Genomic DNA, 144,179 nt, shown 5'->3' with positions numbered 1-144,179 from the left:
AACCATTTTTAAAGATGTCGTTTGAAAATGTTAAATGGGAACTTGCAGAATTCTTGACCTAATTTATTGTATAGGATTACATCCAACACCATATCACATTTTTGAATTTTTTTAACCTACACTGGAGCATATCAAGATAAGATGACCCAGTACCATAGGTATGTATTGTGTTCTGACATAATGGCAAATCATCACTGGGCTTCCTCTTCAAATATATCAGATTTATATACATCTTACTGTTGGACAAACAGCTTAATGAATAGTGGTTTACAGTGAATATAAAGGAGAATGCCAGCAATTGTGCAAATAGCTTTATTTTGTTACTTCATATATCACCTACTTGTGTACTGTTGCTAAAAAATATTAGACCATACCCAAAAATATCCTGAAAAAATGCAAAATGTACAGAATGCACATATGCTTTAGTTACTACATTCTTCAGATGACTCAGTAGGTATACTACTTGGGATAGCCTGACACAAATATGGTTAATATGGTATTCCCATGTCATCTTTGTGTCAAGATGTAATCCAAGAAGTTTAACATACTTCATTCTCTTGATTTTTGAGGCTAAAATTAGGTTTTGAGTTTTCTCTTCATTAATGAGAAAACCATTTATTTCAAACCAAATTTGGCTTACTCAAATATGTGTTTGGAAAGCAACAATGGTTCATCAAGACTTTTACATGAGCTCAGAAAAGTAGAGTCGTGTGCATATAGGACAGTATTTGTTTGTACATCCTCATCTAAGTCCCTTATGATCAGAAAGAGAAAGGGGTCAAGGATGGACCCTTCAGGCACCCCATATTTTAACACAGATTCTTTTGAGAACATCTCATTTACCTCCACACACTGGGTTCAACCAAATATGTATGAGATCAAAAAATATCAAGTCCATTACCAGAAATGCCATAATATGCTAATTTATCAAGTAGAATATTGTGCATTACACAATCAAAGGCCTTAATAAGGTCACAGAGGGAAACCTTAATATAATTTCCTTACTCATAATTACTTGTTGCATTTATTGTTGATGAGCCACGTGACTTTGCCGCAGTGGGGAGGCTTGCGTGTACCAATGATGCAGATAGCCGAGCCACAGGTGCAACCATATCGGATGGGTATCTGTTGAGAGACCAGACTAACAAATCATTCATCGAAATGGGGGGGTAACAGCCTTTCGGAAGTTGCAAGGGTGGCAGTCTAAGATGATTGACTGATATGGCCTTGTAATAATACTCAACATGGCTTAGCTGTGTTGATACTGCTACACAGCTGAAAGCAATGGGAAACTACAGCTGTAACTAACTCCCGAGGACATTGCAGCTCTCTCTGTATGAATGATGTACTTACTGATAATGGCTTCCTCCCGGCTAAAATATTCCGGAGGTAAACTATCCGCCATTCGGAACTCCAGGTGGGCACTACACAAGAGGGGACGATCATCAGGAAGATGGATACTGACATTCTGCGAGTCGGAGCGTGGAATGTTAGAAGTTTGAATCGTTGTGGTGGGTTAGAGAATCTGAAAAGGGAATTGGATAGACTAAAGTTAAATGTAGTTGGTATAAGTGAGTACGTTGGCAGGAAGAACAGGATTTTTGGTCAAGCAACTACTGAATTATCAACACAAAATCAAACAGGGAAAATGCAGGAGTTGGTTTAATAATGAATAAGAAAATAGGGCAGTGGGTAAGCTACTATGACCAACATAGTGAAATAATTTTTGTCGTCAAGATAGACACCAAACCAATGCCCACCACAATAGCGCAGGTCTATATGCCTACTAGTTCAGCAGATGATGAGGAAATCAAAAGAATATATGAAGAGATGGAAGATTTTATACAATATGTAAAAGGTGATGAGAATCTAATTGCGATGGGAGACTGGAATGCAGTGGTAGGCCAAGGAAGAGAAGGTAATACAGTAAGAGAATTCAGATTGGGACAAAGGAATGAAAGAGGAAGTCGGCTGGTTGAATTCTGCACTAATCATAATTTAGTCTTTGCCAATACTTGGTTCAAACACCACAAACGATGGCTGTATACATGGACAAGACCTGGAGATACTGGAAGGTATCAAATAGATTTTATTATGATTAGGCAAAGATTCATAAACCAGGTGTTGGATGCAAAACTTTCCCAAGAGCAGACGTGGATTCTGACCACAACTTGTTGGTCATGAAATGCCGTCTGAAATTGAAAAAATTGAAGAAAGGAAGGAATTCAAGGAGATGGGATCTTGAAAGTTGAAAGAAAAGAGTGTGAGGGATTGTTTCAAGGAACATGTTGCACAAGAACTAAATGAAAAGGCTGAAGGAAACACAATAGAGGAAGGGTGGATAGTCATGAAAAATGAAGTCAGTAGGGCTGCTGAAGAAATGTTAGGAAGGAAGAAAAGATCAACTAAGAATCAATTGATAACTCAGGAGATACTAGACCTGTTTGATGAACTACAAAAATACAAGAATGCTAGAAGTGAAGAGGGCAGGAAAGAATACAGGTGATTAAAGAATGAAGTGGATAGAAAGTGCAAGGTAGCTAAGGAAGAATGGCTGAAGGAGAAGTGCAAGGATGTCGAAGGTTGTATAGCCCTAGGAAGGGTAGATGCTGCATACAGGATAATCAAGGAAACATTTGGAGAAAGGAAATCTAAGTGTATGAATATTAAGAGCTCAGATGGAAAGAAAGATGGCAGGAACATATCCAACAGTTGTATCAAGGTAAAGATGTAGATAATTTGGTTCTGGAACAAGAAGAGGCTGTTGATGCTGATGAAATGGGAGACCCAATTTTGAGATCGGAGTTTGACAGAGCTGTGAGAGCCCTAAATAGGAACAAGGCACCTGGAATTTATGACATTCCCTCTGAATTACTGACTGCCTTAGGAGAAACCAGCAGGGCAAAGATTATTCCATTGTGTGTAAGATGTATGAGACAGGAGAAGTCCCAACCGATTTTCGGCAGAATGTTGTTATACCTATTCCCAAGAAAGCCGGTGTTGACAAGTGTGAAAACTACCGCACCATTAGTTTAGTATCGCATGCCTGCAAAATTTTAACACACATTATTTACAGAAGAATGGAAAGACAAGTTGAAGCTGAGTTGGGAGAAGATCAGTTTGGCTTCAGAAGAAATGTAGGAACACGTGAAGCAATCCTGACTTTACGTCTGATCCTAGAGGATCAAATTAAGAAGGACAAGCCCACGTACATGGTGTTCGTAGATCTAGAAAAGGCATTCGATAATGTTGATTGGACCAAGCTATTTAAGATTCTCAAGGTGATTGGGATCAGATACCAAGAACGAAGAATTATCCACAATCTCGTCTGCAGTCATAAGAATCAAGGGCTTTGAAAAAGAAGCAGCAATCCAGAAAGGAGTGAGGCAGCCACATGTTTTGCATTAAGTAATGTGCCACCCTTAATTACTATCCAAGCTGCTTTACGTGAATACTTAGAATTTGGTATTAAATTAATATTTGCAGAAATTTTATAATCATCAGAATATTGCTTTGTGATGAATTGTAATTTTTCTTGATATGATTCCACACAAATTTTTCAACTGATGATCCACTGCTTTGACACTTGAAATGGAGAAAAATTCATAAATGTGCTTCAAACTACAATTATTTCAAGAAATATACTTTGCTGTATATCTCAGATGCCAGCCCGACATCTGCAATGTCTTCTTCACTCTCTATCTTGGCCTTTTGAGGAAATAAATTCATCAGATTCTGGACAATACTTAAGGGATTTATACCAGCGAAATTTAAATTCCCATTGGAATCTGTTGGAAAGTAAACACTGAATTAACATCCTTTGCGGCTGATTATTTGGAATATCGTATACCGTAAATATCATATTATATGAATACTTACTGTATTTAACTTAAACTTCCATTGCCAGATAAATAACATTTTCATTAAATAGATCAATTCCTCTACCATGAAATGCACCAACCAGGAGACAGTTGATTGCAAACACATTAGAGCAATGTTATCTCTTGGATCTAAAATCGCTGCTGCTTCTCCTCTCCCACCTACCAGCAGTCCATTTGAAGTGTGCCAATTTAAAACAATAGTTCATCTAATGCTTGGAAAATTGCAGTAAGGTCTATAAATAATGGCATCGGTTATTGGACCCATGGTGCCATATTCATACTGAATTTGGCTCAGATTGATGTCGCAGAATCCCTTTGTAAGCTACAAATTATTATAGTATTTCTAAGTAGAAAGGATTTCCAAATGTTTTTTTGCATATACGTCCACAGCAGTTACTTTTTTCCAAAAGTGAGTGTACCGGTATAAAAACGTTTGTAGGAAAGATGGAGTAGTTTGTAGTTACTTGGGACAGCCTGACACAAATATGGTTAATGTGGTATTCCCATGCCGTCTTTGTGTCATTGTAATCCAAGTAGTTTAACATACTTCATTCTCTTAATTTTTGAGGTTAAATAAAAGGTTTTGGGTTTTCTCTTCATTAAGGAGAAAACCATTTATTTTAAACAATAATTTAGATTCCTAATGTGTGTTTGGAAAACAACAATAGTTCATCAAGCTTTTTACATGAGCTCAGAAAAGTGGTCCTGTGCATATAGGACGGTATTTGTACATTCTCATCTAAGTCACTTATGATCAGAAAGAGAAAGAATAATTTTTGTTATGTTCATTTTTTGGTGGAATGAATCATTATTAATACATCTATAAAAAGGCATGTAGGATATTTCTTACATTGAAAGGTATTTTTAACCCTACAGTGGTAACGTTGGGTCCACCAGACCTAGATCAAAATGTAATCTCTACATACCTATACTTGGCAACAATGCACACGTCTCAGCTCCCCTCTCCCCTCTACCTTTCAATCCCCTTTGTTAACAACTATCAAGCTTCATCCTGCAGTTTATCATTGTTGAGTGAGGAGGACGTTTCCTAGGCTTGGGTCGGTCAGACCCAACGTTACCAGCGACGATATTATTTGAACATCATCTTCCTGATAAGTTAGTGTTAGATTTTCACAGCTTCTGGTAACGTTTTACTTCTGCTTTCGTATGTCGATTCAAACTGCGCTTTCTTGTAGATCGACAACCATGGCTGAAAGTTTCAAAGCAAGGAATGGCCGAATATGGATGATGCTAGAACAGGACCTAAATGATGTCTTGTGCGAAGAGGAAGAAGATGATCAATATAGAGATCCTGATTTCTGTATATACAGTGATCATGATTCTGATAGCGAAGCGGAAACAGGGGAAAAAATGTAGTGAATAGTGATACAGATAGGGATAGCAATACATACTTTGTGGGAAAGGACAATAAAACGAGGTGGAGGAAAGAGATGAAAACTGCGAATGTTCGTACTCGACAGTGCAACATAGTTACTTCAAGGCTACCAGCTGTCAAACAGTCTGCGAAGAATGCGCTGACACTTAGAATCACGATCTTTGTTTATAGATTATGACATGCTGAATTTGGTTGTAAACAGTACAAACAAGTATATAGAGAAACTGACCCGAACAAAAATTTACACACTCTACCACTATGATTGAAATAAGACCACTAATTGTTTGATGTATATGGTTGGTATTTTGCATGCAGGAAGGCTGAATGTGGAGGAGTTGTGGGACCGAGATGGTACGGATGTGGACGTTTTCTGGGCAACAATGGCGTTACAACGGTTTTGATTTCTGAGTCGTGCTTTACGATTTGATGATTTTGAGACATGACCAGAAAGAAAAGTCTTCGACCGCTTAGCCCCGATTCGTGACTTTTTTCAGGATTTTGTGGATCAATGTAACTTTTCAATTGGAATGTTTACTACTATAGATGAGACACTTGTAGCATTCCTGGGAAAATGTAAATTCTGCATGTTTATGCCAATGAAGCCCGCCAAGTACGGGATAAAAATGATCAGCCTTGTTGATTCAACATTATTTTATATCGCAAACATTGCGGTGTACGTCGGCCAACAACCAGAAGGGCCGTTTACGACAAATAATAAACCTGATGCTGTTGTCAAGAGGCTGTTCCAACCAATTTACGGATCGTCTCGCAATGTGACATTAGAAAATTGGTTCACCAGCTATGATTTAATCAAAACAATGGTAAATGACCACAAAATCACAATTGCAGGTACAATCCGAAAAAACAAGAAAGAACTCCCCTCCGTGTTTGTAAACGCTAAGAACAGAGTTCAGCAGTCTTTTTAGGTTTCAAAAGGATTGTACTATTGTGCCCTACGTACTGAAGAAAAACCGATGTGTTGTGTTGATATCCAGCATGCACCATGATAATAAAATTGATAGCACTACTGGATATAAAAAAATTTCTGAGGTGGTAATGTTCTATAATGACACACAATGATGAGTGGATTCAGATGACCAGATGTGTCAGGAATATAATACTGGTAGAAATACAAGACGATGGCCCATGGCATTATTTTACCATATATTGAATGTGGCTGCAATAAATGGTGGAGTTATCCATTCAGTAAACGTTAGTACTAAACTGCAAAGGCGAAAATATCTAAAAGAATTGGCCAAGTCCTTGGTACAAGATCAGCTACGCGAAAGAGCACAAAATAAACTCAATCCTGTGGATCTAAGAAAGGCAGCTGCTAGACTGGGTGGAATCACCCTGGAAAATTATGCTCTACCAGTCCCCCAGCAAGGAAAGGATGGAAAAAGAGGACGTTGCTATCTGTGTAAAGACAACAAAACACGTTATTGTTGTCAAAAGTGCGATAAATGGCTCTGCTTGGGTCATGCTCATACGCTGTGTGCTGATTGTCTCGAAAAAGACGACTGAACTTCCGCCAAGTTTTCTAGTGCTGTGATGTGACATCAGGCTAACAGTTCCATAAATGTTTCTTTCAGGGGCGAATGCTGGTCATGAAAGTCAGGCTTGCTCTTCCATTCGTGAAAGTTGGTGGGGTGGGACATGCATAGTTCTGAATGAATACAATTTATAAACCCAATAATCGCTAAATCACATGAACATTTTAATCATCGGTTACATGAACATGCATTCAAACTGGTTACGTCACACCTTCAAGAATGGCCAAAAGAATAACAATCAGACACATTTTATAATTATTAACAAATCATGACAAGCCAGTGATTATATAATTTAAACAAGTAAACGTCAAACTATGTACACAGAAAAATTGCAACTATTTATTAGATCTTCCTACTTGAAAACAAACTCTACTCTGCGGCTTCTCTTTACAAAACCATCAATAACATCATAGAAAGAGGACTGTAATCTAATTTTTGCAAGCAATCCTTTTTCAATCGACAACATAGCTAATGATGATAGCCTCTCCTGACCTTGGGTCGATCTGCAATATGTATTAATGCGTCTCAGTGTTGAAAAAGAACGTTCTGCAGAGGATGTAGTAGCAGGAATTGTTGCTACAAGTTTGATGAGCTTGAAAATTTCTGGCGTACCCATGTACAATTTATTAGTATGCATAAACTGCATTAAGTCTGAAACACTTTTCTCTTTAAAATCAGAAGATGAATACATCACACTTAATTCGGTTTTTAAGCGAACAATGTCGAAAAATGAACCATAGGTCTTTTCTAGGGCAGTAACATCACTGTCTGGAAACCTATTTCTGTGCTTCTCAAACAAATAATAATCCAACAGCGAGAAGAACACAAATTTCTTTATGCATTTAAAACGCTCTCCTATTTGAACAAGTACATTGTCAAGAATTTCATTGAATAGACGTTGTATTTTGATTTTTCTGGTTCATCACTAATTCTTCGATTTTTAGAACACGGCTGTTCTCCATAAACATCAATTTCAGTATCAACATGTCCATACAGACTATCAAAATCTTCATCTCTCATAGACTGGATATTTAAAAAGAGCTCTTCAACCTTCTTGCCACAGTACTGAATATCCAGACTTCTTGTTTGTAAAATATTGAACACAGTATCGGAGAATGAAAAAATCTTGGACAACACTGCCAGCAGAAATCTAGTGTTGAACTTAAGTAAGAAGTACAAAAATCCTTGTACTTTCAATGTAGTGTCTTCATCCCAGTCGTCTGAAGTATCCTGTACATGTTGAAAGAATTTCACCAGCGTATCGTAATATACCTTCACAGTATTAATAAGACGTGAAGCAAAATTCCATCTCGTTGGTGCTACTGTTGGCAACTTCTTCTGAACAAAATCTCGAAGAGCAGCTGTTCTCTTTGTAGACTTCGAAAAAAAAAAAAAAAAAAAAAAAAAAAGCAGCAAGTTCTGAAATTGTTTGGAAGAAAATTGCACATTCTTTGATATTTGAAGCAGACTGCTGTAGTGTTAAAGTCAATAGGTGGCTATAACAATGCACAAATGTCGCATATGGATACTGGTCTTGAAGTAATTTATTAAGCCCATTCACATGGCCGACTAAGACAGCAGCACCGTCATATGTTTGAGGCACAATCTTTTCCTCACAACTGAATTCTTAAAATAGCACGAACATGATTTAAGAGGGCTCCAGCAGTGCGATCTTTACTAACGTCAGCAAAACCAAGAAACCTCTCTTGAATTTCACCACTTTCATCCACAAAACGGAGTAAAGTAGAGAGTTGTGACTTATTAATAATATCGGACGGACGTTTCGTCCAACATTATTGCCACAAAAGTTACTTGTTTAAGCTCCTACTTTATTCTTCTCACAATTACTGAACTTATTTCTGCTATTAAATCATTTTTGATTGTAGACGACGTCCCTCTAAAAATGGTGGAGTCTTTCAGATGAGCTGCCAGAAGAGGATCATATTCACTTATAATTTGTAGAAGTTCGATGTAATTCCCTCTGTTTACGGAAGTTGCAGACTCATCATATCCGCGAAATGGTAGTTCTTGTTTTGCGAAAAAAAAAACACACTGCATCGATCAGTCGTTTAAGTATGTCACGATTTTTCTTTACATTTTCGTTATGAAGTTGGTCACTGATGCATTTCTGTTCATCCAGCTGGTGGTCGATCCTTGTACGCCCAAAGCTATTTAACTCCAAGAAACACTTCATATGGTTTGCAGATTTCTCATGTCTTTTAATGGACAGTGTCAAGGTGTTCAAACAGTCAAAGCCTCTTTTACACCATACACCGTTATCAGCAGAAAATAGTAAACACGGCCAGCAAAACAGTCTATTCAGTTTCTTGGACCCTGTCAACCATGTCTGTTTTCTCTTGGATAGTCCTCCGAGAAAATGGATTTGATAATAAGCTGTCAATAATGCACGGTTTGGAACCCATTGCAGCACGTCAAATCATTCAGAACTTACAGTACACTACTCACTGACACAACACACTAGACCTGTAGCTCTCAGTCCAGAGCTTCCAACTACACATTACAAACGTGACAGCTTGCAACCGGCCTTGGAGAGAAGAAACCTGCGCGCGCATACATTTCTCGCTGCGTCGACAGCTCCGCTGAAGCTCTTAAGACACGAGCAAGCCTCGCTGGACTCGCCAAGATATATGCAATATGCGATTTGTATAATGCAGATCTATTACAGATACGGTAGGCCTACATATTGTAATTTTTTAACTCGTCGCCTGCTTTAGAAATATATTGCGCAGCAAGCGTAGCATGCTCGGAGAAATCGCCCCTGGTTTCTTTCGTGTGTGATATGCACTTAACAGGTATTCAAATGTGTACATGGTTTTTAATAGTCGGTCAAAAAACTGAAATCTGTCATTAAATATTACGAATAAGTTTTCTTAGGTTTCTCAAAGATGATCCCCTTTTTCATCGTTAAAAGTTTTATGTCATACTAGTAATTACCCGCGGCTTCGCTCGCGTGGATTTCGTAATTTGATCAAAGAAATCGTTCCTCGGCATTGTACCAAGATATTATCTGAAAATCCCTAAAGTATAAAAACTCGCCTGAAAAGTGAGTTACATTTGCCCCAGGAATTCTTTGTAAACCATGTTTGTGGTATTACCATTTGGGGCTAAGACGACGATATGACATAGAACTGTACATGTGAGAAACAGTCTTCTCTCAAGTCGAAAAAATAAATATGTGTGTCTTTATTTTTACAGGAGATTCCAAATACCCATTCCCACATCTGTAACATCTTCAGTTTTGAGTTATACATAAGTATCCCTATAAAATAAATTCAACCCCTTGATCAGTACTTCCCCCACCTGATCTAAGTGTATTTTCCGAACACGAAAATGCATGTATATTTTTAAAGGAGATTCCAAATAACAATTGTTTCGCCTGTAACATCTTCAGTTTTTAAGATATATGTTTCCCCATAATAACAATTCTACAATTTTTCCCTTCTTTTCACCCCCTGTTAAGTGCCTTCTCCAAAACAAAAACGTACAGGTTCCTGTATTTTTAAAGGACCTTCCAAATACCAAGTTTCTTGTCTCTAAAATATGTTTTTGACATTTAATGTAGATATGCCGGCACTCATTTTAAAAATTCACCCGCTTTTCCAAATCTTTTCAGCCCCGGAACTGGATTTTCCGAAAAACAAAAAGTACGTGTTTCATTATTTTCATTATTTTTAAAGGAGATTCCAGACACCAGTTTTCATGCCTGTACGTCTGTAACACCTTCAATTTTTGAGATAAATGTATCCTCATACGAATAATTCAACTTCTTCTTCTTCTTCACTTCTTTCCAACCCTCTCCGCCTTAAGTGTACTTTCCGAAAAAAAATCGTGTTTTTATTTTGAAAGGAAATTCAAAATACCAACTTTCACGTCTATAACAGCTTCAGTTTTTAAGATAAAGTATCCTCATACACATATTTCAACTCCTTATTTACCTATTTTCAACCCCACACCCCTTAGGTCGATTTTCCGAAAAAATGAATGCGTGTTTCTTCATTTTTAGAGGAGATTCCAAATACTAATTTTCACGTCTATAACATCTTCAGTTTTTGACACATAAGTATACTCATAAAAGTAATTCAACTCCATTTTCACCCAATTCTCACCCGTCAAATTGATTCCCCCTCCCCAAAAGTATGCGTTTCTTCATTTTTAAAAGAGATTCCAAATACCAATTTTCACGTCTTTAACATTTAGTTTTTGAGATATAAGTAACCTCACACAAAGGACTCAACTAATTTTTCAATTCATTCACCCCCTTTAAGTGGATTTTCCAAAGACAACACGTGTTTCTTTACTTTGAAAGAAGATTTCAAATACAAATGTTCAAGCCTCTAACATGTTCACTTTTTGAGATATAACTATCCTCATAAAAAGAATTCAACACCCTTTTCACCCAAGCCCGTTAATTTGAATCCCCCTACAAAAATGCGTGTTTCTTTATTTTTTAAGGTGATTCCAAATACAAATTTTCACGTGTGTAACCTTAAGTTTTTGAGATATAAGTATCTTCATTAAAGGAATTAAATTTTTCAGTTCCTTTCACCCTCCCCCTTAAGTGAATTTTCCGAAAACAAAAAAATACTTGTTTCTTTATTTATAAAGGAGCTTCCAAATGCCAATTATCAATTTTGAGATATATGTATCCTCATAAAAAGGAATTAAACTCCTTTTTCACCGCCCCCGCCCGAAGTTGAATTCTCACCCCCTCAAAATGCGTATTTCTTTATTTTTAAAGGAGATTTCAAATACATCGGTAACATCTTTAGGTTTGGGATATAAGTATCCTCATACAAATAATTCAAGTAATTTTTCATGAATTCACCCCCCCCCCCCCTTAAGTGGATTTTCCAAAGACAAAAGATTACTTGTTTCTTTACTTTGAAATAAAATACCAAATACAAATTCTCATGTCTGTAACATCTTCAGTTTTTGAAATAGATGTATCCTCATGAAAAGAATTCAACTCCTTTTTCACTCCACTCCCGCCCGTTAAGTTGGTTTCGCCCCACCTAAAATATGCGTGTTTATTTTTAAAGGAGATTCCAAATACCAATTTCCACGTCTGTAACCTTCAGTTTTGAGATATAAGTTTCTTCAAAAAACAATTTTTTTTACTTCCTTTCACACTCCACATTCAAGTGAATTTTCCAAAAACGAACAGTACCCGTTTCTTAAAAGATCTTCCAAATACCAATTAGCACGAATGTCACATCTTCAGTTTTTGAGATTTATTTATCAACGTAAAAGGAATTCATTTCCGTTTTCATCCCCCCCACCACCAAGTTGATCCCCCCCCCCAATGCGTGTCTCTTTATTTTCAAAGGAGATTCCAAACATCAGTTTTCACGTTTGTAACACCTTTAGATTTGTTGGTGTATATATACATTCTCGTACAAATAATTCAACTAATATTTCAATTCTTTCACCTCCGCCCCCCCCCCCGGGGGTTAAGAGTTCTTCACGAAAACCAAAGAATGCATGTTTCCTTGTTTTTAAAGGAGATTCCAAATACCGATGTTCACGTCTGCAACATGTTAAGTTTCTGCAATATACTGTAGATACGCTAATTTAAACATTTCATCCCCTTTTTCGGTGTCCCTTAACTGGATTTTCCGAAAAAATATTTATATTTCTTTACTTTTACAGGAATTTCCAAATACGAGTTTTAAAATCTATAATATGTTACGTGTCTGAGATAATTTGCAGATATAGTCTTTTTAAAAATTCACCCCATTTTTAACTCCTGTTCACCCCTCTTCTTCGGATTATCCAGAAACGCAAAAATACGTGTATCTTTATTTTCAAAGGAGATTCCAAGTTTCAATTTTCATGTCTGTAACATCTTCAGTTTTTGAGATATAAGTCTCCACATAAAAGGTGTTCAACCAGTTTTCCCCCTTTTTCACCCCCTCAATGGGATTTTCCGAAAATAAAAGTACGTGTTTCTTTTTTTTTTAAAAAAAGGAGATTCCAAATACCGATTTTTACGTCTGTAAACTTTTAAGTTTTTGAGATATAGATATTCTCATCTTAAAAATTCACCCCTCTTATCACCCCCTTAGCGACGGAATATCCAAAAATCCTCTCTTATCGAGCACCTACGTATCAATATGAATGTATCCCCAAAATTTCATTTCTTTATGTCCAGTAGTTTTGGCTCGGCGATGATGAATCAGTCAGTCAGTCAGGACAAGTTATTTTATATATATAGATTTTTGGGTTATATTGCAGCTTTTCCAATCATTTGTGCTTAATATAGATATGATTTAAAACCGTTTATATTTGTCTCACTTCACATTAAATCAGAAAATCAAAATGGGTCTCACAGACCCAACGTTACCGTTGATGAACGTTTTATTCACATTACCTCTGTAGGGTTCATAAATAATAATTTTATTATTTTTATTGCTTGGTAACAAACAACGTTTTCGCCATTCAGGGATTTTCCATAAGACAAAGCCTACTGAGCACTTGTGATTTCATAATTAAAAATTACTTTGTAGTTGCTGTCTGTTTTCGAGATTCCATGGTCTTCATCATTGAACATACATACCTGGCAACCCTTCCGATTTGCAACCAGACTAAGCCAGGATTGAACCTGCTGTTTTCGGAGACGCCGAGGTGCTAGATTTTGTCCCTCAGGAGTATTACCGAGTACCTTAAAATACTACCGGACTAAGCCAGTATCGAACCTGCTATGTTAACAACACAAGACGCTAAGGTACCGGAATTTTGTCCCTCAGAAGTTCTTTGTAAATCTACCATGCACCTTCAGTCTGAGCCAGGATGGAACCTGCTATGTTAGAAGGCCAGCGCCTAAACCGTCTGAGCTACTCAGCCCGGCCTGGTAAGAAACACTTTCGAGTCTAAAGTCTTTCTAGGGCTCTCTGCTGCTGCTGTTACTTATTGTACAGTTTGTAAGCGTGCGATAGACTTCGTACCGGGCGAAACTTGCTGATGCACTACATTCTTGCGAGTGTGCGCTCGCGCTGGCCGACTCTTGCAGCAGCTTGAAGCTCACTCTAATAAATATTCATACAACGTATCTGTAAAGCACACACCCACGATATTTTTCTTGCCCCGGGGACTTACGCATCTCTAACCCGGCGCCGGAACACCAGGGTCTGCTCAAGTCCTCATTCGAAACCCGAGGAGAATGAGGTTTAGTGCTATAAAGATGGCAGCACGATACTTTGTTGATTAAAGATGACCGCTGTCAGATGTCAAAAAGCACGTGGGTTTGTTTCCAAACAAGAGCACGTGGATTTTTTCAGATTGTCCGCCACTACATTTCAAAGGTAGTAGCTAAAGATGGCAGCACAATGCTATGTTGATTAAAGATGGCCGCTGTCAGCTGTCAAAAAGCATGTGGGTTTGTAAAGCACGTGGAATTTTTCAAATTGCTCGCCACTACATTTCTAAGGTAGTAGCTAAAGATGGCAGCACTGAGGTTAGCGATGAAATGTGGCGGATGACAGTGCCCGCCACCACATTTCAAAGATAGTAGCTAAAGATGGCAGCACTGAGGTTAGCGATGCAAGATGGCAGATGGAAGCAGTCAAGAAGCACGTGGGTTTTAAATTACCCACCACCAGGTTGAGGTTTAGTACTGTAAAGAGGGCAGCATTGAGGTTAGCGATGCAAGATGGCGGATGATAGCTGTCAAAAAGCACGTGGATTTCAAATTACCGACCACCAGGTTGAGGTTTAGTACCGTAAAGAGGGCAGCACTGAGGTTAGCGATGCAAGATGGCGGATGACAACTGTCAAAAAAGCACGTGGCTGTAAAAAGCACGTGTAGAATTTTTCAAATTGCCCTCTACCACGTGACTAAGTTGGCAACTATGAGGTTTAGCCCCGTCAAGATAGCGGCACTGAGGTTAGCGATGCAAGATGGCGGACGACAGCTGTCAAAAAGCACGTGGCTTTGTTTACAAACAAGAGCACGTGGCTTGCGGTGGAGGGACCTGCGGTGGCGGAAGCCTCTCCCGAGAGCCTGTGGAGGTGGAGACGGTGGATGCTTCTGCTGAGGGGCCTTCGGTGGCGATGGCGGCGGAGGCCTCTGCGGAGGGCGCGAGGTGGAGGTGGTTCCAGAACCATCCACTTATACTACTATTATATAATTTTTCTCAGGTACAGAAACAAAATAGAATTCATAAAAAGAAACACCAAAAAAGGTCTACATATGCCGAGTAAAAGGCAACAAAGTATGTATACAAAGATGACTTAAATGGCACTTGAAATAATAAATATAAAGGTAATCACACTATATTCACAAAATGAGCACATACTTGTTTCATAATGTCCACTACAGCTCTTTAATTCCACTGAGTCCTCCGTCATCACTTCTGTCGTCCTCACCGGATGACGTGTAATCGGCTCCCAGCTGGATCGCAAAGGACTCCATAACGTCTTCAAAATGTTCCTCATCCCTCATGAAGTCTTTTCCCACCTTCTTTGTGTGTTCACATTTACGCCTCCAGTCTTCGGCGGATATTGACGCGAATTTCTCTCTAACGAGTTTCCCTACGTCGTCAGTAGTGAAGGTGACGTTGTGAGAAGCTACCCAGCCCTTCACTTTTGCCCACATTATTTCAATACTGTTTAATTCAGGGTGATATGGGGGCAGTCGAAGGACCGCGTGTCCGTGTTGTTCCATGAGTTCATCTAGGACGTAGGTTTTTTGTGCCGGCTTGTGCAGTTTGATAACCTCATAAAGCTCGTGTTTCTACATCGTCTCACGGCGTGGAATGTTCTTATTCACTAGCCAAGAGATCATCGTCACTTTACGTGAGCTGGTGGTTGGAGCACGATCGACTTTCCTTGTTGTGATATGACGCTAGTCTATCACGAGAACTCTGCGAGGTGGAAAATTAGGAATAAGCATATCTTTCACCCACTTAAAGAAAAAACATTGTCACTATTCATGTCATCGTGGTAGTCGCCACTCATGCTGCCAGACTTCCAGATTAGCAGACAGTTCTCGATGAAACCCATTTCACCGCTAGCATGTACAACTATAAGTCTTTTCCTTTTGACATGGGCGCTGATATACCGGATATTGAATTATCTGATCAGCCTTTGCTGGATACATGGGACTATGTATATAGATTTCATCCGTGTGCACTATAGGTCTATCCTCCGCCCGATACTGGGCAATTTTTTCAAATAAACAAATCTTTTGTACCGTATTTTATGTTATGTTTTTCCATTAGGATGCGCTTGTTAGTGTTAGTTTTTTCAATGATATCCTAATGATCGAAGGATTCGCTTGACACTAGTATTGGATCCTTTGAACTTTAAGTCCCTATCTAACTTTGCACGGATTTTTGAAACTGTAGGTAATTATTTTTCATCTAAACAAAAATTATTAACAATAAGACGTACGGCACCTTGGTCAATGTCGTCCAGTCCAGTGATATTCTTTGTGTGCATTCTGTTTTTGGTTGGTGTTTCAAACAGTCTTTCCGTAGGTTTTCCTAATTCTATCGCTTTTCATCTTTCGCTCTTAATCCGTGCCACAGAAATTTCTGACACTTCAACAGCTTCTGCTACTCTTTCCTGCACTTTATTACAATCTGTCACGAACTGTTCTTCCATTGCCTCCAAAATTGCTACACGAGTCTGACTCTTTAGCACCTTGCGATGCAGGCTAATTTTAATGCCTTCCATACTGTCACAGATAGGCCTAACGTATACCACCAATAACCACAGTTAGGCCTACTACACAACGAGAAATTAGAAAGCAGCGCGCGACAGCTGAGTGTAAACTTATGCACTGAACTGTCTTTGTAGCAGGAGCTTTGTTAGGAGAGGATGCGCTACGCGGGATAGTCCAAAGTGCGCATGCGCTCCCAGACGTCTTCCTAGCTGGCGCCCGATCTCTATAAACAACCAAAGGCCAACATATACGATATAGTATCACAAGTAAACACGCTAATTCCTTTAAATACCGCGCGAGTCGTGTAAACACTGTATGTAGAAACGCCGGTCAGCTGCGCGTTTTTTTTCCACTTCTTCCACAGTCCACAGCGGATTCTCATTTCGTAGGCTACTGTAAACGTTCATGCCCTCCCTCCTCCTTTCCCACGTTTATTAGCTTTAAAGTATTTCACTTGTAACTCAAGCGTCACCCACGGGTTGCTCACGGGTGACAGCCATTATGAATATTGAGCATGCTATTGCAGCCAATACTACCAACAGCTTTCTTGGATCCATCTTCAGCGCCGTAAAAATTATGCGAACTAAACAGCAATGGAATGAACTCGAACAAAGCTTAAAAGTACACAATGTAATATGATATCAAACTCATGTTAAATAATTACTTATTTTGCTACATACATCGCCGAGAACAATAACTATGCACAGCCATCTACGTATGAAATATTACAGTTGGTAACGAACCAGAATAACAACTTGTGAAATATTTTCCATATTTTTACAACACAAAAATTTTTAATGTGGCAAGTCAGTTCACCAGAATATCTAACCAAACTGATGGAAGCTCCTGACTGCATCTACAAGCAACAAACGTAGGGACTATTTACATCTGCGGAAGCCTCTTCACTGACCAGAAGTCTGGCTAACATCAAAGGGACCGCTTAGGTCTTGAGTTGACTCTCAGTATAGCTCGTTGGGAGTGACGGATCTCATTGACAATGCAAACGTAACGTAACGTAAACTTAAAATTAACGTTAAGTTAGAAGTTTGCGGCCGTGTTATCTAATGGAACCATTCACAATGCGCCGACGTAAACTTAACTGCGAGTCCGTAAAATTAAGGGATTGCCAACTCCAAGCTTTTGCTGTTAATTTTACGTTAAATTCTAGAACCAGCCAATCACAGCAGACGTAAACATTTTATTTTGCGTGCGATATAATTACTTCTTTCGACGAAACACTTGTAATTCTCTTTCAAAGCAAGCCGTGTTTGTATGATGAAAGCAAAAAGAATTACAAAGACGCTGTATCAAAAGATAATACGTGATAATATATATGTTGTAGGAATTAAATCTGACGGTAAATGGGAAACAGACAAGTTCGCAGCGCTGGAGACCGGACGAGTGACAATCAATTTTTCCTGTATATTTCTTAACATTATGACAGACTGCTACGTAGTTTACGAAAACGATATCATATAAGAACATCTCATCGGAGTGTGATAGACAGGCGAAGATGTTGACAAAGGAGACCTTACACTTATTTTGAATAGAGATGGGGACACAGATCGTAAGATAGTGTCAAACAGTTCTAGTTTCACCCGCATGTACAAAACGAACTGATAAGGGTCATTTCTTGCACTAGATTACCGAAATCGCCCTTAGATAACCTTCTTTGATTCGAAGGATGAGACCATCTTCTGCGCCGTTGTTTACTTCGCCTTTTCAAATACACAGCTCCCAAAAGCAAACCAAGAAATGTTCGAAGTAATATTGCTGCTGATTCCATCATGTTATTAGTATTTTAAAATATATAACTGCTATGTAGCTTAAAACCGGACTTCCGTGCTAATAACATGGTGATGTTTTGATTGGCTGCTGTGTACTCTTTACGTTCATGGTACGTTCCTCCATTGTGAATACCACAAATTTTACGTTAATTTTACTATTAGGTTTAGACCCATTCACAATTCAAACGTAACGTAAACGTTAGCTTAGAAGTTAGCAGCCATGTTATCTAACGGAACCATTCACAATGCGCCGACGTAAACTTATTTATTTATCCGTGTCCGAAATCACTACAATATATTTACAACTACTCTATTTACACTTTGTCTCTCCAGTTTTCAACTGTCGAGATGGCACATTCATTGGCTTCCACCAAATCCTTCATACTACATGGCTTAGGCAGATTTCTACAGATGAGAAGGTGTCCATGATCTTGCTTTTCACCACACTCACACGAATCTTGATCACCATACTCCCACCTTTTCAGGTTGGTTTTACAACGTGTCACTCCAGATCTTAATCTGTTAAGTGTCTTCCAATATCCGTACTGAAGATGATGTCCTGCAGCTGGCTTCTCTATCACGTCCCATAATCCTACAGGCGACTTCCTTCTCCAGAGTTTCTTTCGCCGAGATTCGGGTGATGATGGGATTGACGTTGTTGTTTGTAGGAAGCTCTTCCTCGATTTCAATCTTGATGGGTGGGCGTGAAGTCCAAACATTGGATGTCTTGGATCTGTTTCTTGCTTCTTCTTCTTCTTCTCAATCACTGCTCCAACTTGTCTCCTAACATCTGGAGGTGCTACTCTCATAAGTGGAAAGATCTTATTAACAGGAGTTGGTCGTAAGCAGCCTGTAACAATGCGACCTGTCTCATGGAGAGCAACATCCACTTGGTTTGTATGAGCGAAATTCCTCCAAACTGGAGCAGCATACTCTGCAGCAGAGAAACACAGGGCAAGAGTAGATATATTAGGCTGTGCTCCCCATGTTGTGTGTGTGAGTTTGCGAATGCGATTATTCCTGCTGCATAGCTTCTGTTTGGTATCTATACAGTGCTGTCTATAAGTTAGGGCACGGTCCAACTTTACCCCTAGATATTTGGGTTGATCACAATGGTTTAATTGGTGTTCTTTCCAGGTCACATTCAACTCCTTTCTTGCTTTCTTGTTGCGCAGTTGGAATGCACATACCTGAGTTTTCTCCGGATTGGGTTTCAGGTGGTTCTCATCATAGTAGACTGCTAGTTCTTCAAGAGCAGATGTCAGTTTTAATTCTGCTTCTTCAGTAGAGACAATACGCGAGAGTTGCGGATTTAGCCTTGTTAAAATGGGAGACAATTCGACGGTGGCGCTCCTAGTGACTTGACCTGAAAAATCGCGCTTTCAAATATCAATGGAAATGCATACATGAAAATGGATAAAAAAATTATGTCTAGAAAGAAAGTATTATTGAGATATTAACTTCGAAGTTGGTAAAACAATTCTGGATAAATGAATGAAGAATTATTTAAAAGGTTATTATTTAAAGACTGAAATTAGACATATAAACAAGATGTGAAATGGACTGCTGTGAAATGGCTTGATCTTTCATTTATGCATTACTTTTTTTGCTTTAGCATTCCTACCTGAACTTTTACGGTTAGATTTGTCTTTTTTCTCATTTAAAAAACATTGTATCATCACATTAAGACACTTGTCAATAAAAAATATCGGCACATTCCTTACACATATGATGCAATGAATTAACATTTAAAAGCTGGACAATTTTCCTCTTAACATGAAGCCTACTAACAGAAATAAAATCTATAAAATCCCGGCTTTAATCTGAGAAGGGGGATGAAAGAAACAAAAGTATGAAAATGTTTTCGATAGTGGTGCTTTGAGGAATATTTACGTACAATTAAAGTAAAAATGTAACATACCCTTGGCTGTATAGTCGAGGATTTCTAAAGTCTCTGGCCTGGAAATGATCTGAACAGATCTTATAATTCTTATATAAGCGTAACCTACAACACATCGGTATTGAAGGTTAACTGCTGCACGATACAATAAAATATGCGTATTATATTTTAAGCCAGTTAAAATATGGGTCGAGCAGGTCAGAAGATTATGAAGTACTATAAAAATCTCTTTGTCACTGGAAGAATATATATGCAAACACAATATTTTTTACATTTTCTTGTCACGAGAGAAGCGAAAGAAAGACCGCGCATTCTTCTCTACTTCATAGTTACTGCAGCCAAACATAACACATACCTTTCCCCTCATGTTGAGAGGAGATATCAAGGAATGACACGCGCTACTATTTAATTATGTCAACTCACTGAAAACGCATAAATAACACCAAAAACTTCACACACAAATGCACGTGCTCTTATGACAGAATCAGTAGTTCTCAGGTCTACCCGCTAGAGAGAGCTCTAATAGCTGTCCCTCGATATCTCGCTGAGTGTTGCGTGTTGTCTCTAGTGTATTTGACTTAACTGCGAGTCCGTAAAATTAAGAGATTGCGAACTCCAAGCTCTTGCGGTAATTTTACGTTAGGTTTAAGAGCCAGCCAGACAGAGCAGATGCAAACATTGTATTTTGATCGCGATATAATGACTTCTTTCGACGAAACATTTGTAATTCTCTTTCAAAATAATATTTGTGTGTATGTATGATAAAAGGAAAAAGAATTACATAGACGCTGTACCGAAAAAGAATACGTGGAAATAAATATGCTGTAGCCAGTGGCGTATGCTGGGATCAATACGTGGGCTACCACTAGACTTACGTTACCCCTTTTCCATGGTTGGTTTAGTGAACGTCAAGCCTTCGGCGTTTTGAGCTGCAGCCAATAGCCAACGGAGAAGCCTGCTGTGTTGTCAAGGCTGCTTCACAAGCTACTGCCTGGCCTCTGCTACTGCCAATGCTCAACCCCTGATCAGTGGAGGTGGTAGCCGAAGGTTTAGCAAATTAAAGTCCAACTTTGTGGCTAAATGGATAGAATGGTTGCCTTTGGTCCGATGGCCCCTGTTCAATTGTCAGGATCCACCCCTCATGGTGTTAATTCCCCTTGCTTGGAGATTGGGTGTTTATGACGTCTTCGCCATTCATTTTATCCTCATTAGGTCGCCACCAAGCCTACACAGATACCATGAACTATTATTATTATTATTATTATTATTATTATTATTATTATTATTATTATTATTATTATTATTATTATTATTATAATTAAGTAAAAACGTTGATTTTAAGCGGTCGCACACATCGTTCATTGGTTAATTAGCTTCCTCGGGAGATCAGTGGTAGTGTCAGACCAATGATCACGGGTTCGATTCCAGCCAACAAAAGAGAACACTAAACCTGAAAGATTGCACTTCATTTTTTCTTGCTAGAGGCCTTATATCGCACCGACACAGATAGGTCTTATGGCGACGATGGGATAGGAAAGGCCTAGGAGTTGGGAAGACGCAGCCGTGGCCTCAATTAACGTACAGCCCCAGCATTTGCCTGGTGTGAAAATGGGAAACCACGGAAAACCATATTCAGGGATACCGACAGTGGGATTCGAACCTACTATCTCCCGGATGAAAGTTCACAATCACGCGCCCCTAACCGCACAGCCAACTCGCCCGGTGCGTTTTACTTTAACAGATCTACCAAGAAAATAAAACCTATATTGCTCCTATAACATCAGCCTTGCGGTGTCTTCTTGCAAGGATGTAGAAGAACACGGGAATGATATACCAGCACTCTGTTATCTGTATAATTGCGTCGGAAGTGTGAGGTGAGGAATTATGTACGATGAGTAACGCATGGTTGATACTTAGCAGTGGCGATCTGACGGACCGATGCCTAGCACAGCTATCACCCCGGTACCCGCTCCTGTTCGATATACAACAGCAAGCTGCTTGGGGCGAGTCGAGGAAAGAGGGGCGAGAGTCTAGGCTGCAATATCAGTCTCCGATGCCTTGCTCGCAGAAATGCGTGCGACGTTTTATCTCACTGCTTTCAAGTTTTTAAAAATGGAACAATATGTTAGATGCGTACATTATAATGTGCTTTAGACTTCTATCATTCTCAATTGAGGTTTGGGCTTCACTGATAGCCTTCGTAGGCCTTAGTATACGCCACTGACTGTAGCAGTGAAACCTAACGGTAACTGGCGGAGACAAGCTCGTAGCGCTGGCGAGCGGACGAGAAACAATCCCTGTCATAGATAAAACAATGTCCCTGTATATATATTTCTTAATATTATGACGGACTACTAGTTTACGAAAATGATATCATCCAAACATCTCATCGAAGTGTGATAGCTAGGCGCATAGATCTCGGTGGAGACCTTACACTTCTTTTTATTAGGAAAGGGGAATCAAATCGTAGGATAGTGTCAAACAGTTCAGGTTTCATCCGCATGGAGAAAACGAACTGCTGAGGGTCATTGCTCACAATTTACGTCGTTAAGTTTACAGTTACGTTGCATTGTGAATGGGGCCTATTTCTCTTACATGATCCTTGCCCTCCATTATTGGAGTAAACCGCGGCCCATTTCCTTTAGGTGGTGTCACGCGTCATCATCTGCACCAAAACAATCCACGGCTGAACGACTGAGGCGGACATTTTGTATAGACAACTGTGTCACATCTGTCAATTCAGAAGACGAGCTATTTAAGAATTTATTGAAAAGGCTACTCAGATAATGGCTGGATTAAAGCGGGGGAAAATACTAATTTCAAACATTTAGATATAGGTATAAGATCGTCATCTCTACTCGGGCTCTTCTGGGATAAAATGGAAGATTCGCTCTTTTGTGATGAAAGTGGAATTAGCAAACCTCAAGGTGTAATTACATGAAGAATCTCGTTGTCTACTGCACTACGAGTGTTTGACCCCATAGGTTTTAGCTAGTCAGTCACCCTTTGTCCGAAGCTTCTGCTACAATTTATGTTGGAACAGTAATGGAACTATCCGTTTCATTCTTTCCCTGAATTCTCAACCGTATATTTAAAGATGCAATTAACGTTTACTGGATTCACAATAGTAACATTCGTCTTCTTTCCAAAACTTCACACATTATGCACAGCCTTTTTGATTCACATCAACATCGTTGCTTGTCCAGACGCATTATTGTCTTTGTCAGTACGCTATTCTTTGCCCGGCACATCAACTGTTCACTGGAAGGCCGGGTGAGAGTTGTTTCACGTGTGTTGTGTTTTTATAGGTTAGGGCAGAATGAGGTTCAGTGCGGTGTGGTGACATATTCATATAGTTTGAAAGTTGCCTGTTGATTATTTTAGGGAAATATGGGTAGAAAATTGAAGACTGATGGTGAGATTAAACCTAAGAAAGGTCCTGGCCGCAAGGCAAAGAAACAGAAGGACCCTGACTTCTCGGGGACTTTAGCATGTGAGTTAAATTTATGGAACTTTAGGTTATGTTTTCCTTAACAATCCGTGTATTTCTCTATCTACACTATCCCTTTTACTTTCAGCTCTGTCATTTAAGCCACATTTATATTAAACGTGTTTAGAATTTTGGTTATCAATGAAATATATTAAATATGTTTATTTAGCGACATTAGTATCATGCAAAGGACCTCCGTGGCTCAGGCGGCAGCGCGCCGGCCTCTCACCGCTGGGTTCCGTGGTTCAAATCACGGTCACTCCATGTGATATTTGTGCTGGATGAAGCGGGGACGGGACAGGTTTTTCTCCGGGTTCTCCGGTTTTCCCTGTCTTATTTTTCATTCCAGCAACACTCTCCAGTATCATTTCATTTCTTCTGTCATTCATTAATCATTGCCCCAGAGGAGTACGACAGGCTTCGGCAGCCGCCACAATTCCTATCCTCGCCACTAGATGGGGGCTTCATTCGTTCCATTCCTAACCAGGTCACCGAGCTCGATAGCTGCAGTCGCTTAAGTGCGCCCAGTATCCAGTAATCGGGAGATAGTGGGTTCGAGCCCCACTGTCGGCAGCCCTGAAGATGGTTTTCCTTGGTTTCCCATTTTCACACCAGGCAAATGCCGGGACTGTACCTTAATTAAGGCCACGGCCGCTTCCTTCCACTTCCTAGGCCTTTCCTATCCCATCGTCGCCGTAAGACATATCTGTGTCGGTGCGACGTGAAGCAAAATAGCAAACCTAACCAGGTCGAATGACTGGAAACAGGCTGTTGACTTTCATTCATTAGTATCATACAGTCCCGTACCTGTTATGGTCGTTAGTGATAAGTTGAATAGGCCTATAGCAATTGCTAGTAGAGTTATTTATCTGTCTGACATTGCATTGCAGGTCTCATTCCTCAATAATTTTTATGTTTTTAATGGCTGTTCCTTAATAAAATGAAATGTCAATTTCTGTCTTTTGCAATTTGGGCAAAAGTTCAGAACAGGTTGCATTTTCCAGGGCACGCATCTAGACGCGATTGCACTGTCATTTGTTTCTCGCTCGCGTCTCGTGAAGGGCTTGATCGTGCGGTGGACAGAGCTGCCAACTGTTCATATAACGAACTATACTAGACTTAACTAAAGTTGGCATCTGACAGGTAAGGTTGGAGGGAGGAGCACTGCACATGCCATTTCACGATGTTGCCACATTCCAGCATTCATTTCTACATGCTCTTACCCCTCGCTTCTGGCTCACTTGTTCCCTCCTTCATTCTGACCGCTGTGATCTGTTGTAGACTACCTGGCCAGGCGGTGTCGTCCCATTTGCGATCACTCTTATACAAACAATCAGGTTCTTATCAGTGTCATACAAACAGTGAGGTTGCTGTGAGGGAAATCCTTACTGCAGGATTGGTACAGGAAGACATCCCTCAAGTAACTGGCGGAACTGGGAATCTTACGAATCGTATGTTGAAAGTCATTAAATTACTTATATTTACCGTTTGAGACTGATGCGTTTATATCGGGACTGACAGGGTATAAACAGGACTCAAATAAACCTTTTGTTTGCCGAGCTGGATAGCTGCAGTTGCTTAAGTGCGGCCAGTATGCAGTATTCGGGAGATAGTGGGTTCGAACCCCACTGTCGGCAGCCCTGAAGATGGTTTTCCGCGGTTTCCCATTTTCACACCAGGCTATACCTTAATTAAGGCCACGGCCGCTTCCTTCCCATTCCTAGCCCTTTCCTGTCCCATCGTTGCTGTAAGACCTATCTGTGTCGGTGCGACGTAAAGCTACTTGCAAAAAAAAACCCTTTTATTTATAGTTACCAGATAGTTGTGGGTGTAAAGGCAGTTAAGTGAGTTTTAAGAAGTAGGACAAAAGATGGGCGTATTAAAACCGCTGAATTTTACACTTTCCGATTTCAAAGCAAAGGATTTTGCTGTAACACTTAACATCTTCGACAGTGCTACCCTTTTTAAAGCAATTGTAGCTCATCTCATACTAACAGTTAACTTACACTTTCCTATACAATAGGGGACAATATTAGTATTAAATGAATGGTTACATGCCTATATCTGAAGAAAATGTCTTCGTAATTGAGAAGAGATGTTGGAGATGGGGTTTGGTGGAGGCATGCAGCTTAATGTCATCCATATAGAGTAGGTGGTTGATTTTGAATAGCTCTTCTCGCTTATTCTTAATGCTAAATCCATACCCACTTGTGTTCAGTAGGTAGGATAGTGGATTTAATGCCATGCAGAACCATAATGGACTCAGTGAGTCCCCTTGGAAGATCCCTCGTCATATTGGTATGGGTCTTGTTGCAACACTGCAGTTTCTTAGAGAAACGTGAAGTGAGGTGTTCCAGTCTGCCATTACCGTCTTCAGGAAGTGAATGATTGAGGGGTCAACTTTATATAGTTCCAGAACATGTATGAGCCAAGTGTGTGGTACTGAATCAAAGGCCTTTTGGTAGTCAATGAAGCACGTGTATAGGTTCCTGGATTTATGGTGTGCTTGTTCCAGGACCACAGTGTCGATAATCAGTTGCTCCTTGCACCCCTTGGTATTCTTCTTGCAACCCTTTTGCTCCTCGGCAATGATGTGGTTTTCCTCGCAGTGTTTCAAAATTCTGTTGGCTATTATAGATGTAAATATCTTATATAGAGTAGATAGACATGTTATAGGCCGATACTTCGCTGGATTTTGCAGATTTTCATCCTTTGGTTTCAGAAATGTGATGCCAGTGCACAGGAAAGCTGGGAATGTTGCTGGGTTGTCAAAAAATTTCTGGAAATATTGAGTCAGAAGGAAATTATTATTATTATTGTTATTATTATTATTATTATTATTAGTATTGTCACATTAATTGCTGTACTGATATGTAGGCCTAACTTAGTCTTAGAGTTATCTGTCCGTAGTATTATTTCTTTTTAGAATTTTGTATGTCCTTTTATGTTTACATTTTTAAATTTTGTTTATAGTGGTTAAGTGTAAGAGAGGGCCGTGAGCCCTAACTTCGCCACAAATGTAAGTCAGGAATAAATAAAAATAAATAAATAATGCTCAAACTGTTCAAATATTCATACTATGACGTTAAGTAAGCAGCTGCTCAAAATATAATCAGCCTTCTTTCCTCTGTCTGTATGTATGTCTACCTCTCAGTCTTGTTTATTCATACCGGGTCAGGATGAGAAGAGATTAATTTATACAGCATGTTTCTACTGCCGGATGCCCTTCCAGGCACCAACCTCAGTTGAGGAGCTAATTAAGGCCAAATGTGTTATGGTGAATGAAATTGGGTAAGGGGTGCCTATAGATCGGAACTATACCGGCATTTGCATGGAAGTGAAAATATCAATCCACAGAAAACTATTCTGAGAAGAGCCGACGGTGGGATTCGAACTCCCTCGAGGAGTATTCATCGTACTTGAAATATAAATTAAAATACAATGATTGCACGTGCATACGTACGTAAATAGTATTTAAAATACAATTAGAAATTTACTATGGTTAATGTTTCTGGGTTACTGTAGTCACGTCCTAGTTCGTGAACCATGGGCAACGGCTGAGTGGCCTAGTAAGTGGTCCTGAGAGTCGGGATACCAGTTGCTATGGAATGGGAGTGGGCATCTCGGACATATTCTGTGTCGTGGCCCTCCTTGTGCTCAGGCGGCTAGGACTGTACAATTCACCGGTGGTCCATAACCCGTTAGAGGAGAGATCCTCACTTGGACTATGTGCAAGTAGGGCAGCATCCTGCTTCATGAATTTACCGAGCTCAGAACACTTTAAGCAAGCCTCGGACCTATGGGAGTAATGGAGTCCCACTCCCATTTGACAGGCGAGGGACTCCTTGGAAACAACTTGGCGAACGAAATGGAATTCGATGGGGAGCTATCAATATTAATGGGGCTTATGGAAGAAAGGAAGGTAGAACTGGCTGAGTCAGCAAAGAGGATGCATCTGGATGTGCTAGGAGTAAGTGATATTCGGGTAAGGGGAGATAATGAGGAAGAGAGAGGAGATTATAAAGTGTACTTGACGGGTATTAGAAAGGGAAGGGCAGAGTCTGGGGTAGGGCTCTTTATCAGGAATACCATTGCACGCAACGTAGTTTCTGTTAGACACGTAAATGAGCGAATGATGTGGGTAGATCTGTCAGTGGGAGGAATTAGGACAAGAATTGTATCCGTGTATTCACCATGTGAGGGTGCAGATGAGGATGAAGTTGACAAGTTTTATGAAGCGACATCGTGGTCAGGGTCAACAGCAAGGATAGAATAGTGCTAATGGGCAATTTCAATGCGAGAGTTGGGAATAGAACTGAAGGATACGAAAGGGTGATTGGTAAATGTGGGGAAGATATGGAAGCTAATGGGAATGGGAAGCGTTTGCTGGACTTCTGTGCTAGTATGGGTTTAGCTGTTACGAATACATTCTTCAAGCATAAGGCTATTCACCGCTACACATGGGAGGCTAGGGATACCAGATCCATAATAGACTATATCTTAACAAACTTTGAATTCAGGAAATCTGTTAGGAATGTACGAGTTTTTCATGGATTTTTCGATGATACAGACCACTATCTGATCTGTAGTGAACTAAGTATCTCTAGGCCCAGGGTAGAGAAAGTGAAATCTGTATGCAAACGAATAAGGGTAGAAAATCTCCAGGATGAGGAAATTAGACAGAAGTACATGAATATGATTAGTGAGAAATTTCAGACAGTAGACAGTAAGCAGGTTCAGGATATAGAAAGCGAATGGGTGGCATACAGGGATGCTGTAGTAGAAACGGCAAGGGAATGCCTAGGAACAACTGTGTGTAGAGATAGAAAAAGGCGAACATCTTGGTGGAACGATGAAGTGAGAGCAGCCTCTAAACGTAAAAAGAAGGCTTATCAGAAATGGCTCCAAACAAGGGCCGAGGCAGACAGGGATTTGTATGTAGATGAAAGAAACAGAGCAAAACAAATAGTTGTTGAATCCAGAAAGAAGTCATGGGAATATTTTGGTAATAACCTGGAAAGGCTTGGTCAAGCAGCAGGGAAACATTTTCTGGACAGTAATAAAGAATCTTAGGAAGGGAGGGAAAAAGGAAATGAACAGTGTTTTGAGTAATTCAGGTGAACTCATAATGGATCCCAGGGAATCACTGGAGAGGTGGAGGGAATATTTTGAACATCTTCTCAATGTAAAAGGAAATCATAATGGTGGTGTTGCAAACAACCAAGCTCATGGGGAGGAGGAAAATGATGTTGGTGAAATTATGCTTGAGGAAGTGGAAAGGATAATAAATAAACTCCATTGTCATAAGGCAGCAGGAATAGATTAAATTATACCTGAAATGGTGAAGTATAGTGGGAAGGCAGGGATGAAATGGCTTCATAGAGCAGTAAAATTAGCGTGGAGTGTTGGTAAGGTACCTTCAGATTGGACAAAAGCAGTAATTGCACCTATCTATAAGCAAGGGAACAGGAAGGATTGCAACAATTATCGAGGTATCTCATTGATTAGTATACCAGGCAAAGTATTCACTGGCATCTTGGAAGGGAGGGTGCGGTCAGTCGTTGAGAGGAAGTTGGATGAAAACCAGTGTGGTTTCAGGCCACAGAGAGGCTGTCAGGATCAGATTTTCAGTATGCGCCAGGTAATTGAAAAATGCTACGAGAGGAATAGGCAGTTATGATTATGTTTCGTAGATCTAGAGAAAGCATATGACAGGGTACCAAGGAAAAAGATGTTCGCCATACTGGGGGACTATGGAATTAAAGGTAGATTATTAAAATCAATCAAAGGCATTTATGTTGACAATTGGGCTTCAGTGAGAATTGATGGTAGAATGAGTTTTTGGTTCAGGGTACTTACAGGAGTACCGAGCTCGATAGCTGCAGTCGCTTAAGTGCGGCCAGTATCCAGTATTCGGGAGATAGTAGGTTCGAACCCCACTGTCGGCAGCTCTGAAAATGGTTTTCCGTGTTTTCCCATTTTCACACCAGGCAAATGCTTGGGCTGTACCTTAATTAAGGCCACGGCCACTGCCTTCCCACTCCTAGCCCTTTCCTGTACCATCGTCGCTATAAGACCTATCTGTGTCGGTGCGACGTAAAGCAACTAGCAAAAAAAAAAAAAAAAACTTACAGGAGTTAGACAAGGCTGTAATCTTTCACCTTTGCTGTTCGTAGTTTACATGGATCATCTGCTGAAAGGTATAAAATGGCAGGGAGGGATTCAGTTAGGTGGAAATGTAGTTAGCAGTTTGGCCTATGCTGACGACTTGGTCTTAATTGCAGACTGTGTCGAAAGCCTGCAGTCTAATATCTTGGAACTTGAAAATAGGTGCAATGAGTATGGTATGAAAATTAGCCTCTCGAAGACTAAATTGATGTCAGTAGGTAAGAAATTCAACAGAATTGAATGTCAGATTGGTGATACAAAGCTAGAACAGGTCGATAATTTCAAGTATTTAGGTTGTGTGTTCTCCCAGGATGGTAATATAGTAAGTGAGATTGAATCAAGGTGTCGTAAAGCTAATGCAGTAAGCTCGCAGTTGCGATCAACAGTATTCTGTAAGAAGGAAGTCAGCTCCCAGACGAAACTATCTTTACATCGGTCTGTTTTTACACCAACTTTGCTTTACGGGAGCGAAAGCTGGGTGGACTCAGGATATCTTATTCATAAGTTAGAAGTAACAGACATGAAAGTAGCAAGAATGATTGTTGGTACAAACAGGTGGGAACAATGGGAGGAGGGTACTCAGAACAAGGAGATAAAAGTTAATTTAGGAATGAACTCGATGGATGAAGCTGTACGCATAAACCGGCTTTGGTGGTGGGGTCATGTGAGGCGACTGGATGAGGATAGGTTACCTAGGAGAATAATGGACTCTGTTATGGAGGGTAAGAGAAGCAGAGGGAGACCAAGACGACGATGGTTAGACTCGGTTTCTAACGATTTAAAGATAAGAGGTATAGAACTAAATGAGGCCACAACACTAGTTGCAAATCGAGGATTGTGGCGACGTTTAGTAAATTCTCAGAGGCTTGCAGACTGAAAGGCATAACAGTCTATAATGATAATGTATGTATATATGTATGTAATGTTAGAAATTACCGGGCGAGTTGGCCGTGCGCGTAGAGGCGCGCGGCTGTGAGCTTGCATCCGGGAGATAGTAGGTTCGAATTCCACTATCGGCAGCCCTGAAGATGGTTTTCCGTGGTTTCCCATTTTCACACTAGGCAAATGCTGGGGCTGTACCTTAATTAAGGCCACGGCCGCTTCCTTCCAACTCCTAGGCCTTTCCTATCCCATCGTCGCCATAAGACCTATCTGTGTCGGTGCGACGTAAAGCCCCTAGAAAAAAAAAAATGTTAGAAATTTACTAACGGCCACTCACACTGAACTGCTTGCGACAGGATCTAGCTCACAAGTGAAGTGAGAGGTTTGGCAACTCCCGGCAAGACAAGCTGCCCTGAAATTTTATATCCATGGCAACTGCAGTTGCCCTACCCTCGTTTCCATGGCAACCACACAGCCACTCCTTTTATCCCGCCTCGGCAGGCAGTAAACAGACCTCCCTCTAAGAAATGTCAAACGCCAACTCTTATCTAGTATCCCGCGTGATAAAGCCATTGGTCTAGATTGGTTAGACCATTGGTCAGTGACAAAGCCATTGGCCTGGATTGGTTAGACCCTTGGTCAATGACAAAGCCATTGGTCTGGATTGGGTAGACCATTGGTCAGTGACAAAGCCATTGGTCTGGATCAAGCAAAGGGGGTTTCAGGTTAGAAGCCGCGAAGCGGCCCTAGGCCTCTAGTATACCGCGTGACAACTCCATTGGTCTGGGCAGTTGTGTATTTCTTGTGCGTGTGTTGGTAACGGAATTCATTTACTTCATTGCTACGAGTGACGTCATATACCATTGTGTCTCACCCAATCGAAATGCTGGAACGTAGTTAGGCGATGGACTATGGCGCGTGATAAATTGTATTAGGTTATAAAAGGAAAATTACTTCTGGGTGACGGCGGGTGGATTCTTAACTGTCGCAGTGAACACATCTCTCCTCTACAAGGTATTACACTTAAGATTTCCAACATATTACATCCTTATCATGCTATAAAAGTAATGTAACCCTTACTGAATTTCTACCGCAATTTGCTGAGAGGGGCCAAATGCATCTGTAATGTTGCCTACCAGTAGCCAAAATTTACTGATGGAGCACTGTTACCTACTTCAGTGCTCTTATGTTACTTTTATACTATACTTTTATGCTATACTCTTTTAGATATATCGTTGGTTAGTTCTAAGTGAAGAAGCTATGAAGTGCAGAATGAGGATCCTTTTTTATTTGTGACCCCTCCCAACTCCCCCAACCCCCCCCCCCCCCCATCCAGCATTTACTTAATGACCCATATATTACTTTGTTCATCTGCATCCTTTATCTCTTATTCCTGTTACCTCCCTGTAGTTGTAGAAGGTAGAATAATATCCACTGTACCCCTGCCTGTAGTAAGATGGAACTGTAAGAAGCCCCATTGGCTCAACTAGCGAGCGTGAGTTGGTGACCACTGGGCACTTGGCCGAGTCATGGTATTGCTTCCACTTACTAGTTCCAGGCTCCTCACCTCCATCTGTCTTATCCCGTTGGTCATCTGTTCTTTTCTGACTCCAACGGTATTAGGTTTACAAGGCCCAGGGTGTCTTTCATTTCACGGCCTTCATGGCCCTTCTTTTTCTTTAGCTGATACCTCCTATTTTTTGTATAAGTCCACGATCCACAGGCATGGGCAAACACGAGTTCCATGACTGAGTCGTGAGTCTGTGTGACGTCATGGGTGACAGCATTGGAAGGTTGAGATTTACGGTAATGGCGAATAATTTGAGAGGAGATTGACGACCTGGTATCTTTTGGCTGTTTGACACAATGTATAAATATAATATAGATCAAGCATAGCAAATCAAGGACCGGGCGAGTTGGCCGTGCGGGTAGGGGCGCGCGGCTGTGAGCTTGCATCCGGGAGATAGTGGGTTTGAAACCCACTGTTGGCAGCCCTAAAGATGGCTTTCCGTGGTTTCCCATTTTTACACCAGGCAAATGCTGGGACTGTACCTTAATTAAGGCCACGGCCGCTTCCTTCCATATCCTAGGCCTTTCCTATCCCATCATTGCCATAAGACCTACCTGTGTCAGTGAGACGCAAAAAAAAAAAAAAAAAAGAAGCAAATCAAGGGGTCACTAGATTGGGTAAAACGGTAATAACTGGTTTGTAAACAAGAGGTTTATGTTGCCGCTATCACGGCGTAACAAGACTGTGATTATGGCTGGTGACAAGAACATGACAGAATATGAGATATGACCGGCTAGTGATTAAACCATTGCTCTGGATTGGTTAGGTCTGGCTAGTGACAAGAACATTGCACTGGGTGCCTAAGCTCCCAGGTTATGGCTGTGAAGCGGCCAGTAGACTTCTAGCATCCCCTGGGACAGTATTGGCTAGTGACAAGTTCATTGTAATTCACCGAGGCACCGTGCAACCTTCACCAGTGCTGCACCCTGGAACTAATCACGGGAGAGGTATCTGCGAGACACAGTTGGAAGTCATTTATGTATGTTACTGTTGTGTAGAATGCATGGTAAAAAACACGTTTAAAAATATAGGTGATGTTGTGTTTTACACATTTCCAAAACAAAGCACAGAAATAGAAAAGGATACTATGGATGAAGGCTGTGAACCGCAAGAAGTAAGTGCACGTGTTATGTGGTTTTGTGTAAATATATCAGCGGTTTCAATTCTTGAAACTTATTTTTTGGTTTGATTAATTATTTTTATTGTTTGTAGCAAATAGATTAGATAATAGTGGAAAGCAGGTCTGAAAACTTGCGATAGCTAGCCTTACTCTGGTGGCTCGAAGTGCATACCAACAACCAGGAATCAACAGCTATGAAAAGTAATACCGTACAATGCCAAGTGTGAATAATATTTAATTATTTTAAGGAAAAATGGCTAGAAGAGGCAATATTTGCACTATACAGTATATGGTTGTAATAATTACAGGCAGCAAAGTGCGTCAATGTCTTTCTACAGATATCTAAAAAATAACGAAATGTGTGTATGAGTTGAGATTTTAGTGTAGATGCGTGTGTGACAATTGTTATTTCTTGTTGGTCCATAAATACTTTCCAATCCTCAGTAAAACAGTTGTAAACAAAACTAAAGGTTCCTATACATCTGAACAGAAAAAGAAACATGTCAAATTACAGAAAGTAACACATATGTGATTTCATGTTTAATGTGCATGTTGATCCACATAATAAGAGAGTTTTTATATAATTATCATATGTGCATAGTTGTCACTGTACATATCGTACCTAATCTCTAATTACAAAAAAAAAAAAAAAAAAAAAAAAAAAAAAAAAATAGAATGTGTGCCTAAGTGAATTTAATGGAAATATGGTTGCATGGCCTTAGTTGTATATAAATTGTTACGAATAATGTTTCATGCCCTAAACTTTAATTTACAGAATTTACCACATGTACAGTAGGCTAAGTTATTTTTGAAAATATGAAGTTTTTTCTTTTAATACCTTATGTGAAAATTGCCAACAGTATCACAGCTAATGTGATTTTGGTCTAGCTGCAGGCCTAAGATGGCTGCCATGTTTCATGCCTTATCTCTTGGCTAATAAAATGTTATAACCCCAGATCCAACATTTTCTACTTGAAAACCTGCTCCATAATTCCTTTAAAACTTAAATGCAATATGTTTTCTTATACAAGTGAAATTTTGAGATCTCTTGTTCTGGTATTATGACATAGCAACCAACAGGAGCAGACAAGAGTTGTAAGTAGTTTTAACTGCGAGCCGCTGGATAGCGTTAGTGGCACTGTCTTGTCAAAAAGCTATGCATTTTTTGAGAGAGTTTCCGCTGTTATTTTTGTAACCTGTTTGTTTCTAGTCTTGATGGATCACTGTAGGAGGCTACTACAAACTTCAGAATATGGAGCGCTTACTTCACTGGAAACAGGTCTGGTCATCCTCTAAGCCCCACTTATTTGCCTGCCATTTTCCCAGAGAGTTAAAAAAAAAAAAAAGTTTTTCACCCCATCAATCATCAGATCGATTCCAGTGACTTATCAAAAGAATTAAATGTAACAGTTTGGCAGACAAATTTCGTTCAGATGATGGCAAAGTACATGCAAGCGTAGAAACAGACTCTCTATATATTAATGAAAGTGAACTAATTTTTTGCTGTGTGATGAATGGGAGTGATGTGTGTACACAAGCAAACATACCTGTAAATGCTGGGTTAGTTAAATGTGGTAAGAGTAGTGGAACTGAGTGTGAACTGAATGAAAGGCTAAGATTTTATGGATATTCCTCTATTAAAGATGATGCACAGTCGCATGGTTTGAAGTCTGTATGTAACACATGAGGTGTTTAATTTACTGTTTATTCTCTTACCAGAATCGTCAGCTTATGGATATCTAAAGAAATCCAGTTAATGCTTTTTCTGATTAAAATTAAAACAGGTGCCTCTTATTCTGCTTTAAGAGTTCTATTCAGCATAATTAGAACTACTGTCTCCCGAGAATTTACGAGAACACTAATGACACTCGTGACAAGAACAAAACATTTCATATTCTGACCAAGAAAAGAAAGTGTAAAAGAATGCTAGCAGTATTCAAGAATAGGTACCTGAACTGCAGAACAATAATAAATGAGTGCACTGAAGTTAAAGTTCAGCAGCCACTGAACATAGATCAACAAGTTTTCCTGTGCTCTCACTACAAAAGTGCTTAAATGATGAAGTTTCTAATCACTGTCAATCCGAGTGGAATGAACAACTTCAAGTCACTCGTTCATAACAAATGACAGTGGACTGCTCAACTTGCTGGAAGCTGGTGATGAAGCGATGACATTTTTTGTGTTATCTATGGTTATATCTTTTTGGTTTTGACTTAGTTAATTTATAACTGTTAGGTTCTTCAGTCTGCCAAAACTAATTTTTGAATAAATAAGTAAATAAATACTTTTATGAACCACTTGAACAAGAAAACGAGGTAACAGGATTATACCTGAAAAATTAAGTTGTCCTAATATAATTCTATTACCATTTGTTTTCTTTTTCAGGTAATTTATACATTTGAGTGTCCAAAAGTCATGGGAAGGGGTGTCCCCTTAGAAAATTTGCCTTTATGACCCCTGAGCGCTGCGGCTAGTTGCGGCGTAGCTGAGCAGTCTGTCAGAGACACCAGTGTCGTGAAAATGGCAACACGCTGCGAGTTAACTGACTTTGAACGTGGGATGATCATGGTACATGGGATTACACGCGAATTCAGGTTTCCGAGGTCAAAGGCGTCGAGGGTCGATCTTCAATATTGCAGAGAGAATGTTACCACCCGCGTAAACCGCCGCTAGGGAGAACCATAAGTGCTGAACGAATGGACATCACATCACCTCCACAGAACCATACTGGGCGCTTAGGGGCTACTGTGAGTTAGATTACTGCTCAGTTGAATGTTGGGAGTCAGGAACCCAGTTCTACCAGGACTGTAAGGAAGCAACTACACTGCATAGGCTTTACCAGCCGACGACCAATTCGTGTCCCTTTGCTGACATCTTGACACAGAGCTCAATTACGTGTGGGTTTGCAAACATTGGCAATGGTTCATGGAACAATGGTGGTGTATGGTATGGTCCGATGAATTCTGGTTCCAGTTATATCGAGCTGATGGGTACGTGAGAGTGTAGCATATGCCCCATGAAGCTATAGATCCTGCGTGTCAACAAGGTTGTGCCCAGGCGGAAGGTGGCTCAGTTCTGGTGTGGGCAGCATTTTCATGGTCATAATTAGGCCCCATTGTCCGGCTGCAGGGAACACTTACAGGTGCACGTAATGTGGACATTCTTTCAGACCATCTGCATCGCTTTCTGGCCCTAGATTACCCTGATGGAGATGCCATGTTTCAACAGAACAATTAGAACAATGCGCCCTTTGTGGTGGCACACAGGTGGTTGGAGGAGCACTCCAGTGATGTTACGACCATGGATTGGCCCTCCAGATCCCCTGATCTTAATACAATCGAGCATTTATGGAATGTTGTCGATGCTGGTGTACACTCCATGAACCCTGCACCAACTACACAAGACCAATTGAGGGTAGCAGTGCAAGATGTGTGGGTCCAGATCCTTCCAGAACGATTCCAGTAAATCTACCAATACAAGACTGACATATTTGAGCATCTTAAGATACCACCGGACTGAGCCAGGATTGAACCTGCCAAGTTGGGGTCAGAAGGCCAGCGCCTCAACCGTCTGAGCCACTCGCCCTTCTTTCATGATGTTCCTTCACAATTTTTTTCTCATTTTGATAGTCATTTTTACACTTTTCCTGCTGGTATGAACTGATGACCACACAGTTTTCACCTTAAGATAATCACGACAAAAGCCACTACCATGGCCAGTTAACACAGTTGAACAATATTTCTATGTTGGTGATGCTTGGCTTTGACATGGATTAAGCAACAAAAGTCTAACTTATGAATATCTCTTTTATCATAGGCAGTACAGTAAATCTGTATAATACGTAAATAATCGGAAATTGTATTATCTACAACTTTTGTTATGTAGTGTTTATTGATAGGGCCACTAACACCACAGATATTTGAGAATTAAATTTTTGGCATTCCCCTAAACTACCATTTCACCCAGCATGAATAAAATTATTTATAGCCTAAACTATAGTGCCTTTTTATATAGATTTTCATTATATTTTGTTTGGCCATTTTCTCTGGACCGTTGATATGAACTAAGCTAGAAAGGTCTGAATTCATGAATATCTCTCCCATCATAGCTGGTACGGTAAAACTGTGACTTACTTAATTCCTATCACTCCTGGGTGGAGCATAGGACACAGTTTATGTAATACTTGATTCTTGGGTGTGCAATTTATTAGCCCACAGCACTCAAAGCCCAGTGGAGAGCCTGCCTCCTATAGCAGCTAGGCGTGCTGATTTTCTGTCAGGGTTTCTTCCCTTAGCCTTTTGAGAACCAACTTCCTATACTACAAGGCAGTAGCTTCACCAGAGCCCCGTTAGCTGCTATTTTCAGTGTTCCTGTAAGGCCTTCACAGCTACTGTAGCGGTCCTGGGGCACACAAGTCCCCACTGTACTTCACCTTTACAGGCATTCCCCTACTTCTAACGTTGCCCATCTCCCACGACGTGGATGAGGGTTGGACTTATGGGAGACACAGTAAAACTGTAGTAGACAAAATTGTACTTGCTACAACTTTTGTTATGTAGTGTTTGTCGATAAGACCAACATAGATATATGAGAATTAAATTTGAGCCCTTCCTCTAAGCTACCATTTCCATCAGCTTAAATCAAATTATTTATAGCCTAGATTGTAGTGTTTTAGTCCCCAGCTTTACATACCGATTTTCATTTCATTCTATTCAGCTGTTTTTTCGTGATGCATGTACATACAGACAGAGATGATAAAAAATTAAAAATTGCATTTCCCTCTTACTGCGGACACAGCTGATGCAGAAATACAGTTCTTTTTTTAATTCTGAGCAATGTACAGTCAAAACTTTTATTTTTTTAGAGAGAGATTTATTAAGGAAATAAATCATCCGTCCTCCAATAAGGGTGACCATTCGGATCTGGAATACAGTTACAATTTCATTGAAGTTTAAAAATATCAAAAAGTGGAAATTTAATCTTTAATGCTGTTATCTTCTTTTTTTCCAGAGTTAGTGGGGGAGGAATGTCAATCACATTCTCAGATATAGATGGAAGTGAATGATTTGTAGAGTGTCCCTCAGTATCTGTACTACTATTTCTTCTATTTCTCAGAATGGAACTTTAAAATTTTGTAGGAATGTCTGACTAGGGAGGGTGCCTATTGCTCCGAATAACAGGCCTCTGACAATCCACCAATTGATAGGTTATTTTATATTTTGTTGAGAGGTAAGGCAAGCATGGAACATAAATAAGTCTACATCCTGAACCTGATTTAGGTCTCTTTCAAAGCAAATGGTGGTGGGATCTAAGGCCATTGCTTTACTGCTTTAACGAGTCATCGGAAGAGATGCAGTGAACCACTACTATGGCAGTAGGTACTAACAACACACTAGATGGTTTGTGACTGAATAATTTAATCATTTGATAGTATTAAAAACTTATTATCTCACACCATTCATTTCAGTTGTAATATAATCTTTTCTTCTTTCAAAATAAGAATTATGCAGTCTCTTAGAAACATTATTTTACCTTTGTGGCAGCTAACCATGGAGTTCAGCCAGTTCTGAGTCGTAGGCAGAAGCAGCGAGCAAAGAAACGTCAGAAGAAACTTGCTGATTTGATTTTGAAGCAGAATTCTGAAGAAGGAAAGAAGAAAACATGTAAGTTTATAATGATTGACTGATTTTAATTTTAATTTCATTAATTTATTTAGTGTTAGTAGTGTATTTCTTTTCTGTCATAAAAGTTAATGAAAATGTTATCTTGTAGTAACTAGAAAAAAAGTCATATTTTTGTCTGTTACATACATAGTATTTGAACAAAAATAATTTGGAGCAGGAATACTGTGGTTGCAGTTGTTGGGAGGGATAGAATATGCAGCAAGGGTGCCAAATCTATGTAGTAAAAATTCAAGGGCATTTTTAAACTAGTCCACCTCTGTAGCATAACTGTTTGCACTATTAGTTGCCATCCTTAGGGATCCAGGTTTGATTTCTGGTACTGTCAGAAATTTAAGGTTGGCAGGAAGGCTGGTGTGTGGTTGGAAAAGTACATGCAGTTCACCGTTGGGGGTGTGACTGAAAAGAACTGCACCAACTCATAATGAGGACACAATTTACATTGTGAAACTGAATGTTTAAGTAGAATATTCTTTATACTGATTAATTTACCACTGTGGCATGTTTCATATATTATATGTTACATATTTATTCATTTTATTTCCCCTCCACCAACTGCTTAAAAGCTTTTCTGGGAATATTATTGAATATGTATACAAAAGAATGTAAAAACTAGATACTCAGAGTTCTCTCTCTAAATAGTCAATAGCATCTTAAGATGAACCTTGACAGTTGTTGGTTGTTTAGAATATAATGAGCATGTGTCTCAGATGTGTTTAGCTGTCTATTTTTAGTTTAGTGAACTGAAGTAATTCTATATACACTTGAGGAAAAGTGTTTGAACAATCCAGACATTTTTCAATCACAAAATTACCTTCACTAATTGGTCCTAGCTATTGTCCCCTCAGTATTTATCCTCATCGTATCTGGTGAGTGTAGTTGTATTTGTGTAGTTTTATTTGGTTATATGTCTAGGCAGTTAAAATCTTCTGTTTGTTCATAACATACATTGGTTTTTAAAATTCCGTTTGAAGGATTAACTTAAAAACGTGAAATGTGAACAAATGAAAAAATTGATATAGGATTGTATCTAATAATGTGTTAAGGCAGGAACTAGGAAGGAGGATGGGAACAAACACTAAGAATACTTAACTTTAGGAATAGACTGTTACTGTATACTTAACTCATTGCTGACAATCACTCTGCAGTATCCTTATTTCTGGCCATTTTCTGAGTTAGCTAATGCTGGTGTAGATACACAAAAATAAATGACCACAATTTCACTAATCTTGCACTGATTGTTGTGAAATTCATTGCAGTTATTCCTGAGGTGTCTTAATAATAATTCTGGGTCTGAAAAGCATTGTAGCGAATGACTCTATTGACTGTAATATAGCAACTTCTGCAAGCATACCCAGTTTTACTTTGCCTTTACTGAAGCCACGCTCTTGTTGATTTTTTTTTTTTTTCCCTAGTAGTATGGATGGTATTTCTTCAACACGATTTGTTACCTATTCAGAGAGTCTTCCAGATGGATGTTTACTTGAGAATGACTTGGATAAGGTGATGCCTTTTTTTTTTCTTTCATTCTAATGAGGACCTAGCTACTCTCATCAAAAATTGATTTTACCTCAGTGTTTTTTGGAGATTTAAGACACAATCATTCTGAATACTTAGTTCACAAGTTAGAACCTTATGGTCTTATCCTATTTTATTTTGCTGAGCAGGAGGGTGAAAGATGGCAGGTACTTTGTTGCTCAATCATCAAGAATCTACATTTTGTACTGAAGAGAGAGGAATAAGAGAAAGGCCCCATATAATAGGTGTCCTTTCCTACACTCATATTTTGTACTGAATAGTAGACTTGGGTGTCAAGAGGACAGTCTTTCTGTCCTGTGTTCTAATATATTGCATGGAGGATAGGCAACACGGATAGTATAGTAATCATCTTTGTCCTTCCAGTCTTTGTACACAGTAGTCATCTTCCTTTTTATTAGTGACCTTTCCCTAGAAAAGCTATTATTTTCCCTGTTAGCTACCATGTTGAGAAGAAATGACCTAGAAAGACATGTAGAGGTCATTGTCTTTAATAAGAGCAGTCATTGTGGCATGTACATATTTATAATTACCATATGATGTGGAATACCGTCCACACTTTTTTTTTTTTTTTCAGAAATATTGTTCCTTAAATTCGAATGCAGGTCATATTTAAGCCTTTTGTTTCGTGGTCTCATGGTCTGAAATCTCGCTCCCTCGCTCACTTCTGCTTTACTGGAGCCACATGGTGTAGCAGTTGATTAATACTTTGTGTTCTGAGTGAAGAAGCATCAGTGGTAACAAGTGATGAATTCAAAAAAGCATTTGCGGTCATTTACTGCGAGGAAGAACTTATAGTTGTAACAGAAGGTGAAACTACCGGAAATTGTGCCGCCAGCTGAAAATATGATATTTGATGAATCATGTATTCACAATTAGAGGAAGAAGGAAATGTTATTAAAAAGTAACTGTGATGGTAGAGCTTTCCAAGGGCAGAGTGCACAGTTTCCTGAAATTGAAGATAGTCTTTATAATTACATGACTAAAAGACTTGAACTAGGTTATGGTGTATCGACTGAAACCTGTCAACTAAAATCATGAGAGATCACAAGTTAAACAGGTCGGTGGATAAGGAACTTTTATCGAAGAAATGGATTGTGTATGTGAAGACATCTACTTTTGTTTCAAGAGATGATTTTCACATTCCAATACTTTTTAATGGCTAACCTATGGTTACATAAACTTAGTTTATCGTCTATTTTGGTCTTAGCTTAACATCTAATTAGTACATATTTTGTCCCGATTTGTGGGACATCTCCAGCTAAAAAGTGTGCAATACAAAAACCGATGCAGACAGTAAAACATTAGGTGATTTAAAATTGATTAAAATATGTTTAACACTGGTAAAATGTTTGGTGACACTTAAGAAAGCATGGTAACATTCCAGGTATGAAGAATAACATGCACTAATGAGAAGCTGAGTGTTTTCTTCTTTTCTTCCTCTTCTAGGATCAGGTTGTTATTGTCATTAACACTGTGTTTTTTCAGAAATATTGTTCCTTAAATTCGGGTGCGGGTCATATTTAAGCCTTTTATGTTGTGGTCTCATGGTCTGAAATCTTGCTCCCTCGCTTACTTCTGCTTTACCGGAACCACATGGTGTAGCATTTGATTAATACTTTGTGTTCTGATTGAAGAAGCATCAGTGGTAACTAGTGATGAAATCAAAAAAGCATTTGCGGTCATTTACTGTGAGTAAGGAACTTATAGTTGTAACAGAAGGTGAAAATATGACGAATATTTATAGTTGGTTTGAAGGTATATGTGTAAAATTGCTGTTTACTTAAATTCTCTTATGAATTTTAGTTTCTATTTGGACAGAGGGAAACTCCTTGAAATCGTAGTTGAAGTTTGGTAGTGTTAAGTAGACGTTAATCTAAGTCCAAAATAGACGATAAGCTAATTTATGTAATCATAGATTAGCCATTAACAAGTATTAGAAGGTGGAAATCATCTCTTAAAACCAAACTTACAATGAAATTTATAAATTGTGACATACATCTATTTCACAACGTCTCTCTGTTGCCTACGAAGAAAAATTGGCCTTTTGTTGACACATTATTCATTTGTGGAAACAAAATTTGTATTTGCTTTCTCAAATTGGGAATTTTGATCAGACGCCTGTTTATTTTGAAAAGCTACTAGACAATACGGTTCGTATTAAGGGCTCTAAAAGCATTACTATCGGGACAGGCGGTAACAAAAAGCAATGCTGCGCGATAATGTTATGCATGTTAGTTCACGGGACCAAGCTTTGTCTCTATGTTGTTCTGAAAAGAAAAAGACTTCCGAAAGGAAATTTGCCGTCTGGTATTTTCTTTCAAACCCACAAATCTGGCTGGATGGACAGTGAGCTAATTGAGGACTGGGTGAAGTTTGTTTGACAACGTTGCCCAAGAGCTTTATTGCAGAAGAAGAGCCTGATTGTGCTCGACAGGTATCACGGGCATACTACAGAGACTGTAAAGGAATTGATAAGTGAAGGAAAAACTGATCTGGCTATAATTCCAGGAGGGCTGACCTCTATGCTACCGATCTTTCAAAGCTGCATTGAAACAGCTCCACACCGATTGGGTGGCGTCTGCCGGCGATCACCCACTGACACCAACTGGATGAGTGAAACGTCCCAAAGTGGAACTTCTATGCAAATGGATAAAGTCTGCATGGGATCACATCTCCCATGACGTGGTGAGGAAAAGTTTCAAGACATGTGGAATTTCAAATTCTATGGATGGTAATGAGGACAACTATGGTAAGGCGACAGTGATCAAAGTTCTGATGACATTGAATCATTTGTATATTGAACTATTTTTATTTTTCATTGTATTTTTTTAAATTGTTTTTATTTCTTGTATAGGGTTTTAAATGAGCAATTTTGTGGCACATTTGCAGTAATTAAACAAATTAGTAAGTAAACATGTGATTTGGCTGGGCTGAGTGGCTCAGACGGTTGAGGCGCTGGCCTTCTGACCCCAACTTGGCAGGTTCGGTCCTGGCTCAGTCCGGTGGTATTTGAAGGTGCTCAAATACGTCAGCCTCGTGTCGGTAGATTTACTGGCACATAAAAGAACTTCTGTGGGACTAAATTCCGGCACTTTGGTATCTCTGAAGACGAAAAAAGTAGTTAGTGGGATGTAAAGCAAATAGCATTATTATTAAACATGTGATTTATTTTTCTTCCAAATTTTGTCGTTAGAAATTCAGGTGTGCAGGTCTTATTCAGTGGCAGGTGGTATTTGGGATTGTACAGTACCTACTCAAAATGTTCCACATGTGGACTGATAAGCAATTGGACAATCTGATATGAAGAGGGTATTGAACAGGTGAAGGCTGTCAGTGTTGAAAAGAAGTTTATATATTAGCCAACCGGCCTATGCTTCTAAAGGTAGAACTGGAGCATATTAAATGTTATTGGGTTATTCATAGGTTTGTGTGGTGTAATTCCAAAGTCTATTCAACAATGATTACAAATTTACAGGCTGCAAGTTACAGCCCAGAATTAATTGCATATGGTACAAGTACTTGTGCGGTAACATATTTTCCATAATACTTTGGCTACAACTTGTAAAAGTGGTACTGTATGTCATGTAAAAGTATCTGTGATAGAAAATGGCTGAACTGGAGGAAACTTAGCTGTGCTTACTACAGAAAATTACAAAATGATATATTGTTTGGTTCTGTTAATGAACTTCTGATCGAACAAGATAAAATTACCATCCAGATAGTAATACATTTTCATGAAGTGAATTAGTTTTAATAAGAGTTCCATCCACAACCCCAGTTACTTGTGGCATTTCTGCAGTATTGTGATATTTTAGCATGGTGGGAAAAAAAAAAAATTATCAGACTATGTTATCAGATTTAATTTAACATTATTTATTGCATTTATATGAGAGGGCGCTTTAGAAGTTGGTCTAATGGTGAATGAAAGGAGTGGCCTAGATACGAATTTTCCTCGGGGAAATATTAATAATAGTAATAATAATATAGCACATTTTAAATGGGTGCGGAGGCTTACCTATAGGAAAAGACACTGGAACTCATCATACACTGTACAGATGAGCTATTAAGTGGAGGACGAAGTTATACTGCTGCATTTAAGTGAGGGAAAGCATGTAGTGAGAAGATGGTAATACAGACATTCGAAACGTGACTTGCTGTTTCACAGTTGAGTTAAATTATTACCGGTAATCTACAGTATACTAGTGAATTAATTTAGTGACAAACTACAGTAATATAGAGCAGGGCCTCTCAAACCCCCAAACTCTCACGCGTGCAGAGCGAGGTGCATAGGCTCTGTGCACTGTGCATCTGTCCGACTCGCCTCAACTCGGCTTGACTCCGATGGTGTAGTATGCTGAGAGCGACGAAGCGTTTGATGGTAGACAACGTGTTTATCAGTGAAATAGATAAGCGCACGACAACAACATAATAATGGAGCAACCTGTTTCGAAGAAAGCAAAGACTTCCGAAAGTCCATTTCAATCGAACTGGGAACTTTAGTTTTTTTTGTTTTTTTTGTCTGTCGTGATGATAAAGCCAAATGCTTAATCTGTGGGGCGATAATTACTTGCATAAGAAAGTCGTCTATTGAAAGACACTACAACAGACTACATTCGGAAAATTGTTGTGAAATCATAGGAGACGCCAGAGAGAAAGAATTAAGGAAGTGGAAACATCTTGAAGAAGAGCATTCTATATCCACAAATGAGGTTTGTCCCAGTGCTGTAGCATTTTCATTTTGGTTATGGGTTCTGCAATTTTTAAAATTATGTTTACATTCCTCTCAAACATGTATGTGTATTTCTAATTCGCTTTTGAAAAAAAAAAAATCTAATTTAGGGCGAAGAAGATGAAGGGTGTAGTGACGCTGCTCTTAGAGCTAGTTATAAAGTTGCTTTACAGCTAGCAAGAGCTGGGAAGCCGTTTATGGAAGGGCCACTAATAAAGAGTATTTTGTTGGACGTAGTAGAGACAATGAATCCTACATTAGCTCCAGCATAGAGCAGAATACCACTGTCCAGTATGAAAATAACTCGACGAATCAGCGACATTGTAGGGAATTCACGTGAACAATTTTCAGCCAAAACTCAAGACTTCTTTGCGTATTCCATTGCACTTGATGAGTCAATGGATATTAGCGAAACATCCCAGTTAGCCATTTTTTTACGTGGCGTAGACGACGACCTGCATGTAACCGAAGAGCTCCTAGATATGATTTCAATGAAGAACACTACTACAGGTGCGGATATTTTAGACGCGGTCGAAATGGCAGCTGAAGGAATAGGACTCACTTGGGAAAAGTTATTTTCCGTGACAACAGACGGTAAAGTAAAAGGGTTTACTGGCTTACTACGGAAAAAACTTAATATGCCGAATTTGCCATCCATTCATTGTTTTTCTCACGAAGAAGCTCTTTGCATGCAAGTTATCGGTCTTCAAGATGCGATGAACGTAGTGGTGCGTATCGTGAACTATATTCGTTCTCGCGGGCTCACTTATCGCCAATTCAAAGAATTTTTTGTTTCACTTGAGGAAGAGTATCTCGATATCCCCTACCATACAGAGGTGCGATGGTTAAGGAAAGGTGATTTTACGATTTTTCGAATACGCCACGCCATTGCTGAGTTTTTGGTGTAAAAAGGACGTCCAGAGTCACTTTTACATGACCCTGAATGGGCAGCTGACTTAGGATTTTTAGCAGATATTATGGCTCTTCTAAATGATATAAGTCTGAAACTCCAAAAAGAAAATCATCTAATCAACGACATGGTCAGCAAGATTAAGGCTTTCCAACAGAAACTTCAACTTCTCAAACACAACCTTTTGGAAGAAAATACGGAACACTTCCCTGAGCTAGGTAAGTGATATATATATATATATATAGCCTACATATTATAATCTTTGATAAATACTCTAGGTTTTACAAAGTGGTTTACTCAAAACGTTACTATGATTTTGTTTGACAGCATCTGTGCGGGAAGGAGCACGCTTTGAAAAGTACGTCGAGGTGCTACAATCTCTTGAAAACGAGTTTAGCGACCGATTCCAGGTAAAGTACCGGTATATCGCCAACTGTAAAAAAAGTAGATGATTTCTAAGTGTTCAAGCGTAACATGCAATTAGAAAACATTCGTCCACAATACCTCTTTATGTAAATATGTACCCTTTGGTACTTGAAAGTAATTTTATATATTAAAAACATAACTTTTATTTTAAAAAGGTGTGTTTCTCGTTACAGGATATTACTGACCTGCAGCCAATGCTTGATATGTTTGTAAAGCCCTTTTCGATATCAGTTGAAAGTGTGTCTCCTAATTTGCAATTTGAATTAATAGATTTGCAAAATGATGATCGTCAAAAGGATCTGTTTTTTCCATAGTATTTCTGATTGTAATTTAAAGAACGCTCTCAGAATTGCTGTCAGCCGATCTCTTATTCCAGACATTACTGGTATAATTGCAAGGAAAAAGGAAAAAAGAGCTAGAGAAGGACACTACTCAAACCAAACGTAATCTACAGTATATGCCGACAAATATCCACCATGCCGTGCATCACCTGTAAAGTTATTTAGTACCCTGTTCCAGCGCCTTTCGGAAATGAGACCCTCAAACTAAACTGAAAGAAGAGGATGTTTTTAATAACACTGGTAACCTTGTCCCATACAACTGAATGTCTCTGCTCACCACACGTAAACATTTCGCAGTGGGGGAGAAACAGCGGTGAAGGTGAGGAAAGTGGAGACAGGCCGAATGGCTGAGACAGGTGTAGGGAAAGAGGAGTGGGGGGTCTGCACTCTGGTCAACCAAGCGAAGTCGTCTTTTGCACAGTGCATGCACCAAGCGCATGCACCCTGAGAGGCCCTGATATAGAGTAACACAAGTAGACAATTCTATTATCACTTTCAACAATAATAAATGAAAAAGCCTGAGATTTGAATCACTTAACATGAGTTATATGAGTAACAAAGTAAAACATCGTCTTTTCAAAGTGTAAGAAGTCACAAAATTAACACTATTTGTCTTCTGTTCTGAGCAAGTTTATCTATCACTTTGGCAGTTGACAAAGGAACGTCTTTATGAATAGACAACATAAGGCCATTTAGTCTTGCTTGAGAAGATGAATTTCACAAATAGGTCTTTATCCCTTTCATTGATGAAAAGGATCTTTCTGCTGTAGATGTTGAAACTGGCAATGTGCACAATATTTTGCAATAGTTTCAAAATGTTGGGATGAATTCCAGGCCTCAGTTGCAGTTCTGGTATCTAAGTTCTTCATGGCCAGTCTAGATTTCCGTAAACGCAACTCTGCAAATGAATGTTTGCGAACACTGGGTGAGTGTGAGTAAAACTCTACAAGTGTCTGAAAACTTTGTATGTCATTTTCACTATTGGTATTTAGTAGGCACATAAATCCACAAAACAGTATTTTGTGATTTAGAAATTGTTCCTCTAGTTGGTTAATAAAGTAATGAGTGTAGGGAATTAAAATACTCTGTCTATAAAAATCTTGACATAATCCATAGGATTACATAAAATCAGCTTCTCTTGAGTTATTTGTTTGTTTTAATCTTGTCAATCTTATGTTAATTTTAAGGACACTTCCTCTAAAGCATTACTTTGTCAATTTTATATATTTTTCATCTAAACAGTGTTATGTGGCTGAAGATGTTGATAATATACGAAACATGTACCACTTTTGACCATTAAAAATTGCCTTAAGCAATCATTGTATCGACTAGGTGGAAAATAAATAAATACTTAATTGTGAATAATCCATAGGTACATAGGAAGATAACACCTTACTTACTGTAGCTCATGACATTGTCTCATTTTCAAAAATTGATGCTTGCCTGGCCATCAGATGATATAGATGTTGATTCCCATAGGGAACAAATTCTCTCATAGTGCATTGGCACTGCCGGTGGCTGCAAGTAGTCTGCACAGTGGCCTCCACGGTATGCACTAGCCATGCGTCTTGGTAATTTCCAAATGATGAGCCCAATTTAGCACACGGGGGCGAAACGCTGGCAACCAGGAATGAGTTAGCTGGAAAGTTTATAATGTTCAACAATGGACCAACTATATTGGTATATTGTATTTACGCGTGTGTAGGCCGCACCTGAATTTTGAGACAACATTTGTGGGGGAAAAACATTTTTTCTGAATTCCGTTATACAGTAGACTCAAAGTACGTAGCTTCGTTCTGCGAAATGTGGCACTGTTATACATTACTTAGATTTCAATGCTCGTTTAACTGTATCAGGTACAGCCTTAGCTGAGGGTGGTGAAAGTATGGTAGTACTACTAGTAACATTTCATTGTATGCACGACAGTTGACCGCTGTAAATTGAAGAACATTGGTCATGTCAGTGCAAGTTACACTTCTAAATTTAAATAACATGTGGTGTGTTATGCTGAAGAAAATGGTAATAGAGAAGTGGGAAGGAACTTTGGTGTTGATGAAAAGAACATGCAGCATTGGATTTTAATGAAAGATGCACTTTAAAAAGTCGCTAAATTGTGCATTTCACAAGAAAAAAGCACAATATCCAGAACGATCTTACAGTGTATGTATGTAAAGCATGAGCAGACTGAGTTTCTATTTCAGTTGAAATGCTACAGTTTGAAGGATGCAAAATTGCTGAAAGAATGGAAATTTCTGGAAGTCAATTTAAAGCTAGTTGCAGTTGGGCAAGGTGTTTTATGGCACGACATGAGTTGGTGATTCACAGAAGACCGTCTATGGCTCAGCAGCTGCCCGAAACGCACCAAGAGAAACTGCTCGCATTGCAGTGACAGTTCTTGAATTTAAGGAGTACGCATGATTACAGCATGAGAGCAATTGGAAATGCTGACAAAACTCCTGTATTTTTTGAAATGCCTGGGGAAAGTATGGTCAAGTAAGCAAATAAATCATTCAAGTTTCAACTGCAGTGGCAGAAAAACAGCATTGTACTGTAATGTTGTGCATCGCTGCTGATGGGGACTGACTACTGCCTTTCACAATTTTTAAGTGAAAAACCGTGTCAAAGGTAAAGTTTCCCCCAGGGATGCAATTGAGAGAGCAGGAAAAGGGGTGGATGAACAAAGATTTGTACATGTACTGGTTAAAAACAGTGTGGTTTTGTCGTCCTGGTGCTTTGTTAAATTGGTCATCCATGTTGGTGATTGACAACTTCCATAGTCACTTGACAGAGAAAGTGAAAAAAGATGAGTTAACAATGATCTGACATGGTTGTGATTCCTGGTGGAATGACGGGAATGCTGCAACCCCGAGATGTCTCCATCAATTGGCCTTTCAAGGCACTTTTGCGTGTTTATGACACAAGATGAGGTGCAGTTGTAATGAAATGACACAAGTAGCCTTCAATATCTCAAATGTGTTGAATGGATCCTGGATGTGTGGAAATTAATCCCAGCAGAGATGGTAGCCAAGAACTTTAAAACCACATCAATTTCCAACACAATGAATGAGACCGAAGACAACGCAGTGTGGGGCGCATCTTCTGATAGCGTCATTGACAGAGACAGTGATTAAGTCTCAAATGATGATGAATAGGTACCTTAAACTATTTAAATCACGTTTGGATGCAATAGGTTGTAAGGTATATAAATCCTAATATTTTATACTATTAAAGTGTTCAGAACTAATGGATGTTTATTGTATTTAATTAAAAAATTCCGTGTACAAGCCACACCCCACTTTTACCTACCTATTTTTAGTAATAAAAGTGCGTTCTATACACATGTAAGTACGGTAATTGCTTTCTCTTCGTGTTGATATGAATTTTATCCTCTTTACAATATGATGCATGTGGTTCCTTGTAGCACAGGACGATGTGTCTTGGTCGAGTTTATAATAATTCATTAAAATACGAAAAAAAGACAAAAGGTGACTTAGTTCCTTGCTTCACCAACCAATTCAGTTATACATTAGTAAGTAAACTTATTGCTGTCTGATTCAAAACAATGGATACTTGGGTTTAAATGGCATTTTAAGACTGGAGCAATCTCATACTTAATCACATGAAATTCAAACTGCATTCCTTCTATATTTGAAGGTGGTATACAATATTTTCGTACGTGAATGAAACAAGAATCTGCATTTTAGCTCTCTACAGACAAACCTTAATTGTAAAACTCTGTGAAATAACACAATATCTGATCACAACAATCTCTTAATATATGATAGCCCTAAGTGCCCTTAACAAGTTTTCAAAATTGTATGCTTAACTGTAGAAAGCTGCAAAGTGCCAAATTTGTGAAAAATGTTGCAAATGGTTTGAGAAGTGCAGGATACCGAGGAGGATTACATGTGAAAAGGGCTATATCCACTGAGAATTCCAAGTGGTTATAAATGCTGCCGCTAGATGGCAATAGTGCTAAGTTGCCTGAAGATTTCTTAAGAATGGTGCAATGTGCCATTCAGTTGTTGTTTCTCTTTCCTGGCGTGATAAGTGTATGCATAGCACAGACTTTTATTTTGTCCTATTTGTGAATATTTTCTCTTCAAATTATGAGGTATGTGTAAATATTCCCTGTGACTCTTAAGTTTGCCTAGGTGGAGAGAAGGAAGTCAGTGACGAAGGCATTTGTACCCAGTGACCTATGCAGAATAGTCTAGGAAGCAAGGCTTGTTAAACCTTTCATAATCATTTTTATGAATAGTCCAAATTTTTTTAACATTCAAGCTGTTGCTGACGAGATATTCTCTACAAAAAACCTGAAAATTTCAAAAACTGTCAGTATCACATATGATAAATCAGATGTAGAAAGTGTAACAGTAAAAGAATGTTACACCAACTTAGAAAGGGTCCATAAGATGAAAGTCCTTAAGAAAGGGAAACATGCAAGAAACATTCACTCTGCTATCTTTGAATCTAGTTCCTCAGTGAACTCAATTACAGATGAAAAAAAAAAAAAGTTTTGAAGGCAATGATTCCTTACCTGGAAAGGAATGAGCATAAAGAATGTTATATGCAGATCTGTGGAGAGTGACTTAGAACACAGTACCTAGAATAATTTGAGCCAGACTGAGTAGCTCAGATGGTTGAGGCGCTGGCCTTCTAACCCCAACTTGGCAGGTTCAATCCTGGCTCAGTCCAATGATATTTGAAGGTGCTCAAATATGCCAGCCTCGTGTCAGTAGATTTACTGGCATGTAAAAGAACTCTTCCAGGACAAAATTCTGGCACCTTGGTGTATCCAAAGTAGTTTATGGGACATAAAGCAAAAGCATTATTAGAATAATTTGATGGGACTTAGCACCTTTCATAAATGTCTAAATTTGAATTTCTTTCAGCACCAAAATATTCCAACTTTGTCATGAAACTGCCAATAATGAAGTTGATAAGAAACTCTCATTTGTAACTTTGAAACGTTTAAGGAATAAATAATGAAAACACTGCACTACAGATAGTATTTTTGTAATAACTTGTGTTCATAAATTTGACACTTTGTGCCTTTCTACAGTTAAGTATCTAATTACTGACTGTAATCATCATTGCTTAAAATGTTATTAATTTAATACAAAATGTGTTTCTCAATACTGCAGAGTCAGATGAAGTTGTGTTTAACATTGATATAAATGGTGTAATTACTGTTTCCATAATCACTATTTGCAGAAAACGTACTCCTGCCTATTGATTTTGTATTGATTATTTCCGTGTTTGACAGAAATACTGAGAGGAGAACAGGCGGCAATCAGGCTGGTGTTGACAGCACTGTGTTACCATGTTCGCAGATTTTCTTGCAGTCAGCATTGTATTGTTAGCAAAATATTGTATTAACTCCCTTTAAATAGGCAAATCATATTTTACAAACTTACAGCATTGAATATTTCCCATCACTAGAGCTTGGATTTATGAACACAATCAGACTGTAAAATAAGTAAGCAAAGGTGAATAAAAGATGGAGGAAATAAGCAAGAATAAGTACTGTATACAAAAATCTGTTAAATTATTTGTTTTTTAAAACTCGTACCTTATTCAAGGCTGTTCACATATACAAGGTAGGCCATCCTGGAATTTTCTTTTGTGAAGCTGAGAGTGTTCTTTCAACATCACAGGTGCATTTTTCTCTGGTGAATTCTTCTTCAATATCTGTTTCTTCATGAGAAAGCATTTTAGAAAATTGCTAGTGTTTTGTGACTGGAATTTTTCAGTAATACCTGGCTGAGCTTGTCAAATACAATTTTAGCAATGCAATGAGTTTCTGAAGACAATTTTACTCAAGTTTTGTCTGTCAGAGAAAGTGAATATTGCAAGGAATTATTTCAAGCTTCCAACTATGTTATAGTATCAGATAATATGAAGAAATGGTTATGGATGTACTGTATCCTTTTTTGAGTGTCACTTTTAGTCAAACATTCCAGGGCTGTGGTAATGCCAGCTGCATCTTCTGCATATAAGGAATACAAAACTGTTCTCACTTCACTGAAATGTTGCACATGGTGTCACAGTGAACCCCAACATGTTAAAACAGGCTGAGGAGGTAAAGCCAAAATTTCTTCACACTGGAGACAAGAAGATCCACGTCTTTATGTTGGCTTCTAACAGTTTCAGCTACACAATGTAAACCACGAGCAAGGAACATCAGTGGAACAAAATTAGAGTAAAGAAGTTTTATACCAGCTTCTGCTCTAACTTCATATGGGGCAACATTTTCATACCGTTCGCCTTCTGTTCACTAGAAAGCTAACGAGTCATTGAAAAATTTTGCAACACGTGAATAATTGTCTTGGTCAAGTATTTGTATATTAAAAAGAAATTATTTACAGCCTGCTTTCGTAGCACAAACTACAACACTACACATGTGCTGTCCTGATGCATCCATGCAGAAATCCATATTTCTTGTGTTTCAGTTTATCCCGAATATTACAAATTACATCTTGAAAATGTTGTGGCGCATAGTTTTCATGCAGTGTAAATTCATTCAACACCCTTTTTTTTTTGGGTATATTTTGCTAAAAGTATCCAAAGCTGTACATAATGAAATTTCCATAGTGGACTGTCAGAACTCACTAATATAAACACAGCCTTTTCTTCTTCTGCTTTTTGCACATTCTTGTGGGGTCACGAGTGTGAACTGTTTCCCACATGTGAACTTGGTCCTGTTTTATGGCTGGATGCCTTTCCTGATGCTAAACCTGTATTGGAGGAATGTATTCATTATTGCATGTTTTCGTGGTGGTTGGTAGTGTGATGTGTTGTCTGTGTACAAAAAGGAGTGTACTGGGACTAACACCCGGTCCGGAGTCAAAGAAGTTAATCAGACACGATTCAACTTTCTAACCCATCCGGGAATCAAGTGTCAGATTGTCTGAACCAAAGGCCTCGTTGCTGACCATTTAGTCAAGGAATGCTAAACACAAGTCTCGAAAATATTATCACTTGATTGTTCACGTTCATTGTTTGTTATCATTTGCTGTTTTAACTTAAATTTATTCTCAACCCTCTCCTTGTGTCGTGTTGTATTATTATGCTTCACAGTGTCATATATTTTCTGTGTAGAAACATTATTTTCACACACCAGACAAAATAAGACTTCACCATCCACATTTAAAAAAAATACTCTGAACTCAGTGAAGTATTTGTGTAAAAATGCTGATTGAGAGGTTTTTGCACTTTACAAAGGAAAAATTAAATGTATCCTCCTAATTCAATACAAAACATAATTCCATCATTAGATGGAGCAATAAAATTCAAACATGTTTTGACTCGTTCGAGCCATCTTCAGTGAAATGAGGGCGGTTAAATCTACATAATACAAGCTAAAAATGTGCTAAAAACATAATGAAGGAACAAAAGAAAAAACAAAAGAGACATGGCAAAAATAAAAACAACAATATACAATATTTACATCACTAGATGGAACAATACATAACTCGCTGAGACAAATTGAGTGAAAAAAGTTAATTGAATCCAAGAAGTGTGCTAAAACTAAGAAGAAAATGAAATAAATGATACAGATGGAAATGAAACAATAAGTGCAAGCTGAGTCGCACAAGTTTTTGCTGTGTTTCTAGGAGTTTTCTTGGTGAATTTTAAAAATTTGGGGTTAAGTTATTGATCAAGCATTTTTTCAAAAAACGTAAGTCTTGTCCTAATTTGGCAATAAAGGTTAACTTTCTTGCCTGCCTGGATGACATTTCCATTACAAGATATTAGAATCAGTCCCTATTGATGGTTTTCACTTTACAAAGGAAAAATTAAATGTGTCTTCCTAATTCAATACAAAACATAATTCCATCATTAGATGGAGCAATAAAATTCAAACATGTTTCGACTCGTTTGTGCCCCAATTTTTAAAATTCACCAAGAAAACTCATAGGAACACAGCAAAAACTTGCGTGACTCAGCTTGCACTTACTGTTTCGTTTCTGTCTGTAGCATTTATTTTCTTTTCTTAGTTTTAGCACATTTTTTGGATTCAATTATGTTTTTTATTAACCTTTTTTCACTGAATTTGTCTCAGCAAGTTATTTATTGCTCCATCTTGTGATGTAAATGTTGTATATTGTTATTGTTTTTATTTCCGTCATGTCTCTTTTGTTTTTTCTTTTGTTCCTTCATTATGGTTTTAGCACATTTCTAGCTTGTATTATATAGATTACTTTAACCCCCTACCGAGCTCGATAGCTGCAGTCGCTTAAGTGCGGCCAGTATCCAGTATTCGGGAGATAGGTTCGAACCCCACTGTCGGCAGCCCTGAAAATGGTTTTCCGTGGTTTCCCATTTTCACACCAGGCAAATGCTGGGGCTGTACCTTAATTAAGGCCACGGCCGCTTCCTTCCCACTCCTAGCCCTTCTTTGTCCCATCGTCGCCATAAGACCTATCTGTGTCGGTGCGACGTAAAGTAACTAGCAAAAAAAAAAACAACTTTAACCCCCTTATTTCACTGAAGATGGCTCAAACGAGTCAGTCGAAACATGTTTGAATTTTATTGCTCCATCTAATGATGAAATTATGTTTTGTATTGAATTCGGAGAAAACATTTAATTTTTCCTTTGTAAAGTGAAAACCGTCAATCTGGATTGATTCTAATATCTTCTAACTGAGCAGTGTTATTTCACAACATCATTGGGCTTACCCCTTTTACACATTGCTTTTTATTCATTTGACTAAAGTTACCTTTTTATTATTTGATAAAATATGGAATTTGTGATAAATTACTGATATGAATGAAAAATGCACTATTGAGCAAGTTGGTCATGCAGTGTTATGTAAAGTAACTTGTAAAAAAAATGTAATTTTAAAAACTTGTTAAGAACACAGAAAGAGTATTGGTGACAGCAAACATCCTTGCTTAACTCCTGTGTTTACTGTAATGGGCTTAGACAACATCCCCTGATGTAAAACTTGGCATGTGTAGTTCTCATACATTTCTTGGGTTATCTTTATAATTTTCTTTGGAATCCCAAACTCTTTCATGGCTTTACACATCTTCTTCCTCATTACGTTATCAAATGCCTTTTCAAAGTCTACAAATAGTAGATACAGTGACGACTGCAGCTCCGTGGATTGTTCTATAATTATGCGCAGTGTGTTGATCTGGTCTGTACAGGAGTAACCTTCTCTAAATCCTGCTTGTACTTTCTTCAGCCTTGAGTTAACTCTCTTTTCGATCCTTTCTAAAATTATTCATGAGAGTACCTTACTTGGTATCGAAAGGAGGGTAATCCCTCTCCAGTTATCACATTTTAATAAATCTCCTTTCTTCGGAAGCTTAATCAACAATCCTTTCTTCCAATCTGTGGGGATCTTCTCTTCTTCCCAAATCTTTTTGAAAAGTGGGAACAGAATCTCGACTGAAGTACCCACATCCACTTTCAAGGCCTCCGGTGTGATATTGTCCATACCTGCCGCTTTGCCATTCTTTTAGTTGTTTAATGGCCCTTTGGATCTCTGTTCTTGATGGCGGTTCTGTACTGATAGCAACATCTTCCTGCTCTTCTACGGTCATCACCTCTGTCTCTTCTTCCTCAATTGTTTCATGATTCAAGATCTCCAGAAAGTGTTCTCTCCATCTTTCTAGCTGTTCTTTTTGTGTGGACAATAATCTCCCATCCTTGGCTTTCACTGGCTTGTCAGATCTAGAAAACCTTCCTGTTAGTCTCTTGGTAATGTGGTAGAGGGTCTTACTATCATTGTTTTGTGCTGCCGTCTCAGCTTGTGTTGCAGGATTATTGATAAATGCTCGTTTGTCACGTCGAAATCTCCTCTTCACTATTTTGTTAAGTTTATTGAAGTCAGTTCTAGCTTGTGCCTTCTCTTCTTGTGTTCTTGCGGTATAGAGTCTTTTCTTACATTCCTTCTTTTGATTCACGGCTTCCCATGTCTCAGAAGTAATCCATTCCTCTCTTCCTCTCTCCCTTTTGCCTAAGACCTTTTCACAGGTATTAATGTAGGTACTCTCTATGCTCTTCCAATTATGTTCAATATCTTGTCCTTCTTCCTCTCTTAGCTGTTGGAATCGGTTACTCAATTCTAGTGAAAAATATTGTTGCACCTCCTTATCCTTCAGTTTATCCCAGTTATATTTTATCCTCCTCTTCTGATGAATGTGCCTAGTATTTGCAATCTTCAGTCGGAGCGTAGCTACTACTAAGTGATGGTCACTTCCCACATCTGCCCCCCTCTTGTTCCTCACATCCAAAAGGGAGGTTCGCCATGTCTTGCTGATAGTGAAATGGTCGATCTGATTCTCCGTTCTATGGTCAGGGGAAACCCACGTCACTTTATGGCAATTCTTATGAGGGAAGATAGTGCCTCCTATCACCAACCTGTGGTTACTACAGAATTCAATTAAGTCTTTCACCATTCTCATTTCTATTACCTATACCATGTTTTCCCATTATATTTTCTACTCCTTGGTTATCATTGCCAACTTTCGCATTCAGGTCTCCCATCATGACCATTATATCCCTTTTCTTTGCCTTTAACGGGGTTCGATGTAGGTGATCATAGAATTGCTCTTTTTCTCCTTCTCCTACCTCTGTTGGTGCATAACACTGCACCACTGTAATTGGTCTTACTCTTGATGCAAATCGAGCTACTAGAATCCTTCCTGAGACTGGGTACCATTCTATCAAACTCTTCTTTGTCTTTTGAGTGATCAGTAATCCAACACCCTCTCTATGTTCTTCTCTTCCTGAGTACAGCAGCGTGTCCCCTTCCTGGGTCTTTATCTCACCAAACTCAGTCCATCTCATCTCACTCAAGCCTATTATGTCCAACCTGTATCGTTTCATCTCCCCAGATACTTCAGCCAATCTTCCTGCCTGCCACATTGTCTGTACATTCCACATTCCAATTCTCGTGTCCGATTTCATGCTAAAAGTCAAATCCATTTTATCCATCCGGCTTCTATTCATTGATGTTTCTGTAATAAGTTAATCTCGGGCATGTAGGTTATTGGCCTTCAGCACCCAAAGCCTGGTGAAGGGGCTGCCTTCTAAGTAGCCAGGCCTACTGATTTTCTGTTGGGGTTTCTTCCCTTAGCCTTTGAAGTTCCCACTTCTGACTACAAGGCAGCAGTTCCTATTCTATTTTCCCTGCATAGGAGGGTTGCCTCGTCCGTCAGTTCCACCGTTCCAAAGTCCGTCTTCTCCGCCTTCACTGCCGTTGAGGTCTTCACCATAACTCTGGCAAGGGACCCTTACATGGGACTACCAGCCGGGTCAGCTGGACCAAGGTTTTTTTAAAGAGGTATTACTCCTCTGTCACTTGCCCTTTGTCCTGACTTGTGACAGGCAGAGCCTGGCTTCCCAAACATTGGACCCAGGTTGGTGGGTTTTATGACATATAATGGTAGGTATTTATTTTATGGAGTTTTATGGTTGAGTTTCTTGGATTTTATGTAGTGTCCTTAATTAGAAGCCATATTTTTTGGTCATGCTAGCCCTGAAGGGCATGTATAGCAAGTGGAGATATATTTCTTCTCTAGTATATCGGCAATGCATTGTGCTTATCATATGGCAGCTTGCAGTGGTATCGCTACTGGTGTGTTAGCCGGCCAGTGTCTTGGGAAAGTATGGTATCATACTGATGAGCCCATGCCGCACTGGGGTGAAATACTGGTAATCTTACGATTGAGTTTCCTGAATTTTATTTTAGTTCCCTCAATCAGAAGCCATATTTTTGGTGATTGGTCCCTTGTTTGTTCCTTTGCATTACTTACATTTATTTTATGAAAATTTTGGATAATTTATCATTAAATCTCCTACCAGTTATTTTAACATGTAAGAATCTCTAGTGAACTTTCCCTGTATTTTGATGTTTGGTTAATTTTAGTGGGATGGAAAATTTATGAGTTTACTGTAGACACACAACTAAGTAACATAGCACAGAAGGAAAAACTAGTTCACACCTGACAAAGTCGAGATAAACAAGCAGCACTCAGTTGGTTATGGACCAAGCAGTTATCTGTGTAGCTGTAAGATTGAATTCGGGAGTTGGTGGGTTTGAACCCTACCATCAGCAGCCCTAAAGAAGGTTTTTTTGGTTTCCCAGTTTTACACATAGCAGAGGCTGAGGCTGTACCTTAATTAATGCCACGCCCACTTCCTTTCCAACCATAGCACTTTTCCATCACATTGTCACTAAGAAGCCTGTCTGAGTTGGTTCATTATTAAGCCAATGGCAAAAGAAAAGTTGGCCATGGGACTGATAATGTTGTTTTGCCCTTTTAAGCCATAATTACTGCCATCAGGCACAATTTCCCTGCAAATCCAGTCTTGTAAACTTCCATATGCGAGCGTGGGGAACACCTGTTGTGACTATATTAACAGTGTTTCATATTTATTTTGTCATATATTCTTGATTGTTATGCCGTTCATCAGTATTCATGAGATGTATTCAGAAGATTATTGTGAATTAAAGTAACTTACAAAATGTCTTCCTGTTGGTTGTTTGACAGTTTCTAAGAAAGGTTTTAGTGATGAGAACCAATCATGGCTGAAACCTGTCCAGAAGAAGGGCAAGGGACTATTGCTTGGTTCTGATGGTGAGGAGAGTTCTGAGGAGGAAGATGAAGATGATGAGCAACAAGAAGATAGGCAGGAGAGTGATGAGGTTGAAGAGGAGGAAGGGAGCATTTCAGATGAAGAGCATGACAGTGAAGCCACTGTAAGTAAATGTTAGTGTGATTTTCAGTCCTGTAAATTAGGCAAAATTTTATGCTAATTTTCAGTCAGAAGATATCCTTTAAAGATAAACATTATTAATTCATAGTAGATTTACCTGAAATTTTATTTCTTACTTCATTTTATACATCATCTTCTTGGTGCCTTTTCTGTTGTGAATATTGGCCATCATTATGGCGATGTTATCCTTTGTTTCATCAGCCGTGAAGAGCTCCTCAAACATATAACAGCATCCAACAAAGAAGTCCTCCTACTCCTCCCTGCTCCTCTTCACACGTCGATCTAAATCAGAATGGTCGGGAGGCTTTTCACCAAACATCCTACTCAATCCATCAGCTACAACATTTTCGGTACCACGGATGTGGCGAACATCAAAATTAAATGCGGAGATGCGGATTGCCCAACGGGTCAACCTACCCGTGTGCTTAGGTCTATTTAATACCCAACTAAGTGCCATGTTGTCAGTTTCAAGAAGAAATTTAGAGTGTTTGACATACATGCGAAACTTTTCAAGGGAAAAAATAACAGACAAACATTCAAGTTCGTATATGGAATACTTCATTTCATCAGAATTCAGGGTACGCGAGGCATAGGCAATAGGTCTCCTACCTAGCTCATCTTCTTAGAGGAGACCAGCAACGGCAGAACCAGAAGCATTAGTTTGAATTATGAAAGGTTTTGAGAAGTTAGGAATAGTGAAAACAGGAGCATTAGCCAGGGGCGATTTAAGTTTATCAAATGCAGTTTGTTGAGGTTCCTTCCAGACAAATTTAACATCCTTACGCCGAAGGGCATTAAGGGGAGCAGCAATTTGGGCAAAATTTGGGATGAACTTACGGAAAATAATAGGCGGGCTATTCCCTTCTGATCCTTGGGTTCGTGAAAATCATAGATGGCTTGGGTTGTACTCTGGTCCACAGCTACACCATCAGGTGATACGATATGACCCAGGAAAGACATGCGAGCCTGTGCAAAGGAAACTTTAGATCGTTTGACATTGAGACCAGCTTGCTTAAAGCGACGAACCACTTCCCTGATATGAGAGAGATGTTCCTCAAAGGTTGCCGAGTACACAACGACGTCATCGAGATAATTGTACACAAACCTGAATTTAATGTCAGATAGTATGGAATCTAATAGTCTCGACAGCACGGCTGCGCCAGTACTGAGGCCAAAAGGAATCCTCTCATACTCATATAAGTTCCAGTCCATGATAAAGGCAGTAATGTTTACTTTCCTCAGCCAGAGGGATCTTGTGATACGCTTGATTGAGATCAAATACAGAATAAAATTTAGCACCATAGAAGAATGAAAAGCAAGTATGCAAGTCGGGTAGTGGAATTGATTGCAAGACAATCTTCTTGTTGAGAGATTGGTAGTCGACTACAGGCCTGAGCCCACCTTGAGGCTTAGGGACTAGGAAGATGGGGGATGCATAAGCAGAAGTTGAAGGCCTGATAACTCCTTCTTCAAGCATCTTATCAATAATTTCTTTCAGAACTTTCATACGTGGGGGAGACAGACGATAGGGAGGAGAACGAACAGGGATGGTGTCACTCACATCAATTTTATACTCGAGCACATCAGTTACCCCTAACTTATCTGTGAATACCTCAGGAAATTCATGACACAATTCATGTATCAGTTGAGCTTGTTCACTAGTCAAATGACTCAGGTCACACTTTTCCTCAGTAACTTGGTCGTGTGCACTAGTGATGGGACATTCGATTCATTTTACTGAATCGATTCATTTGATTCCGTTCACGTTACTGAATCGATACAGTGATCCGATTCACGGCTCATTGGTCACCGCTCCTACTGCATCAGTGTAGTATGTGCTGGTAAGACAGCAGCAACAGCATTCAGTGCTCGCAGCTGCCATCTGATCTTCATACTATGAACTCCTTTCTTAGAAAAAATGCTAGTTACTCTAATACATCGAAGGTTTCCGGCAACGCAGGGTGGGAAAGGTAGGATTATGAAGGTAGCAGCCATGGCCTGAATTAAGGTACAGAGCCAGCATTTCCTGGTGTGAAAATGGGGAAACTACGGAAAAACCATCTTAACGGCTGCCGACGGTGGGATTCGAACCCACCACCCCCCGAATGCAAACGCATAGCCACGCGATATTAACCGCACGACAACTCGCTCAGTCTTTTTTAAAAAGTATTTTTCTATCAGCTGAGGATTTTTTTAAATCGTCATATTTTGTATAGGCTACTCGAGATGTACAGTAGCCCGCTGGTTTTCTGATTCAACATACTGTTATTGCGTCTGTCCACATATGATTGAAGTCTTGTGCAACGATGTGACATATGAACTGAGAAAATACTGAGCCATTCTTCCCAATATAAAACAGGTACTTTTGAGTGGTCATGAGCATGACTCATAGTCATAGGGCAGGCTAGAATCGAGTTTAATTGTCAAAAGTCAATTAAGTTATAATACTAAGATTCATTAAACTAATAAATAGTATAACCTAATAGCCTACCTACTTACTAGCTACTTCAGAATTATGTTGTGACTACCTTTTTAACACTGCAAATAAATCCATCTATTATTTAAACCTCCCTGTAAGAAGAGGACAGTGAATGCAAATGGGTATTATTTTCAAATGAGCTGAGCTCGAGAGTCCATTATAGCATACGATTCTTTCAGTCTAGCATGTCTCGCTGCAGCGGAAGCTCGGCTCTCCGCGTGTCCAGTGAGCCAAAGGAGCCGTGTGTATCATGCGTCTCACTGAGCCGCCCTCGTTCACGATTCTTTCGATGTGCCATGATTCACTGTATGCCTCGCTGCAGCGGAAGCTCGGCTCTCCGCGTGTCCAGTGAGCCGAAGGAGCCGTGTGTATCTTGTGTCTCACTGAGCCGGCTCGTTCACGATTCTTTCGATGTGCCATGATACACTGTCTCGCTGCAGCGGAAGCTCGGCTCCCCGTCAACATCCAGTGAGTGCGCCACTCAGCACTGTCCGCTGGGAGTAAGCTGAATCGTGAGCCGTGAGCTCGCCTTTCCTGTGAATCGATTCACTCGGACACTTGAATGAATCGATACACTGCTTCGAATCATGCATTCAGTAGCCAACACTAGTGTGCACCAATAGAACAGAGATGTTTACCAGAACAAGGGAGATAGTCAACCAATGGCGGAGCATAATCGGTACAAAATTTGAAAGACAGACAATGATTATGGGCATCTAGAATTAATCCTACGTGAACAGCAAAGTTGTAACCAAGAATTACATCATGCGATAACCCTTCGACTACAATGAAATTCAATTTCCAGGTGAAAAGATTAATACGAATTTTGACCTTTACATAATCTTTAACATTTAAGACAGAGCCGTTGGCGGCATGAAATACAGTTGAAAGGGGCTCAAGGTTCGGAAATTTACAGACAAATTGATTTTTAGAAAACCAAGACCAATTAATAGCAGAGGTAACACTGCCAGAGTCCACTAGTGCAAATGTAGGCTCATTATTGATTCCTACAGGAATAATGGGAAGTTTAGAATGCACACTCCCTGAAATACTTTTACAGTCACCAGGACAAACAACATCATAATCATTGACATAGGTATTATCACGGTTATCCAAGTTATTCATAGAGGGGCTTGCGACATCAGTGCTTTCACCTAGTCAGATGCGCTGATTAGTATTACTCAGATTGAAATTAGCAGAGGGAGGAGGATAATTTGGTACGGGGTAAGCAACACCTTGAAATTGAGGGCTGGGGAAGTTATTTGTCGGCAAACTCTTTTTCTTTATCAATGGGCATTTGTTTCTCAAATGGTCTTTAGACCCACAAGCAAAACATTTTTTTGAAATAGCACCTAAACTACTGGTGTTCAGACCAGAGGACTGCCTAAGAGAAGGACCAGTTGGAGGGGTTACATTAACAGGTCTACAACTATCACCCTGTTTGGCTTCTTCAGCCTTAATACAAGCAACTTTAAACTCACTAAAGGTTTCAGGACATTTCCTAAAGGACAGGTATGAATGGTACTCAGGCGATACTCCACTCATTATACTATCTACCATATTTGCTTCATCAATTGAAAGCCTAAACATATTGCAATAAAACTTTAGGTCATTGACATAGTTAAATAGGCTTTCAGAATACAACTGCACCCGAAAACAATGTTTTGCTGTCAAATCCTTAAGTGCTTGGAAAGGGATAAACTTCCTTAAAATTCCATCATAAATTAGTCCAAGGTAGTATCACTGGAACAAGCTTCCAAAATTTCAGATTTAAGGATACCAACACAATGGGAAAATAAGGTTCTGAATACACTGGAAGAGCTAAGGTTAAAACAATTTGCGGTCTCCTTTACTTCGACCAGTAATCTTAAAAAGGACACAGTTTCGTCAATCGAATCAATGGACAACTTGTTCACTCTTTTAAGCAACTCACTAACAGGGTTCACATTATCGCACCTCAGCATGCCAGGATTATCAACCAAGAAAACTGGTTGGCCCTGAAAAGCAGCTAACGACTGATTACCCAAAACAGTGCCAGAAATGGGTTGGTTAAAATCGTGATTAGCAGAAACACTGGGATCATTATCTTGAGGACCAATATTAATCTTAATATTCCTCAGTTTAAGTGTTTGCATGATGACATTTAAATCAGCAGATATTGAAACAGCTTTAGTTAGCAACACAGTACACTGGTTTAGAGTGGACCGATCCATTTTTAAAGTGAACAGATCCTGGAGGCGATTCGTGTAATTCGTTACACGAGCTATTTGTCGCTGTACCTGGTACTCTGAAGGTTGGGACGCTTTAAAGACTTCAGTTAATTCACAGAAAATGAAAGTCATATATATTGCAATGTCCAGTGAATGTTGGGTATGATAAGGTATTTCAACCTGTATCATTCAACTTTCTGCAGGTGATCAAAGTCCAGTAAGGTCTCTAATTGTCTTTTGGTGGAACATAATGCTCTTTCTTTCCACAAGTTTTAACCTCTTAAACTTACTTGGTGTAATTTCTGTAGTTGGCTGCGGTTCGCATTCAAGTATGTGAGGATTCATCATATCTTTGAATGAATATTCAATTCCAGTGCTCTTGTGATTCAGACGCCCAAGCCCATTGTACTGCATTTTTGTGAAAAATCATTTTTTCATCTCATTCACAATCATTTTAAAAACAGTTTTGTTTATGGGTATGTTAGAGCATGTTTATGATGGAATATTAGCCCTTATAGATTTTTTTTCTATAATGTGGAACCCAAACTTCATGACAGGAAAAGTACCCAAACTTACTGTTCATGAGCAGTAATTTTTAGTATTTTTGAAGTCTCGGCTTGCTCCAGAGTCATTAATTTTAAGTTTGCCAGAATATGAATGTATTAGGAGACCAATGTCTGCAAACCATTTGTTCACTAGCAGCACCCTCTGCATACACTTCATTAATATGCTTTCTTTTTATAAAATACAAGATTTGCTTCACATGCCACAAATAAGACTTTTGCTCATCCTTTTTCAAAACTCATATGGAACTCACAACCCTGACCAGCCATGATTGAGCTTAACTTTCGTTGCTGCTGTTTATTCTTATTGGAGTGAATGTCTTCAATCTCACTGCATTAAAATAATTTCCCTTCTTTTAGGCAGAACCTCTTGAAGATGATTCTTCGAGTGATGTTCCTGGAGATGACTTCGGTTCTGACTTGGCTGATGACGATGATGGGGAAGAGGATAAGGATGACGATGGAGAAGATCTCTTGCCTATTGAACGAGCTGCTAAAAAGTTGAAAAAGAAGCAAGAAAAAGAAAAGTGAGTTTCTTGTGTTTTCTTTGCTGGTAAGTTAGTATTCCACCCAGCTGCTTCTTGAATTAATCAAATGGAGCTCTTTTCTTGTTCGTTTTGGTATGCTAGCTATGATGAAACTTTCTCTGAAGGCTAAGTAGAGACAAAGTCATAAAATGCAATTATGAAGCGGTTGTTTAGCTCATATATGTTTATTTGGTGCAATACAAGGAGCTTTTTAACAACGAAGAGAAGAAACTGGAATCGTCTTACTTCCAAGGGATGTTATCAACTAATGTTTGTTTTCTAATTGGCGATTCCATTAATCTTTTGGCACCTCAATCCAGCTTCAGCAGGTTGTTGTACTGTTGACAGGTGTGGTCTAATTTTGCTCATATCAGGGAAAGATCCTTGTCTATTCTAGAACTAATGTTTCATCAAAGCCATGCATCTGCACAGAGAATAATTATTTTTGAGTAAAGAAGGAATCCATTAGTTCTTTGCAGTATATGCATGTAATAGTTCCAGACTACAGAATACAGGTGTAGACAGGATATTTCAGTTGTGAGGTCTCTGTACATGATGTTCCACATTGATATACAGTGAATCCTCGTTAAGACGTTTCTGCTGGGGACAAGGAAAGAGAACATTTTAAGTGAGAAAACCTACTATTGAATACATGAATATAAACTATCCAACAGGGATATAATAATAATAATAATAATAATAATAATGATAATGATAATGATGGTGGTGATAATAAGCACATGGCCTCAGCTACCGTGTGCAAGTATTTTAATTTGATGCCATCGGACTGCTTACTAGTCAATTTTGATATTCCTTCCTTTTACTCCAGGTCTACTAGATGGCAGAGTAAATCGAATCTCTCTTGGGTGTCAGAAGCTGAGTTTTAATGAATCTGTGTTACCAGAGATGATTTACATGCCGACATTGTATGAAATGGAGTATCGAATGGACTTTGTTCCGCCCTTCAAATATCTGACTACCTCTGCCTGGTTTGAACCTGCTATCTTGGGATCTGGAGGCCGATACTCTACCACTGATCCATATAGGGAGCTGACAGGGATATGAAAGTGATATTTTCTTTTCGACACAAGTGAATTTTACATCATGTATGCACGGGTAGCGTGAATCCTATATCTACTGTTTTTAAAGATGAGAGGAAAGTATTAAAAGGTGTTGAAAACAATACAGAACAAATATAAAAACCTTTATCACTGAGGCTTATAAAATAACCGAAGTGTGTCAAAAGGTGTGAAAAACACCGGACAACAAATATGAAAACATTTGCAGTAGGGCCCATAAAAGAATCAGTTTATTATTTGAGACCAGACACTTTCTAAACAAACGTTAGTTGAAGCCTTTTATTTTGAACCAGTGGATTAATAAACGTTGTTTTCTGGTGTGAGAGAATAACTTTGGCTGTCATTTTGGATGGTACAAAACTTTGACCGACTTGATTTGAAACTCAGGGGTGTAAGTTTCAACCCCAGCTTTTTCCTTATCCATAACTAGGATATTACAAAACAGGTATATACCACACTAGTCAATTTCACATTATTATATTCCTACCGTCTTACTAATAAACGGTGTATAACTTTTATACAAGGTTTATACACCGTTTATGTGAAATTCATTACTAATAAACTGCGTATAACCCTCCTGTGTATACATCTGTTATAGTTATTCATTAATTGCTTATACAGATCAGGACCCTTGTATAAGCGCTGTATAGCAGAGAGTAGCGGAAAAAGAAATGAGTGAGTAGTTTATTTTCGTGGTATTTATTGTCTACAGTAATATAATCGTGGTGAAATATTCGACTCATCCATTTAACATTGAACACACATTGAAAGAATGGACGATAACGTTGATAACCATCACGGTATTTTAAACATAGAAGACATCAGTGGCGGCTGGTGGTTTACAAGGTCAGTGGTGCACAATTTTTACCAATGATATAATATGATTACAGGCTAATTTTCAAATCTAGATACATCAACAATACTTTTTTATTATTAAAAATAAAACAAACATTTTACATTTCTATTTTCAGGAATATTACTACAATGCATTAACATTTTTTTAAATTTAAAAACTCTTTTACCATACTGAAATGGAACACTTTGAGGTAGCCTAATTCTGGTATTGAAAAAATATCCTTTTGTAATATATCTGGTTTCGAAATTAAACGTCGCGTGGGCCTTCCCATTCGTTTCACCTCGGATTGTTCCTCGGCAGTCCGTTGCGGAAACGGCCTAGACATTAAAGACTGCACCGAATTTATGATCTGGCAAAATACCACTAACTGATAAAAACGCACAATAATAAACACACACGCTGACACGAATGTTTACACAATGAAATCAATAAGCTAATTAGCTGTACGCACATAACAAAGCTCACGACTATACTGAAAGAAATGGCGGTGTTTATTATCAAATTTAGAGACATTAGTTATATATCCAGCCACGGCCGACTTGATGCGTCGCTCTAGCCAGGACGAATGGCTCTAGCTAGCTCCTTACGGAGCGCAGCGAGGGATCCAACTGGCCGTGATCCAGCAGATGAACTTCCATCCGGTGTCGCTAGATGACACTCCTGTTCTATAACAGAATCTCACATTGAGCAGCAATGGTCTCTAGCGACTTCGCTAGTAGTTGGTTACGTAGGAGCACGGCCGATTTGATGCGTCGCTCTAGGCAGCTCCTTAGCGCAGTGAGGGATCCAGTCGGCCGTGGTAGGAGGAGCCAGGTTGATAAACCTCCATTTAAGCGATGTATAAGAAGCCACGCCTATCTTTTCCTCTCCCCGTGCACCCCTGTAGCAGCCTAAAAGCACACTTCTAGCAGCCCCGCGCACCTCTCGAGCAGCCCAGGTTTCATCCTACCTCAGGTTGACTTCCCGCTGCAAACTTTTCGGCTCCTGCAGTGAAAATCTAAGAGTACCGGCTTGTAAAGTACCCTGTAGTCAATATTTGCTATTTCAAGCTCTTGAAAGGTTTGTCTTGTTGAATGAAAATACAGTACAGTAGTTGAGTAACCCAAATGATAAAACTTTACCTAAAATAAACATAACAATTTAATGGGGGTAGCGCAAACCTGCAACCTTATGGAGAAACTGCCCCTGGAAGACATACACCATTCAGAGGTTATGAAGGCTAGACATCTTCGTAAAGTAAAACACTTTAAAGAGATGGAATGACAATGAATGACTATAAAAGAAATGATGGTTGGGCGTATTTTTGTGTAATAATGTGTTACTGCTTAATGGTATAACTTGAAAACCGTATGTAATATGATTTCCATACTTTGTAGTTGAATTCACAGAAATATGATGTATAAATGCCTAATAGAAACGTTTTTGATCAAACCTTTCTTTTAAGCTACAAAACAGTTTTTCCTTTCTCCTGAAAAGGAAGGATTTTGGAATGTGTACCGTACCCTTTTCAACTCGCCGATTCAATTACAATTGCATACGTTTCCCGTACTTTCCCAGATAGGAGCTTTTGATCTTTTCTTAAGTTTTTCCATTTCATTTTTGGCGTTCATTACACAAGCAAGATGAAGAAATGTTGATGAGCCCATTTCCAGCTGTCTCATGGAATGACAATGAATAACGATTAAAGAAATTATGGTTGGGCGTATTTTTGTGTAATAATGTGTTACTGCTTAACAGACTTTTGAAATTGCGAGTTTACTGCATTATACATTATCTGCCTCTACAAAGATCTTTCTCAGATTTGAGTGTAAAAAGGGACATATTCCTCGACATAAAAAATGGTATAACTTGAAAACCGTACGTAATATGATTTCCATACTTTGTACTTGAATATGCAGAAATATGATGTATGAATGCCTAATAGAAACTTTTTTGATCAAACCTTTCTTTTAGCTACAAAACAGGTTTTCCTTTCTCCTGAAAAGTAAGGATTTTGGAATGTGTACACTTTTCAACTCGCCGATTCAGTTACAATTGCTTACGTTTTCCTTAGTATCCCAGTTAGGAGCTATTGATCTTTTCTTAAGCTTTTCCATTTATTTTTTGGTGTTCATTACACAAGCAAGCTGAAAAAATGTTGATATCAGTATAAGCTTTTGTGTTGCCTTTTCGATATGCCGTGCATGCTGTGCGACTTTCCGGAAAGGTTTGCTCATAGATAACCTGCAGAAGTGATCATAAAGGCGGTGAACGTGCGAAAAACGCCAGTGAACTGCAAGAAGAGATTCCTACGCCTTGGAACGAGTGTATACATGCTGTATAGTAATACAATGCGTATACCACGTTTATTAGTAAGAAAAATATAAAACGCTTATACAGGGTTTATTCACTTTATAACTATACAAGTGTTAAACAACTGTATAAGGACTTTTTATTAGTAAGATGGCTAATCTGTAGGTAGGCTATCGTGCGACAAATATTCATTACCCTTCACTGTACCATTCAACATATTCAATTTCTAACTTCTGAATGGAATGTGAGATACAAGTGCAACAGGCTCATTGGGTTATTCAGTAATTTCACTGCTAACTGGCAAGCAAATTTAAACTTATCTGAGGCTAATGGCTTTCTCTTAGAAAGTGCAACTTACCCTGTGAAGTTCAGAATTTAATGAAGACCTTTTACCATTATCGTGCATGTTTCCCCGACCTGCCTCCTGTGGTGGGGGCTGTTATGTTATCTATGTTAGAAATCATGTTCCTTTTAACGAAGGGAGCATAAACATTTTCAGGGCTAGGAATATGACCTGCTAAGCAGTAATAGTGAAAGTTGGTGATGTGATGAGTGAGATAATTTTATATAGATGTAATACAATGGGAATCCAGACGTCAAATTTACACCCTTTTAAGCAAGAAAACGTGTTAATGAGAAATGCACTAACGGGATTTCACTGTACTTATGCATTGAAAGTCAGGAACTATGATTTTCACATTCACTGATTTACTCCAGGAAGGAGGCTGAAGAGGAGCTGAAGATGAACATTGCTGACCAGGATATCTTCACATTTCCCTCCGAGACAGAGTTAGAAGAACCTTTGGGACTGGCTGATGTACAACAGCGGATCAAGGATGTTGTCACTGTATTGCAGGACTTCCAAAAGCTCCGCGAGGAAGGCAGGTGAGATCTTATCATACATTTGTTGAGTTTTTGATGCTCTGGAACTTCAAGAGAAGTCGATATAAAATAAGAGTTTTGTCCTTACATTGCTCAGAATTTTAAAAATGGTGCTTCTTTATTGGTCATGTCCTCAGTAACAAAGATATGCATTTTTTAATTTTCCATCATCTCTGTCTGTCTGTCTGTCTGTATGTATGTATGTATGTATGTATGTTTGTATGTGCATCACAAGAAAATGGCTGAAGAGAATTTAATGAAGATTGGTACGTAAAGTTGGGGAGTGAAGCTCTACAATGTAAGACTACAAATAATGTTATTTATGCTGAATGAAATGGTAGTTTAGGTGAAGGCATAAAATCTAATTCTCAAATATCTATGTTATTAGTGGTCCTAATGATAAATACTACATAACGGAAGTTACATAGAATTAAATTTCTGATCATTTATGTCATATATATTTTTACCATACCGGCTATGATAAGAGATATTCATATATTTTGATTTTTGTTGCTAAGTCCATATCAACGCCAAACCAGAAGAAAATGGGTGAACAGAATTTAAAGAAAAACGGTATGTTAAGTCAGACAATAAGGCACTACAGTCTAGGCTATAAATAATTTTATTCACACTATATGAAATGGTAGTTTAGGGGCAGGGGCCTAAAATTTCATTTTTAAATATCTGTTATTGGTCTTATCGAAAAGTACTACACAACAAAAATGATAGAGAATACAATTGGCGATCATTTATGCCTTCTACAGTTCTACCGTACCAACTGTGATAACAGAATTCATGAGTTTAGGCGATGGTTTATGGATTGTCTTAAGGTGTAAAACCGCGTGGTCATCAGTCCATATCGACAAGGAAAATTGTGAAAATGATTATAAGAAATGAGAAAAAAATCGTAATTTACTGTCTTTTATATCGGAAAGAAGGGATCAAATCAAGATCAGGAATAATACAACACAATATTAAACTGCAAATAGCTGGAGAGAGGAAGGAAGCGAGTATATCGTGACAAGCTGCTGACAGGGAGAGACATGTCTACTTATGCACCTCCGAATCTGGGGAACAACATGAGGGGTGGAGAAAAAGTATAATCACGAACATGCTAAGTAATTATCCTGTCAGTGATGGATATTTCAGCTAGTTTATTATACTGTATAAACATTGTGGATAATAGTGAGATGGGAATATGTTTAACAATACCATCTGAGTTGATCCAAATGTCTAAGACCTCCACCCTCCCCGAATTTTTGATGGTGATTTACTGAGAAGTAGAAATGTTGGTCTGACAGCATGGTATTATTCTGGGGTTCTACAATAAAGATATAGTTGTTTAAACAGTGGTTTCATTCCCGGAGTTAAAAAATTTAAGAAATACATCAAGTTTTCTTCTTTAGTTTTAAACTTAAAGAATAGGTGATAAATTACCATATTTACTCGTGTATTAGATCCCTCACATATTAGACACTCTGTGGCTTTTTAGGGCAAGTAGAATTTTTAAAAAAGTGGCCATGCAGTCAGGATCGCACAGCTGTGAGCTTGCATTCGGGAGAGAGTGAGTTAGAACCCCACTGTCTGCAGCCCTGAAGATAGTTTTCTGTGGTTCCCCCATTTTCACACCAGGCAAATGCTGGGATTGTACCTTAATTAAGGCCATGGCTGCTTCCTTCCTACTCCTATCCCATCATCACCATAAGACCTCTATGTTAGTGCGACGTAAGGCAAATTGCAAAAAAAAAAAAAAAAGTTGAATCCCACATATACGATGCCCCACCAAAATTTGTCAACGAAGAACAAGGATTCCGCATCATAGCAGACTCTTCCATAGCACTACAATAACAGTGGAGAATTGAGTTCAAATGTTAATAAATTCACACAAGTATGAAGGATGAGTTTTCACCTAATCAATACTTTATTTTACAACATTTTTAGAATTATTTACATTAAAACAGTACCGGTTTCGACCTGTAAATAGGTCATCATCAGCTGTTGGAGAACCTGCTTAATAGCGATTGTACTTAATAAAACATTACTAAAAACTAATTCAACAAGAATGCCTTATTCTAGGGAACCTCTTTTATGCAAGGAAGAATTTATAATGGAAAAGTTAGACATGTTAAAACAGGCACTATCTTGAATGTGAAATGACCTATAACATGAATAGCGATATTGCAGGCCAGTAATGATAGAGACTAAAAACGATGTATTGATGGTTTCACTAGAAACGAGTGTATGGTAAATCTGTCAATTGGACTCCTGGTGGGGGCAGTAGAATAACATCCACGGTATCCCTTGCCTGCCGTAAGAGGCAACTAACAGAGGCCCTGGGGCTCTTGGGGTGTGTAGGGTGGCGACCATGAAGCCTTCAGCTGAGTCCTGGCATTGCTTTCACCTATTTGTGCCAGGCTCTATCCTATCTGACCTCCCTTGGTCAAATCTTGCTCTTTTTCGATCCCGACGGTATTAGGTTTCTGAGGCCTAGGGATACTTTCATTTTCATGCCCTTCATGGCCCTTGTCTTTGTTTGTCTGATACCTTCATTTTTTGAAGTGTCGGACCCCTTCCATTTTTTTCCTTCTGAATAGTGATAATAGAGGTTGGTTGCCTAGTTGTACGTGCTCTTAAAACAGTAACAACCGCCACCACCAGGCCAGTGAAATTTTACATAAAGTGCTTGTAGCTCACCGTGGAACTTAATATCTGAAGTAGACTAGTTTTGTAGAATATATCTTCCAGCACTTGTGCACCGAGTCTTAGGACATATATTTCTAATTTATGTAAAATCTGTCATTTTGCATGGACTTATAGCTGTGTGAATATTTATTTTCGAGAGTAAAAGTGGAATGAAGGTATTCTAATGGATATTGTGACATTATCTTCTATTTTTGTACTACAGACGGTCCTAAGGTATGCAAATTTGACATGCATAAATTCATATTTACCTAAGAAATTTATCTGAAGTCGGCGGCGGCAGCTGCAACTCGTATCCAAGTAAACATTTTCTACAGCAGTTTACATTTTCACACTCTCAAACCTTTGTGAATATGTTTCATATGACGTAGTAGCCTAATATTGACATGAAACGTACGTCCACACAGATCACATGAAATGGTTTTGGGGAGGGCGGAGCTTCCCTGCTTGTCGTTTATCCTTTTTGCATTGCCGTTGTTCCTCTTCAAACACCAAAACTGATGATAGAAACAGTGTGGCGCCAAAGTGTGTGATTCTCAGCAAGCGTATTGCAGGATTGAGTGTTAATTCCAGCTCTTTTCATAGTATGCTTTATCTGATCCTTGAAACGCATCAAAGGGGCTCCGTGAGGTTCTGTGCCGGAACAGAGTTCACCATACAGAAGTTGACGAGGAAGCCTGGTTTCATTCATGTGATGGACGTGCCCTATCCATCTGAGACAGTGGCCAATGATGGTAGCCTCAGTGCTTATAGCTTGTGCTTTCTCAAGAACTGCAAGGTTGGTGATCCGGTCCTCCCATTTGATGTTGAAGATGGATCTAAGTTTTTGCATTGGAAGCGCTCTAGCTTTTTGTTATCCTGATGGTAGAGGGTCCGCGTTTCACAATCGTAAAGCAGTGTTGATATGACAACAGCATGGTAAGCCATGATCTTGGTATGCATTGCATCTGAACGAAGAAGTAGTATTCAATTTCTAGAGAAATATATGCGGAGAAAAAATAAGCAGGAGTTCGATTACCACTAGGTATTTTTTTCGACAAGATCGATCATCCTAGCAGTAGTCATCAAATTGATAACATGGTTTCCACTTTACATCACGTCGCTTCCTTCGACATTGCCGATGCTGCATTTGAAGACCAGGATGTTGATGTGACTGGTAATTAAGTATTCTTGAATTGTTATTTATTAGTTCATTTCTTTTACCATCGGTGTTGTAAGAATACTGTACCCTATTTATAAAAGATATGTAATTGACTTTTTACACTGTAGTATTATTAAAACTTTTTAAAAAATATTAGTATTTTTTCAGTGTTTGTGACAAATCTTAATTTGCGATTAAAATTTGTGCCAGTGGCTTTTACGTCGCACCAACACAGATAGGTCTTACGGCGATGATGGAATAGGAAAGGCCTAGGAGTTGGAAGGAAGCGGTCATGGCCTTAATTAAGGTATAGCCCCAGCATTTGCCTGGTGTGAAAATGGGAAACCACTGAAAACCATCTTCAGGGCTGCCGACAGTGGGATTCGGACCCACTAACTCCCGGATGCAAGTTCACAGCCATGCAACTGCACGGCCAACTCACCCGGTCGATAAAAATTTGACTTGTGTAAATTTTTATTTGTGTAAAGAGTCAGAGACTGCTTGTATTACGTAAAACTGTCTTCGCCATCAAAAATGGCTATGTGAAAACTAATTAAAAATTTGAAATGAATATGTTAATGTATCTTATGGATTTAACTTGCACAGGATCAACACTAATAACTATGGCAGTCTGTCAGGTCATCAGCCCGAAGGCTGGTTGGATCCCCAATAACACCACCAAAGGTTATGCAGTTATAGGGAAACCGCAAAACCCAATGGCAGGACCAAAATGAGGCATACCAAGTAAGATGAGAAGTGAGGTAGTTTGCCATTGTTTTTCCTCACTGGGCCAGAAAGTGCTATTGCAGCATGACTGACCCTATGAGCAACACCTTTCTTTGCACTGAGACGTACTAGTCGTGCTCTGAATGTCATTACTCAGTACCCCCCATACTCCAGCTGCCTCCATGGAAACTACGCGTTGTACTGGCCTGTGCATTCGCCAAGAAATAGTAAGAGGCGATGGTGGTGATAATGTTACTACTTGCACCCAACTGACAATTTCAGCTCACAGAATGAGAGACATTTTATTGAGAAAAAAACAAGCATGCGGAATTTCGCCTTGTCCAAATCATATCTTTACCATGGAAATACCTACAACTAAACATTGATTAAAATTTGTCACTCCCCAAACCCAGCGGTGAAAGTTCTGTCTCATGGTTATAGATAGAGGTAATGTTGTTGCATACACCAGAACGGTGAAGATGAATTCACTTCACTGATAGGAGGTATTTTTCACTAAACTGTTCAAATATGATGGTCATTGTACTGTTCTTCTTGTAACCTATATCTGGTGTCAATTTCAGCCTTCTAAACCTTCTTGTTTTCATAGTATTGCTGTGGAAGACGTTATAACTCAATGCGCTTTTGTTAACTCTGTGTAGATCTAGTTGGCTGTGCTCCAATATTCATAGTACGAACTCCTGCTGATAGATGGAGCTGTGCGTGTCAACATGGGGAACGTGATACAATCATTTCGCTGAAAGAAACGTATTTTCCCCCAAAAGATTTAAAAATCGTGGTTGCAGGAGGTTCATTGTAGTTTTTTTCTTAAAGGGAGCTAATAAACTAAATCTGATTGCAATTTCAGCTGTTGAAACGTTCTCATTTTCTTGCTAGCACTGTGAAAGATGGACAGAAATAGGAATTTTATATATGTAGATCAATTCTTTGACTCTCTATTTGATAAAAAATTGTAAGGAAGGCTATTGATATTTTGTTAGTTCGAAAGGAATTGTAAAATTCAGGAGATACTGCTATTTCTCTCCAGTGTTGAAATTCATTTTAGAATTTCTGAATGTCACTTATTTAATGTATTAACTATGCATATTGTTTTGTTAAGGTTGACAATTCTGGTTCTGATAATCAATACAGGTCACGGAAGGACTACCTGGAATTGCTACGTAAAGACCTTTGTACATACTACAGTTATAATGAATTCCTGATGGAGAGGTTAATGCAGCTGTTCCACCTGTCGGAATTGCTTAACTTCCTGGAGGCAAGTGAAGTACAGCGACCACTCACGATCCGTACTAACAGCCTCAAGACTCGACGCAGAGATTTGGCTCAAGCCTTGATCAACCGTGGTGTGAACTTGGATCCTGTCGGCAAGTGGACACGTGTGGGTTTGGTGGTATATTCATCAACCGTTCCAATTGGAGCTACACCAGAGTACTTGGCAGGGCACTACATGATCCAAGGGGCTTCTAGTTTATTACCAGTGATGGCCCTTGCTCCACAGGAGGGGGAACGCATACTGGACATGTGTGCTGCCCCTGGGGGAAAAGCATCGCACATTGGTAAGTAACATATACTATCCTACACAACAAGGTTATTCAGGAGGCCAGTATCGTATTTGCTCGCATAGAACTCGCCACTGCGTATATCTCGCACCCCATTTTTAACATTTGAAATTGCAGGTGAAAAAATCCCCGCATATAACTTGAATTAATTTCTGACGTCACAATACGGTACATACACGAAATAAAGTTTGGGTGTTCCATGGACGTGCCTACATTAAATATCGGGACTGTACCAATTGCTGTTATGGTACTTTGTACGTGATAGTACCAGAAGAAGCTGCATTTCTTTCTACCTACAGAACGGTTGAGGCTAGCTGTTGTAACAGAAATGCCTAACTCACAAACCCCTGCCCCAAGGCCGCATTCCTAGCCAGTCAGTTACACTCGTCCATCCCTCTCACTCTTCCGTCTTAGTCAATATGCTTATCACTACCTGTCCGGCAGAGCTGATCACGTGAACTGGGAGTGTCCAGGCAGTCAAGTGGTCACGGTATTAGGTATTGTCCTGTTGTATTGTCAAGAAGTACCAGTATTCTGTCTTCACTTTTCATTCTTGTTTCTAAGTTAAGTTTTCTTTTGTCGGTCGATTGCTAAGTTATGGTGAAATGTGGGAGTTATGCGGCTGGGTTTAAACTCAAAGTGATAAAATATGCTGAAGAACATAGTAATAGAGCTGCCAGTCAAGAACTCCGTGTGACTGAGTGTAATGTTCGCTACTGACTTAAACAGAAAGCTGCGCTAGAAATCACCAACCAAATACGTAAGGCATTCAGAGAGCTGAAAACTGGTTAGTTTCCTGAGCTGGAAGACTCGTATGAGATGCTACATTTCAAAGCACGCTGACTAGCAATTACAGGAGGAATCAGCTGTTTGGATCTGAAAGTGAGCCAGGGTTGGATCCGTAGATTCATGACACAAAGCGGATTGTGTCTGCGAAGGCGAACATATCTCTGCCAGAGAATGCCAGGCGATTTCAGTGACAAAATCATAGATTTTCATCGCCACGTGATAGCAATGCGGAAGAAAACATCATCATCATCATCATCATCATCATCTGCAGTTTCCAGCTGTTGGCCGGGCCTGCTTAAGAAAAATTACGTCTTATGTCAGATTGGCAATGCAGATCAAACCCTGATAAATATCGGCGTGCCATGCAATACCACCATTAACAAGAAGGGAGAATCTAGCGTGCTTGTACTTACAACTGGGTGTGGAAAACAGCGTTGCACTGTCATGCTAGCAGTAACTGCAGACGGAAGAAAATTGTCACCGTATGTTATTTTCAAAAGAAAAACAGTGCCTAAAGTGAAGTTTCCCAAAGGCATTCATGTACGGGTTCAAGAGAAAGGATGGATGGATACAGCTCTTGTCCAGGACTGGGTCTGTACGATGTGGGGAGCTCGGCCAGGGGCGCTGCTTTGACGCCCAGCAATGCTAGTGAGGGACAGTTTCCGTGGACACTTGGTGGAAGACACGAAGAAACGTCGTCAGGAAAACTGATCTCGTTGTAATTTCTGGTGGACTCGCACATTATCTAAACGTCGTCAGGAAAACTGATCTCGTTGTAATTTCTGGTGGACTCGCACATTAGCTACAGCCCTTCCGTCAACAAGCCCTTCAAGGACAACATACGTAAATTGTACGCTGAATGGATGGCAGGAGAGGAGCATGAGCTGACACCAGCTGGCAAAATAAAGAGGCCGTCGGTCAAACACGTGTGTGATTGGGTTATGCGGACATGGGTTATGGTGTCGATAGACGTTATTGTGAAGAGTTTCTTGAAGTCGGGCATTGCAAATGCGTTGGACGGAAGTCAGGATGATGCCGTATGGTATGGTGACCAAAATGATGCACATGAAAATAGCTCGGAGACTGAAGGCAGTGACAGTGAATAGGGTAAGTATGCCAGTTGTCTTGTTTCAGTAGCTTAATGCAAATTTTATGTTTTTTTTTGGGAATACAATCTTTTGCACACACATCTCTGCATATATCATGCACCGAAAATGTTCACACTTATTTTTTTGTCAAAATAGTGTGAGTTATATGCAAGCAAATACGATATATACAGTAGAACCTCGATAATTCGAAATCGGTTAATTCAAAATCTCGTCTAATTCGAAGAAGCTCTCGTTCCCGGAAACATGAGATACAGTTTTGCATGTTATTTAAATTGTTTAATTCGAAATACGGATAATTCGTAATTCGAAGTACAATGTCGGCCCCATTACCGAAATTCAGACTTTTAATTCGAAACTGCCTTTACATTTTAAAACAGTAGTATGTTACAGAGTAATTTCAACTCGAAATGTATCCGCTCCGCGTCATAATAGAACGCGCGTTCCGGAACGTGGAAGGGTAGCTTTCCGCACTTACACTCACTTCGGTGGGTCTACAGTGCGGTTCATGATTGCTAAGTTGAATGAAATCGGAATTCTTTTGTATTCAACCTTTTAAGGAACGCCGTAATATCACGCAACAGGCAGTGTGCGGAAAAACAGAATCCGCGAACACTGGCGATGCCGACAGTTGACGAAAAAGCGTAGCTCAGATAATAAATTCGTAGGCACCGAACAATATTGTCATTGCCGGTGAAACTGCATTGCTTTATTTTAATGCAAGCCCAAACGGTCTTATGGTTTTAAATGGGTCATAGTAGTACGTTGCAATGCACATGGGATGGAAGCGAGAAACTTTATCCTCTCGTCATAGGAAAGTTCAATAAACCACAATGTTATAAGGACGTCGCTCACTTTCCATGCTAGTACAAAGCATCTACAAATGGAAACAGTACAGAAATCCAAAAAATAATGCATTTGCACAGGGGGGGCCGGCATAATTTATCCTTGTCTTTGAATTGTGTGATTTTTTTTCTTTCGTTGGGGTGAGGTTATGTTTGTCATTGATTTATCCAAGTGCATTATTTGAACGTTGTAAATGCACCTTGTTGGATACATTTCGGAAATAGTTTTTTCCATTGCATTTGAAAGATTTAAACTGTGAATCGAGGTGATTGTATGTATTAATGGGTCTTAGAATACTTTGTGACGCGGCAAGTGTTTACATTTCTGAAGTACGAGAGAAGTACCATGGCGGGAAATCGTACAAGGATAGTCATAGAAAAGTTCGATTTTAAGAGCATCGGGTACTTCCTTTGTAAATACAAGGCATCTAAACTGCGTAAAGTATAGTAATCCAATTAATAAAGCACTTGCACATGGGAGCCAGCATAGATTTCCCCTCGTCTTTGAATCGTGCTTTTTTTTTCTTTCGTTGCGTGAGGTTATGTTTGCCAGTGAGATATCCGAGTGCATTACTTGAATACTGTAAATGCACCTTCTTGGATACATTTTGGAAATAGTTCTTTTTTCATGGCATTTGAAGGGTATAAACTGTGAATCAAGGTTAGCTGCATGCAGTAACGGGCCATAGAATATTTTGTAACATGGCAAGGGTTGGTACTTCTGAATTGCGAATTGGCGGTTAATTCGAAATCACGTAATTCGAAGTCCGATTTTTGAGTCCCAACGCCTTCGAATTAACGAGGTTTTACTGTATGAATACTGTAATTGCATTAAGATTCAGAAGGCACATGTCTGAATGTATGCTGAGTTTCCTAACTTACTCATCACAAAACTTCATTCCAGATCTTAATCAGATGTGGTAAAATGTTTATGAAAGCTATGTTCCTTGCTGTTCTAGAAGCTCAGTTCCTCTTCTCTTACCATTGTTGAAATTTGACACGACTCAGACACTGTAGTTACTCCAAAATCATCTTGAACTAGCTCCAGTTTCCTGGGTGTGGTGAAAGAGCATTCTCCATTTACTTCTGTCCATGTAGATGACTTCTATAACCTGCTGCACATCCAGATCTCATCCAGCTAGATCATTTCTAATCTGATTGATTCATCTCTTCCTTGGCCGACCTCTTGATCTTTTGCCTTCAAGTTCCTTTCCAAACCACACTCTGCCTGTTCTTTGTGGGTCCATTCTTTTGAGATGACTAAACCATTTCAGCCTGACGTTGACACAGGTCTCACTAAGGATTTTTTTTTGACTTGGACAAAATGGCGTATCTCGTCGTTTCTTATTTTGTCCCTCCTTATTTTCTCAATGATAGTTCTTAAGAACCTCATTTCCACTGCTTATAGTTTGCTGATATTTCTGTTGATTTAGATGCATGTTTCTAGACTATATGTGCTAACTGGTACAAAGAAGCTCCTGGTTCTATTCCCCTGATTGTAAGGTCTGCGGCCGTGAAAGCCATTTTTGAAATTGTAACTCCATGGGGAGTTCATATTTTTAAACGGAGAATTCACTTCTCCTTTAGCAGGTTAGCAATCCCTATTTGCTAACACGGCAGGCAGTTGGTCTGCCACTGCTAAGCAGAGTCCTGGAGGGGCATGCCAATCCAGCTGATGAGTCCAAATGGCATGTCTGGGCGAAACTCTGCAAATGCACACGGCCTAACCACCCCAAAGCTGGTTCTATTGTTGTGCTCGTAAGATCTGCGGCCGGGAAAGCCATTTTTGAAAAAAAGTATTATTTTGATCTTCATGAAATTTGCTTCTTCTCGCATGATGATAAAACTGTGCTCCGTTCTGTACTCTACTAGTGATTTCTGCAGATGGTCACTATCTGTTTTTACTACACTGCCAAGGTAACAGAACTCATATACAGTACTTGTTCCTACTTTGAGCCTTCTATAGTAATGTTAGTAGGATGTTCTGTCGACTAACAGGCATGGGCTTGCATATCTTGAGGCCAAATTGCTTGAATATAACATTCCAGTCATTCAGCTTCTGTTGTGCTTCAGCTTCACTATCAGCCCATATCACCACATCATCCATCCATCTCCATAGTGTAACGGCTAGTGTTATTAGCTGCCATCCTCGGGGGCAGGGGTTCGATTCCTGGAACTGCTAGAAATTTAAAACTGGCAGGAGGGCTGGTCTGTGGTTAAAATGGTACATGCAGCTCACCTTTATTAGGGGTGTGCCTGAAAAGAGCTGCACCACCTCAGGATGACGATACAGGTTTACATTTACTTTACCCCATCATCTGCAAAGCCAAGGGCTTTAAATTCAGTGTACCGGGCGAGTTGGCCGTGCGCGTAGAGGCGCGCGGCTGTGAGCTTGCATCCGGGAGATAGTAGGTTCGAATCCCACTATCGGCAGCCCTGAAAATGGTTTTCCGTGGTTTCCCATTTTCACACCAGGCAAATGCTGGGGCTGTACCTTAATTAAGGCCACGGCTGCTTCCTTCCAACTCCTAGGCCTTTCCTATCCCATCGTCTGGTGACGAGTTTTGCATTGATTTAGTTTCTGTTTAACTTCCTTCCTCTCGTTGATCTTCTGCCATGTATCTTCTATTATCCAGACTTTTACTTCTCTTTCTCTGAATCCTAGTACTTCTTCACTAGTTTGCACAACATTTGTTTTCACTTTTTTCCATTTCTCTTCAATTGTACCTTCATTTTCTTTCCAAAGAACTACAAAATGGTTTCTTAACTGTGATCTAAATTGATATTTATGGTTTTCATTTCTTAGTTTCATCACATCGTATTTTCTATGCTTGCTTTCCAGTTCTGGCTTGTTTGCTTTGATCTTAATTCAAAACTGTGCTAGGATGAGATGATGGTCGCTCCTACATCTGCACCTCGTCTATTCCTAACGTTATTCATTGACCTTCTCCATTTTCTTGAAATGGCCACATGGTCTATCTGATTTTCCGTCACACCATTGGGAGACATCCATGTTATCTTGTACCAATTCTTGTGCGGGAAAATAATTCCATCTATCACAAGATCCGTCTATGCACGAAAGTCAATGAAGCGTTCTGTGTTGTCGTTTTCTTCACCCAAACCATGGTTTCCCATTATATGTTCTACTCTTTCATTGTCACTCCCCAATTTAGCATTTAGATCTTCCATTAAAATTGTTATATCTCTTTTCTTAATTCCATTCATCGTTTCATTTAGTGAGGTGTAAAAATTATTCTTGTCTTGGTCATCTGCTGCTTCAGTTGGTGCATTACACTGAATTATGCTGACGTTCCTAACATTGGTATTAAATCTTGCTGTCATAATTCTTCCCAAAATTGGTTTCCATTTTATAAAGCTTTTCTTAACTGTTTTGTTTAAAAGCATTCCTACTCCTCCTTTATGGTCATTTCCTTCTTCATTGCCAGAATATAGAAAGATGAAACCTTCTGGTGTTCGATGTTCTCCAATTCTTTCCATCGGACCTCACTTAATCCCAAGATAGCAAGTTGGCAGTTTATCATCTTTTCGCAGACCTGTTTTTGTCTTCCTGTTTGCAGCAATAATCGTATATTCAAACATCCAATTTTCATGACCGGTTTCATTCCAGTTTCATTCCATAAATCGTCATCTGTTTTCCTGTCTGGTTTCTCTTTGTTGTGCTTTCAGTAATAATGTTTTCTTGGAGAATCGCGTTATTGGCCTACAGTCCCTAAAGCACAGTGGGGGGGGGCTGCTCCTTTAGCATCTGTGCCTGCCCTCTGATTAGTTCGCGATTTGATGTTTGTCACTACTCCTCATACTGTTCTCAATTTAGATCTCTACAGGGTGTAACCAGAGCCCCTTCCTTTCTCATCCGGGCTTGGGACTGGCTATTGCTGAGTGTTATCCATTACAGTGGTGAATAAAACTAGTGATAGTGTGCTGCCTTGTTGTACACCCTGCCTAGTCTCAAAACACTCTGAATATCCATCCCTTTTTTGGACACAACTTTGGTGATGTTCATACAGCATTTTGACTTTATCAGTTAAAGCACATGGTATAGATGTTTTCTCAAGGCATTCTCAGATATTTTGTCACCGTACATTGTTGTAAGCCTTCTCAGTATCTAGTAAAATAAAGATGACATCTTTTACTTTACCCATTGCTTCTCCATGATCATCCTTACAGAAAATATCAGATCTGTTGTTGCCCTATTTCTTCTAAAACCATACACCTCCTCTTCAAGCTGTGATTCAATGATGGTTTGTAATCACTGTTCTATGATTTGTTCCATTAGTTTGAGTCCATGAGATAGAAGAGTGATGCCCCTGTAGTTGCTGGTTTTCCGTCTGTGTCCTTTCTTAAATGGAGGGACGATGACTCCTTTAATCCAGTCTTTGGGTAGTTTTTCTTCTTTCCAAATAGTGTTTAGGACTCTAAACAGCCACTGCAATCCTTGCACTCCAGCAGCCTTGATCATGTCAGCACTTACCTCATCTATGCCTGTTGCCTTGGCTTTACTCATGTTCTTTAGGGCATTTTCTACTTCCATCCATGTTATAGGAGGCTCCACATTTTGAATATTGTCTTTTGTAGTGGTCCCATCTCATCTCTTATCTCTTTGTCATGCGAAGTGATGTTTCCATCTTCTTTCTCCAAGGTCTCTATTCCTTTATAGTTGTTTTTCTTGCTTCTCACCACTTGGTATTAGTTTGTTGTTGTTCTTGCTGTCCTTGTCTAGTTTCTCGGTGAATTCAGCCCTTGTTTTCTCTTTCTCATTGTAAATAATTCTTTTCACTTTAAGCTTTAGGTATCAGTACAGCTGACTGTGTTCTTCTAACTTCTCTTCATTCTTTGCCACACCTTTCTAACATTCTGTATCTCTTAGTTTCCTCATTTCATTTCTCTCTTGTATTGTTGTTTGGACATTACCTTGTTCCACATGGTTCTCTAATTCTTGAAGAAAATCATCTTTCTCTCCTTCACTACACTGAGGCCCGGTTTCATCAACACGTTAGTACTTAACAAGGTGTTAAATCATTTTAACATACGATTTAAGAAAATTTGCGTTTCATCAACAAATGTTAACATTAACAAATGTTAAACAGCGTATTAAAGTTAACATCAGCCATTTCCAATGTTAAATGGCTAACATTAGCATTTAGCAACCTTTTCCAAAATGGCTGCTGTGAATCTCGCTTTCAAGGCGGAATTGCTCTATTTAGATCTTTTACAAAACAATCCTGATCGAAGAAGAGTTCAGCGACGTAATGACTTTGAAAATTTGACGGATCCGAAATTTCTTCATAGATACAGGTTATCGAAAACAGTCGTTGCTAAGGTTGTTGACGAAATTCAAGTGAGGTTAGAATATCCTACGAAGGGAAACTTACCTCTTTCTCCAATGTTGCAGGTACTGATAATATTACGAGTTTTTGCTACTGGTTATTTTCACATAATGGCCAGAGACAATGCTGGAATTTCTAAAGCCACTGTTAATAGAGTTGTTTGTCGAGTGTCTGCAGCAATAGCATCCATGAGAAGGAGGTATATAACATTCCCTTCAGTAGAAGAGCGTCAGCAAATTATCCCCGACTTCTATGAAATAAGCCGTTTTCCTAATGTTTGTTCTACGTGCAATAGATTGCACACATGTAAGAATCCAATCACCTGGAGGCAATTGGGCCGAAATATATCGTAATCGAAAGGGATATTTCTCTGTTAATGTTAATGTTCAGGTGATTAGTGAGCCTAACCTCCAAATCAGGGATATACTTGCTAGGTGGTCTGGTTCTGCACACGACAATACAATATTTAATAACTCCCACATCGAAGCACAGTTTGAAGTGGGACAATTAACGAAGTGATTTTGTTAGGTGACAGCGGATACCCGCTAAAAAAGTATCTGTTTACCTCATTGAAACCCTCGCAGACTTTTCCCGCGCCTCGTCCTTTTCTTTTATCGTCAAGCCATCTGTGCGCTTGCACTCAATAACTTATATATATATTTAATAACTAATTCAATTAACAATTCTTTTTCGAAGGAGGAAAAATTAGAACTACGATTCTGTTTCACTTCACGCGCCATATTTTACAGCTGTGCTCAAACAAAAGCGCATCGGAGCGCGCTGTAAAACAGTATGTTCGTACCACTGCCTCCTTGATTCGCACCAGTTCGCAATATTGGGAGAGTTAACAGTCGATTAGTTAACATTTCACAAGAAAAGTTTGATGAAACGCAAGAAACCTAACAAGATGTTAAATTTCTAACTCCGTATTAACTAACTACTTGTTAGTATATATTTAACATGTGTTGATGAAACCGGGCCTGAGTCTGCGGAGCATAAAACTTTTTTTTTTTTTTGCTAGGGGCTTTACGTCGCTCCGACACAGATAGGTCTTATGGCGACAATAAGAGCATAAAACTGAACAATGGTGTTTTTGTTGATCTGATGCAACTTAATAATCCACTCATTAACATATTTTATATCAGCCACAGCATTGACGTTCCTGCTGATTACTGTATTTACTCGCGTAATATATCTCCATTTTTTCCACTTTTACAGCCAAAAAATGTAAGTTGGGGTCTAATATGCGATAACCCCAAGTTTTGTGCAGTGAACACATGACTTCTAGGCTATAAAGAGCTATAAATTATACATGTAAACATACTACACTATTCTTTAACAAACTTATGAATGTAATTGAGTTATACTGGCTATTTTCATTGGAAGGCAGTATTTCTCAATGTAAAAAGACCATAAATGGTGAACACTACTTTTGCGCCTATATATAAAGTGAATATAGTCAGTTTTAGTTACTCATATCATGTCATTCGTTTCATCTCATTAATTCCTCTGATGAGGTTGATGTCAGGAAGGGCATACGGTCGTAAAAACTCGCTACAAAGGTTCCTCTCACTTCATACTCGACCCCGTAGAGAAAAGGGGAAAGGGTATTGTATTATCATATTACGCAATGCAGTGCAACCTCAATTCTCTGTTTTTGGAGGGATCGTTAAAATAAAACGTACAACACGGGAAAATGGAAAATCCGGGTGTGAATGAAAACCATCAACAATTTGGCTAAACATCGCAAAAATGAAATATGTATACCAGTAAGTATGGTCTTACAAAAAATCCGAAACAAAACCAAACTACAGCCCCAATGGACCTTTGCCTGCTGAGCAACTGCTGCTCAGCCCGAAGGCCTGCAGATTACGAGGTGACGCATGGTCATTGTGACGAGTTCTCTCGGCCGATATTCCTGGCTCTCTAGACCGGCAACGCCATCTCACCATTAGATAGCTCATATAGTAAGATTTGAGGGATGTTCCACCATTCAACACAATGTAAAATATTAGAAATTTATTAAGTGAAGACCGGTTTTGACTCCCTTGGGGTCATCATCAGTTCTTGTAGAATAATTAAATCAAAGGGAATTTGATAACAATCATCATGAGGATTGCCTACATACATTTCAATAGGTTGACATAAAATATAATGACAAAATTATATATACAATGGCAATTGCCTAAATACATATCAATAGGTTGACATAAAACATAATGACAATTTATATACACAATGATAAACGTTTGGCACTTTAAGAAGTTCTTGGATCTGTATTAAAAATGCTGTCGTGTGTTTGTAGAACTTGGAACAGACTTGTCGGTCTTGTTTCAATCAACTTGAAAACACATGAACTAGTTTAAATAAAACCTAATGACAAATTACCGTATTTACCCGAATTATCCCCGCCGTCGAATAATGCCCGCACCCTCATTTTAGAAAGGCTCATTTTGAAAAAAAAAAATGAACTAAAATTCCTTCCATCGAAAGGGTAACGTAGGCATAAACAAACATTTCTTATCACTCTGCGAGGTCCACGTGGTCTTTACACAAATATGAACACGTAAATTTACGGATATAGCTGCTTTGCCTGAGATGATAAAAATACATTTTATCACTGCTATGAAATATATTTTCCATTAAAATGAGCAAGTAGGCCTACTTACACGACAGGTATTTCATTAATCTGAACTTGCAATAGGCTAGATTCCCTGTAGATGGGAAGATTCGTTGTCTCTTGTATCACTAGAATCCTCTCCTAAATTACTTACAAGTTCGTCACACTCCACATCCAAAACACTTCTCACATGTGGTCTCTTTTTACTGAACAGTAACACGACCGGTGGTGGGTAATTCTTTTTGTGGAATGTAAACACTTGAAATAGACACACCGATGAAATCTGATGTTAGTTTTGCGATACAATAAAACCTTGTTAATTCGAAGTCTTTGTAATACAGAAATCGGACTTCCAATTACATGATTTCGAATTAACAGCCATCTTGTAATTCAGAAATGCCAACCCTCGCCAGTTTTCGCGGATAATAACTTTGAAAAATCTAATACCCGTAACGCCAAGCCAAGCAACGTCCGACCACAAGTAGTTTTTAATCCTCTGATCTAATAAAATAAAGCACATTAGATGCCAAAGCGCCCAACATGATAGCGTTATCCTTTTATTTTTAATCTTCCGTTGTAATTTGGTCACCGGTATACTGTTTGTAGTCAGTTCATAGAAATCTTGCACTGCATAAATTAGGCCTACATCGACTTTTAAAAGTTATGTTGAGTTCGAGAATATGGTTTCAAATGTAAGTATCGATCCTGAAGTTCTCAAATGCATCATATTCAATTCTGCCTGTCACTAATCACAATTAAATTGGAAAGAGAAAAAAATATCATTAACACTTCCGAAATTACGGTTATTCACAACCTTGACTCAGCTGGAAAGTGCGCTCGCTGCACAAGTTGGTACGATTGCAAAATGATACAAAGTTTTTAAATGGAACGTGAACAAAAAAACTACTGCAGTTTTTATAACATTTTATAATTTGTTATTATTTTGCGGATCTGCTTTTCCGCGTACTGCCTGCTACATGATATTGTGGCATTCCTTAAAACACTGAATACAAAAGAATTACGATTTCACTCTATTTTCAACTATGAAACATACTATAGACACACCAAAGTGAGTGAACGTGTGGAAAGCTACCCCTGCACGTTTTGGAAGACGTGTTCCATCATGACGCAGATAAATTTTGAATTTAAATTACTCTGTGAAATACGGTAATGTTTTAAAAAAAATGTAAAGTCAGTTTAGAATTAAAAGTCTGAATTGTTTTCTGTTTAAATATGACATATGGGGACAGTTTTCTTCCATCTACGGTTGCACAAAGCATAACTGTACACTCAGCATCGAAAACTAGGTGAGACAGAAGCGTGTTGTTAACCTTGACGCAAAAAAACTGCGCACCCCAATTTCGTGCCTCAAAATTTTTAAAAGATATGCAGGGATTTCCGTATTTACGCGAATAATACCCGCATATTTTTTTTAAAAATTTGAGGCACGAAATTGGAGTGCGGGTTTTACTTGCGTCAATGTTGGCATTTTTTTTTCAATATCAGCCTTCCTAAAGTTAGGGTGCGGGGATTATTCGTGTAAATACGGTATTCACGTAAATACGGTATATACACAATGACTTGAAAGGCTTGGCACTTTAAGAAAGTTCTTGGATCTGGGTTAAAGATACTACCGTGTGTTTGTAGAACACGGAACAGACTTGTCGGTCTTGTTTCAATCACTTAAATATGTATGAACTGGTTGAAATAAAACACCTTTGACAATGAAACATATGACAAATAAAGAAATTGCTTTGCTCTGGTCACGTAATCTTGCCGGGCTTTTGTACAGTATGGATCAAACTTGTAAACAGCTGTAAATGAGATGAGAGACCGCATTGTTTTGGGTTATGTTATCAAGTGTCCAGATAGTGCCAGAAGTTCCACAAAGGAAAGAATAAAAATAAATAACAGGAAAGTTTGCCGCATTTATGGATATCTACAGGTGTGGCGGTAATGCGTTTTATGATCATAATGTTGAATTTCATATGCTCGTCTCAGTTTTTTCTATGAAATGTCGTATGGCTTTTAGTGCCGGGATATCCGAGGACGGGTAGTTTTTTCTATTAAAGCATGGTATGTTTTGTTTGATGTCTCTGAAAATCATTAAAAGTGGGAACGTAAAATCAATATTATTATTTGTTAGGTACGTTGGCAAGTAAAACAATCGTTATGATTTGATTGTTTTTATCGTGTTTTGAACTTACTTCTCTCCAAAAATACCTGCAGTATATCGATCCGAGTTATGAGATATTAAATGTTCACTTTGTTAATGATCTCGCCTGCTATATTAATAACATCACCCATGAATATTTCTTAAAGTAAACTCGTTTCCTCATCCTGAGGTGGTGCAGCTTGTTTTAGACAAGCCCCCAGTGAAGGGGAGTTGCATGTACCATTTTTACCGCATATCAACCTTCCTGCCATTCATAAATCTGTGGCAGTACTGTACTGGGAATCAAGCTCAGCCTCCTGAGAACGACAGCTAATTGTCCTAACCATTACGCTGGCAGACATTCTTAACTACAAAACACAGACATATAGGATGACTGATGCGTACTTGAAATGCACGGGTCTGACACTAAACTATTCACCTATTTGTGCGATGTCATCAGAGCTATAGTAGGCCTACGCTACGGAGGCGGACAGTTCTTAACTTCGAAACACAGATGTACCGCATAACTTTGACACGTGTTTTAATTGAATGGGTTGTACAGACGAAACTATTACAAATCTGTGTGAATGTCATCAGTGGTGCAGTAAGGTTTGTTGTTCTCTGACGAATTATGGTGTGGGGGTCTTGTATGCGAGATTTATGTTTTTCATTTTCTTCATCTTGAAAAGCCACGGGGGGAGGCTGTAATACATGAGTAATACAGTATAAAAGCCTTCTTATTTCCATGCCAGCAGAGCTTGTACCCTTTCTGCAGCAATTTAGTTCCTTTCCCTTTCCACTTTGTTTTTGCTCAGTCCAAGGACCTCATTCTTTCTTCTTTCCACGAGATCTACAATCTCCTCACATTTAGCAGCCAGGGTTATGGTATTTAATGTTGTTACTTTGAACTTGTTTTTCCGTCCGGGAATTTTCTTTAAATAATTCCGTTTAACTTCGGGCATTTCACTGTCACCTCTACCAGAATTATACATAGGAGGGGTCTGTGTCTTGATTTCCGTTTACATCCGATACTCATTTTACTGCAGAAAGGGATTTGACAATTCTTTCCTCCCCTTGTTGGTTTGCTGGGCCTAAGACAAGGTAAGGTTTTTCTGTCAGCGTTAACTCCCTTAGCCTTCGATACTCCTCAATCCAGTCTGCAAGGCAGCAGCACTGTCTACTGTCACATATGGTAGCAAGATGATCCTGACCTAACCTGATTACTGACTATTTAATTGACTATGCAAATTCAGTACCTTTAAGACCCCATATCCTCCTCTTCTCCACAAGATCGATCACATTGTAAAGGAAGCTCTCAACCTTCACTCTGTCATCTTGTACCTGAGATCTCCTTCCAAGAAGCCCCACAGTACATTCAAGAGACCACCAAACCTGAAAATCATTCTCACTCGCTATGAACCACATCAGCCTTGACACCATTTTGGCTCTTTTCCTGTGATCCAAACCACTGCCAGACCTGTTGTCTGCATATACCCTGTACCACTTTCAGCAGTAGCATCAGCAACAAGTCTTACTCCATGCTAGGTCATTACAACTACATGTCATCCAACATTATCTACCATCTTCAATGTCGAATGTGCCCAACTTTCCACATTGGCTTAACTATCAACACTCTGTCTTAACAATTGTGCAACCAGTGCAGTATCTGCAAAACCTGTTACATATGTCTCCCAGTCCCCATTCACATCTGGCTATTTTCAAACCACATTTGATGATTGTTTCACAGTTAAAGTCCTTCATCATTTTCACAGTTGAAGTCCTTCATCATTTACCACCTTCTAACCCACTCTCTTGCCTGTAAGAGATTCCAAAGTAAAGATTTCAACTTGTGATCAGGTCTAGGGGAGCACGCGGCCTTAACATAGGATAACTGCTCTTTTTTACCTTTTTCTTAATTCACCTATTTCTCCCATCACTTTACCTCACAACAGCATTTACTTTTCAACAATGATTACCACCATTATTATCCTGTCCTCCACTGATGAAGGTTGCTGCTGAAATTTTCCACTCATGCTGGGTTGAGTGGCTCAGGTGGTTGAGGCGCTGGCCTTCTGGCCCCCATTAGGCAGGTTCAATCCTGGCTCAGTCCGGTGGTATAGATACATCAGCCTCGTGTTGGTAGATCTACTGGCATGTAAAAGAACTCCTGGAGGACAAAGTTCCGGCACCTTAGCATCTCTGAAAACCGTCAAGAAGTAGGTAGTGGGAATTAAAAACCAATATTATTATTATTTCAACTTATGTGCTCCTTTTCCATCAACATGTGCTTACGTGGTAAGTCGGTACCCCCTTAATACAAAATTCTTGTAAAGTGACAAATTTCTCACTAGCATTGTGCTAAATCCAGCAATGTTGTCTGTCTAGAAGCAGTGATAATGGTAAAACCTATCCGTTCCAGGCTCCAGCATGGCTAGAGTCCAGTGGAATGTGGCCTTGGCACCAGGCTTGCTTCACAACCCTCTTCTCCACAGCTGCCCACTTGTTCGACTGCTTGGCTCGTACCGTACCTTTCGTATCGCGTCCAGTCTTTATCTCAGATTCATACTATGAAAACTTAGAAGATGAGTACTGGTAATTGCAAAATGAGTAAGCTCTATTGAGTTTACATTGAAAAATGGCATGAATGGCATCTTGTGAATTTGGCATACAGCCTAAAATGATTGAGTATCGGCATAATCAGAAACACTGTAAAAATGTTTGTGGAATGCGTGAAGGGAAGTACTCCCCCAATTTGGAAGTAAAAGTTGAGAAGAAAGGATGGTGCTATAAGTGAGTAAATACAATATTTCTTTCTTGTTAGCTTTCTTACCTGAGTACTTTTATGAATTTTGGATTGCCTCAAATTGAGCTAGATATTTGGACTATAGTTCCCATTGCGGATCAGACTTCATAGTCATTATCGTGACCAGAAATGACCCTGTATGGCCTGTAGACAAAACTTCTTATAGACATGACTTGCACTGTATTTGATCTGTTGTCAGGAGCCTGCAAACCAGCTTGGCAACAATGCAGTGATGTCTCATCCTTTGGTAACAAATTTCTGAGGTGCTTCATAACCATTTTTCCACACTCTGAAAAATTTGTGAATGATTCAACAATCCTTGAAATTTGGCATAGTTTGGGGAGTTGTGTTGATCAAGGCTTTTCCGTAAACTTACATGCCACTGAGACATCTGGAGCTAGCCTAGAGGTTGCTCATCAAACACTTTTTGCATATTTGCTAGTATCTGAGTGCAGTTTTTGAAGATTTGATCAAAGTTTAAAGCAATCTTATTGTTCCATTTTAAACCAGTCTTGAGAATTACCACACAATGCACCTTGGAATAATCAAATGTAGAAAATATTAGAATAAACAATAGCCTCTCCCTGATCTCTGGTTTCCGAGATTGTGAGAGATAGGTATTATCTTATCTTAAAAAACGAAAATCAAATGTCAGTACTTTCCTTATCAGCAGTCTCACATTATTTGGTACATCAAATCGCAATACATTCTAGCGGTGTCTCTAAGTAGTGCATTGTGTAACTGTAATTGGTTTAAATGTTGCGACTCCAATTCTGAATATCTGAATATCCTGCAGACCACCTCAAACTGGTCATTAAACTTAGGGAACATATAGTAAGAATAATACCTGCTAAGTCAAAGGCACAAAATAAACTTTATGTCCACAGCATAAGAAATATTTCTTTGTTAGCTTGTGTCAGTATGGGGAGATGTCCGGCTCCGTGGCTAAATGGTTAGCGTGCTGGCCTTTGGTCACAGGGGTCCCGGAAGTGCATTGTGTAACTGTAATTGGTTTAAATGTTGCGACTCCAATTCTGAATATCTGAATATCCTGCAGACCACCTCAAACTGGTCATTAAACTTAGGGAACATATAGTAAGAATAATACCTGCTAAGTCAAAGGCACAAAATAAACTTTATGTCCACAGCATAAGAAATATTTCTTTGTTAGCTTGTGTCAGTATGGGGAGATGTCCGGCTCCGTGGCTAAATGGTTAGCGTGCTGGCCTTTGGTCACAGGGGTCCCGGGTTCGATTCCTAGCAGGCTCGGGAATTTTAACCATCATTGGTTAATTTCACTGGCACTGGGGCTGGGTGTGTGTGTCGTCTTCATCATTATTTCATCCTCATCACGACGCGCAGGTCACCTACGGGTGTCAAATCGAAAGACCTGCACCTGGCGAGCCAAACATGTCCTCGGACACTCCCGGCACTGAAAGCCATACGCCATTTCATTTTTCAGTATGGGGAGATGAATGCGTTGTTACTTTAAATGAGAATACAAAGTAGAAAACTGTCAGTATTCAAGTTTGGGTCTGCTCTGTGCATGAATATGTTAAGTGTGGTATTTTAAAGTTTCTGAGGGCAGCAAGTAATGTTGTTACTAGTAGCCTGTGGCCAGCATTTTGTGTGTGCAAGAATCTCATTTTGATAATGTTATTATTGTACTGTGTTGTTTTAGCTGCCATAATGAAAAACACCGGAGTCTTGTTTGCTAATGATATCAATAAGGATCGCTGTAAGGCCATTATTGGCAACTTCCACAGGCTGGGTATTGTGAATGCTGTTGTTTGTTCCTATGATGGTCGCAAGTTCCCTACGGTAAGTAGTAGTCTAATTCCCATACTAATTTAGTTCTCCATCTGAACAGTTAGTTTCTATCCTTACGACATTGAACTGACTGACATTTCCATGTAGGTATTGAAGGGCTTTGATCGTGTGCTGCTGGATGCTCCATGCACAGGCACAGGAGTGGTGGCCAAGGATCCAAGTGTGAAGACTACCAAGGATGAAGTAGATGTGCAGCGCTGTTACACACTTCAGCGAGAATTGTTACTTGCTGCTATTGACTGCCTCAATGCTCGATCCTCTACGGGAGGTTACTTGGTGTACTCTACTTGTTCAATCCTGGTAGGTATCAGGGTTCAAAATTATACCTTGACTCTCCCAGCTTGGATACAGAATACCTCTAAATTACTGCATTTGTGCATGCATACACACTTTTTCCTAAACCTAAAATTGGAGGAAAAAAATAGGGTGTGACATTATTAGGGACCTCAGAAAATGTTGGTTAAAATGCTTTATTATTAGTGGAAAAAATACTTAAAGGTGTTAAAATAAAGTGTGAAAAACAACGTAAGTAGGTGGTGAGAATTTATAGAAGGCAGAAGTATTCAGTCAGCAGTATGCAAATATTGTTGGTTATAAGGACAAATGTCCAAATGACTAATACTAGCGAAGTACTGAAATTTACTTGTGTTAACAAAGACATTTACAATAAGATACAAAAGTTGAAAATTATTTTACTAAAGGCAATGGATTGGGATATATTGTAGTATCTGAAGTACTTACTTGATTACCGTTTGCATGAAGGAGATATACCAAATGAATGGAGAGTTGCCTTAGTAGCCCCTGTGTATAAAGGAAGGGTGGTAAACATAAAGCCAATAATTACAGGCTGGTCAGCTTGACATGTGTTGCATGTATGCTTTCTGAAAGTATTGTCTGTGATTACAGTGAAACCTTGTTAGTGTGTTCCTCATTAACACATTTTCCCGCTTAGCACGTCGTAAATTCGAAGTCCCGATTCTCATCGTATTAAATTTATATAAAAAATACCTCGCTTATCGCATCATGAATTTTCACTATTACTGCTTAGTACAAACACATTTTTCCTAGAAATGAAAATGTTACTGTATTTGTCATTCCTTCTTAAAGAAACGTGATTTCCAACTCGGGTAAGAGCTGTCGCCACAGTTGCATGATTACGGGAAAGGCCTTTCTGAACTCCAAAGGATAAGTTTTACTTTCAGGGAGTCGACTCATTGGCTGAATGGTCAGCGTACTGGCCTTCGGTTCAGAGGGTCCCGGGTTCGATTCCCAGCCGGGTCGGGGATTTTAACCTTCATTGGTTCATTCCAGTGGCCCGGGGACTGGGTGTTTGTTCTGTCCCCAACATCCCTGCAACTCACACACCACACATAACACTATCCTACACCACAATAACACGCATTTACCTACAAATGGCAGATGCCGCCCACCCTCATCAGAGGGTCTGCCTTACAAGGGCTGCACTTGGCTAGAAATAGCCACGTCGCCATAAGACCTATCTGTGTCGGTGCGACGTAAAGCCCCTAGCAAAAAAAAAAAAAAAGAAAAAAAAGAAATAGCCACACGAAATTATTATTATTATTATTACTTTCAGGGAGCAAGCCATTAGCCTCAAGAGCGTTCAGTTTTGCTTGCCGGTTAGCAGCGAGTGCTGAATAGCAGAGTGAGCCTGTTTGTACCTGTATTTCGCATTCCATTCAGGAGGTAAAAAATGTATTTCGTGTTGCGTGGTACGGTGAAGTGTAGCTAATATTTGTCGCATGATACGGTAGCCTGTATCTGTATTAGGAACATAATCTTGTGAAATTGACTAGCGTGGTGCATATTTGTCTTTTGATAGTCTAGTTATGCATACGGAGAATGTTGTAAAATTCCTTCATAACCAAGACAAAATAAAAATCTGTCAGAAAGTGGACTGGCATAAGCGCACGGAGGTCGCAAATGTTGAAACTCGCACCTTCAAGTTTCGACTCGATCACTCAAGTTGGTTGAAGTTTTGTTTGATTCGAAATGGTGGCCAAAGTCATTCCTCGCAATTGCACATGATCGAATGTGACTTCCAATTCATCATTTAAGAGTGTGACCAGAAAATAATGTTTAATAACCCACTGCTCCAAAATAAGACTTCTACTAACATTTGTGTTAGAAAGAGTGTGATTTGCAATAATAGTTGGATATTTTTGTTGGCTCCTGTGCATATGTTTTCATATTTGATGTCTGGTGTTTTTCACACCTTTCAGTGTACCAGTACTTGTCCGACTCGGCTGAATGGTCAGCATACTGGCCTTCGGTTCAGAGGGTCCTGGGTTCGATTCCTGGCGGGGTCGGGGTTTTTAATCGCTTCTGATTAATTCTTCTGGCTCGGGGACTGGGTGTTTGTGTCCGTCCCAACACTCTCCTGTTCATATTCAGACAACATACCACACTACCAGTCACCACAGGAACACGCAATAGTGATTACATCCCTTCATATAGGGTTGGTGTCAGGAAGAGTATCCGGCTGTAAAACAGGGCCAAATCCCCCATGGGCGACATAGTTCACACCCACGACCCCACAGGTATGGGAAAAGCGGTAGGAAAAGAAGAAGAAGTGTACCAGTATTTGTTATTTTATAATCCCCAGCGGAAAAAGACTTTCATATTTGTTCTCTCGTGATTTTCACACCTTTTAGAAATGGTAGATAGGCCTATAATTGTCACTGTACTCACAGATACAAGACGTAAAATGCCCTCATGTCGGAAAAAATCATATCTAGTGTTTCCATGTCCCTGTTGGATAATTTTTATTCGTATATTCATTAGTGCATTTTCTCGCTTAACACATTCTTTTTCTTTGTCCCCTACAGAAACGTCTTAACGAGGTTTCACTGTATATTAGATATGTTTGCAAAATTACTTACTGTTTTGATAGAAGGCAGTTTGAGTTTCGGAAAGGTTATTCCACTGAAGTTCAACTTGCAGGCTTCCAGCAAGATAGAGCAGTTATTTTAGATTCAGGAGGTCAAATGGACTCTTGCGACTGACCTATCTATTGTGCTTTTGATCGGGTAGATCATGCAAGACTATTAACTGAAAAGAGTGTAACTGTTCTAGACTCTTAGACAAAAGAGTGAATGGGTGGCTATATTTCTAGAAAATAGAACACTGAGAATTAGAGTAGGTGAAACATTGTCTGATCCTGTAATCATTAAGAGGGAAATTCCTCAAGGCAGTATTTATGTTTTCTTGTACAGGGTGGTTGGAAACAACATATATCTGATATATCAGCGTTAGAGGGTTGGTCATGCTGATAAAGAAATTTCAAGTCCTGAAAATTATTCGATATTCAATTTAACATAATTCACATTAGGGAAAAACTCGCATTTAGCGTAAGGAAATTTCAAAATTCTCAAGTATTTATTTCTGTTAGTTATGGTTATGGGACATTAAGAACCTGTGAAAAAGACGTCATAAGCTTGCTAAATATGATTCAAGGCAAACGAGGGATTTAGAGTGCAGGTGCTTAGTGCTAAAGTGAGATGTCAGGCTCACATGCTCATTCGACCGCAGATGCTGTAGTACAGTAGAGAATCCTGTTGTAATGACAGTATCATTGTGCCCTGCGGAAATTCCTATATTAGTGTGTGCAGTATCCTTCGGTTACAGTGAGAACCTTTTCACTGAGTCAACCGTTATTACAAACAAATTTGGGCGCGTTAGTTTTTCTGTTATCAATATCAACTTCAGCTTTTGTATTGAATGCGATCGATCATCTTCCGTATCGATTCCTCCCTAAATGCACAAGTGAGCTCTCGCCGTCATTTGAACGTGTTGTTGACTTCAATTAACACTAGCATGCCCAGGGTTTACAACCTTCCTGTAACGCCCAAAGGGAATCATTTTGACTTCATACATGATTTTAACCCAGTTCACGTGTATGAATATGTTTTTTTTTTTTTTTTTTTTTTTTCCCTTTTTTCTATGATTTTTTTCCTAACTTGAACATTCTACTTTTGGTAGTTTTGGCAAGGTTTCTCAAGATTCAAACTATAGTTTTGAAAAAGATAAGTGCAAGAAATCAAATAATGAGCAACCATTTTATTAAAACATAAAATGTGTGTTAAAAGTATGAGTTAAATCAATAACTTGGTATAGAAGTACTTTTTAATGTACTCTAGAAAGGACTAAAATATGTATGAACAGCTTAACACACAACTACTGTAGAGGATATTGAAATTTTGTGCTTCCTAGTACAGATAGCAATGCAAGACCCACAGACTGCTTTACTGCATGTGCTACATTTTCCTACTGTACTATTTTTCTTGCAACTTTCCTTGACTTGACAGCACTTTGCCAATGACACACTGTCGGATTGTTCGCTTGATATGGGCAGCTGTTTTGCTGTTCATGTAAGGAATTATCAATTTTTCAGCTAGCTTTTTCAGAAATTGTGATCTTGCTATTTTCTCTAATGTTATTTCCTTGTATAGAATCCAGGCATTTATTGCAGCCAGATCTAAAGTGTTCAGAAAAGAGTGAACTGGCCACTGCCTTTTCCCTGTTCTGGTAGATTATTTGTGGGCCAACTTGTCCACTACATCGACACCATACTTTCTCTCGTTATAACATATCACTGTTGAGGGTGTTTTCTTCTCACTGTCACCGGGCGGTTAGGGGCACCCGGCTGTGAGCTTGCATCTGGGAGATAGTGGGTTTGAACTCCACTGTCGGCAGTTCTGAAAATGGTTTTCCATGGTTTCCCATTTTCACACCAGGCAAATGCTGGGGCTATACCTTAATTAAGGCCACGGCCACTTCATTCCCACTCCTGAGCCTTTCCTTTCCCTTCGTTGCCATAAGACCTATCTGTGTCGGTGCAACGTAAAACAAATAGCAAAAAAAAAACCTTCTCATTGTCAAAGATGTCTATGTCTGGGTGGAGTGTGCTCAGCAGCACCACATTCTTCCTCCACTTACTTTGATACACAGTAAGGGTCATATCATCATTCTTGTAGATTTTTGTTGAGCAGAGTTTATCTTTCATCATGGTTTTAAAACACAACTATGTAACGTCATCCCAAACAATAATGAACTAATCCATTACAGTGTTACATTCTACATGCCGATTGCCTACTAATGTAAGTCGAAGTAACTTGAGAAAGGGTATGATTTGTATGCATATCTCTCTAGGAGTCAGAATGACTGGATTGGGCATCTAAGGTAAATTTGAAGAATTCTAGTGTAATTTTTAATAAAGGGAGATAGACAAGGTCTTGTTATTATCCTGCCCTTAAATGATGATAAGTCACAGAACTGGTTTTTTTGAATTTGGAAAATCGAGGGGTATAGCAAATTAAGATGACCGAGGAGTCAAAATGACTCCATAGGGCGTTCCACTGTTAACAATACCCTTTCATTCATTTAGAGCAATATTCAAATCCTAATTTTAATGAGAGTTCTGAGAAACCTAACATTTTATTTGGTATAATTATTCCAATGTATGATAAACAATTATCCGATAAAAATCGAAACTCTAAATCTCTTAATACTTCTTCATTACCCCTTCAGCAACCTCCCATATTTCCGCCCTGTCAGCTCCGCCTTAGCTGTAACCAGGCCTTGTCCCTCCCTCCCAACTCCTCCTCCTGTTCCATCCATGTCGTGGTTTCTGACACAGGTGTGATTCGATATTTTGGACTGTTTAGCACTGGGCGTGAGTCTCATATAACATTACATTATATAAAACCTTTTCAATTTTTACATTCAAATTTAGTTAATCCCCATTTTTTCCCTCTTCTTTTCTTACAGACATCTATTTTTTCTCAATCCAATCCTTATTGACAAACGACAACAACATATCACTTGAGTACATATGATCCACTGATAGTATTTGTGATGTCCCCCAGCTGAGGATCAACCGAATGGTTTTTAACTTACTTTAACCAAGCACGCATGATGGATATACACCGCATGCCATGTAATTGTTGACGTAACCTCTCTAATGGTTGATTCATTAAATGCAAACCACAAGCATAGACTTTGAAATAAATTTTATCCCACGCATTTCATTATAGTGCATATTAGTTTTAAATGCAAACCACAACCCAAGACCAAGAAGACTTTATCCTGCATGTTTCATTACATTTTTATAGACTTGGTTTTTAACCCCAGTACTGCTGCAGGATTTTACCTCCAATGATGAGGGTAAAGTTACTGTATTACAGACATTTAAAAAAAAAAAAAAAAATTGTAGTCACAAATAAATCATAATATACATGTATTGTATATCCTTTTAAAGCTTAGAAATAGCTCTAAACATTGATGCAAGGAGCAAAAGGATTAAATTAATAATAATGGGTAACACTGTGAAAAATAAATAAACAAGTTTAACCAGTTACAAAACATTTTAAAAATCCTGGCCTAAAAGTGGCTGAAATAATTTGTTGATGTGACTGAAAATGTTATTTATGTAATTTGTGCACTATAAGCTTATGATGGAGATCCATAACATTAATTTTAAGCCGTTAGTTCCCTTTTGAAGAAAATAAAAGATTTACCTCAACATTTTCAGGAATACCAGCATGTTGGACTAAGGTCTTCACACCCTCCTCTTTTTGGTGTTGTGATCCAAGTCCTTGTAACACTTCACGCATACACATCACATCCAAAGCAGCCATAGTTGGACCTTTTAACTTTTTTATTTCCAGGAAAATTGCATACAACACACCTGCATTGACGATTATTGGGAAGTTTCTCTATAGTATGAGAGGTGCTGCCGGAAGCTGGCAAGTTTTGAACTTCTTCAGCATCACAGAGAGACTTCACAATGTTCACAATAAAGTCATACCTTGATATTAGTTTATCTTCATATGTATTCTGTGTATATTGAATATGGGCATTGAGGATAGCCATGTCAACAACATGAAAAAAAAGTTTGTTCCAGTTCCTATGGCTAGCTCGTTCAGCAGACATGTGATTAATTTTCTGATCAGACTCATCATTGCCCCTCATCCCCTTCGTATACTCTGTCACTACAACTGGCACATAACAATTTCCCTCCCCTTCGAAGATCTACGTTTCACCTTGTGATTGATAGCTGGGCATGCAGTAGAGAGAACTGATAACATTTTATGAGATTTTTTTCTCTCTCCAGTAAATGAACAGCAGTGGGTCACTCTTTTATATAGTTTGTTCAGGTTGTAATTTTAAACAGTTTATTCCTGGAGGAAGATGTTTTCTATTACTGCGAACAGTACCAGTGAAAAGAATGTTCTTTTCCCAAAGAGCTAATGTCAAGTCAGCAGAAGTATACCAGTTGTCCACAACAATATGGTCTCCCTTCCCAAATATACTTCCAGTACTATTTCAGTGAACTGAAAACTACATCAAACCCCCAATCCTTCACCACTTGCTGCAGAACCTCCAGACTTTACAGGTGAATAAACACTGAACTGCATTGTATACGAGGAACCTGGTTCACACACTTTGAAAAGTTCAATTCCCCACTGGTGGTGATGCTTGTTTGGCAGATACTGAGTCAGATGAGTTCTGTTTTTAGTAGCAACTAATGTCTCATCAATACTGAGTGTTTTTCCTGGAACATAATGATTTTTAAAACAAGAATTGAAGTGGCCAATGGCTGGCCTAACCTTGAAGAGGGGATCATAGTTCGGGTCATCTGGTTTCTTGCTGCATGTGTTGTCCACAATGTGGAAAAATCTGTCTGTTGGTAAGAAAGTATCCCTTGCCATCACTTTTCTAAAGAAGTGTGTGTCTTGACTAGGTTGCTGAGTTGACCAATAACTTGACAGGTTCTTTTTCTTCACAAGACCCATATTTATGACCAGACCAATAAAACGTTTTAAATCTGCCATCCCAATACCACCGTCTGTCCATAGATGAAATCGACTGTGCTTCTGTAGAACACCTAACTTGGGATTGTATTGTTTGGCATAACGATTAGTCTCTTGCACTAATAATCTCCAGGAACCAATGATAAAAAACAGAAGTACAAGATTGGGGCTGCATTACGGGGAGACACATTTCCGGGTCCTGGGTGGTGAACAGTGATGGCCGGTTTCTGGTACACCACAGTTACCTGAGTTACCTAAAAGCGCTTGTAACTTTAACTGTGCTGTTAACTTTAATGAGTTTCCGGAAACTTAAATCCAGATTTATAAGCCCTGGTAATAAACAGTACAGTTATTGTCATGTTTAGTACCTCTCGTCCTCCGATAGATGTCTTACGCAAATGTTTTTAGGGTTATTTTGGTAATATGTAGTTACTTTTACTAGCAGAAGTTTTCTAAAATGGTTGGCAAATATGTACACAGTCACGTCAATCAGTCTGATTCAGCATGTAATAATCTCTCATAATATGAAAATACGTACGATCTAATGATGCAGAAATTAGGTATATATTACTTCCTCTTCTTTCTTATTGACGGTATGCAGACATCGTCTTAAATTTCACCTTGAACGTTGTCATCAATCAGATCACTTTTCATTGATCCAGAACAGAACAAGCGTAAACGAAAATAATCACATAAATGAAAACGTGCCGCATACTTTGGAACCTATCATTCTGATACTGAAGTTCTGCATTGATGGTGCTATATCCATCTGTTCTCGCTGCATCTGTTGCCTTTTTTTTAAAAAAATTTTTTTGTTTTTTACACTGACCACGCAACATGCATTGACAAAAGTACTCTCGTAACTGCTGACGTGAAGTCCACTTGAGAACTTCAATCGAACGTAGCGAGCTAACCCTGACTCAGGGTGTGAAGTGTGTTGAAACAGATAAGATGACAAACTACAGCTCCCTGCAAGACTTTTAATTAAAGAAGTCCAGATGTTTTATGTTTATTAGGAGTCTATGAGACCTCACGTTACCGGTTAAAGGATGTAATAGCATTTAAAAAAGCAATGAAAAATCTATATTTATTATTCAGCACGTTAATATTAAATGCATACCGGTACCTAAGATATGTATTATTTGGTATGAATGTAAATTTTAATGGTAAATCCTCCATAATTTCAGATTGTGCTCACTACGGTAACTGTTGGTGGGACTCATGATTCAAAGCATGACGAAAGAGATCTTAACATTATAGCTGCACTGAAAGATCAATTAGAGCCTGATGAAAATCCGTTCGACTCGAGTTCTATTTTATTTGACGATTCATTTCCCGTATTGGAAGATATATCTACAGTAGAGGCGTCATGCTCTGAGGAGATTATAACCTAAACAGCTGGGACAGACGACACCATACAAGTGTAATCAGTGACTAAAGCCAGTGATAACATGGAAGTAAACGTACTAATCGAAATATTGTCGAGTCCAGCACACCCAAGCACGTTAAAACTACAATGAATGACTGTAAATATATTATAACCACTTCATTATCACTTTCTAATGTTTATGAAACTAATATAAGACCTTGTACGAAACGGTATGGAGTGGCGCCTCATAGCGGTATTTGTTGGAATCAGTTCTAACATAGAAGCAACTACAGCACTAGCTGCAGTTACCAGTCTTTGCGGAGATAACTGTGAAGAAACTGATAACTGTTGTTTCGGAAACTCATTTTTAACATATCACCATGTTAAGTCACTGGTAACTACCCATCTACAGATAACTGTCATTTCAGAAACCGGCCATGAATGAGACATTACCGGGCGAGTTGGCCGTGCGCGTAGAGGCGCGCGGCTGTGAGCTTGCATCCGGGAGATAGTAGGTTCGAATCCCACTATCGGCAGCCCTGAAGATGGTTTTCCGTGGTTTCCCATTTTCACACCAGGCAAATGCTGGGGCTGTACCTTAATTAAGGCCACGGCCGCTTCCTTCCAACTCCTAGGCCTTTCCTATCCCATCGTCGCCATAAGACCTATCTGTGTCGGTGCGACGTAAAGCCCCTAGCAAAAAAAAAAAAAAGAATGAGACATTTTTTCTGGGGAATTCACTTTCTGGAGTTTCCACATCACACCAATTCACACTCAAACCTTCAATACTTATATTACCAGTTGCCTGAGAGCCTGTTTTAGAACCTGGAAGCTCACCAACATATGCATTACTGGATTTTGGGACACCCTGTGATAATCTACCCGCTGCACTCACAATTTCATTTTCAATTTCGTCATCTGATGAACTCTCCACATTATCCTCCACATAGTAATTATCATCACTATCTGTGTCATCATAAGTAAGTCTTTCAATTTCATGATAGTCTACATAAACAGATGCCATGTTGTTTAACTGATAAATTCAAGTGTAAAGATAAAATAGTGTCTGCCTTCAAAACAAATGATAATGGTGACTCACAAATATCAAAAGAAAGATAAACCTTCAACTAGCAGCTAAACATACTACTCCTGCCATTTCTTGAGATTCTTATGAACTACGACGATTTTCCCGACCATCTGTCAGACAGACGATCGCAGTTGAGAAACAGTCACACCGTCTGTCAGACAGATGTTCTGTAGTTCTTGGGTTAATACTCAAATTTATGTATATGTTTTTGTGTTTATATATTGTCAGTTTTGTTCACTATGGCTGGAGATGACCTCTAAGTAGGTTGAAACTAGTTCCATTTGATGTTTTAATGTTTTCATAACTGGCATCATTTAATAAATGAGTATTGAACAGGTGGATCCTTTTTTTCAATTTGAATTGTAATTGCTTGTCAGTACAAATCAGCATGAAAATCATGACATACAACATTTCAACTTGCAAGTTATAAACTTCATGTTCATGGTCCATATTGATCGTTATCTAATTTCAAATGGGGAGGAAATGATTTTTTCCTTTTTTATTGAATCCACCTTATCAGTACATGTTTTTACAAACCTTACATATACATATTAGAATTGTCAGTTTCTAAACTTTTCTGCAGGATAGTAATTTTGGTGCTATTTTGCATATTGATACTTATCATGAAGATTTCAAGTTTTTACATATTCTTCTATATCATTTTTGGTTATGTTTGTTTTTACATTACGACAAGTTAAAATGTTTCAAGATTAATTCTTTCATGTGGACTTTTAGTGTGGTGTTTATTTTAAATGTTTTCTATGAACTTTATATTTCTTTTTTCAAGGCTGAAGAAGGCCCATTAGGACCAAAACATGTACTTTTATTGTGCTTTTACTTTACATTCATCGTGTTGGCTAAGGTGGAATAAATACGTATTTTTTGTTAACAAACCATCTGTCAAATATTCAATCATGATAGGAATTCGTAAGTTTATATGCTCATAATGTTGGCACACTGAGTATCATTCAGGGTCAGCTCTTCTGATCCGTAGATAGCATTCCATCCGCTTCTCTATCTGGGCCACTGGGCTCTTTTCTTCAAGGCGATTTCAGCTGTTCGTGCCACATTGCTCTTGGACATCCTCGGTCTCTCCTTGGGTCTGAAATGACAAGAGCTTTTTGTACAGGAGATCTTCATCACACCTCTTGACATGTCCTCACCAGTAGAACCCTCTTTCCTCCAGTTTCTCACCAACAGTGGTGATTCTGAAGGATCTTTGCACATGATCATTACCCACTCACTCAGTTTGAGTGTGAGTTGCAAATGATAAATTTCATATCGATTCCATATTTACTTACAATTCTTAAATATTAATTCTATAAATTCTTAACAGAATTTTCGGGTCCATCTTTTCCATACAAGTTAGACTAACCACTAAACTTGAATGTTTAATCAGGTCATACAGGAAATAACAGAACATGTTTCAACCTTGATTGTGCCATCTTCAACTAGTTTTAAACAATTGAAAAGACATCTTAAAATTTACAGAAATATATACAGTAAAAATATGCAACAAATTATGATTGATGAGAAAACATGATTAGTTAAAAAAAAAACTTTAGTGTCTGTCTTAAAAGTATCTTCTTGATTCAGACTAAGTGAAAGTTGGCTGTGTGCTTTTGGAACATTCTTGTCATAAATCCAATCCAAATATTTATCAGGCTAGGCTGGGAGAATTTCTGTTGTTCATATTTGGTGGACAAATTTTGATCGTGGAACACAGCACTTCTGATAATAAAAATGTCAACGTGGAACTCTCATGTCATTATTAATGGTATTGTAGTTCTTTCTGTGTCTAATGGAGTTCCCCATCCTTTGGCCTCGTTAAGCAGATTCTATCCCATCCTCGCCATGATGCCGTGTAATTTCTTATATGATTAAATTCAACACTCAATTGTAGTGTTTAATCTAAGTTATATTGAAAATGTAGATCTGTAAGTACAAATTATTTTAAGAATTAATACAATATTTAAGAATATGGAGTTGTTATTCAGACTGTCAGAAGACTTACCTCTCTTCTATCAGACCAGGTTCAGACATTACAGTGCAATAATCAAACTGGAATGCTTATGTGTAGCAGAGAGGGAGTCTTGAAATTAGAAAAGAAAGAATGTAGGATCCGAAACAGTAACAAAAATAGGTGTGACCTTGTTTTGTGTTTTTTTTCTACCTGCATTGACACCTCGTGTTTATTCTATGTTCTAATTCATGTTCCTGTCTTTCTACTTCAAGTGATTGAGAAACCTAACAGAATGTGTCTTATGAAACCCTATATGTAGCTCACAAACCCTGTCATTATTATTATTATTATCTTTTTTTTTTTTTTTTACATGGTTTACTCTCCCATTGGAGCACTTTAATCAGTCATATGCATTAAAGTCTAATAGTATTAAATATACCGGCCGAGTTGGCCGTGCGGTTAGGGGCGCGTTGCTGTGAGCTTGCATCCGGGAGATAGTGTCTTTGAATCCCACCGTCGGCAGCCCTGAAGTTGGTTTTCTATGGTTTCCCATTTTCACACCAGGCAAATGCTGGGGCTATACCTTAATTAAGGCTATGGCTGCTTCCTTCCAACTCCTAGGCCTTTCCTATCCCATCGTCGCAATAAGACCTATCTGTGTTGGTGCGACGTAAAGCCAGTAGCAAAAAAAAGTATTAAATAGAGTCAGCTTTACAGCTTCTTCTTCCGCTCCCAAAACATCTTCATCCTGTCGGACCTGGCTGCCCTTTGGTTGTCAGTAATGGTGTACTTCCTTTGTTCATATGTTATGAGTTTGATTCATAAGTGTTTATTCCTTAGAATCCTCTTTTCTTCTCTGACTTCAATTTGGAGCATTGATAAATTTAATTCTTCGAAATCATTCATGATCTCTGTGAACCAAGTATTTTTGTTTTTTTATTTTTCCATTATTATTATTATTATTATTATTATTATTATTATTATTATTATTATTATTATTATTATTTGTTTAATTTCTCTCGTAGCCTGAAGAGAATGAATGGGTCATTGATTATGCCTTGAAGAAACGAGATGTGAAGTTGGTACCTACAGGGCTGGATTTCGGCACTGAAGGTTTTGTCCACTACAGACAGTACAGGTATGTCCCAGATTTTCCATTATTACATATCTCTTGTTAAATTTGCATGAGCCATTTCTGTTCCTGGGAATGAAAGTTCAGGCACACTTTCATGGAGCATGTTGGTGAAGTGTACCTTAAAGCAGTAACTTAAGTTGGTATTCTTATTGCATATTAAACTTAATTATGTAACCTATGCAGGCATACATAATGACTTTTACATTTTCGAGTTTATCAGCACTTAATGATTTCTTACATAGATATCAGAAGAAATTACAGTAGAAGCCTGTTATCGCGAGAACCCTTTAACGGCAAAAAATGTACTCGCTATATCTGATTTTTTGTAAGAGTTAGGGAAAAAACCCATACACTTTAAAATCGGTATGAAACGGCAATCACTTCGTTCAAAACTTGCGTTTTTGTGGCTGATATCCGCACTGCTGCTTACTCGTTTGTTTTTTTTCAAAATCCGATACTACTTGAAAGTGTTTAATTTCATTCTGAAGAAATTATAGCATCACTCCAGAGGCCTATGAGGGAAACGTTTCAGTTTTCTTCTTCAAACAGCATCTCCTAACTTAACCGTACATCCTCCTTGCTACATATTTACATGGGAACAGCCATTCCGAAATTTAACTAGACATGAGAAAATATAAACTATCTCTGAAATCAGTGATGTACTCTGCCATATCTTGAGGTACATCCCATTCTTACTTAATTTCAGCATGTAACATTAAAATTAAGCGATCATTTACTTCAGCCCTTATTTCTAAAGAGTTAACAACTGCTGTTGGCCACGTTATTTACGCATTTATTACGCAGACACGTTCTCCTCTTTCATTTCCATTTTTCCTTACAGAACAGCAATCGATGGGTATTAACTAATTGATTTCAACATCGCCTTCGAATGTTGACGAGAGAGCTCGCTAGTGGACGTAGCGAGGGAACAATACCAAAAGATGATTGATCGCATTCAGTATAATCGCTCGGTGCATAAATATCAGTGGCGGAAAAAATCGCAGAGGTTTTATCACTCGTAATAATGAATGTGTCTGTGATAGGGCTCTCGCTGTAACCAAAGGATAATACACAGTTTAATATAAGAATTTTGAAGGGACAGACCATAACTGTTGTTATAGCGGGGTTCTCGTTATATGCCATACTCATTATAGTGGGCTTCTATTGTATTTCTTTGTGACTAGAGATGTTTTTGTTGTTATGCACACATCAGTTGAAGATAACTGAGCAACAGTATATTGTATTGTACATTGCCGTAAATACATGTTTTTCAAAATTTTTCAAAATTTGGCGGCATAATCTTGGGTTGTGGGTATTACACCGGCCTGCAAAGATTTTCCGGAAAAAGTAATTGTATGTGATATGTGTTACATTTAGTGTCCTTATGTAAAAAATAATACCAGTTGTTTCATATCACATACAGATTTGTCACAAGTCCATCTCATGTTTATACTAATGGAGCTTCGTTGTTGTAAATTAGGTTTGGATTGGTTGTATGGAATGCCCTCCCCCATGGTCTGGTACCTTGACATGGTGGGGAGGCTTGCGTGCCTCAGTGATCCCAAGAGCGATGCCGGCGGGAGCTTCGGCTCCTGGCAGGGTCATCCTTGCCGGTAAGGTCGAGGGTGAGGGGCCACACTAAATGACAGACCTTCAGCTGTAGGTCCTGAAGGAAGGAAATCTTTGTCTCAGGGAGTAGGGAATGAGAACACCATCAGTCCTGAAGTCGTAGCATGGCAGGGGCAGAGGCCAAAAGAGGGCAGCCCCCTCACTTCCCTATAGGCACTGTGGGCCCATATCTCACATGCCCGAAATAATTTCCATGAAAGGTCAAAACGAGAGATACACCGGACTGCTGAACCCAGTGGCAATATGGTGAGGAAAAAGGATTATGAGATTTGGAACATGGAATATACTGCAGGAGAGGGGACTCTCTGTACGAGAGGCCGTTGCCATTACCGGAGATAGGAGTAGATGGAGATCTCTCGTATCCTCAACACCTCATGGTACAAGAGGACCGGATTAAGTAAGTAAGTAAGTATGGAATGCAAGTATGGACATTTCTGAGAGAAAATATTGTATTTGCTCTGTGTTGGAGGGGAGTAGGTAATCATACAGGAACACCGGAAGAACAATTAGAACAGTTGCAGTTCGTGCATGCACAATGTCAGACAAGGTAAAAATGCCAAGATCGCATTTCTCTGTAGTCTGAGAGGAAAATCTGAGAACGTTGTGTCATGCATTTGTCTACAAGTTACAACGTACACATGAAGTCGATTGAGTGAATAAGTGAGTTAGTTCGTGTTAAAATGGCAAGTGGCAGTGATGTTCAGAGGTAAAAATATGTAAACAGTCCCAACTCTTTCTGTTATATACTGTATGTGGCCAGTTAAAGGTCAGAAGCAAAATATTATGCCATTTATAAAAAGCCTGTATTTGGTATATTTTAACATGAAGTTAAGTGATCAGGACAAGAATTTCGCATCCCATATTGTTTGTAAAATGTGTGTAGTAAACCTGCGGCAATGGTACAATGGGTTGTTGCCGTCTGTGCCATTTGAAATCCCAATGGCTTGGCAGGAATAAAGAAATCATTTTGACTAATGTTATTTTTGTGTATGTGAAGTGTCCGGGTTCAATACGAAAAACAAACGGCACATTGTGTATCCCTGCCTTCCATCTGCCATAACCCCCATAACACATGGACCTGATATTCCTGTCCGAAACCTCCAATACAGTTACCAGAGAGTGTGTCTTAGTCATCTTCAAGTGTGGAGGATGGTGATGATGATGCCTTTGTACTGGATGTTGAAGATAAAACGCCACATCTTTATCATCAGTGTGACTTAATTGATTTGGTGCGTGACCTAGGCCTCACTAAAGAAAAGAGTGAACTTTTAGGATTAAGATTAAAACAGAGAAATTTTTTACTTCCTGGGACAAATTCATATTGTTACAGAAATCGGGAGGAAAAATTCCGGCGGTTGTTTGTTCACAAAGACAAATTTGTGTTTTGCTGTGATATCCCCAGGCTTGATTCGTCGTCTTAGAACTATTTACCAAGCAAGGGACTGGTGTTGGTTTATTGATACCAGTAAAAGAAGTCTCCAAAGGTGTTCTTCTGCACAACGGAAATAAACTTGCTTCAGTGCCAGTCGCCCATTCAACATCTCTTTGTGAAAACTATCACAATTTGTCTATGGTGTTGCAGAAACTGAACTACAATGAACACAGATGGTTACTGTGCTGTGATTTAAAAGTGTGCTGTATCATATTAGGGCAGCAAGGAGGATGTTCAAAGTTCCCTTGTTTTCTGTGTGGGTGGGACTCTTGGGACAGGGATCGTCATTGGTTAGTGTCTGAGTGGCCCAAGAGGAAACGGTTTGTGTCTGGAGAAAAAAACATTGTAAATCGTCCATTAATTGATCCTCAAAGTGTGTTATTGCCCCCTTTACATATTAAATTGGGAATTCAATCAATCAATCAATCAATTAATACTGATCTGCATTTAGGGCAGTCGCCCATGTGGCAGATTCCCTATCTGTTGTTTTCCTAGCCTTTTCCTAAATGATTTCAAAGAAATTGGAAATTTATTAAACGTCTCCCTTGGTAAGTTATTCCAATCCCTAACTCCCCTTCCTATAAATGAATATTTGCTCCAGTTTGTCCTCTTGAATTCCAACTTTATCTTCATATTGTGATCTTTCCTACTTTTATAAACGCCACTCAAACTTATTCGTCTACTAATATCATTCCACGCCATCTCTCCGCTGACAGCTCGGAACATACTACACATCCCACTTTGATGAGTCTGGTGTCAGACCTAAGACGAAACGCTGGTTAATAGAGCAAACACCAGAAAAGCCAACATCTAATTTTTGATCAGACATGCCACTTAGTCGAGCAGCTCTTCTTCTTTCTCTCAGTTCTTCCCAACCCAAACTTTGCAACATTTTTGTAACGCTACTCTTTTGTCGTAAATCGCCCAGAACAAATCAAGCTGCTTTTCTTTGGATTTATTCCAATTCTTGAATCAGGTAATCCTGGTGAGGGTCCCATACATTGGAACCATACTCTAGTTGGGGTCTTACCAGAGACTTACATGCCCTCTCCTTTACATCCTTACTACAACCCCTAAACACCCTCATAACCATGTGCAGAGATCTGTACCCTTTATTTACAATCCCATTTATGTGATTACCCCAATGAAGGTCTTTCCTTATATTAACACCTAGATACTTAAAATGACATTTCCTGCACAGTCATCTGGATTATTTTCCTGCAAATTTAGGAGCATTCAGTGAGGAACATGGTGAGTGGATCCATCAGGATCTAAAAGAAACGGAACGAACGTATCAGGGGCGATGGGATGTCTCCATGATGTCAGATTGCTGTTGGTGTCTAGTGTGAGATAACACTACTGAGGAACACAAACACAGATCAGCACAGCGTTCATTCACATCGAAGTGCAGCAAACAGTAGTGTTCTTGTAGTGAGATTCATACATTCTAGAAATGAATGTTACTTTTTTGTATATTCATTGCAATTTAATCATGTCCTATTATTTACAAATATTCTCTATTATTGTGTTGAAGAACTACAGGGGAATTACTCTAATACCCCATGTTGCTAAGATAATGGAAAGGATACTGGAAAGTAGAATAAGGTTGAGGGTTGTGAATCAGATACAGGAAAATCAGTTTGGTTTCAGAAGTGGAAGGTCAACAATAGAGCCCATTTTCATTATGAGACAACTAATGGAAAAGCATTGGGAGTACGGGAATGATATGGTGATGACATTCATTGACATTGAATAGGCATATGACAGTGTCCCCAGGACGAAAGTTTGGGACAGTCTGGTGCAAAAAGGAATTGGACAGGGATTAATAAAGATGATCATGGCGTTGTATAAGAAATGTTGTAGTTGCGTGCAAACACAAGTTGGCAGGACAAGTTGGTTCAAAATAACTAGTGGGCTGAGACAGGGAAGTGTTCTATCACCAATCCTGTTTACAATAGTAATGGATGACATCATGAGAACAGCAAAAGCAGCATATGGAGGAAGAGAAATGAAGATGATGTTATTTGCAGATGATATTGTGATTTGGGGAGAAGACGACAGGAAGGTTCAAGAACAGTTGAATGTGGTGAATGGGAAGATCGAAGAATGTGGATTGAAAATAAGCGTAGAAAAAAGTAAAACTCTTGTTATGACTAGAGGGGAGAAAGAAGGGAAAGGTCAGATTAGACTTGCAGACAAGCCCCTGGAAGTAGTGGAAACGTTTAAATACCTGGGGAGTGAATTAATGGAGAATGCTCGACTGGATGCTGAGATTAGTAAAAGGTTTCAAGCTGGAAGTTGTTTCTGTCATAGTGTAAGAAACATGTTATGGGACAAAGATGTGCCAACGGAAGCAAAGGATACTGTGTACAAAATGTATTACGTACCCATAACAACTTACGGAGCAGAAACTTGGACAATGACAAAGAAGGATGAGAGTCGAATACAGGCAGCCGAAATGAAGTTCTTGAGGAGTATGATACAGAAGAGTAGAAGAGACAAAATAAGGAATGAGAAAATCCGGGAAGAAATTGGAGTGGAAAAATGAACGATAGAATAGAGAAGAGCCGACTAAGATGGTTTGGGCACATAAAGCGAATGAGCGGCGAAAGAATGCCAAAAAAGGTGATGGAAATGCAAATCCAAGGAAGGAGAGGCCGTGGACGACCACGATTGAGATGGAAGGATACCATCCAACGCAGCATTATAGAAAGAAACCTGGACTGGGACACAGTGTTGGAGGAGGAGTGGTGGAAAGACCAAAGAAAGTGGAGAGGAACCATATTTGCCCCTACCCGGCTACAGCTGGATAAAGGGAAATGATGATGATGATGATGATTGTGTTTTCTATTGAAATTACAACAATATGTCAAATTTGGATTTCAAATAGCAAAAAAAACTGTATGTGATAGGCAAAAACGGTTTACATATTTGAAATCAGCACACCTAAATTAGGGTAAATCACCTCTTCAACCTTTCGCCAGAGAGGGTTTTTTTTTTTTTTTTTTTTTTTTTTTTTTTTTTTTTTTTTTTGCAGGCTGGTGTTATTTGTGTGCAGTTTGGTACACTGCTCCTGACTTACAGAAATCTGAAAGTTGGTATTTTTCCATCCGTTCTGATGGCATCTCTGTTCCCACCACAAACAAGAAGCATGCTGCAAACATATCATGTCATCTATGTAGTGTCAGTTTAAATGGTAGCATATGTTCAAGATGGCTGGGGTGCATTCTCATAAAAAGTCATTCACTGCTAACGAATGCAGAGCAAGCTGATAATCACGCTGCAGGAAGGAAGTACGATGTGGACAAAAATTGTAGTACAGCTTTTCACCTCTGCTAATCTACTTATCAGTCCAGATTCATCTTATGGCAAGGCAAATACTGCCACTATACCACAGTAGTATGTCTGAATGTGTGCTGCTGTATGCTTGGTCCTCACTCACCTTGGTGAGATAGAGAGGATATAAACTTCATGGTTTTGATCCATAATGAATTGTGATCACAATAATAATCATTGAATTTATGTCTTAATTGTCCACCTTTTCAATAAAATAAATTGCACTATATTTGAATTACATTACTAAACTAGGGACTAATTTCGGCCTTGGTTGGCCATCTTCAGCCTTAATGTAATACATCTAATAACTAAACAAATCTAGAAACACACAATTGACATTAAAAAAATGTAAAAACACACAATTGACATTAAAATCTGGGATGAACTAGGTTTGGTGGCTGTTTCTATGCATTTAGTCCAGTATTTCAGATTTGATGATTACATTCCTTGATTTAGAAATGGCTTACAATAGCTTACCTAGAGCAAATGTATGGAAAGTAATGCAACAGAAGGATTTTGGAAAACAAATGACAGAATATTTGCAAGCAGTGTACAAAAATTGTTGTAGTTGTGTCCACACACACGTGGGGAAGACAGAGTGGTTTTGGAATGAAACTAGTCTACAACATCGAAGTATACCGGGCGAGTTGGCCGTGCGGTTAGAGGCATGTGGCTGTGAGCTTGCATCCAGGAGATAGTGGGTTCAAATCCCACTGTTGGCAGCCCTGAAGGTGGTTTTCTGTGGTTTGCCATTTTCACACCAGGCAAATGATGGGGCTGTACCTTAATTAAGGCCACGGCCCCTTCCTTCCAGCTCCTAGGCCTTTCCTGTCCCATCGTCGCCATAAGACCTATCTGTGTCGGTGCAACGTAAAACCACTAGAAAAAAAAAAACCAACGAAGTATGTTGTCACCGCTGTTGTTCATAATGGTTGCGGATGAAATTGTGAATGAAACCAAGGTAAAATATGAATATGAGGACAGGGAGCTGAAGGTAATGCTTTTTGCAGATGATATTGTGTTGTGGGAAGCAAACAGAGAGGAAGTACAAGGGCAGCTTGACATATTGAGAGAGATTGTGTAAATTATGGAATCAAAATTGGTATGGTAAAGAGTAAGACAATGGTGTTGACTACAGAAGAAAAAGAACAGAAAGGTGCTATAAAAATAAAGGGACAGAACCTTGAAATCGTGGAGAACTTCAAATACTTGGAAAGTGAACTGGTGCAGGATGCAGTGCTGTAAAAGGATTCAACAAGAAAATGCATTCTAGCAGAGTGTGAGAAACCTGGTGTGGAGGAGGGAAGTATCAATGAAGTGATAAAAAGGTGATGTATAAGATGTACTACTGTCCAATACTGATATATAGCAGAAACCTGGACACTGACAAAAAGACAGGAGAATAAAATCTAGGTCAATGAAATGAAATTTTCAAGATGATAAAAAAGACAAGAAAGGACAGAATAAGAAATAAGGATGTCAGGAAAGAAATCAGAGTGGTAAAGTTTTACAACAGAATGGAGAGGGATAAACTTAGATAGCTTAGACATGTTAAAAGACTGGAAGAGGGATGGATGGTGAAGCGGATTATGGAGACCCAGGTAGAAGGAGGGAGAGCAAGAGGGTGACCCAGACTAAGGTGGTTGTAAACGATCAAAAATAATATAATTAGAAGAAGCTTGCATTGGAACACAGTTAAGGAGCAACAATGGTGTTTGGGTAGAGGTAGATGTCAAGGTGCCATAAACATCCCAACCCAGCAGGAACTGCTTGAGGGAAATGGATCATAAAATATAATGTATTTTATAGATGCATTGGTGTATGTATCAGGATTGTTGTAATGTAAACCAGTGCACTGGTGTATACTTCAGGATTGTTGTATTGTAATGTAATACAAAATATCATTTATAACAAAAAAGAAGAAACATCCATCTACAATTTTAATATGGTAATTTTTTAACCTTTTGATCCCTCTCCTCTAAAACAAATCCCTGGGTGAACCTATTTTCACCGAGCTCGATAGCTGCAGTCGCTTAAGTGCGGCCAGTATCCAGTATTCAGGAGATAGTAGATTCAAACCCCACTGTCGGCAGCTCTGAAAATGGTTTTCTGTGGTTTCCCATTTTCACACTAGGCATAGAGTAAGGTGACACAAATCAATATTTGATATTACAGTACGTCATCTTCAGTCTGAAAGTCTTGAATGAGGTGACGCTGTAGAATGGCCAGTACTCTGGAAAGAATTTGTTACATGCAATGTAAGTGGAGTGGACAAAGGAGAACATTTGATGTAATCTGATCTTTAATACCTTGCTATTTTTAAAACAACATAAAATTGTTTTCTTGTTTTTTAAGAATTAATTTTATCAAGATGCAGTCTGGCTCCATGGCTAAATGGTTAGCATGCTGGCCTTTGTTCACAGGGGTCCCGGGTTCAATTCCCAGTAGGGTCGGGAATTTTAACCATCATTGGTTAATTTCTCTGACACGAAGGCTGCGTGTATGTGTCGTCTTCATCATCATTTCATCCTCATCACGACACGCAGGTTGCCTACGGGTGTCAAATCGAAAAAGCTGCACATTCTTGGCACTAAAAGACATATGCCATTTCATTTTTATCAAGATGCAGATGCCTTTCGTAGTCTTCCCATAGAAAGTTGCTTTCCCTCTATATTTCCCTTCTCAGCTTGACTGTGCTGCCTGTATTCAGACTATACTTGATCCTTCATCTAAATAGTAGAGTTGCTTAACTTCTTTTTCAATGTGTTTCAGATTCCATCCCTCACTGAAGCTCACACGCAGGTTCTATCCACATACCCACAATATGGATGGATTTTTTGTGGCAAAACTCAAGAAATTCTCCAATATCATTCCAAAATCTGAACCAGAAAATGTTGAAGAAAATGGTGTGTCTGGTTCAGAAGAGGATGAGGATACTACAGACAGTGAGAAAGAGGTACCAGAACAACAGTCAACCAAGGATCTAAGTAGCAGAGAGGGACCAAAACAGCAGTCAACCAAGAAAAATCTTAAAAGGAAAGATAACGGTGAACAGGTGGAGCGGCAGGGTAGTCTGAAGAAACTCAAAGGAAAGCAAGTAGGAGGTGATGTCAAGAAAGAAGAGGCCACAACAAGGAGCCCAGGGATGTATGTTCTAGCACCATCAAGGACAGAACAACAGAAAAATCAAAAACAAAAGAAGAAAAAGAAACAAAAATGATTTATTGTTGTGTGTTCTTATCTATAATAGAAAACCTGGAACAATAGAAAAGAAGGAAGAATTACGACGTGCTAGGAGCGGGTGATTTTTGTGTGATACAGTATATTGAATTGGATAGACTATTTGATGTCTATAGTGTAACATCTAATACAGTAGAACCTCGATAATTCGAAATTGGTTCATTCAAAATCCCGCCTAATTCCGAAGAAGCTCTCATTCCCGGAAACATGAGATACAGTTTTGCATGTTATTTAAATTGTTTAATTCGAAATACGGAAAATTCGTAATTTGAAGTACAAAGTCGACCCCATTATCGAAATTCAGACTTTTAATTCGAAACTGCCTTTACATTTTAAAACAATAGTATGTTACAGAGTAATTTCAACTCGAAATTTATCTGCTCCGTGTCATAATAAAACGCGCGTTCCGGAACGTGGAAGGGTAGCTTTCCGCACTTACACTCACTTCGGTGGGTCTACAGTGCGCTTCATGATTGCTAAGTTGAATGAAATCGGAATTCTTTTGTATTCAACCTTTTAAGGAATGCCGTAATATCACGCAACAGGCAGTGTGCGGAAAAACAGAATCCGCGAACACTCGCGATGTCGAGAGTTGACGAAAAAACGTAGCTCATATAATAAATTCGGAGGCACCGAACAATATTGTCATTGCCGGTGAAACTGCATTGCTTTCTTTTAATGCAAGCCCAAATGGTCTTATGGTTTTAAATGGGTCATAGTAGTGCATTGCAATGCACATGGGATGGAAGCGAGAAACTTTATCCTCTCGTCATAGGAAAGTTTGATAAACCACAATGTTTTAAGGGCATCGGGCACTTTCCAAAAATAATGCATTTGCACAGGGGGCTGACATAATTTATCCTCGTCCTTGAATTGTGTGATTTCTTTTTCTTTTGTTGCGTGAGATTATGTTTGTCAGTGATTTATACAAGTGCATTATTTGAACATTGTAAATGCACCTTGTTGGATACATTTTGGAAATAGTTTTTTCCATGGCATTTGAAAGGTTTAAACTGTGAATCGAGGTGATTGCATGTATTAATGGGTCTTAGAATTCTTTGTGACGCGGCAAGTGTTTACATTTCTGAAGTACGAGAGAAGTGCCATGGCGGGAAATCGTACAAGGATAGAGTCATAGAAAAGTTTGATTTTAAGGGCATCGGGTACTTCCTTTGTAAATACAAGGCATCTAAAATGCATACAGTATAGTAATCCAATTAATAAAGCACTTGCACATGGGAGCCAGCATAGACTTCTCCTCGTCTTTGAACCGTGCTTTTTTCTTTTCTTTCTTCTGTTGCGTGAGGTTATGTTTGCCAGTGAGATATCCGAGTGCATTACTTGAATACTGTAAATGCACCTTCTTGGATACATTTTGGAAATAGTTCTTTTTTCATGGCATTTGAAGGATATAAACTGTGAATCAAGGTTAACTGCATGCAGTAACGGGCCATAGAATATTTTGTAACGCGGCAAGGGTTGGTACTTCTGAATTGCGAATTGGCGGTTAATTCGAAATCACGTAATTCAAAGTCCGATTTTTTAGTCCCAACGACTTCGAATTAACGAGGTTTTACTGTACTTAATTGCAGCTTTTGAAGACCCTTAGCCACTATTTCAAGGTTATGAATTTCATTATTGGTTCCGTATTGAATTAAGATTACATATAATTTTACAAAGTTTATTCCACCTACTCAATACTGTACAATAATTGCAATGTCTATAAGATATTGTTAACATATTGTAATGTATTTATCGACATTGCAATTATTGTACAGTATTGAGTTGGTGAAATAAACTTTGTAAAATTATGTGTTTAGCCAGTAATACTATAAAATGAGCTGCATTAATTACTCTTTCTCCTGTACCCCAAACTTGGACATCCCTTCATTCTTTTCTATCTGTCTAGGTTCAATAAAGTTTTTAATTCTGGAATCATCGTGTTTCATAACTTAAAGCAGTACTTCTGTTTCATCCTGCTCTTGTATTTGGTGAACAGCCCTTGGAAGTTGATTGTAGATGAAATACCATTTGTTCTTAAAAAGGTGATCTTAGTCTAGTAGCTAAGTAGACGACCACTTTCCACGAGATACTGTATTTGTATAATGCTGATACTGTGTAATTTAAGTTTTTTTTTTTTTATCACAATTTGATTTATGTACACTGACGAGATAAGTTACGATGGGATAGGAAAGGGCTAGGCGTGTGAAGGAAGTGTTCATGGCCTTAATTAGGGTGCAGCCCCTGCATTTGCTTGGTATGAAAATGGGAAACCACAGAAAACCATCTTCAGGGCTGCCGATAGTGGGGTTTGAATCCACTCTCTCCCAAATGCAGGCTCACAGGTGTGCAACCTTAACCATATGGCCAACTCACTTGGTATACTGCATGATGGCTGTATTAATGGATAAGACTTACCTGTGTGGAGTCCGGTTCCATGGCTTAATAGTTAGCGTGCTGGCCTTTGGTCACAGGAGTCCGGGGTTCGATTCCCGGCAGGGTTGGGAATTTTAACCATAATTGGTTAATTTCGCTGACATGGGAGCTGGATGTATGTGTCGTCTTCATCATCATTCATCCTCATCACGACACGCAAGTCGTCTACGGGCGTCAAATCAAAAGACCTGCATCTGGCGAGCTGAACTTGTCCTTGGACACCCCTGGTACTAAAAGCCATATGCCATTTTATTTCACTTGTGTGGAGATAGTGGTTAGAATATTTGTGAATCTCTGGGAATAACTATAAAGATATTCTCTTAACAACACACAGCAAAATAGTTGCTTTCTAAGCCTTAAATCTTATGTTGAAGCAGGTGAAATATATATCAGAAGTCGGTTGTGTCACATCTTAACAAAAAGAAAATGCATATTAGTTCTTCCTAGGTACTTAAAACACAGTCCCGTACCATTATTTTATTACAAACATAAGGACAAGGAATATCATTCAGTTGATAACTAAGGCATTTGTTGTAATTTTATCACGTAACTAACAAGGAAAGAGTGCTGTCCGTTAACACATGGAGCATAATCATAATGTGCAGCGTTATGTTTACATTCAAACCTGTAGGTGTCATCATGGAAGGAATAAGACAGCATTAAAGGTGCGACATGAAATGTGGCAAGTATAGAGCATTGTACTGATTGATATACAATTGTTCATATTGTTTCACAATATTCAGGTGAAATTGTTATACATTGGTTACAGAAAGTGTGTGGAAATGCTTGTATAAAACTAGCAAGCAAACTTGTAATTTTTTGTGACTGCTAATAATGTGTTCATAGGCATGGAACCTGCAGTTTTATGTCGAATTCAAATCTCAGGGATGTGATTTTTCATTTAAAAAATCCTACCTACATTGGCTGGAATTTGAATCATGATCGCCATGATGAGAAGCCTATGGAAATGCTATTTGGCTACTCGTAACATGACTCCTGCAGTGTAGAACAGTGCTTATGTTCACATTTCAGAGACATGTTTGAAGCAGTATTGTGTGTTTTGAATTATGTGGGCAGTTTGGGTGAATACCCACTTTTGCAGAGTGCATATTGAATCAGATGTCGAAATCCTAACACCAAATACAGGGGACTGGTGAGGGACTGTCGTGCTGGGTTTTTGTGACGTTACGCAATGCAAGTCTGAGTTTATGTGAAATGAAATACATATTATTCATTTCAGTACAGGTCTATTTACCAGTGGCCAATGACAAATGCAGTAAGCGGTGAATCTTGGCATCATAGTGGGCAAAACGTTCTTTGCAAAATATATACCGTGAAACCTTGTTAAGTTGTTTCTGCAGGGGACAAGATAAAAGAACATGTTAAGCGAGAAAACGTACTAATGAATATACGAATAAAAACTATCCAGCAGGTATATGGAAACACTAGATACAAATTTTTTCAACATGAGGGCATTTTACGTCGTGTATCCGCGGGTACAGTGAAAACAATAGGCCTATCTACCATTTCTGAAGATGAGAGGAAAGTATGAAAGGTGAGAAAAAACACGAGAGAACAAATACGAAAACCTTCTCTGGTGGGGATTATAAAATAACAAGTACACTGAAAGGTATGGAAACATGTACACAGGGGCCAACAAAAATATTGAACTCTTTCTAAAACAAATATTATTTATTTTCTGGTCACACTCATACACAATGAATTGAAGGTTATATTCAACCCTGTACAACTGTAAGGAAATTTTGCCTGCCATTTTGAATGGAACGAAACTTCGACCAACTTGAGTGATCAAGTCGAAACTTGAAAGTGCGAGTTTCAACAGTCGCAGCCTCTGGCTTATGTCGGTCCACTTTCTGACAGATTTTAGTTTTGACTTCATTATTAAGGAATTTCACAGTATTTTCCGTATCCATAACTGGGCTATTACAAGACAAATATGCACCACGCTAGTCAGTTTCATACGACTATTTTCGTAATCCAGATATAGGTTACCGTATTGCGCATTAAATATTACCCACACTTCAGTGTACCACTCAACACAAATACAACCTTCTGAATAGAATGCGAAATAAAAGCACAAACAGGCTCACTCTGCAATTCAGCGATCTCCCTGTTAACCGGCAAGCAAAACTGAACATTCCTGAGGCTAACAGCTTGCTCGCCAAAAGTGCAACTTATCCTTTGAAGTTGAGGAAGGCCTTTTCCCATAATCACGCATTTATGCGACGGCTCTTACCTGAGTTGGAAATCACATTTCTTTTACAAGGGATATCAAATACAGTAACATTTTCAGGTCTATGGAAAATGTAATTGTACTAAGCAGTAATAGAAAAAAATTTGTGACGCGATAAGTGAGGTATTTTTATATAGATGTAATACGATGGGTTTTGGGACTTCGAATTTACGACACGCTAGGCAGGAAAACGTGTTAATGAGGAGCGCACTAATGAGGTTTCACTGAGTAGTATTGTTGCCAAGGATCATAGATTGCCTACTAACATGGATGGCTAATTATAGCCTGAACTGTACCACTCCGTATCATTCCATACCAGTCGGCACGTGTGCTTATGTAAGTCATAATATTCCGTGCAGTTATAATTTGTCATATTGAAGTCTGAGAAGAGTTATGATGACACATTTGAATACTATTTGGATTCCTCTTTCCAGTGATACCAAACATGTAATGTTTTAAAACATTTGTAGTCCAGTAAAATCATCCTGAACATAGGGGTTTGCTGTGCAAAATGTTAGGTAGTTTTGATTTTTTGGTATGCTATTAGTGTTGAGCGTGTAATGTAAAATCCAAGTTTTTGAACTTAGGGTGTCACCATGCACCCCATGGCATTGCAAAAACATCAATTTTTTTTGCCTTTTCTCTGTTTTTACTAAATACCTCCTAAACAGTTTGTCTAAAGAAAAAAATGAATTGATTTCACATTTAAAGTAGAGTAAATTTGCTAAGTTTGAGCCCAAATACAGGCTTTCAAACAATTGTGTTTCAATCAAAAAGTGGCAAAAGTTGTGATTTTTTTGTCAAATTTTATTCAGTATCTCCCAAACTATGGTGTTAAGAGCTCACGTCATATGGATCAGTTTTAAAGGTGAGTAAATTTTCTGCACACAGAGCTCAGTGGGGCATTTCTACGACTAATATTTGAAGACCTGTACTTGTTCAAAGTCAATGTAGTGTAATAGGTATTTTATGAATTGGGAGACAAATGCCAAACAAGCAGGTGGTGTGTTCTGTTCAGGACAATAATGATGGAGAAGGACACTAATACATCAACACACAGAAGGTACTAACTGTGATGAGAAGTTGCGACAATTTATACGTACAGTGCGAGTAACAGATATATTATTTACATTACATTTACAATTATATTTATTTCATAATAGAAAAATCAATGACTAGTGAGCAACATGTGGACATGCACCCTTCTTGCATTGCTCGAGATAATGATGTTGAAAATTTTATGCAGTGGTTTTCTCAACACATACCCATTCCCCACAAATGACGTGCTGATATCAATATATAGTGGCATGGTAGGAACAGCGGATGTTATTTGCCACTTGTCTTATGAACTTGGTTTGGAAGGAATCTCCACTGTTGTTGGTGGTAACTTCAATAATGTTCAATTAAAATGTAAAGATTAAGTGAACACACTTGCTTCAGTTACCAACAGTGCTAATATCGGGAAAGAAAAAAATGACTGTGGACCCACTAAAACACTTTCACAGAATCTGTGTAACCAAACAGATGAAGACCTGCAAAGGCTTTTCACATTTGAATTGTCACCTTTCCTTTGTCACTGTTGAAGGAAGAGGGCATACAAAAGGGGACTGAAATGTCTTCATTTACAGCATTCACAGATATGCTGTTGAAGGAATTTTTTTATTTTTATTTTTTTTAGTGGTGGATGGAGGACATCTTCTTCATAAAGTTGTTTGGCTGCAGAATTTGAATTTCGGGGAGGGGGACACTGCTAAAAGTTATCTTACATACTTACAAGTTCACTATAGTTCAAACATTGTTGTAGTTCTAATGTGACGGGGAGAGGCACAAAAAGTGCAGACTGTATTCGACGGAAAAACTTTTATTAATCATATGAGATCGTATTCGATGAAGCCACATGTCCAGAAATTTCTCAAGAAATGTTGTCATATGTATATAAAAAACTTTCATTGATCTTCTGAGAATGGTACTGCAATAGGGGAATATAACAGTAAAACGGACAGTAGAAGATGCAGATGTACTAATTGTTAAAACTGCTTTTCTGCTGGATCTCATTATGACAACATTTTGTCGTTGGTGAAAACGTTGACCTTTTGGTTCTTCTAAGAGCAATAACTGTGATGAAAGACAACTTATACTTCAGAATACAAGTGTAGGTGAATTATTTTGTTCATCCACACTTGTAGTGATGTGACACGACAAGTACACTCTTCGGTCATGGGAATACAAAATTTTACTCTCTTATAGGAAAAAAGAAAAACCAAATATTCTTCAACCCTGAAGCAACCATTGATTTTCTGATTCATTTATATGGGGTTAACCTCAGAACCTCTGTATCAAATCTCAATGAATTACACTTACCTAGCCAGCAACAAGAACACCATCCTATCTAGTACATTTACCCCCAACTGTGGATGCAGAATGATTTCATGTCTTGAGATGTTACCACCATAGGAGTGGTTAGGACATGAGATAAATCCTCTCTCGTGGGGCCAAGTACCTACCCAATTTGACTTCTCCTACCGAAAAATGGAAAGAATTATGGCTCCTGAATCCCTCCTTAACTTGCAACTGCAAGAAGTGATGAAAGAACGCTTGTGGTTGCCATAAAGCAGGTCTCATGTTCTTCCCTGTGCTCCTATTCTGTGGGAGAAGCTTGTGAAAATGTGCCTAACATCTCTCTATTTGAAGACGGCAATGAAGATGACGACTACCCTCCAATGTCCATAAATGAATGTATGAATAATGATATGGAAAATGTTGATACTGAGCTGGATGATAAGGACAATGAGCAGCAGACTTGAAGAGATGCGACCTGGTACCTCAAAATGGCAACAGCCGTAATGTGCCGTTTTCATGTGTGACATATGCTACAGCGCGAACAAAACCAACTAGCACGAGGTCCAGAAACATGGCGCCGGAACAGTTTAGGCGAGGACTGGTTTATAAATGTCGAATACGCATTGAAGTGATTGTGAAGAAAGGACTTTACTTTCATCTCTAAGCGGAGAAAACGTGTATATATGTGTAAATACTGTTAGAATTAAGTCGAATGTAAAATGTAGAATGTATGAAAACAAGACGAAACCGAAGATTGAACACATAGGGTAATGTTACGGAGAATAAAATATCGATATTTGCTAACGAGAACGGTAGCGACATTTAGATGTCAGTAGATGTAAGTAAACACCTAAGATAGAGTTCCATATCTAGTAGCTAATTTTGTTATTCTATGACTTGTGTAAAACGTTAAAAGTATTCTTGTTAATTGTTAATGTCAATGTGATGGTAGTATGAAAATGATACGTAAAAATTAGAAATTGTATGCAAAGGAAATTAATAGGGAATATATATATGCAGTTAAGCAAATGCACCCGGCCTAAAATAACGGTGATACGCTTATGATTGTATAAAGGCCAAGCCATTACAGAAGGAGCAATACGATATATAATAGAGATTGTCCGTATCGTAAATAACTTTGTATAATTAGAAGTAAATGCGTAATTGATTTACTAGTGGCTCTGTGTGTTGTCAAAGAACTAATATTAACCTTTTTCAGGTGTAATCTGCATGAGTCTAAAAGGAAGTACTAAATCAAAGGAGACCGAGCTCGATAGCTGTAGTCGCTTAAGTGCGGCCAGTATCCAGTATTCGGGAGATAGTAGGTTCGAACCCCACTGTCGGCAGCTCTGAAAATGGTTTTCCGTGGTTTTCCATTTTCACATCAGGCAAATGCTGGGGCTGTACCTTAATTAAGGCCACGGCCGCTTCCTTCCCACTCCTAGCCCTTCCCTGTCCCATCGTCGCCATAAGACCTATCTGTGTCGGTGCGACGTAAAGCAACTAGCAAAAAAATCAAAGGAGAATATGGAGTGCTAAATTATGTACGAGTAGGTCCAGCTGAAACGGTGGAGTGGTTACCGGGATGGATAACTTAAGCCAGTGATTCATATAACCCTGGCTATTCAAGTCAGTAACTGCTTTCCATTATAATGATGTCTTTTTATTTGATGCAACATTCATCTGTATTTTATTTTAGTTACTAGTTTATTTAATGTAGGTAGTAGTGTATATGTAGTACATGTCCTGAAGTAGTTCGCCAAAACGTAATAGTAATTACATCTCGAGCGGCATGATATTATGTTATTTGGAATATAGGAATTCTTATATGCGTTAGGCGACTCGGCATTCGAAATGATACGATACCATGCGAGAGAATGAACGGTTATATTATTGGATGACTTCGATATCGCTTATATTATATTATAGTGCCGTAATTACTGGAAAAGATGAGCCTATGTGTATATATATATAACAACATCAACATAGAATCAGCATATTTATTGCGAAGCTAACCTTGGTATTGCAGGTAAGTGATATAAATGTAGTAATGTTGTGAGTAATGACACTGGTATGAATCAACGTGAGATAATAATAATAATAATAATAATAATGATGATGGTGTGAGTGTCAGATATATTAAGTACCGGCGGTGATGGTGGTCATTGTGTTGATGAATAATTCAAGTGTATTAAGTGCATGTGGTGGTAATAGTTATTATGATGATGAATAATAAAACGTGGGGATGATATCGAGATGTGCCATCGATGTGTGGATTAGCTCACATATAATTTAGTGGTTGAAATAATGAAAAGTGTTGTGTTGTGTGGATTATTTAATAAGATGGGAGGTGACAATGAAGATTTGTTTTGATATCGCCACATAAAACGTATTATTTAATTGCTTTATGCCAGTGTGAAGTTAGATAAAGCAAAAAGGAGAGGTATCACTTGTATATAAGCGAATGCTGAAATTGTAATGCCCTAGTATAAGATGATGTTAAGGTTATAATGCTCTTACATGAGTGAATGCTGGGATCGTAATGTTGATATGTAAGTGTAGGCTAAGATGGTAAGGCGGATAATTATTAATTGCAATCAGATGTCAGCCACAATTGTCCTATCGATTATCGTTACGTTTCGGATGTCATATTCAAAATCTACGTCAATCATTAGGGTTTTTAGTCGGTATGACGGCGACGTGATCGAGGCGTGCATGAAGCTTACCACGCGTACAGCTTCGAGGATATATGACGTGATATTAATAAGTTAGATGTTTACTTCATGGACATGGTAGTTTAGTAGATGTAGTAGAGATGTCGTATGTGGTTTTATTAACATTTAAGTGTATATATTCTTGTCTTTATGTATATTATCTTTGATCATTTATTTTATGCATTAACATTAAGGTAACATGATCCTCGAAGGTATGCGCGAGGGTGGACGTGTAATTATTGTCGCGTTGAGGCGAACCTCATCAGGACGTACGAGTTAGTTAAGGTGGTGATGATTATTTATTTTAATTAGGTTAGGCATCACATATAAAAAGACATTATTATCAGCTGAATTTGACATGAACGAAATTCTCCTATTGAAAATCTGACATCAAATCAAAACTGAAGGAATAAGAACACCTAAAACTTGTGGAGTAAAAGAAAGAACACAGTTATTATGGTAATTTTTCAGGTTTAGGCACGTTAATGAATAAATATAGATTTAGGTTCGGAATTTCAAATAGCCATTATAAATGAGGAATGATCAATTTGAAATCACTGCATTATGTTGAATCGGGTATAAATTAATTCAATTATGACAGCTATTTTATGTCATTACCAATTTGTTCTTCGGTAATATTTTTAATTTGGGTTATACTTTGGTTTCGTCTTAAATAGTAGGATTATTTAAATTAATAAATATAATCCGATCCAGAATATCTCCATCTTTTCATTATAAAATGGATATACATGGCCTTACTTATGAAATTAATTCAAATTCCAAGATCATATTTGGTATAACCAATTTTAATTCAAGACAAGGTCTCGATTATTATAAGCACGTCATAAATTATGAAAATAGGTGATGCAAACACAATAGCGATTGGCTTAAAAACAATAATATAGTAATTTGAAAATAAGCCGCCCGATAGGATTCTGAATCCAATTTTCCACCGTTGATGCGATTTTTATTTACCAGAACATATTAGCTAGCTGAGGCACATACAAAGTCCTGTGATCCTATGAAATAGCCCCACAACAATAAAAGAACCCGTCAAGACCCTGGGTGTAGAGTGCTCCCAGTGCTAATCTATGGGGCAGCGCCACGTCGAGGGTGCATATTTGTCACCCAACAGTGGGGCTCGATGCGGAATAAGGCCAGGAGGGTGCAGTAAACTACATGTTCTGATCTTTGTCTCACTACTAACTTATGGTATACAAACGTAGTACACATTTTTAAAACTTTTTTTTGGTATCCCTATTGCTTCATGATGTCGAAACTTAGAGTTGTAATGGGAGAGAATGTTGCATTGTTTCAAAGCCTCTATCTTAATCAGTACATAAGCTACAGATCTGAATTTGGGCTTAAACTATAGCAAATTCACTCTATTTTCAATTTGGAAAGGATGCATTTTTTTGTTAGACCAGCTGTTTAGGAGCTATTTTGAAACAACAGGGAAAAGATTTTAAAAAATTGATGTTTTTCCAATGCCAGGTGGGGCGTGATGGCATGAGGTCGAAAACTTTGATTTTACATTGCAGGCCCAACACTAACAACATATCAAAAAATCAAAACTACATGACCTTTTGCATAGCAAAATGTATAATTTTACTGGACTACCCCGTGGTGTAGGGGTAGCGTGCGTGCCTCTTAACCGGAGGCCCTGGGTTCGATTCCAGGCCAGGTCAGGGTTTTACCTGGACCTGAGGGCTGGGTCAAGGTCCACTCAGCCTACGTGATTAGAATTGAGGAGCTATCTGACAGTGACATAGCGGCCCTGGTCTCGAAAACCAAGAATAACGGCCGAGAGGGTTCGTCGTGCTGACCACACGACACCCCGCAATCTGCAGACCTTCGGGCTGAGCAGTGGTCGCTTGGTAGGCCAAGGCCCTTCAAGGTCTGTAGTGCCATGGGGTTTGGTTTGGTTTTTTTATTGTTAATGTTTGGAATTTTGTTCACTACGTAACTTCTGCCCATAACGGATATAAGTCTACCCCAGTGGTACCGTTTTGTCAGGTGTAAGATTATCTATTCAACGTTACACATATCATAATTTACATTCAGAAGTTGATATGAAGCAGATTAAGAAATGTTCACATTTTCGACTCCCACATAACATTGCCCCTGAGGGTTGTAGGGGATCCGTTGTAGTACCATCAACTTGGACTCAGAGAGACCTTTCTATTGGTTCACACATGAGGAGTAGGAATTGATATTTAGATGGTCAAATAACCTTTTCAAATATAATTTCCTACTTCAAATTTCAGGCCCCTCCCTTGCTGTGTTATTCTTTTGGGATTTGTATCATTTTATTATGTGAATTTAAGGTGTCTGATTTTTTATCTTTAGATATCTTGATCACCTTTGAATGTCTTGATTTTGGAGTTATTAATAAAAAACCAAGTCAAATACTCCAAGATTGTCACTCTGCAACAACTTTGTAACTGAGGCCAAAGAAGTGTCATTTTCTTTCACATCTCACAATTGCAGTCAAATGGTACCTCAACAATTTGGATCAAATTTTTCTTCTCATAGGTATAAGCCAGATGTGAGCACAATGGTTTCATTACAGAAAGAGGTGAATGAATGTGGCCTAAATGTATAGATATCATGTCAAAACTGGAAATGGTGAACCATTGTATACACAGAAAATAATCTTGGTGCCAAAAGTTGACGTCTGAACAAAGCATTACTACACTCATAACAAGTGTTGTTATATTTTTATATGACTGAGGGCCAGTTCAACCATCTGCTGGTAAACTAGATGGCACCTACACGGGAGGTAAACTACCTGGAGGTGTATATCAGCTGGTATTTTGGCTTGTGTGCTACCACCTCCACGTAAGCGCAAGGTAGCTACCAGGGCTAGACACAGATATATGGGGTTGGCTAAACTGATTTTCAGTGACTTCTTTCTTTCGACTGAGGTGCTGTCTATCTTACATGTATGGAGCTCATTTCGATTGTCTTATTTTCCTATGCTTGCATCTGTTGATTATTACCAACAAGCCTAGTAAGGAGAGTCTGTAGAGTTACGGACAATGATTTACTCTTTTGCGTGCAACTGAAAATACGTATTTGATTGTTTCCATGATCCTCTATTTGTAACTAGCTCCACATGCTTCCATTTATTATGTATTTATTCTAATGTTTAACTTTATGAAGATAAAGGACAACCTCGAGTAAATATCAGTTTATAGGAAGAGGAATTCAAGAATATAACACAGTCAAAACTGGTTAGGACGTTTTTGTGGAGACCGAGAAAAAAAAAGTCATAAAGAGGAAATGTGCTAAAAAAATTACGCTATTAAACTTTTGAACGTAAAAATAATTATAGTAAAGACAAAAAACAACTGTTCACAATTATAGTTAATTAAATGAATAAAGAAATAATACATTTAAAGAAAACCAACATAGTAAAACATCAAGGAAAAACATTCTTAGAAATGTGAACTATACGTCTGCATTTGCATAAACATTTAAAATGTACAAAAATTGTCAAGAATTTGATTGAGAATAAACCAACACTTTTTTTTTTTAAATACGCAGAGTAAGTTACATGTCATCACTTGCATGTAAGAAACATATCTAATGTAGACTGCTTCTTCTTTCGTTCCAAATTACATACAACAGTATTGAGTTTGGTAATGCAATCCATTACACGGTCATCCACGACAAAACTTGATACATGATGCTGCACTATGTCCATAGCTTCTACCGCTGCTGAATGCATTGGTACTGCTGCGCAGATCTCGATTTCATTTTCATCCTCGGATTCTTCCTCATTACTGTCTTTGTCAATCATCAGCTGTTCATGAATTTCGTCTACTGTATACACTTCGCAGGTGGCAACATTGTCATCACATTCAACATATGCAGCAGAATTCACGTCGTCTTCATCTGTTAAGTTGAAAGAAGATATATGATGGTTCAACCTTTCAATACTATATTCTTGGTCATCATCAGCCGATCTCAAATAAGTATAAAAGACAATGCACAGGTAAATAAAATGTGAATTTTAAATAATTCTGTCAGATGCTGTTTATGAAGTACTAAAACACTTTAGGGAGGACTGTGTGTTGAAATTTCAGCCAATCACAAATAGGTATAAAAGACGATGCACAGGTAAACAAAATGTGAAGATTAAATAATTCTGTCAGATGCTGTTTATGAAGCACTATAACACTTTATGGAGCACTGTGTGTTGAACTTTCGATGGTATGAGGAAGTCTAGAATCAAATACGTATTTTCAGTTGCAGTTCATGAGGCACTGTATAATTTTAGGGGTCAGCACTGCGTGTCGATAGTTCCGAAAATATTGAAGAAGTCATAGATCAAAAACTTAAATGTAGTACGGAGCAAGTTCTTGAAGAGTAGCAAGACATATGTGCCGATCGGCACTGTGCTTCCAAAAGTTGGAAATCTGATGAAAAATTTAAAAAGCTCAAGTGTCAAGCCTTTAAATGCTGATATGAGTGAAATAGTACAATATAGTTGTATATTATTTGTCGAAAGAAATATATCCAAGTTAAAGGAATTTGTATGTTAGATTTTTGAAGTTTTTGAAACATATGACATAGAAAAAACAATTGTGAAGAGAAAAAATACTAAAATGCACAAAGTTGGGACAGTTGAGGAGCGTAATGACATAGCATGTTATATCTTGAAGCTAAGAGTTGAGGTCAATCTTAGAATAGCGTAATGTATAAATTTGAAAGTTAGAGTGGTCTAAATCATTAGAGATGTCGGAAAATATCATTCAATTAGGAGAGGAAAAAAAAGCGCTTTCCATTATTTCCATTGAAACGTCATCAGTTGCTGAATGAACGAAGCCCGCTTCGTAATCTAATAGTTTCATTTCCGTATTGATATTATACACAATTACAATGAAAAGGAGGCTTCCACCTAATCAATATTAAGTGGAAGCCTTCTTTTCGAAGCCTGCTTTGCAGAAACAGTTTCGAACTGTGGTCTTGTTTACTGATGTCTAAGCAGATTTTAAGAAATGCATGGCATCCAGAATTGTGATTTTACTTGAAGCTGTTTCCAAGAATGCCAATCTCTTCTGCACGAGAATCTTCCTGTATTTCTGCTTCACATACCGGATGATGCCCTGGTCCAGTGGTTTGAGATGGCGTGTACAGTTTGCGGGAAGAATCACTACACATACATTTTTCAAATAAGATGTGTAAACTTAGTGTGCGGCACAGAGGTCAATGAACAACACGATTTTCCTCTGCCACACTCCCATTCTGGTATCAAGTGATCGCAAGAAGTTCTCAAAAAGCGATGATGTCATCCAAGCATTGGTATTCGCTGTGTACTGGCATGGAAAGGTACGCACATTCTTAAAACTGCACAGATTCTTCCACTTCCCTATTACGAGCGGCGTAAATTTCTCCATACCACTGTCATTGCAGTGTAATAGCCCTGTCAGTCTCTCTTTACTGAGAGTACCTCCATGGCATTTCTCACCCTTGAACACGTTCGTTTTATCAGGAAGAAGCTGGAAAAATAGCCCAGCTTCATCTGCATTAAAATCATCATCAGGGCTATATTCCTTTAAGATTTCCGGCAGTGTCGTATCTCTCCAAGTCTGAACAGTGTCGATATTGACACTGGCAGCCTCCCCACGGACGGATTTATATGAAAGTTTATTCCTATTTTTAAAACTTTCAAGCCATCCATTAGACGCCTTGAAGTTATGGAATCCCATTTCGGCAGCTAAATGTGATGCCTTGGCCTGAATCGATGTTCCATCAATGGGAATATTTGAAGCCCGAGCTTGTTTAAACCAGTTCACCAGAACATCTTCTATAGCTGAAAACTCTTTCATTTGCCTGCTTCCTCCTGCCAGACAAGTGTCCTCAATCTTCTTGCGTTTGCCTACTATCGTATTTAAAGTTGTCGTAAGAATGTCCAACATCCGGTCAATTTGCACACGTTTCATGTGTGGATTCGCATCCACTTTCTTGATAAACTTTAATTTTTCCTCCTTGGTAAACTGTCTTGCTTTCTTCTTCTCCATAACTTAATGTCTTGCAAACCACTAGTTCTATGTTTAAGTACAATAGGCGTAATTCAACGCAAAAATAAGTGCTACATGTCAGCTGTATACGTACGTACAGTAGGCCTAATTTAATACGTTACACTATTCACTTACGAATGAAAATTAAGCACCGAGATTAAGTAACAACACTCGTGATGAGGTACTGTTGTGCTATCCAAACAATCACAGCAAAAACTGGCTTGGGACTGACGCTACCTGTAGCCAAGGCAACTAGCTGTAGGCTGATATATTAGCACGCTGTGTTGTCTGGGTAGTCTGCCGCTATGAAATTAAGTTCTCTGCCAAATCTTTACGCACACCATCTTTGGCTGGAGCATCGTGTGCGCAGCGTGGCCTGGAATGCTAAATTCCTTATGGTGGGTGTTATGAACATACTAAAGAGTGACATAAATATGCTATCCAGGTTTCTTTAGCATGTATTTAATAGAACATGAGCTGGGACTTAGGAATAATGACATGATAACCAGGGAAACACACTAAAGAGGGACGTCCTAACCAGTTTCAACTGTATCACTTTCTATAAGTAGCACACACATAAAACATTTTCCTAGTAAACATAATATTGTGATTAAACATTTCAGTGAAATATATCAACAAAAGAACGTATAAAAAGAGGCATGCAGATGAAAACAACAGCTAATTATGAAAATAAAAGAACTGGGCATAATGAGGACTCGAACCTACATACCTCATATTATGAAGCAAACATCTTAGCCACTATGTCCTGAAAATGCTTGGGGTAACTCAAATATATAACAACTTATACCTGGTGTCTAAGAGCTGAAAAATGAAAATTGGAAAATTAAAGCCCATTTGAGATGGTTACAAATAGGTTTTGGTTATGTATCCTTGTAAAATTTCTTCTCGAAAGTTTGACATTGTGCCCGTTCGCACGTCCACGACAGATTACAAAATGGCGCCGACCGAAGGTATGGGCCTTGTAATCTAAAACAAGTAAGGAATAGTCACCTGCTATGATGTCTCAGAGGGCCATATTTTTCTCGGAATGGTCATGTATTCGAGTAAAACGGACAGTGGACGGTCTACAGTATTGTTTTCAAAAAAATAGAAAAAACATTATTATTAAATAATCTTCATCTTGAATTTTCACGACATCGAGAGCGGACGCAATTACCGTCATCGGAATATTTCTTTTGGAGAAGCAAAGGATTGCGTATGAGAAAAGAAAGAATACAACGATTGAATAAGAATAAAATATAAGTCTTCGCCAGAATTCAAAGTCAGTCGTGACGAAAATAAACGTACTGAAGTCGTTACGTAAGAAATTGCGGATACGTTGAAGAGTTACGAAGAAAAATAAAAATAAATTAAATTAAGTATAAACGACGTCAGAGAAGAATATTAAAATGGCAGTATATTGCAATATTACCTACAACATTGTAACTGTCAAGAAGATGATCAAGATGTTGTGCTAAATTCACATGATGGACCGACCTGGGAACAATTCATCTTACCATACGACCTGGAAATGACGAGGAAGGCGACGGGTAACCATCCGACCGAGCCATGACGTAGGAAGGCGACGGGTAACCAGATAGTACTACCAGAACGAAGGAGCGGATGACGTTTCAGATGTCTAACCCGTGACTAAACCGAAGACCCATCTACATCCAATGGGAACGGAACAGCTGGACCAGGGACAACCATGAACGAGCTAAGTCATTCATAACATTTTATTGCATAATTTTTGGTTTGCTTACACATGTACCTTAGGTATGTGCTGATGGCAATTGTAGACCGATAATATAGCAATGCAAGTGATGATTACCAACGAAGTGTGAAATAATTAAGTTCGAAGTTACGATTTAGTAATATGGCAATAGTTTATGCTATATTGACCAGATTACTTCTAGGAAGCGTGAGGTTTGAAGAGAAATATGAAACAGCTGATTGAAATGTCATACTGGGAGATTATAGACATTGAAGTAATGCATGAAGTTGACGTCACGTATGGTTGTGCGCGGTGTAGAAAGAAATATGGAATTACGCATTTGTTTGGTTCATAGAGAGGGCATTGAACTTCGTCTGTAGGTTATGAGAATCTGCGACTTGTTGATATTATTAAGAATCAGTGTGGTATTTTATCGTAGTCGTCAAGTTGGGAAACGCGATATATTTTTATGGAGGCTACGGTGTTTATATAAGATTGATGTTGTAATGAGAATATGAATATGGTAATTAGATGAAAGTTTCGAGTTATGTATAGTGATTTGAGAAGATTTTACGCGATGCAGGACCATCATGTCCCTGCAAGTTAAGTTGTGCCACACTACAAGTGAATTATATGATTTATTTGCGTAAGAGTGCCCACACCGCGGGAGCTACACAAGCCAAGGTACGAACTGGATTTATTAGTATAGATGTATGCTCGTGACGTAATTATATTTCAGTATAGATGACTTATTTTGAACATTAGAATACTACAACTTTGAATAGCTGTAGTTAACCAGAAGCATTACGACACCGATATATATGAGATTATGTTTTCCAAACCTCACAGCTTAGCGCTTCCATGTTAATTGCAAAAAAGTAAAGTAGCTTGCATTGTGGTTGAATGTTATTGAAAGATAACTATTAAAAGGGACATTGAACCTATAAGGGCATGTGTGAGACAGCCAAAGATTACGCTGAAGTTAGATAGATAGCTAGATTGGTTAATATTCTCCGTTCTTGAACATACATTTCTTTAACGAACTTCAGCTAGGGAAAGGCTAGAGTAGGAGCCGTATTTATCTGGCATTAGGAAAGAATGCCTTAGTTCGTAAGGAGTTTCAAGGCACAACGAGATCGTTGCAACAAAATCATGTCTTCGGATTTTATTAAAACCTAACTTAATATACTCAGTTCTATTTTCGTTTTCCTATAATTCACTCAGAACCACTTAAACGTATTCCAAGTAATTCACACTTAATTTATTAGTGTATTTGAGATGCATTGCGACTGGATATGGTATCCAAGTGAGACTGTTTAAATAAGACTAAAGAAAGTGAACTATCGGAACGAGTTAATTGTGTCAATGTTATACTTACATTTCAAGTACGAGGTGGACCTCAGATGTGTCCAGTGATCTGTTGTAAATGAGCAAATATTGAACTTCAACTTCACAAAGGAACTGATCATTTTAAATAATTTAAATGCTGAATATTATTTCATTTTATTATACGAGCCAGCGCTGACTCATTTTCATTACGTATTTTCAGTTAATCTGAATAATGCGTTGCATAATATGAAATTAGTTATTTAATATTTTATTAATAAATATCTTGTTATTTTTCTAATTGCTGGTGTCATGAGTTCTTTAATTACTGTCTAGATTGTAAGTAAATAATAGCTAAGTAAGATACCGTATAATTAAGTGTTTATGTAACCATGGCAAGTTTTTCACGAGGTCAAACTCTAATTAGGTTGTCGGCGATGATTATCATTATGTCGTGAGTAACGATAGGTATCACCCGTGAGTTGGAATTCTCTTGGACTCACGCAAAGCGAATTCTACAGTAGGATTACATGTCCTACTTGCCATAAGTAAACCCTGAGGTATCCGCTGAGCGACTCCATTTCGTCAAACTAGGCTGCCCAACGTCGAGTTAGAAAATGGAAGTATCGGGCAAAGAATGTTTAACCCGGAATGGTTGCAACATATAATATGTATCCCTGGCACTGTAGATGCTATAGGCTGGTGTGACCGTTGCAACTCAATGGAAGCATTTCATGTTCAAAATCCTGCTATAGCCAGGTTGAGTGGCTCAGGCAGTTGAGGTGCTGGCCTTCTGACCCAAACTTGGCAGGTTCAATCCTGGCCCAGTCCAGTTGTATTTGAAGGTGCTCAAGTACGTCAACCTCGTGTCGATAGGTTTACTGGCACATAAAAGAACTCCTATGGGACAAAATTCTGGCACCTCGGTGTCTCCAGAAACCGTAAAAGTAGTTAGCGAGACGTAAAGTAAATAGCATTATTATTAAATCCTGTCATACAGTACCAATCGTTGTTACGGTATCATGCTTTTATGAACATACTAAGCTAATTTAAGCTTTTATGTCACCAAAAGTACAGCTAATAATGTTCAGCTCTCAAAACCTGCCTGGCAGATAAAGTCTTATCGGTCCCTCGAAGGGGCTGATAAATTACGCACCAGGTAACTGCGATTTATCCTGCCGATAGCGCTATTTGGGAGTGGTTGAACGGAAATATCCTTTTACGTAGAGGGCAAGTTACGTGCTACTTTACCTGTAGGTGGTATAACCGGCCCTGAAAGAAATAAACATCTCCATTGTGAAGTAAACTGTAGATTTGTACAATATCCTAGATGGAGTTTCTTAATTAGTTGAATACCTGCTTTCATTGTCAAATTGAACAGCTTGCCATCCAGATATGGTTTCCAAGAATCCAATAGAAAACGACAAATATCTAATCCCCGCACATTTAGCCTGTAGCACATCATTCAGGAACATCATCAGATCTCCCCTGGATATATTTGACTTACTGACAAATATCATTAAGTTGGGGAAGCTGCTGATCATCAATTTAGGAAACTGACCTACAGGATCCCCTATCAGGACGTACCTCAAAGGTAACAAAGTTACGCCCATCTTTGAAGGACATTATAGTGTAAGAATGTGTTCTGGAAATTTCAGTCCATGGCTGCATGTTCCCTTGTTCCTCGTTGTTCCAAGCACCTAATACAACATTTCTTTATTGCATTGTGATTGATCTGCCTTATTTATTTTTTAAAAATATAAGTAGTAATGGTTTCATTCCCAGGTATGGTAAAGTATTTCTTAAATTTGTGTTTGACAGACTGAAAAACTTAAAAGTTCAATACCAGGTGGTTCACCAAACCCTTATCATTCTTCAGTGCAGACAACCCATTTAGCACAGCTATTTCTTAAGGTCGATATTGTATTGCTTGCCATCTTTGGGGTAGAAACATGAATAGAGTGTACCATTCAAAAGAAAACAGGCTACTGTATATGTAATATTCACAACGAGTGGTAAGGACATCAGCAAAAATTATATTATAACGTGGCGTTATAATGCTTTTGTTTGTAATACAATTGCGTCAATAGGTTGTGCCAAGTTATAGTAGAATGTTAAATGAATGCCCGAAACCAAGGAACAGAGGTATGAATAGGATATTACATTGCAAGGTGGATGGCCATGCACTCCAAGTATGTTTTCTAAAAGCCTAATGCTGTACGGCAAGCATGGATGAAGTGGCAAGGTATTGGTCATTCATTAGGGGGATGGATGGATGGATGGACGGATGGACGGACTGACTTTGTTTTGTGACCTGAGTCAAAGGAGTGGCGTGTTCACTCAGCATATGTACCTTCCATTGGTGTTGTTCTCATTCCAAAGGGGCAAGCTTTGCCGTACCTTTGTACTAGGAAGCTGTGAACACTAACAAAAATCAATTTTTAAAAAGTCCATCCATCCATCGTCCTCACGCTTTGAATTCTGGTCATTAGAGGATTTTGGACTTTTAATTTGTCATTTCATTTCCTACCATTAGGGGCGATGACCTCGATGTTAGGCCACTTTAAACAAGCATCATGATCATCATCAGAGTTGCCAGATTTCCCGTTTGTTTTGCGGGATTTCCAGATATTGGAATTTTTGATTGTATAATTTCCCACTTCCTGGGATCTAGTTTGTTTCCCAATATTTGTACTGCCCCCATCATGCCGGGCTCAGCTCGCCGGAGAGCGAGGGTCTCAGAGGTGGACCGTTCGCTTATCGGCTATGCAGAAAATTTTAAAGGCAGGAATAGATGAAGGACTAGCGACAAATGAAAGGAAACTAAAATAGGTTTATACATTTATTAAAAACTATCACTCTTCCAATAAACAATTAAATTTACAAAATCTGGGACTAATTCTTGAAAATCTCTTCTCCTCGTGCTATCGTCTATAAGGAATCTTGATCAAATTAAAGCTCAACGAATGTTCTTGTCTGTAATAATAATAATAATAGGGATCATTAATTTACTATAAATTGGATTGAAAATCAAAATAATATCTGGTATCACTCTCTCCTATAATGATAATCAAATTGCTTAAATTAAAATATTCCTTCTGAATCTCATCTGATTTTACAAGAAAATGATCATTTTCTTTCCCTTATTAAAATTATTGAAAAATGTTTAATTCAAGAAATTATGGTTAATAAGTCTTCCTTAGACTCTTCCTTTATCAATCAATTCATTTTTATAATTATTAAGTGACTGAACTTCTCTTAATTAATTCTTATTTGATCTCATATCAACCTAAACTTTACTCGTTGTTATGCAATAAGTGACTGTACAATAACTAAAAATTCAGCCTCGTGACATCAATCCACGGAGGTTGCCTTCTCTTATTCAATTTATTTTAGTGAATAAGATCCTAATCTACCTTAAATTATAATAAAATCTCCTAAAGATTCATAATTCATCAAATCATGGACTCGCAAAAGTAACGTAAATCGGTCAAAATTTGACGCGCACAGTGGAGAATATCATCACAAAATCATTCAAGAAATATTCACAAAACACAGAATATAATTAAATCACACATCACACATTAACACATAGGTACACGACGATATTATAATATTATTTACACGAACACTAACCCATTATTATTAAATTTTGGATTTATTCCAAATTAGGGAAATCATTCTCTAGATGACAATATCATGTATATTCCAGGTATCAATCTAGAATGTGATAGAGTTGAGGTTATCACTTTTATGCAGAAATTAATTATACAACGATGTTCAAGGGAATCTTTTACACAGAAATCATCCAAAATAAGCAAGTAAAATACCTACAGCACAGGTCAAAATATTAGAATACGCGCTTACGGTACATGAGTTGCGGCATTTATTTTTATTCTCCTATAATATCGTGGCTCTCAATTAATCTGCACTCAAGCTCGAAGAAATCATGTCCAGTGACACATTTCTTCCAAAATGACTAATGGATGCATAAATTATCACACAAAATATAATGTCCATCTGCAAGTCATAATCAAATTAATAGCACAGTAAAATATACGTATAATTCATCATTACTCCGTCCGGAGGATTGCCATGTTCCAGGCCTACTTTACATAAAGTGAGCCTACGATAATTCTTTCCAAGAACAAACCAACATTAAACCCATGACCTTATTCAAATTTTAGCCCGTAATTAGGTTTAATTATTTTTACTCATTATTATTATTATATTATTGACCGTGCTTAATCTCACTTGCAAAGCTATCTTACGAAATTATTCAGATGACTCTAAACGAACTAAAGCCCACAGCAATGTCGTATAATCGTAGAATGAAATTTTACACTTAGAAAAACACTAGAACACTGTCCTAATCTGTCTCAATTAATTTTCAAATTATTTCAAAATCATTCAAGATTAACGTGGGGTTCATTTACTTTTATTTCTCCTGCCTTCTAAATTTTTAGGACAGTTGAGGTCTCTCTCGATGACATTCACTCTCATCTCTAACTAATAGAACCAAATACACATTCATTCCAGAGCACAAACTACCTCCCACTGAAGAAAGAAGAATGAAAAGACAAACTACTGCTAAACTAATAGAAATCTAAATGAATAAGGTAAGGCTACGTTTTACAAACATTTTACAGAAAGATAGAAAGATAAATTCTTAAAGAATACTCATGTGGCTGGTGTTAACTGGATTCTGGCTGATGACCTAGTACGTGGTCACATCACCTTCCATCGAACAAAGTCTTGCCCATGTCCGACGCCTTACATAATTAGTGACTCATGGAGGAGCTGAAGGTGCACAGGAAACAGTAATATTCATCTCGGAAATGGATAGCCATCTTGAAGCGAGCTCGAACCAACGACCTTCCTTCTTCTGAGTTCTCGTAGAAAAGCTGAAACTGACAGAAGTCTTAGCAATAGTCCAGGATACACACGCGATGTTTAATAATTTGGAGATGAACACTTATCTTGTGACAGTCATAAATAAATCGTATAGAATTTTTCCAAATGTCTGAGTTGCAGTTTATTCAGTCCTCAGTGCCTTCTCTAATGCAAAGTCTCCCAGTAAAGCAAACGACGTCCAGTCTCGACCGTAGCTGCATTCAGAGTAACGACGTCCAGTCTCGACCATAGCTGCATTCAGAGAGTAACGACGTCCAGTCTCGACCGTAGCTGCATTTAGAGTAACGCTCAAATCAAGTGTTCAGAATTAAAAACCCTCTGTAAATTTTCCTTTGGAATTACCATTAATTCACTGTCTTAAGACGTAGGTGTGCCTCTTAATTATATCTGATTGGTGGATCTGTTGCATTCCTGTGAAGATTGTCATTTTTATTGGCTGCCCTAGTTTCACGTCACTCGACCTTGCATTTATTGATCGATCGCAATCACGCTGCTCGCCCGATCACATGGTACACACACATGTGTTTGAAGGACATCTAACAGGAATTTCACCCTGCTTCCTCGTTCTCTTGGTAGGTCGGGAAAACCGGTTCGCAAGCGGCTGGTTCATGCTAGCACGGGAGTGTAAAATATCACCCTCCTGGCGATTAAATAATGTTACAACTCGCTGATGAAATAAATCATTCTCCCTTAATAAATTATTTCCACTTTTGAAGGGAACAGTACTTTTATAGAAATAATTTCTCTTGCCGTTTTAGCTTTTAAGCTGTTTTCTATTCAAGTTTCTCATCGCTATTTCATGAAACAAATCATTATTTCAAGCATTCTATGATTTTTATGACATCTGGAGTCCATGTAGGGAGGTGTCTTATGGAGCAAATTCGACTATTATGATGATTGCTGGGCTTTGTAATTCAGATAGTAGAGTGCTGGCTTTCTGAGATCAAGTGGCGGGTTCGATTCCGGTTCATCCAATGGTATATGAAGGTGTTGAGATACGCCAACCAAATTATTATTATACCGGTAGTTGTATAGTAATGAGGATGATTTAACGCAAATATGTTAATATTTTATCAAGTCCCACCTTTGTAAAAAATCCTGCAGTTGTCCATGGGTTAATCCGCGTGATGATCGGTCACTTCGTGCGTCTATTCTGAGAATCTCGAACAGTGCTACGTCGGTTCTGATTTGTTGCCAGATATCCCGTTTATGGTGGGTTTTCCCGATATTTGGATGTTTGTGTAATTTTCTGCTTCCCGGTAGGCCTATATAGTGTGTTTCCTTGTCTTTGTACACTTACATAAATAATTATCTCCTGCACTTTTATTTTTAAGCTGTTTTCTATTCATGTTTTCCATCGTTATTTCATGAAACAGATGATTATTGCACGCATTCGTTGAATTTGATGATCTCTGGAATTTAAATTATCATTATTAATTCGTCAATTAATAATATAGTAATAGATAAATCTTGAAGTCGAATATAATCGATTGATTTGCTGTCTGATTTGAGAATTCGATACGATAGTCAGAAGTGTGGAAAGAAAATTGATGTGCATTTTCTCTTCTCTAAAATGTTGTTTGGTTGTTCCATACATGAAAAAATTCACTGACAGTATTAGGTGTTCCTGGTTCTAATGCAAATGTTGAGCATAATTTTGTCCTTGATAAAAAATTAAATTGCGTATGGCTTTTAAGTGCCGGGAGTGTCCGAGGACAAGTTCGGCTCGCCAGATGCAGGTCTTTTGATTCGACACCCGTAGGCGACCTGCGTGTCGTGATGAGGATGAAATGATGATGAAGACGGCACATACACCTAGCTCCCGTGTCAGCGAAATTAACCAATTATGGTTAAAATTCTCGACCCTTCCAGGAATCGTACCCGGGACCCCTGTGACCAAAGGCCAGCATGCTAACCATTTAGCCATGGAGCCGGACATTTTCCTTGATAAAAGTGAAGAGGTCAGACGGCAGGAAAATGTTCTCTACCATTTTGTTCAAGTTAGAACTTCAAGTGTGTGTGAACTCCAACATTGACTGTAAAGACATAATTCTATAAAGTGACCAGAAATTATTGTAAGACATTAAAAGAAGAAATAGTATAATTCCTGGCACTATTCAATTTTATGTAGGCCTAAGTGATAAATAATTATTTCTCTTGTAATACCGTACCGGTACCTTAATTGTTGCTGTAGATGTAAAACAAGGAATGTATAAAGAGAGGCATTAAACGTAATGTCCCTACTTTTGTAATAAAAATAGGAATTTTCCGTATGTTTTGCAAAATCAATCTGTCGGCTAACGTTATTAGTACGGTGTGTAATTAACTGAAGACGTACTCGAAGTTGTAAATTCTGTAGCCATTTAACTGTTTCTGCCTCTTCACTAGCTTTAGATGTAGGCTGCAGGTGTGGAGAAAAGTCGTACCCATAGCAGGCCATAGAGTTCTGTTTGAGGAGACCCGATGGATGAGCCGCCTCTGTCATCTTCAGATGGTTTCGTTGAATAAATGTTGCTAGCGAGCACAATGTTTGTTTCTTCCTTCTTGATCAGTGACGGTTCCCAAGTGCACATGGCACAGTTGGCGAATGACCAACTAATATTGTGCAAGGGCTTCCAAAGAAACCGATCAACTTTTACAGTCTTCATCAAGTACCGCTGCGAAACGTTGGCTTAGAAACGGTTCGTCCGCCACGACACGTACTGCATGCGGAGTTATGCCAACAAGGTCAAAACTTTCACTGTGACCACACATTCAAACAATATTATTCTGTTCTCGTTAAATCAGTTGAAGTACGCGTGTATATCAGCAGATTATTCAAATATTTTCCTGACCAAGCGGTGTGCCTGTGCGTGTTAACGCGCTACGGCTAAGGAGCCAAACTCTGCATTTGGGAGAAGAGTAAGTTCGAACCTCACCGTCGGCTGTTCTGAGAATGGTTTTCTGTGGTTTCCCATTTTTACTTCCAAGCAAATGCCGGGACAGTTCAGATTCCTTCCACCTTCTTCCCCAATTCATCCATTCATCATTTATTTCATCTTCATTAGCTCAGTTGGCGTCATGAAGGGCATTCGACCGTAAAAGCATGCCATGTCATTTCATCT

General features: G+C 38.7%; 1 protein-coding gene across 1 annotated transcript; it reads left to right on the top strand.

The window, feature by feature from the left end:
• The first annotated feature begins 23,469 nt into the window (after positions 1 to 23,469).
• On the top strand, positions 23,470 to 119,284 carry LOC136876264 (uncharacterized). The gene is made up of 10 exons (XM_067150074.2): positions 23,470 to 23,695; positions 38,976 to 39,095; positions 59,572 to 59,780; positions 65,410 to 65,576; positions 70,521 to 70,688; positions 76,402 to 76,826; positions 94,177 to 94,316; positions 94,413 to 94,625; positions 107,602 to 107,714; positions 116,881 to 119,284. Exons 1-10 carry the CDS (start codon positions 23,593 to 23,595, stop codon positions 117,326 to 117,328), a joined length of 2,106 nt encoding a protein of 701 aa, XP_067006175.2. The 5' UTR covers positions 23,470 to 23,592; the 3' UTR covers positions 117,329 to 119,284.
• The last annotated feature ends 24,895 nt before the right edge of the window (positions 119,285 to 144,179 follow it).

The sequence above is a fragment of the Anabrus simplex genome, chromosome 1 (genome assembly GCF_040414725.1).
Source record: "Anabrus simplex isolate iqAnaSimp1 chromosome 1, ASM4041472v1, whole genome shotgun sequence".
In the NCBI taxonomy this organism is placed as follows: domain Eukaryota; kingdom Metazoa; phylum Arthropoda; class Insecta; order Orthoptera; family Tettigoniidae; genus Anabrus; species Anabrus simplex.
This window is presented reverse-complemented; position numbering and strand designations above follow the sequence as displayed.

Coding starts and splice junctions, on each gene's coding strand:
- LOC136876264 (XM_067150074.2), top strand. CDS start 23,593: ATGGGTAGAAAATTGAAGACTGATGGTGAGATTAAACCTAAGAAAGGT. Junction 65,577..70,520: donor AAGAAGCAAGAAAAAGAAAA/GTGAGTTTCTTG, acceptor GATTTACTCCAG/GAAGGAGGCTGAAGAGGAGC. Junction 94,626..107,601: donor ACTCTACTTGTTCAATCCTG/GTAGGTATCAGG, acceptor TTTCTCTCGTAG/CCTGAAGAGAATGAATGGGT.